This window comes from Buteo buteo, chromosome 3 (assembly GCF_964188355.1).
Source record: "Buteo buteo chromosome 3, bButBut1.hap1.1, whole genome shotgun sequence".
In the NCBI taxonomy this organism is placed as follows: domain Eukaryota; kingdom Metazoa; phylum Chordata; class Aves; order Accipitriformes; family Accipitridae; genus Buteo; species Buteo buteo.
The window spans coordinates 13631555-13775733 of NC_134173.1; the positions used below are offsets into that span (position 1 = coordinate 13631555).

Consider the following 144179-nt stretch of genomic DNA (forward strand, 5'->3'; position numbering starts at 1 on the left):
AACTTTGGTCATGTGCCTAAGTCCTTTCATGGTACAAAGCACAGTAAGTAACGGTAAAAAACCCTCTTGCTCCTTGTGAAGTTGTGGCAGTAGATCTACTCTTTTTCTTCATGGCACCCTGTGTCTTCCTGCTAAATATTTTTCAGATTCCTTTACTTGCCAGTCTTCTCTGTCAAGGAAAAAAATCTAAAAAAATAAACAAAGTGTTCATATCTGTATTGTGTAAGTCCCCCCATATTCAACTTACATGGAGCACAACCTTGTTCAAAGCACTGAAATATATATACACCATTGTGCATATGGGATATGCAGAACTAACTGAAGTTTCTCACTTCTTTTGCTTCTCTTGTAATTTAAGAGTGCCAAATAGGACTCAGATTTTTGGACATCAATTGTTCATACCCTTTTCTAGCCAGTATGGTATAAAATTGAATAATGTTCTTTCTCATTTTTCAGTTACCAAAAGGCTCAGTCACCCGTAGGAGGGGAAAGTAGTAACTTAGAGTGAATCCTTTAGACAGGAGTGTATCCTAAAGGGCCATAAAAATTGGAGACTTGATGTCTTGCTGTGAAAAGGTGACAAGGCTTTTTCTCTGAAAACTTTGTTCAGTACAAAGTCCAAATTCTTGCATTAAAAGAAAAAAAAGCTGTCCTTCCTTAAACCTTTTAAACACAGCTGTCTGTCATGAGATTCATTTGCTGCTAAAATTGGAATCACTTTGAGCCTGAACAGATACCCAGGATGCTCTTTCTTTCAAATGGTCTCTGTAGAGTCCTTAACTGTAGATCAATGTTTCTGAATTTTTATACAGGCTTTAAAGGGAGCATTGAAAGGAAATGTTCTGTTTCCTAGAGCTAGTCATGGGCTGTTACATTTGGAGAGATTTTACAAAGTAGTTTCCTTACTGTTTTGTCAGTGTTATTACCTGAAGGACCTCTTGGGCTTAAGTTGATTTACCTCATTCTTTCCCATCTGTCCACACTAATAGACAGGGATAATATCCCCAAATTCTTTGTAAACATGAAAAGAACTCCCAGTGCTAGAAAGACGGCTAGAGAGAGCAAGCAGAGCAGGTACGGGTCACCAAAAATGAAGGGATTCCTGATAATAAATGAGGAGTGTTATAGAATAGGAGGAAGTGCTCTTCATATTGGTTAAGGCCATGTTTGTAAGGGCTTTCTTGAATCAAGGTCAAATCTCATTTTGTATAGAAGTCTCAATTTTTATTTAAAGTGTCATCCTCATTTTGCTTCTGACCTGATAATTTCAGGCAAGCAACCTGAACAAAGAAAATTGGATAAAACACTTATTTTAGATTTTTCAAGAATTCCAAAAGTCCTTATGCTCCCTAATTCTAGTTCATTCATAATCTCATCAACCTGGTTACCAAGAGACTTATTTTCTCCTCCAGTCCCAAGAAATAAACCTCCATTGTTGTAATTTTCTTTGATGTTCCTTGAATGTTAGAATTCCAAAATGTTAGTCAAGTAGCACCTTACATCTTTTGTTATTGGTTCATACAATTGATTTCTGTATAATATTTATGTAGGAAGTCCATAGGGTATATACTGCCAGCTTCCGAAATAGCACATGTGCCTTCAGGTTTCAGTTAGCAACAGAAATCACTGAGGAAGGCATACAGAATTAAAAACAAAAGCCTATGTCAATGCAAATTTAAAATAAGATTCTGGTTCTTGAGTACACACAAGTTAATTCAAAGATTCGTGCTTACTGACAGCATTGTGTAAACCTTTACAACTGTACTCCCTGATTATATAGTAATGAACCTGAATGGAATCATTGCTACAACATCCTGTCTATAATTTATGGTGGTTGGGGATTTGTGTGGGTTTGGGGGGGGGGGAGTTGCATGGTTTTTGTTTAGGTTTGATTTTGGATGGGTTTTGTGGGTTTGGGGTTGGTTTTTTTTTTTATTTTGATGTTTGCTTTTTTTTTTTTTTCTTCATGGCCTAAAATCTAACTGAGTACAAATATAGGCAGCTTTATATGTACAATGTGCTGACCTAAAAGTTTATATTCAGACCTTTCTGAATTTCAATCTTTTGCATACTTACAGCTCTGGGTGTGAATGTAACTGTTTGGGCTGATTTCTATGGCATTGGAATTTGTCAACTAATAGAAGTATTTAACTTCTTTTTCTCTTGCACTTTCTTCCTCTTTTTTCATCCACCTCTCCCAGTGGAAATGGAAAGAAGAAAATGTAGAAAAATAAGACAATACACTTGTCAGTACCTGCTTTTTACGGGGTTTTGCACAGTTTAAACTTCTAGATGAAGAGTGATAAGGATCCAAACCAGAAATCTATGTGAAATGGGAACTGTAGTGAAATATTACATTACAAATAGGAAGAAATATGGTAAAATTATTTACAATTTTATGAGCTTCGTGATATGATACTCACTACCTATCTCCAGTGAGTTCCACAGGAGAAAAAGTATTTTATTTCCTCATAAGACTCAGTATTAACAGAGCAATACCCTAATAAAGGAACAATACTCAGTGCTTGCTGTTAAGCGAGCAAGAGAAAAGCTGATGTGTCCTACTGTATTGACACAACTGAAATCTTCTTAAAGAATTGAATTTGATCATTAAGAGAAATTACGTTTGAGATAAGATCAGAGAAGTACCAAGTATTTAACTTGTGCTTTGAAGGCAAGCAGGAATTTGTCAGTTGATGTCTGTTCATATGGGAAGTTTTGTGCTGACAGTTTTGTTCTGTATGACAAATACAACTGCAGATAAATGACCTTGATTTCCAGAGTTTAACTCGAGTGCTTTTCAGCAACCTAAACTGCAATTAAAGAAAAACAAAACAAAGAAGTGAGGATCACAGTTCTCTGTCGAGTGATTGATCTGAATAATCACCACCACTGTTTCAGTTTCACTGATTCAGTAAGATTTCTGGAAGGGCAACACACATGCATGCACACGCACAAGAAGGTGGCTTATCTACTTGTCAAATTGTTTAAGCCACTGGTTATCAAGGGACCCAATCAAACATAATGAAGAAAGAAATCTCATTAGTTACAACAGACAAACAGATACACACACACAGGGATGACTAAAATGGGAATGGTTTTCTCTGAGATATCAGGGACATCTTTAAAAAAATTTATTTATTTAATTATTCCACAAAGAAGGACATAGAGATTTACTGTGGTGTTCCCAGGCTCAGATTTCCATTCTACGCGAGCTGCACACAGAACTTCAAATCTGTTCTCCCAAATTCCAACAAGTGCTTTAACTTCCATGTTTTGGGGCTATTGTCCTTGAATATATGTAAATAATTAGTCCCAACAAATGGGCAAGAGTCACGTCTCCAGGTCAAATGTATTCAGTTTAATGACTCAGCAATACACCACTTCTGAGTCTTGCCTTGTCAGCTTCCCTTAATTCTGTCCTGGAAGTACATGAAAGAACAATTTATTCTCCTGTTAGCTATGTTGTTGACCTTCTGCTAAGTGAACTCACAAGATACTTAAAATCAACCATGGTAATAATTTTTTCAGCTTTGATTTACCCTCTAGGTAGATCAGTGAAACACTCACATTGCTGAACGTATTTTCTCTAGGCAGCTTCTGTTTATAATCAGCCTGGATAAACTTTGAACCAGGTTCTTGAAAAAGTTAATAAACAGTTGTTACTTTGTGAGCCATCCAGTCAGTTCACAAAGGGTATCCAAAGACGTTCCAAAGTTACTGTGGATTAGCCGTTCAAGTGGACTAATTACATTACATTAAACCTCTGTGTGGTGATGCTTAATCAAAATTACAGGATTTCAGTTCAGTTCAGTTTAATGTATTTTGAAGTGAATTGCACCAAATCAATTATTCCATTTAAATTTTGAATGAACATGTTCATATGAGTAGTAGATGGGGTTAAGTAATCTACTTCAAACTCACACCTTTGGTTAACTTAATTAACTTTTTGACCATGCCCATGTAGCCTCAGTCAATTTAAGCATTTATACAGGCACAAGGAAATCTAGCCCCTATTCTTTTACCTTTTTTCAGGCCAATATTTTAGAATTACTAGAGAGAAAGTAGTTATTTTTTTCTGAAAACACTTTCTCCCTCTGACTGCTTGATTAAATCAGATCAAAGAGTTATTGAACATATCTCACAAATTAAGAATTACAGTAATGATGTCTTAGGCACTTGATCTTAAAATAACTAAAGAAATATACTTCTTACTGAGATAAGTAGAACTCACCAAAGTTGATAGTCAAGGGAAAAATAAACCTTTCTCAAGAGTTTCTGTTCTCTTTGCAGAAAAATTAAGTGTAGAATCTCCTCTCTTAGTAATTCTCTCTTAGCCAAAACCAGTTTTCAGTCAGGGAAATTAAATCAATTTAATTTATTGCTAATTAGCAAACTTTTCATTGCCAATTCTTCTGTTGAAATATAAAAACAAAGAAATAAGCACTTAGGGAAAACATCTCAGCTTCCATCTGGACACATCTCCTCCGCCCCTTCCGCTCTCCAGTCACCTCCGAGTGCAGGTGGCGCTCGGTCCCTCCTGGGACGTGATGGGTGGCACAGGAGATGGGGGTTAGCACATTGTGGTTCCTCCTCAGCTGCTCCAGCGTGGGTTCCTCCACTGACCGCAGTGCCGTTGCGGTCACCCCTCTTCCTGGGTCTCCCCTCTGTCGCCACTCGGGTGTCTTCTTGGCTCCAGCCCTGCTCGGGGCAGTTAGCTTTGCTTTGACGTTTCTCCTGCTCTACCATCCCTCCTGCCCTGGCACGTTTCTTGCTCCTCTCGTGCCCCTGCCCTGCCGCTGTCTCTTGCATCTCCTCCGTTATCCAGCATCCCTCCTTTGGCGTTGTTCTCTTGGTGTTTACCGTCATTACTTAAATGCCTTCACAGAGGCACCATGAACTCATCACATTGATTCAGTTTTGGCACACGGTGCGTCTATGCGTTCTGTTAAGCAGCTGTGTCTGGCACAGGGCAGCAGCTGGCCCCCTCCTCCACAGGCTCCCCCTGCCCCCTGTTACTACCAAACCCCTGACAATTATGTCCAATACAGTAATGGGCTCCTAAATTTCTTGTTTGGCTAGACTCAGACAATAAACTTGTCAAGATTTTTCCTGTGAAAGACCTTTAGAGAGCCAAAAGGTGTACACTGTAAACAACAGATTTCCTGTTATTATTCTGCATCCTTGTATGCCTGAGGCTATTCTGCTTCTGTCAGTGACCAGTTTAATAAGCCATTGACCATTTTTTATAGTCTTCATTCAGACAAAACTTTCTTGGCTGCTAGCATGCTGATGTTTCCAAAATGAGACATAAATGTCTCTTTATAAACAAATAATAAAGGCAAACAAATAATAAAGGCCTCACCATGTTTGAGATATTTGCTTGCAAAAATGGTATCTGCTGGGAAAACCTGATCTGTTAAGAGTGAGATTTTCATCAATTTCCATACAGAACTCAACTGAGAATTTTTTTCAGTTTTGAGTTTCACTTAGACCTTGGCAGTCCTTCCCTAAACAAAACCAACAAACATTTCCTGAGAGGATGGGCATTGCCCAAATCAGATTTTCACCATGAGTTGATAGTTAACTGGTGAACTAAATCAAGAAAAAAAAAAAAAATAAAGCCAGATCAGTTCCTACATCTGGTTCTTTGTCACACAAAGGTAAAAATTAATTGCTAGGCTGAAGAAAAGGCAAGGCTTCTTCTTATGGAGACAGTGATACCTTATGCTGTCTAATATTTTAATGAAATTTTGGGCTAAAACTTCCTGTTGCTTCTCCCTGGCAAATTTTCCTTTTTTTTTTTGTTGTTGTTGTTGTTGTTGTATTCCCAACAATCACTTCAAACTCTGAAGGCTCTTCAAAGCGGTCCACTTACTACAGCAGGGCAGTATGTACCTCGACATTTTCAGTGGGAAATATATGCCTGCCCTGTCTACTCATCACCAAAGACCAAAATATTTTCTCATGGGTTAAGAAGTTGGAAACAATAGCTCTGCTAACAAAATCTGATCATGAATCTAGACCAAGTCATAGGCAAGAAACCTAAAAGGAGAGAAAAGATGCACTGGGAAGAAGGAAACTCAGAGGGTTTCAGCATAGTTCAAAACCTTAGAAGTGGAAATCAGATCCAGAATTAGCTTTTGCATTTCATCCTTAAGTTAAATCACCTGAAATTAGCATTTTCATATTAAAAGGTGGAGGATTATAAAATTAAATTTTGACCCACCAGACACAGAATATCTGAGTGGAATGCCAGGGCAACATGCCTCAATCTTTGCATGTCAGTTCTTGACAAACCTTCTAAAATATGACAGGTCAGTAACTTACTGTGGCTATTGGTTGATAAAAACCGTGCAGGACCTCCCACTACTTTTTTCAAGTAAAACAATTCTAGAATCTCCAAATATCCTTTCTACACTTACATAATCTATATATAAACACCTTTTTCATGTTTTCTGTAATAGTTCTCATAGCTGTGTAATCATGAACATTTTATTTCAAATTAAGTAATATGTATTCTTAATTTAAGTATGTTTTTTTAGTTTACTGCATGCAAATGCATCCAATATAATAAGAGCTAGACTAACTGCATTTAGGTTTTTCACAGCTTTTAAAGACCTGTACAAAACCAGTTTTAAAAAGTTTTCCTGCCCTTCTCAGTGAGTGACTCTATTGGTTTGTGGGGCAGCAGCCAAAGATGGTTTTGTAACAAAAGTTTCCAATGTGTGAAGGAAACTTTAAGTATCATTATGCAGACCATCATTTAGCAGCCACTCATATCTGAACAGATGGTGAAATCAATTCAAATGAATATGTAAACATATTTTCAAAGATCACAGCACCCTAAAGGAGAGTGCTAGAGTTTATTTATCTTGAACCATTTTTGATGTCTTAAAATAAGACAGAGATAAGACTACTGAGACAAAGATTTTTCACTGATAATTGCCATTTTAGATGTCTAAATGCAAAGTTTAGATCCTTAAAATATCTTCATAGCTGCAGAGGTTCCAGAATGTCTAAAGTGCTGAATTTTAATGCCAAAAAGACCCTTACAAGCCAACATTTCTGAAATGGGGCATATTTCTATGTGACTAAATTTGACCACTGTTTGATGTGTAGTTTACACTGAGGGTCCAGTGACATTCACAGCTTGGTGATTTAGATGTGTTTCCTGGTTCAAAAGGCGTGACAAGCACTACCTCTTTACTTCTCCAGCCAAAATTTGAGAGGATGCATGCTTTTCTTATAAACTGCAATCCACCTATAATCTGCCTGGAGAGCTCACCTGGAACATATGAGACCCAAGACTTTTCTTGTCCTCTCCTGCTCTTCCCTCCTCTTCCTTACCTTTCCTCCTTGTCACTATCTTCTGTGCCCTTCTGTTTTCTAAATTCTGATTTTAAAATCAGTTGTGGGCCACTTATGACCAACTGAAATCATAAAACTGCATTTTTCTTATGATGATAGACTTTAAGTGTTGCACTCCCATCATTTTGGAGCCAAGCAAGTCCTTGGCCCTCTTAAGAACACTTACGGTAGTTGTATGCAACTACCATAGAATCAGCTTGTCATAGGATTCACTAAAAATCACATTTATTATTGCCAAGTACGGTCAGATTGGAGTTTGATTTAAAGCAGTAGGTAATTCCATTAAACATTGAACTACCTCTCTGCGCGGTGTTAGCAGATGACACAAACCTAAGTCCTGTTTCAGGCTTGCACTTACCCTACCTCACTACTGTGAAACCACACCTATTATATCACATTAAGGGCTTTGAAGGTTCAAACTGATGATCATAGAGAGAGGTGAAAAGCTTATCACTTTGATGAAACCTACTATACATGTAATGAGAGGTTGCATTTAGAATATTGATTCTTACAGAATGAATGACAAAGTAAATAATTTTTCAAAATCTTCTTCCTATTTTCATTGAGTCTGACTCGCCATTAACTATTTTAAGGAATGGGATGCTTGCTCATATTTAATTAACTCTTTATATAATGAAAAAGACGTGAATCTTAGTATTTTCAGTGAGATCTCCTATTCTTAAATAGTAAAGCAAGGACATTTATTACAGACTGCTCTTGCTGAATTAAACTTTTTTTTTTTTTTTTTAATAGTATACCAAGATGTTTGAATTAGAAGTGATGCCATTTATGGTGTGAATACCAGCTCTGTGCTGGTTTTGGCTCAGATAGAGTTAATTTTCTTCCTAGTGGCTAGTATGGGGCTGTGGTTTGGATTTGTGCTGAGAACAGTGCTGATAACACAGGGCTGTGTTCGCTGTTGCTGAGCAGTGCTCACCCAGAGCCAAGGGCTGTTCTGCTTCTCAGCCCACCCCACCAGCGAGGAGGCTGGGGGGGCACAAGGAGCTGGGAGGGGACACAGCTGGGACAGCTGACCCCGACTGACCATATGTATGATATTCCATGCCATATGATGCAATGCTCAGCGTATAAAGCTGGGGGAAGAAGAAGGAAGGGGGGGAAGTTCAGAGTGGTGGCGTTTTTCTTCCCAAGTCCCTGTTAGGTGTGATGGAGCCCTGCTGTCCTGGAGATGGCTGAACACCTGCCTGCCCATGGGAAGTGGGGAAGGAATTCCTCGTTTTGCTTTGCTTGTGTGTGCAGCTTTTGCTTTCCCTATTAAACTGTCGTTATCTGAGCCCACAAGTTTTCTCATGTTTACTCTTCCAATTCTGTCCCCCATCCCACCATGGGGGGAGTGAGCAAGCGGCTGCGTGGGCTGAGCTGCCGGCTGGGGTTAAACCAGGACAAGCTCTTACATTCTTTAAAGCCTCAAGGCCGCTATATATTTTGCCAAACAAATAAGGATTCCATTCTCCTTTCCTCTCTTCACTGCCTAATCCCCAGGCCCTACCAGAGTGCCCCTGAGAAGAAAGCAAGTACCAGCTTTTATATGTATTTCGCAAAAGGCACGTTAAATCATGCACAATCCTTGCACTAACAGTCTGAACAGACAATTTAGCCATGGTGAAAATCTTTTGAAGTATAACTGACTAACATATCTTTTCATCTTCTCCATAATTCAGTCACATCTGAAACATGTCTAGTTAACAGGAACAAAGAGTATCCTTAAACCCATCATGTCATATTCTTTTCAACTCTCACTAAACCAAGAGTTCCCGTGTCAATTCAGAGCATCTTTTTTCTATTCCATGTGCTTTTCTTCCTTACTACCCTAGAGTTGCAAGTACAGCGATTCAGAAGAAGTTGGCCATAGAGTTTGCATATGGAGAGACAATGCTAGCCAAGGAAAATCACCTGCAGTTAAATAATTGTTCCTCTTGGCAGTGGTCCGTGTCTAAAAGCAGTTTTCCTGTGCAAAAGGAAACCAGACTTTCTGATGTCAATGATAAAGTGTGTATTTATGAACACACACACACACATTTATGTAAATGGACAGTAAGCAGGAATCTTAGATTGAAGGAATAATTACGAATTTATCACCAACTATAAAAGAACATGATTTGTATGTTAACATGTTAAACAATTTACCTTTAAAATATATTGTACGATAGTTGATTGGAAAGAAAGGTAAACAGTGAAATCATGTTTTTCCTACTGTTCCTGTATAATCAAGATTTTAACCAAGCCGTGCAGTTTTATCATTTCATTTGTCACGGTGTATGTCTTCTGCAGTCCTTACTGTAGACAGAAGAGCTTCCAGGGATCTGCTGTGTAATGTAACAGTAATTGTTTGAGGTTAAGAAATCTCTTGATCAAATGATCAAGATGATAAGAAAGATTGCAAAGGCTGAAGAGTTTTAGGATTCTAGAAAAGTAGTAAGTAGTAATAGCAACTTGAGGGAATAAATCAAGAAGAACCCATTAATTGTTCATATCTTAGCAATCTTAAAAAATAAAAAGGTTCTATTTTAAGGTATACTTTTCCACTCACTTTTTATATTTATTTTTTCTTTTTCTAAAGCTTTCAGGTTTCTTTTGTATCTGATTGAAAAAAAGGCAAATCTCATATCCCATATATGTGCTGTAGCTCTATCAAAGCACTATTGTAGCTCATCTAAGAGCAGAAAAATATGAAAGAGGAAAAAGTATGTATTAAAGAAGGAGCACTTTACTGCCTGATACTGTGGAGAACTTATACTGCATATCATGTGATTATACTACCAAAGAATCTTTCTTTGGCATGTGCAACAATCTGGCAAGATAATTGTCAAAATATTATTGGGAAAAAAATAAATATAAGCAAATAATTTTGGGAAATACAAACCACAGATATTTAAAGTTTAGTTTGATTTGCCTGTAATAAACAAGGCACAGAAATGCCACTGTAAGTTTACACTTGTTGCCAAAGGCCTGAAGAGAAATAAGGCCAACAACAGCTGAAACAGTGTCTGCCAGTATGTCTCTTTGTTAGATTTATATTTGATTGGTTTGATAAATCCCTTTTCCTGAAATCAGATCACGGCAAGGTGTGGTAAGATCTTTGCACCAAAATAAGCCTAATAATCTAAAACCCAAAAGATGTAGAATCCTTGAGACAGACTCCTCATTTACTCTCAGTATGAACTGAGCCACTATATTAGGGATGGAAAGAGGAAGACATTTAGATAACAAAACTACTATACAGTAGTTCATGAATAGCAGAAGTTAAAGGAGTTCCGGTGTATTTCACCTCACCTTGTACAATATAACAAAACGATTTTTACAATTACTGCAACACAGCTGGAAATAGGGTGCTGAATTTTTACTGACTGAAAATCTGCTGAAAACCAATGATCGAAAATGTCATGAAACTAAGCAACAAATGCAATGTATATTTGGGTAATTGAACTTTGAATGTGCATGACAGATGATTTCTCTAGATATTAGAAACCTGTGTTATATAGCACCAAGACAAGTTTTCTCATTCTTCTTTCCAGTCAAGAAGTTTCTGTCTGCCTACAATTTAAGGAACTGACTTATACGATTTTTCTATTTAAGCATGCTTTCTGGAAACCTTAACATATGGTTTATTCTTTCTATAATGTTTGATGGCTTGTGACTCATTTTTCAGGTGGCCAATCTACAGGCACTTGTTAATAGGAAGATTTGCAATTTTGAAGAAAAGTTTGGGATGCTTACAATACATAAGCTGTAAAAATTAGGATAATGAGGTGAAGAGAAGACTTTTTTATTAGTGGATTTTTTAATATTTTTTGTTCACGTAAGAGCTTCATTCATTCGGATCTTTTTACTTGTGCTGTTAAGACCTGTTGGTAAGTTCAGAAACCTGCTTTAATTGTCACTGAAAAATTACTGGGCATTGTCTTGGCCATAATCCCCATTCATCCTTCCTGACTGTCATTGGGCAGAGAAAGTAAGATGGCTCAATAATTTATATTAGTGCCTTAAAGCAAGTACCTGCACAACTTTGTACCCTTCTGAAACCAGCAAAAATGGCATAAAGTTTTAAACAATTTCTATGGATGTGTTTCTTTAATAGGATAAATATTTTCATTTGCCTTGATTTAATGTTGATTTTTCCCTTAAGACTGCAATTATCCAGCTGGCAAACACAAAATGGTCTCCTTAGTTATTCCTCAGCTTAAATTTATAGAGATTCATCCAAACTGAGTCTAGCAACTGAAACATGAAGCTGCTTTGGAAGATCAGGGAGAAGATAGCTCTTAATACTTCCACCTCTCTTTTCTCAGTGTGTTTCAAAATAGAATGGCATGCATGAGTAATAATTCCCATATGAGTGAAATGCAAGTTATGGTGCACGGAGTAATGCAAGCTGAGTGTGTTGGTGTTGCCTGGTAGCTTGAGCTCCTGAAGAGAATTTTGAGCTCAAATTTGCTGTGCCATCATCTGCACATGCAGGGTCCTTTCCTAGTCATAAGCACATATGTTCATAAATGTTTCAGAAAGTATTTTGAGAACATGAATAGAAGCAGATTATGTAGCTTTTTTCCTGGATCCTAACAAATCTCATTTATGTACTTTTACAATTCAGTGTCCTGACTGATTGAAGTTGAAATGAATGGAAGTATAACCCTTACTGACAGTAAATATGATCAAACTTGTTTCTCTCTAGACTATTAAACCATACGACAGAGAACTTTTGCTTTATTGCATTTGAAAGAAAAAAGTTCTCGCCAGGAAACATATATTGGCTGTAACTTTTAGCGGTCTTCTGAAAGTGTTTGGATAAAAATAGATCAGAGTGGAGACTCTGAGACAAAAATGTGCTCAGAAAGAAGTAACTGTGACCTCATGTTTTGTCAGAACATTTTTTGTTGTACTGCATTGCTTCCCTATGTTGGTGAAAATATTATCTCAGGCTGATTGCTTAAGGTCCCGACCTGCAGATATAAGATATTTTGAGTGAGATTTTGCAGTGTAGACCAAAAACTGTTTTGAATATTATCACCCAAGTGAATACCCTAACCTTTACACTTAAAAGGTACATGCTTAAAGCACTCAGAGGCTTCTATTTTATTTTGAATGAAAAAATGAAAATAAATCATAAGAAGAATGCTATTATTATCTTCTGCTGTGTTCTATTCACAGATCTTGCAGCTTAAGGCAACGATCTATATCAGCTTTACAGAGGATTACAGCAGTCACTTGGTAGTTCATAAGACACTGGAAATTCAAGTGGTCGCTTATTTTCAACTTGTAACACAAAAAGGCCCAAGGACCTGCTATTAATATCACTTTATCATTTATGTCACCATTATTAGGCTTCCCTTAACAATATTCTAAGTGGTATTTACCCACAAACTGGTACTTGAACAGTTCGTATAATATGTGCCTCCTTCAAAAATAAATCACTATCAAAACTTTCATATCCCCAGACATGTGACTATACCATTAGCAATGTCTGTTTTCCTGCATGACCTTTTTCAATATATTTAGAACCGCCTTATTATTCTTGACACCACCAGCATTTGACACCATGTGAAAGGCTTCAAAATGAGCGTCTGCAGGTGTAATTGCTAAATGAAATCTTGTCTGACTTTTCATTACCTCCTGGAAGAGCTACATTCTCTTTTTGCAATGGTTATCCTGTAGAAATAGTAGAATATACTGCTCAAGGGTATTCTGAAGACAGAAAGGCATTTTCTGCACAGAGTGTTTTTACATTATGGAATACCCTGATGATTTTGAAACTCTAACGTTATGTTAATATATCTGACAATGTAAGACACTCTTGTGACCACATGAACATTAGTCGCAAACCTAGATATGCCTTATTATCTCATTTTTCAAGCTACTAAAGAATGCAGAGATAAATCGCCACACACTGCTTGCCCCAAGGACAGTGAACTGTAGGTGTCAAAGCAGAGAAGACTAATTAGTCACCTTTCACTACCTCAAGGTCAGAGGAACAGTTTTTTGTAGCTTGCATAAAGTGATCATTTACGGTCCCTTATGGTCAGAATGTCCCTCTCTGTTCCCCCCCCCCCGTACTATCAGTATGGGCAGCCATGAAAAAAAGACTGCGGTACTGAAGTCCTGTTTTTACAAAGGGCTTTGGTCATCATCAAGTCTTTGTATAATAATTTATTTTTGTCATGGAGTCTATTGATCATGCAGTCATCTTGGCTGTATTTTGGTAAGTGGGTAGTCTGCTATTGAAGTCTGTTTATCTTCACATGCATTGTCATGTGTTTTGGAGCTTTTTGATGCATGTCAGGATTCTGCAACTTTGAGGGCTAAAGACATCTTGTACTTCTATATGTTTAATGTGCATGTGTGGTAAATGATTGTCCATCCTCATCTGAGCTTTCATCTTATGATGTCTTTGAAATTGCTTAATGCTACATTAATGCTGAAAATAAGTTCTTCATCATTTCTAATGCACTGTGATGTCTGTTCATTCACAGATGTTTAAAGTTTAACCCAGTGTAAGCTTTTTCCCAAAATTATCTTCTTTAAAGCATCCTGTAACAGTCACATTTTGCACTATTCAGCATTTATCTAGCCACAACTATTGCTCAAGTAAAAATCTCACAATTTAATAATTAAAAAAAATCTCACTGTACTCCTGTAATTGATGACACACAACTACAATGCAGAGGCACATATTCTTTTTTAAAAGGCTTTATTTTAGCTGTGAAAGTACAACTCTTCAAGCTTGGCCATGCAATTCAAATCAGATGGTCCGCAACCATATTATACTTTAAGAAGGGTAGATGGGATGCATATGGCAGATTTTCAAGAGAGAAGGGGCTTCCTCTTATGCTGTAGGAGAATGAAAGCAAAGTTGTGACAGACACTTCAGAAAGGGTTCTGCTTATTCTGGAATATGGCCAAACCTTATTAATGCAGTTCTCAAAAATGTCAGATTCACCATGGAGCAAACACTCCCTTTCATCTATGACATCTGTAAGGTGCATAACAAAATAAACCTACTAGCTGGTGTCTTCATCATGCTTTTATTTTTGTTTCTATTCTGTTCTCTCTTCATTTAGTCAGTCATACAAATAGAACACTTTCTCCCATCCAAACTGCAGTGTCCAAACCTAAAGTAGTTTAAAAAAGGTCTATAATTAAGCACAGGGGAAAATATGAATATCAGTTATGGGTCCATGTTAAATCAAGAAAAGAAAGGAAATTCAGGCTGTGATTGAGGATGACAGACTGGCTTTGAAACCAAGAAGAATTAAATACCTTTTTTTCTAATGTACAGTTAAAAGTATTGCATTGTATATTGTGGTTATAGCAGGATTTGGGGAATATCATTCATTGAGTGCATTCAAAACACATGTAAATGCAGAATACATCGTGGACTAAGTAACAGCAAAACTTCTGAATGAATTGCATTTCTTTTCTTTTGCACCTTGAATCATACAATGCAAGTGAATTTCATTAGTTCTCTTTCAAATATGGCCTTTTAATGCAGCTTTACGAAAAGAGACAAAAAATTAAACAAATTCTATTTTACTCAGGATTGTGAAACAGAGAAAGGAATTGACTCAAAAGGCAGCTTTTATTATAGCAAACTTCTAACTTTTCTGTAAAGTTCTGTAAAATGAGTGTTGATCTGTTGTTTTTAAGGGATTTTTGTTTGGTTGGATAAGGTTTCTCTGCACCCTTCACAGCAGTATATCAGAACTGAGTTGTAGAATTAACAGTTCAATCCCTATATTGATTAAATTTAAGCTGAGATTTTGCCTCTGGGAATGTAAATGAATCAGATCAAATAATTGAGTATATATTTCAAGCACTAAAGCTCTATAACCGGCTACAGGTTTTTACCCAAATTGCAGAATAAGCACGGGCTGTGAGACATTACTGGTATACTGATCATGAGTCTGGAAGCCAGGATTTCCAGACTCTGTAGCTGCTCAATGTTAAATCAGGGACTCCAGAAGTCCCAGGAAGGATGTTTGGCCAAGAGAGGACCTTCCTGCTCACCTTTGGAGTGGGAAGAACCTGAAAACTCCTGACTCTTAATCTCATTCAAGGACACTTAGGAGGACTAAGAGCCCTTGGGACTTCCAAGCACCTCAGGGAGCCTCCAATATTGCAAGAGCTCTGTGGTCACCAAGGCAGAGGAAGATTTCTTGGCAGGACTCCCTTGGAGCTTGAGAATCAGAATATCTTCAAGTCCTTGTGACCTCATCGAGAATACACAGGGAAAAAAAGAAGAATCTTTCAGGTCTTTTGCAGCAGTTGGTTTCACTAGGTGCCTGATGGGGAAACAGCTAGCTTTGAAAGAACCAGCATCACCCAATGGAAGTCTGTACCAGCACATATTAGTACTTGGCCAGCAATTTATGTGACATGATCTAGTCCAGGTAAAAATTTCCTTCTTTTTAGATTTATCTTGCAGATGGCTGTCGTGGTTTAACCCCAGCCAGCAACTAAGCACCACGCAGCCGCTCACTTACTCCCCCCCCACCCAGAGGGATGGGGGAGAAAATCGGGAAAAGAAGCAAAACCCACGGGTTGAGATAAGAACGGTTTAATAGAACAGAAAAGAAGAAACTAATAATGATAATGATAACACTAATAAAATGACAACAGCAATAATAAAAGGATTGAAATGTACAAATGATGAGCAGGGCAATTGCTCACCACCCGCCAACCAACACCCAGCTAGTCCCTGAGCGGTGATTCCCCGCCCCCACTTCCCAGTTCCTATACTGGATGGGTCGTCCCATGGTATGGAATAGCCTGTTGGCCAGTTTGGGTCAGGTGCCCTGGCTGTGTCCTGTGCCAACTTCTTGTGCCCCTCCAGCTTTCTCATTGGCTGGGCATGAGAAGCTGAAAAATCCTTGACTTTAGACTAAACACTACTGAGCAACAACTGAAAACATCAGTGTTATCAACATTCTTCACATACTGAACTCAAAACACAGCACTGTACCAGCTACTAGGAAGACAGTTAACTCTATCCCAGCTGAAACCAGGACAATGGCATATAATACTTTGACATTGCATTTTTTTGAAACAGAGCCTGAAAAGCATGCTAATATTTAAAAAAAAGCGTGCTAATATTTTAAAAAATATGCATTGCATTAAACCAAAATCTTGTTCAATGTCCTGTCCCTCACAATCAACAACAGCAGATTCTTAAAGGAAAAAAAAGAAATAAAGTATTTATCCTCCAGCTTTCCTAATTCACCCACTTCATGTCACTAATAATTCTGTGGGCCTCTCATCATATCTGTTGACAGTAGTCTCTCTGCAAACCTAAAGCAGCTACTCCATTTCTCTCAGCACACTTCCTATGTTTTTATCCATATTTTTTTCATTTTAAAATAAGTTTTTTGAGGTGGGATGAACAGGACTGTAGGCAGCATGTAAGAATGTGTTTTCTAACCAAGTGGCTTATTCTGTTCTTTTTTCCATTCCTGATCATAGCTAACACTCATTTTACCTTTTTGCCTCCTGAAAATTCTATCTGATATTTTCAAAGAGCTACCTGCAAAAACTTCAAGAGCTCTTTCATTCATCATGATAGAGTCTGTTATTGTGAGTATGTCACTGGGTGATTTTTTTTAAAATTAATTACCTTGTATCATCTCGTTTGAGTTAATCTGCCACTTTATCTTCCAGTTTCTTGAGGCTTCATCCAAATATTAAAAGGCCCTTGTGTAATGTGGTTTAACCCCAGGTGGCAGCTAAACACCATGCAGCCGCTCGCTCACTCCCCCCACCCAGTGGGATGGGGGAGAGAATCGGGGAAAAAAAAGTAAAACTCATGGGTTGAGATAAAGAGAGTTTGATAGGACAGAAACGAAGGGAAAATAATAATAATAATTAATAACAACAACAACAATAATAGAATATACAAAGCAAGTGATGCACAACACAACAACAACAATAATAATAAAAGAATATGCAAAACAAGTGATGCACAATACAATTGCTCACAACCCACTGACCGGTGCCCAGCCAATCCCCGAACCGCAGTGTCCCTCGGCCAACTTCCCCAGTTTATGTACTGGGCATGATGTCATACGGTATGGAACATCCCTTTGGCATGTTTGGGTCAGTCGTCCTAGCTGTGTCCCTCCTAGTTTCTTGTGCACCCCCAGCCTCCACTGGCAGGGCAGTATGAGAAGCTGAAAAATCCTTGACTTAGTCTAAACACTGCTTAGCAACAACTGAAAACATCAGTGTGTTATCGACATTATTCCTATCCGAAATCCAAAACTCAGCACTATACCAGCTACTAGTGTCATGTCCCAATTTCCCAGGGCGATGACTCAGATTTGCTGATTCCCAGGTCAGGATTAAGGTGGAACGACACCAGAGGTCCTTTAACTCACAAAACTCAACTTTTATTTGCTCACAACAAGAACTGGCATGCTCACCACCAAAACTGGTATGCTCACAACAAGAACTGGCATGAAACTATGTCAGTAAACGGTATAAGACATGCTAACCATGCATCACCAAACTTATACTACAGGCCTGGCTCATCGGGGAATCAGTTGAGGGCAGACAAGAAGGCGAGCCCTCCCGTTGAGTCCCGAGGTTGAGAGCAGACCCTGTTGCTTTCTAGACTCCTTCTCAGAGAGGAGCCTGGGGCAGCTGGACCCGCTCCCTGTCCCAGACTTGGTCAGCGGTTTATGTCTAAAGGGATGAGGTGTAGGGACTATGGAAAAGGAAAAAGAAAGAGAGAAACAAGACAGAGAGAGAAAAGGGAAGACAGAAAGATTTCACCAGTCCTGGGTCCACCGTTTGTTCAGTCGGACGAGGGATCCAGTTCTGGTGGGCTTGCGCCCATGGGGCTTCACTTTGTGTCCTTTTATCATCCTTGCCCCTCCTTTGGGCCGGCATTAGACTAATTAGGTGTCTTGAGCAGTTTGTGAGCCTCCGGGCTTGGGGTCCTTTGGGGAGCCACTTCTCCTTCCCGGCAGGGTTGAGCTGTCCCCCTCAGCGCATCGGAACAGCGGTACGGGAGCTGGGAGCTGTGCACCCTCCGGCACGGCCTCCCCTTGCTGCTGCTGATTGATGGGTGCTTTTCACCTGGGGTTCCTTGCTGGGCAGGGTTCCTCGTTATGTGGAGTCAGTCATTAAGCAGAACTTGCCTCACCACAATGTTTGAGACATTAACTCCTTCAGTCCTTCACAACTAGGAAAAAAATTAACTTTATTCCAGCTGAAACCAGGACAACTTCACATTCAGCTTTGACTCTTCTGCATGATTTTATATTCTCAGCAAGCTATATCAAGCCATTGCTTATAAAATTTTCAGATTTATTTCTGAACATATTTAACAACAGATACCCAAAAACATTCCCCTGAGAAGTGCCTATAATTGTGAAAACTGACCATTTAGTGTTTTGCTTCTTAACATGAAAAAATCTTATCTGGTATCTCTGACATCTTAGTTTATTTAGGAACTGTTGTGTAGAATATACTGAAAAGCCAAGAATAGTCTATTAACCAAATGGCCTTTTGTTTTCTCACAAGTTTATTGCTGTCTTGGAGAACTCTGGTGGATGCATCAGACATGGCTTTCTTGTACAAAAGCTGTGTTGATTCTTTGTAGCATGCAGTATTTATCCTCAGGTCACCTTTTCCTCTTGTTTCTACCATTTTGCCCACTGTGGAGCTCAGGCTGATCTATAGTTATCCAGATCATTATCTAGCTTTCTTTCACAAGCTGGCATTGCCAATGTCACCTTTTACTCCTCTAGCACCAATTCCAGTTTAAGGAGTACTTTAAACTCACCCATAAAGAATAGTTCCAGAGAGGGAACTTCCTCACCTCCTCTGTGATGAAAACCAATATGTAGAATTTATCTACTTCTTTTTCTGATAAAAATTTAGTTTTCTTGCATATTCTCTATATGTTATCTGTATCTGCCTTATAGATATATATATATATGCCTTATATATCTGCCCTGTCAGGTTTTCATTAAACTATGAAGCAATGTGCTGGTTTTGGCTGGGGTAGAGTTAATTTTCTTCCTAGTAGCTTGTACGGGGCTGTGTTTCGGATTTGTGCTGAGAACAGTGCTGATAACACAGGGATGTGTTCGCTGTTGCTGAGCAGTGCTCACCCAGAGCCAAGGGCTGTTCTGCTTCTCAGCCCACCCCACCAGCGAGGAGGCTGGGGGGGCACAAGGAGTTGGGAGGGGACACAGCCGGGACAGCTGACCCCAACGATATCCCAGGCTGTATGATGTCATGCTCAGTGTATAGAGCTGGGGGAAGAAGAAGCTGCCAGCTGGGGTTAAACCACGATACAATGGTAAGTAAATGGACACAATGGAAACTAAATGAAAACACTCCCTTTTCCACTACATCATGTATTTCTGATTCTGAAAGTAGTATGAAATCCAATGCTAATCCTATTAAACTTTTCATCTTATAACTCAGAATGTGAATGTGGCTTGTGGTGGACTTTTTTGGCAAATACAGCATTTCATTAAATGAAACCAGTGATATGTTTATTTGGTTCAGATCTACTATGGAAATTAAAGCTGATCAATAATAGGATTTTTTAAATTGAAATCATTTAATCTGAAAGGGTGAAGACAACTTAGTGATGAATTTGGGTCCATTTTTTGAAGTGCATTTCAAAGAAAAGTTAAGGACATTATAAATTTTATAACACAGGATCAACAGACTATAACTCTCAGACCATTCTTGAATTAATTTTTGAATGATCTCAGAAATGTTATCACCTGTAATTACTCCCTTTCTGTATGGCAGGTGAGTTTCTGAATGTTTTGAAAGTGAACTGGTATGATTTATGAGGATTATTGCTTTATTATTTTCACAAATGCCATCATCTGACTGTTCATGAGATTTATTAGAAAATTTAGGGATTATCTGGGAATTAGTTAGATTCCAGAGAGCATGTTCTGATCACAGGCCCTTGTGCTAGACTGTAGCTTAATATTATATACTGTGGATAAAGCATAAAGACCTTTGTGCTTACCTCATAATTTATCTTTTTTCTTGCTTATTACAGCTTTATGCAGAAGTGGGCTGTAAGAACCAAACTCCAATTAGAAGCAGCAGCCAAAATGGGCAAGGTGAGCAATAGGGAAGGGCACCATCTCATGTGCTGCTTTAGGCAGCCAGGAGAGACGTGAAGAAGGAATACTTGGCACTCCAAATGCCTCAGGTATGAGGTGTCATATTGTATCATACACCACAAGCAGCATAAATGGTGTAACTGAACTAAAAATGCAACGCTTTCCATAAACCACTGAGAAATCACTTAAAGTATCCCACATATAACTTGCCGGGGCAGTAGTTTGGCAAAGAGTTCCTCTGCAGGTAGTTTAGAGGGAGGAACTATGGTTGCTAAGCCCATGGTTTATGTTTTGGGATATCTCTTTTTTGCACTCTTCTTTTGTGATCTCTGAGGGAAAGACTAGTGCAAAATTGATTTCCCTTAATGGAGGAATAAGCTTCAACTGAGCAGCACCACTGCACCCAGAGCAGCGTAAGCCCAGACTCTCGTGGTGCTTAAACACACTCAGCTGGCCCGTGGCATTTTGTCAGTATATGGGTGGATTTGCATCCAGAAGGATTCAGGTTGCATATTAGCATAACTGTAATAACAGGGTTACTGAAGCATGGAAAGAAATTGCCCATCAAGCCTTTGTTACCCCCTTCACTAGAGAATTTAAGGACTGGCTACGCAAACATGTATGAGGAATGACAAAGATATAGTTCATCTTGCCTTGTGCCAGAGAACTCAGTGACCTCTTAAAGTCCCTCTCAGCTTTATTTTCCTATGATTCTATGAAGATTTGAAAGTAAATACAATAAAAGCTTCGAGATGCTCACAGACTGCAGTGAAGGAGCCATATAATGTTTTGAGTAGATGACACCAATGCTGTCTTCCTGGGACTTTTGCCAGGTAAGTGATTTTGAACTACAGCTTTTCTGAGCACTTATACTACTGAATCCCTCAATTTATTTCCAGTGAAGCCTTTATTCTTAAATCCATGTAAGTCAATTAGGCAACTGAACAGAAGGGAACACATTCTGATTGTCAGGAATTGATTAGTATGCTATAAATGCTAATACATGCAAATACCTCTATAAAGAAGATTCCTCTGATTTAGTCGATTTCCTTTTTGACCTTTGGAGACCTCTTTCAGTTCTGATAGCTGAGCAGGTCATCTGATTAGTAATGTGTACATGCAGATCTCAGAGGGCTGCATGAGTCTTTTCTGGCTTTCAAGCCTTTAAATATTGTCAATGGAAAAAGACAAGTTTTCTGTGGTCACAGGCTCATTATTGTATAAATTTTAAAGATGAAATCCAATCAATAGTGTTAATTACTGCAATGTAATTCAGTTGTAACAATATGTATAAAATTGAAAATTACCATAAAAACTACTGGAAACATATATGTAATATACATTCAGAAGTTAGGTATGCTATATGTGAGATTATTTGATATCCTAATAAAATCCCTTGTTTGTATAACAATAGTATAGACCCTAATTAATTTATCACAATCTATTTTTTTCCAAAAAGATTTTTTTTTCCACAAGAGCGAAGCAATAGCACCATCTAGAAGTATACTTTCAGTTACGTGTTAGTCCTTTTCATATCTATCTTTTTCCTCTTTCCTTCCTACTGGATGGAAGATAGCCCTAACGTGCTTCTCAGTCTCCTAATTTGGTCAAATTTGGGTAGACTTTTATTATTTGACTTAAATTAATATCCTTCTATTTAAAATAAGGTCTTTATAAAAATTTTCAGTGAAATAATTGTCATAAAGATAAAGAATTAACTAGCAGAATTTTCTTCCTTTACATCAGACTGAGAAATGGCTGAACCATTCTTGACATTTTTCCAAAGTATGAAGATAGAATCAGATACTTGGCAGAAAAAGCCTACACAAATGGATAAAGCTTAGAAAAGTATAAGAAACTGAGAATGGACCTTAAAATTGAAAATGCTGAAAAACTTGAGATAAGCCTTGATACACCATCCAGGATTTGTGTTCATATCAGTAACACTGGGCCAATATTCACGTCACATGACAATAGTGTAGCTTGCAAAAAATTCTGTCTCATGTAATACCATGATAATCCTGATAAAATTTTCTCCCATAAAAAAGATGATGACAAAATTTTATCTGTAGGCAAAGAGCAGTTACTCAAGCGTGCAGTACACCAAAAGCAAGTTTCAGTGATCCTGGATCAGTGAATGGCCAACTCATTGAATGGTTAAACTCATTCTCTGAGCAGAGTATGAATGACTGAACATCCCTCTCTGGGTATCTCTGCTGGTAATGTAAATTCAGGAGCCAAATTCAATAATGCTCTTGGTATGGATATTTATGCTTTACATTTGGAGTTTCTGCAGTTGATCTTACCTGACACCTGAGATGGAGAAGCCTCATGGACTGTCCAACATCATTTTTGTGTTGCACCAATTAGTGTGACTAACATCATTGGAGTATTTGATATCTCATTGTCTTGGGTACGCAGTGGAATGCTTTGCATTGTTTTTTCTAGCTTGCAAACATATTACCTTATATTTTGGAAGGGCTATGACTTTTTCCGTGCAGCAGTTTGATGGAACAGGGTTGTTTGGTTTTTTTTAATTAAAACATAATGACTTGTTGAAGTGAAACTTATTCTGGCAATGAGCTAGTTTCAAGAAAACATCTTTTGGGAAAAGTTTCTTATGTCCAGCATTGGATTTTACAGGAGACGTAAATAAGTAAAACAAAAGGCCATGGTCAACATCTTGATAGTTACCTAGGATGCTGCACCCCTAGATTAAATCTGTAGTCTCAATTAGGAAAAAAAAAACACTTGAACTAATATTTCTCAGATTCCAGGTGCAGGTTTCCTGTCCAATTCTTTAAAAGTGTATTAGAGAAGACAAGGTCAAAGAGATTAACCTTGTAGCTGGGAAGAAAGGGGAGTATTTTTCTGTCCTTTGCTTCATCGTGATGATAAAGCCTTGCATCAGTTTCTTAAACTTTATCTGATGCTCTTACAGGCTAGACCTATAATCTACAACAAACTTTGACATTTTTTTTACTGGAAGAGTAAGCCTGTTGTCTGTGTCTTCCTCCCCAAAATTTGAATTGATCTTTTAGTTTCCATGGGCCCTGGCCATAAAGTAGCAATTGAATTAGAAATTATAGGGAAAGTCAAGTATCATTGGAGAGACAAGGACAAACCTAGTCTGTTGTTCTTGACAAAAATATGTGCCTTTTAAATCCTCTTGCACAAGCTGGAATTTTCTCCACATGGGAAGTTTTGTGGTGATGCTTATTGCACTACTGCAGTTCAACTATGAGGCGAGCTAAGCATGACAGGCATAAATAATAAGGCAGATCTATGTTGTGCAAAGCAGCTTCACGCATAGATACCTGAGCTAGCCCCAAGCGGTGCTGATGCAATCACATGGCACATACAGCATTCTGTTCTAGAAAATAAACCATGTTTCCTTTGGGTGCCTTGTAGCTCAAGCTTCTTCAGGCCATTCTGATTATCCTGTCGAAGACTCCTGTTTGGCAGCAAGTGGGATCGGTGCTAGATTGGGAGCAGCCATGCTATGCCCCATGGCACACCGCAGACATGACACCGCTACTCCACAGCTTCAGATAAGAAGTGTTTTGGACCTTACTTCTGAGGACCTATAGGTAGCAATTGTCATAACTGCACAACTGAGGTGTGGCATCTTATGCAATACTAATATGGTGAAAAGACCTGTTATGTACCAGTTGATTTTCCTACTCAGCACAAGTTGGAAGAGAATAAGTAAGAAAAATGGCACAGCATAACCAAGAAATATGGTATATGATGTCTCTAACTTTCGATTTTTTTTTCTTTTGAGTCAGTTTATAAATAGCAGGAACAGGACATAGGCCTTTAATGTATTTCAACTTACATTTAAAATGTGTTAAATGTAACCGATTTAGACTTTTTTTATTTCTTGTTCTAAGTACAAAGAAGCAGGACATTAGTATTTAGTGTTCTTTTAATTAAAATAGCAGTTTACTCTAAGCCCTGGAATTAATTACTTTTTGAACTGCTTCTCTGCTTTACTAATAATGTTTGGCAGTTTTAAAATAGAATAGCTAAACTTGAGGCTATTCATTTTAGAAAGCTGATACAGAATACACTGAGCAAGCCGAACTGTAATTTAAAAAACTGTCATGTGTAAGTGCATACTATTCATTTAAACATGAAGACCTCTGTGAAAATTTGCATATGCACACTGTGAATGAAAGGCCATTCAAAAGATGGAAATCAAAGCTAATTTTAACATTATTGACCTAATGATACTAAATTTTGTCCTAGCTATGACTTTAACGACAGCTGATTATTTTTCCACAAGTCCAGCCCTTGAAAAGAAATAGTTTGCATCTTACAGGAAATGTGCACTAAAAATGCTGGGGTTTAACATATTTTTCTTAACTATGAAGAAGTGTTATAGGACTTAAATGACAGGACATGCATTTTAAACCAGAAATTGAGAAAAGTTTTCACCTCATAACAACTTACTGATGTAAATAATAGTCAATGAAGGACTGCATTTATAGTTATCTTCTTGGAGAAATTACAACTTTAATACTTACTAACCCTTTGTGCCAAACCGTAATACAATCATTTTGCCTCATTTAGAATATTGTGATGCCATCTTCCTAAAAGTAAAACCCCCATGTATGCAGAACAAGAAAAACACCCCAGATAACTTCAGGCATTAATAAAGTAGGCTCCTACATAAGGCAACTGACTTCTGGAAGCAGTAAGAAGACCCAAGTAAGGACAGACGTGGCATCAGTGTGTCCTATGCCATTAGAAATGGGGACTGGCTGTGTGAACCACATGCAATACTGTGGTGGTTTAACCCCAGCCGGCAGCTCAGCCCCACGCAGCCGCTCGCTCACTCCCCCCATGGTGGGATGGGGGAGAGAATCGGAAGAGTAAACATGAGAAAACTTGTGGGCTCAGATAATGACAGTTTAACAGGTAAAGCAAAAGCTGCGTGCACAAGCAAAGCAAAACAAGGATTCCATTCCCCACCTCCCATGTTCAGCCATCTCCAGGACAGCAGGGCTCCATCACACCTAACTGGGACCTGGGAAGATAAACGCCATCACTCTGAACGTCCTCCCTTCCTTCTTCTTCCCCCAGATTTATATGCTGAGCATGACGCCATACAGTCTGGGATATCCCTTGGGTCAGTCGGGGTCAGCTGTCCCGGCTGTGTCCCCTCCCAGCTCCTTGTGCCCCCCCAGCCTCCTCGCTGGTGGGGTGGGCTGAGAAGCAGAACAGCCCTTGGCTCTGGGTGAGCACTGCTCAGCAACAGCGAACACAGCCCTGTGTTATCAGCACTGTTCTCAGCACAAATCCAAACCACAGCCCCATACCAGCTACTAGGAAGAAAATTAACTCTACCCCAGCCAAAACCAGCACAAATACACACGCAACAGCCTCTTCCAGACATTTTGGGTGCTAACAAACACTCCCTGCAGCAGCAGTTGCCAGCCCCTCTTGTGTAGGTGCTGCTGGGATAGTGACTCTCTGGAGTGCTTTTCGTATTCTGTCCAGGCCAACTGTCCCCACTCTGGGGACACTACCAGTTGAATTTGCTTGCATTGCTGAGCACCTCAGCACGATTCTCTTGTCACTCATGGTTACTGTGTTTAAAACCCAAAACCCACCTCCTGGAGGGTGTAAGCTGGCTTGTGTGATCCTGAATGAATCCTACCCTGGTGGAAGTTGTCTCTGAGTACTTCTGTCACATGAATTCATGTCCTCAGAAATATTTAGATTTCTATGCCAGATGCTGAGCTGATATTTAATAGTGGAGCTTCCTAGATTTTTAAGTATTTGTAATGAAGCAGTTTTACCTGAGAAGAGTTAAGTCTGCAATGTTATCCATTAATATCCAAGTATCTCCGTTAGGAGTATGTCACACTTGCCTTCATATATGTACTCTTTCCATCTCCTGCCAACCTTCTCTTTTCTCCCCACCTCAAGATTAAGAACAGAACAATACAATGAAAGTCTAAACTATGTGTTAATCTAGAAGCTAGTAATTAAAATAGGACTTCATTTGGACTGATTTTGGACTGATAAATGTGTATCCAACATCTTCTGTGAAATTTTGTTGATTTACACCTGCTGACCAAGCTAGGCTTCTGCTTCTAATTTAGTGTTCCTGTATAACTCTTCCTCTTTTACTGTCATCTCAATCTAGTTTTCAGTACATCATTTATTTATTTGTAGTTTTGCTGTATATGCTACATATATAACTTGTGTGCTGGATATAGCAGAGATGCTGACTTGGCAGTTAGCAAATTGCATGTAGCATTCAAATTCCTTTTCTTTAAGAGATTATAAATAGAGTGCCCTTTTTGATCCAGGTCTACAGTAATGAATATTTTTATAGTATCTAACAATAATTAATTTGAGTCCAAATTGTGTGACCCGCCACTGTCTCTCTTACTGTGTCACAAGGATGAAAAGTTTGGTAAGACAGCACGATTCATGCTCTTCTTTCCATGCCATGATATAACAAACATTCCATTTAAACAATAAAGATGATCTACTCTGTGTCCCTAGTGTAAAAAAGAGTATTTGTCTTAAAATGTAAATTGACTCCTATTAACAATCCCCTGGAAAAATGCATTTAATCACAGTGTTCCACTGGAACACTAATGAAATAAAAATTAGTTGAACTTTCCAATTAATCCTTTTAAGATTCCATACTATTAGGTAGGAGAAACAGTGCTGGTTTGTCTTAATGAGGAGGTCATTTCTTTTGTCAATGCCAAAAAGAATATTTAATGAGCTTCAGGAAAACATGCAAGTAGCTTTATAATTAAATTAAACTTTGCCTTAAGATGCAATGAAGAACAAAAACATACAATCCCTACATATGTCACATCATTTTTAAATACAGTTTTCAGGTGGGACCCCCATTTGGCATTTGGATCTATTTACCCTAAATACAGTTATAGGAAAGAGTGGAGGGAAAGCTGCAATGGCATGGCTCAGAGGTAATTGCAGATGAATCAGCTAATAGTTAATGTCACCAGAACACAGCTATACAGTCTACTTTATCTGCATATTGTGGTGACATCCCAATGGAATCAATCATTAGGCTATAATTTATTTCCACAATAGATATCTGCCTTATTTCCAGACCTTTTCTATTCACACATGGCAGACCAATAGGTAAATGAATGCTCACATTTGCATATAACTAGTTAAAGATGATACAGGAGGAATTTTCTATTCCCCCATGACTCAAAAGGGAAAGTTCTCCTTCAGAAGAGCAACAGGAGTGAGGCCCAGAACTGTCTTACTCGTGTGAGCAGAACGCTCCTGCAGTTCATCAGCAGCTTCTGTTGGCTGTCCATTGGCACGAGTCCTCCTATTGAGTATGCAGTCACTTGATTTTATTGAGAAATCCGTCCTACAATTCACATTTCACTCCTCCACTTTGGAGCCTTGCAGTTTTATCAGATGCTTTCGTTTTGGATTAACATTTTCTACAGCTGGCATCATATGGGGAGGATTCTTTTCTTCCCCCTTTTTTTAGGATTGAGCAAAATCTCTGCAAGGAATCCTTTTAATTCCAGTAAATATGGAAATGAATGCTCTGACTTGTATGAGTATTCATACTTGAATTGGCATAGTTCAAAAAAGATGAAGTTAGAAACCTCAAAGTTGGCTGATTTCTAGTCTTCATTACACAAGGCAAAGTACTGCTATTATGAATACCTAATTCCAAATTTCTGCATGTTTATGCATATATGTAGCATTTGATTTTAGGAAGATTTAAAAATGTGGAATATAGTTTAACATATAAAAGTGAAAGATAGCCTAGAGATTTTACATGTCTGAAAAATTCACAAACTTCTGTTTGTGTAAACATGAATCATAGAGGAGCATATTCTCTCATGCAAGGGATTACTTTCAGGATTTAAAAAGAGGTAGGTATTTCAGCATTTTGAACCATTCTTAGCAATTGTTTGAATCCTTTACTATCATACTGTTCTTGAACGTTCTTAGTCTTAAATAGCAGGTTTAATAATAATTATAGAAGAACAGTTAAAATATTTACCATTAATACATAATGATATTTCTGTAATTTATTACTTCATAATAAATATCAGATCGTTTCAATTCTTTAATGCATCTGCCCAACATAACAGTCTGCTGAAAACAGTGTTGTATTTGATTTTGCAACAGAACTTAATTTATTATACCAATTATTGATTTTATGTGGTTATCAGGTTTAAAGGGTCACCCTTAATTGTGACAGAAAGATCTGAGTCTTCCATCTCAAAGGTGGGCCAGTCAGTGTTATGTGGTACCCAAATTTAGTACCACTTTGTTACTGTAATATTAGTGATTTGCATTAGACCGATCTATTTAAAAGAGATTTTGACTTTCACAAAACATGCCCATTGTGTGGAAACTAGCTGGAAGTTATTCTTTACAAAAATGTAAGTAGCAAATTTTAAATAAGTTTTCATTATGTGGTAAATTATAGAAGTTTTGTAAGGAGTAAGTTATCTATTTTAAAATTAGTTTTAGCTTCTGCCATTTCAGTTTTCAATTTTCAATTAAGCATATTACCATGGTTTATCTTCCACAATTGTCTTCAAATTCTTAGCCTGTGATTGATGATTCAGAATATAATCTTTGGAAAGGTTTACCATAAGATTCATGTACTCTTACAGTTGTTTCTTTGAAAACTGATTATTTATAAGTTTTCTTGTTCATTCTTTTTTTTTTTTTTTTAGCATTAGTTATTTTGGGCAGAGAGTAATAATCCCAAAATTCCTACTGGATGAGTTGGAAAGAAAATGTTTTCAAATATTCCTGTTTAACAGGTTTCTTCCAGATTTTGCCAATAATAAGCATGGAATTTCTTGAGCTCTTTCAGAGCACTGTATGTCTATGTTTAATTCATAAACCAACTCACCAACATGTGAATACAAAAAAATTCCCATATTCTGTACTAAGAAATTCCATTAGGAATGACCCTTATTCTTGAAATGGTAAAACCAAAGGTTCCTGAAAGCCTTAATTTAAGTGCCCAATACATCTCAGCCTAAAAATTGGAATCCTGGCTAGCACTTCTGCAAGTACCATTTGCTCCAGAGAGGATGGTTGACAGTGGTTTTCTAGGTCAGTGGTTGTCGTGGTTTAACCCCAGCCAGCAACTAAGCACCACGCAGCCACTCACTCACTCCCCCCTTCCCAGTTCCTAAACTAGATGGGACGTCACATGGTATGGAATACACCGTTGGCCAGTTTGGGTCAGGTGCCCTGGCTGGGCATGAGAAGCTGAAAAATCCCCGACCATAGTCTAAACACTACTGAGCAACAACTGAAAACATCAGTGTTATCAACATTCTTCACGTACTGAACTCAAAACATAGCACTGTACCAGCTACTAGGAAGACAGTTAACTCCATCCCGGCTGAAACCAGGACAGTGGTCTCTGCATTTTTTTGATCACAAACCCCTATCAGTAAAAGTTTTTTAAGCATGCACCCCCAATATATGTATATTTATTTATTTATAAATTATTTACATGTACTACTGTACTAATGTATTTTGTAAATTATAAAACATATACAAAAATAGAAATTAAAAAGGATAAAGATGAAATAAACACCAATTTAAAAAAAATACTTTTATTTTTCTTATTAATGGTGCAAAAAATACTTTCTTCCTGCACCCCAAAAAGTTGCATTGTACATCCTGTAAGAGCATGATCTCCCCCTATTTTGGAGACCACTGTTCTAGATAGAGCAAAGCAAACTGACTACAGTAGGCAATCTTGCCAATTCCTGTATCACACAACAAATACTTTTTAATTCATCCCATTTCAGAGTGAGACTAAGCAAACAGGAAGGGAGGGGGGGAGAAGAAGAAAAGTAAGCATCCTATAGAAGAGAAGTCTATTACCTCATTGAAATCATGGGGTATTGTGTAAATCCAAATTGCACTTAGTAAATCCTAGGCTAATTATGAGTTACTCTGCAGGTAAAAAGTATTGGATTTTTCTTCTTGTTTAAACTGCTTTCTTCTCATATTTAAGTGTTACCACCTAGACTGGCTTGTAAAAGGGAAACACACTTCAATTTCCAAGAACACTTTGTGATAAGTGGTGTTCTAACTCTGTTGTGTTCAGGAAAGCCTTTGTTGGAAGGGTCCCCCTGCACTTACAGGAGACAGGTCTGCGAATGACCACAAAAAGGATAAGGAGAGAAAGTTTTTATTTTAAAGGACCAAACGGTGCCATTACCCTGATATCAAACAGGTTTATATATATATTATGCCTCTCAGTAGGTGTTTAATCACAAAAAAGAATGAAGCATATTTCAGTTTTTCTTGTTTCAGTTTCTATCCCAGTTGAAAGAAATATTCGATAAGTCCACATTAATAAAACTCAGTGCAGAAAGAGCTTATCTGAAAGGTGAAACGGTTGGTACTGAGGTCTCCACACCTTCTCTGTACCTGTTTTAAGGGGTATTTATTTAGCATTAGTTTTACTCTGTTCCTATGTACCACATGCCCTTTAGAAGCTGGAAAACAGACTCTGCTCCTGGAACACATCTCTCAGCTTAATTTCATCCATAAGTAAACCAGCTCACACACTCAAAGACTGCTCAAATTTGCAATCCAAAAGGCGGTAAGTGGGGGCAATTGGGAGATTCACTTCAAAACCACACTCCTAATCTGAACTAAAACACGAACATAGATGTGCTCAGTGATTCATTTTAGCGTTTCCAAATGTCACACTGTGTATAGATTTATTACTCTGAGCCTGTAGTTTGGATTTGCTACATTCTAGCAACAAAAACCATTCACAAAGAGATTGTGACAAAAAGTGCATCTGCGATTACATACATCAGCACAGAATCCATGCTGTTTTTAAAGGAAGTGTAGAGAAGTGAAATATCACTCTCTTATTTCTTCTTTCCCACCCTCAGATGGGTAGATTGCTCTCCATAAATCAGGAAGCCAATGTCTCCTCCGTTTCATAACTTCACTGTTTCTTGCAGTTCAAGGAGTCTTTCGGTAGGAATGTAGGAGTAATTCGTGGCTACTTTGAATCCTTTGAGTCTTTTACCTACACAAAGAGGAATTAATTCACTTAACTGTTAAGGGGTGTAGTTAGAACAGCAGTCAACGGCAGAGCAGGGATAGGACAAGGCTACCCGAAATGGCCAAGAAAATCTGCTGGACAGATTCTGTTTTCACAAGAAAGATTTTAATGGACAAAAGTACAGTGGCAATTTACCTAGGATGCCTCCATGTTAGGGAATTTTTAACTGAGACTAATTTTCTGTTTTAACGGAGACTGAATAATCTCTGGTTAAAGGAGAAAATAATCCAGATATATTGTCTAATTCTATTATATGTTACAAATGAAAGCAAGCTGACTCAATGCTGAATCTTAAGGAGTTTCTTTATCTCACTAACCGTAACAACGAAACTATTCCCCTCCTTTATGCTCCCTTGTCCTCCATTGCTTACAGAATCACAGAAACATGGAGCAGCTGAGGTTGGAAGGGATCTCTGGAGGTCGCCTGGCCCAACACCCCTGCTCAGGCAGGGTCACCTGCAGCCAGTTGCTCAGGACTTACTTCTGCTATTTGTCATTTACACACATAGATCAACCACAGAAAGGGGAAAGCAAGGCAGATTTTTTTTTTAATTTTCTTGTGATTGAAACACCAGCATAACACAGTTCAGAGGCAAAAGCTTTTCTTCTGTCCGTTAAATAAAGTGTCCACTCCTTCATTTAGCTCTCAACAGGAGACTGTACACTACTGTTTCTGACAAAAGTGTTAGAAATATTTTCATACTTGTCTTTTTTTTCCATTTTGTAATCTCAGTTTGAAATGTTCCTCAGTGCTCAAATTGGTCTCCAAATGGTTGATCTCCTTTCTGCCATGCTAACCATCCTCAGGCTGATCAGTGTCTTAGATTAGCCTAAAGATGTTAGACCACAGGAAGGAAGTGCTTCATATCTTGCTGGATAAAATATTCTGGGTTCAAACAAACTCCTGTAAAAATCAATAGAAAAACTCAGCTGTGAAAGTGAAAGAGAGAGGCTGACAGAATGCGCTATATGAAGAGATTACCATGTAATGGATGGTTTAAAACTGCAAAGAATAACATTGTATGTACTGAATCAAAGAACATCATTGTGTTTGGTCGTCTTGCTTATTTTTAAGAATAAGATTTCAGCTGACATCCAATAAAGAACTAATAAAAGTACATTTCTAATCTAAAAGTGTAGCTGTCATTCCATGTAATAAAATAAAGCAATGTTCTTACTCTAAGGAAAATGCAAAACTTAAAAAAAAAAATAAATCAAAATCAATAGGACTCTTACCAAATAAAATCCAAAGGGTTCCCAACAATACTAAGATGTCATTTAAGACAATTGTTTATGGCCACTACTCTTTTCCATTTATTTTTTTTTAACATTTCATGTTTTATTAAATGTAAATCCCTTTCTCCCTTTTTTAGTTTGCTGCCTAATAGAAATGTAAGTGTATGGTTATTGGCTAATTAAGACACACAAAAAAATACACACTAAGTATATAAATATTTACCCATACAAAACCAGGGTAGTGAAAGGTGCATGCTGGCTGGTGAGCTACTACCTTTTTAGAAAGAGTATTTACCAAAACTCACATAAACAGATTTTGCAACAAAATGAGCCGTAAAGCAAAAAAAGGTGGTGGTGAAGACTTTACAGTTGTATGAAGTTCAAAATTTCAAACTCTCTACAGGAGGGAGATCTATTGAGGTAGAAAGTGATTTTGACCAGTCTCGAACTTACAAACCCTGTGTGCTTGCTTATAAACACATTTGAACAAGCTTTTAGCATCCAGCTATGTAGATCCTGAGATATCCCCTTAAGGTCTCATTAGCAGAACATGCAATGGCCACTGTGGCCGTTCCTCAGGTGTTTTGTGGATGTCTCAGTCCATAATGATGGTGACTGATTACATTTTGGCATATTTACAACGTACCTGGTATGTACCACATGGTATTAGTCAATACTATTGCAATGGTGTCCTTAAAATTAAGAGTGCCAATCAAAAGAGATCTAAGATTTTTAAAGATGAAAACACCCTATTTCAGAAAAGGAAAAATGTTGAAGCTCGCTGTTATATGATGTGACACAGCACATTTTCCCAGAACAGCAAAATCAGCTGTTTTGTGCCTACTTGTTCTATAACCTTTTTTTTTTTTTTTAAGTAACTATAACTTGAAACTTAGCCATATGGATGTCTGCATCATCCTGCAGAAGAAACATCTGACTGTCTATAAACACTCCTATGACTGTTTTCAACACTATCCTTCTTCAGTTACTCTACTGTTGCTTGCTGAGGCAGGCTGCACATCTGTATTGTAGAAGTTTATCCTATGGATAAATCAGGTGACTTTCAATTACTGCACAAATAAAGTTCTTTAACTTGAGGCTGGAGAGAATAGGGAAGGTCAGAGAAAGTGCTGAGAGGGTTAGAAAGCAGAGTAGGACAGTTTATTAAGATTAACAGCTGCAGACTTGATGTTGCTAATGGCAAGACAGATTACACACAACATAGGTGAATCCTTTCATGAAGTCTGATATCTTCTATATTCCTTATTATAAGGAGCTTACTGCAGAGCCCTGTAGCTGAATCCTGTGCCCTTCTCACCCAGCAGGATTTTTAAATGCTCAAAGTCAGGCTGGCTGGGTGGTGGCTGGCTGGCTGGTCGAATGGATGAATTCTGCTAGCCAAGATCACCTCAGACTTACCCTAATGTGCACGCCGCTATGGCTGGCTGTCTGCATTCATAAGCATCGATGGCAGATATATTCTCGATTTCAGAGTACAGAGCAGACAATCCACAGGCTGAAAAAAAAAAAAGCCCTGAGGTTCTTTGTTAAAACACGTTGATTTACTGGAAAAAAAAAAAAAAAAAAAAAAAAAACCAACAACAACAAAACAAATCGAGGCTTCCTCATCACTCACCTCCTGGAATAGCAGTTGTGCTGCTCAGGGCTGTCCCAGAGGGAGCGAGGGCACCCGCCTCATTAAAAACCTGCCCTCAAGACAACGGGTGGCCCGGCTCCGTTCTCGCTGCCCCCCAGGTAGCCGGCAGACCCCGGCCCGGGGGACGCCACTCCGCGGGTGGGCGCCGTCTGACCCGCGCTCGCCTCCCCTTGGCCTCTCCTCATCCGCGCCGGCATTTTATATTTAATTGATTTACAGCCCCCACCCCCCCCGCCCCGGCTGCGCGCTTCCAGACACACTTTTCTTGTCGCGAACGGCGTGAGCATCAGGTGCGGGCAAGGGGGAGAGGGGCCGGCCCTGCCTCTGAGGGGCTGCCTGCGGCGGGGGGAGCCGGGGGAAGGGGCTGCCTGGGTCCCCGGCTGTGCCCCCCCTCTCCCGCGCCGGCCCTTCCGGAGGGGAAGGGGGAGCCCATCCTGCTCCCCTCGCACTTGTGTGGCACGAATCTTCCCTTCTCCTCGGCCCTCCCCGCCGCCCCAGCGCTGCGCTTCGCCCCCTTTCTATGTGCTCCCCCCTCACACTCTCTTTGCCCGGGCCGGGGGGTGCCGGCTGCCGCGGCCCTGCAGGGCCAAGAGGGGACAGTGCCCTTCCTCTCCATGCACTCCCTCCTCCTCCCTCGTTTTTCGCTGAGATCATTTCAGCTTCTCGCAGTACTCTTATTATTAATATGTGGGGGGTTTTCCCTACTTTAGTCTCCCCTCTCCCTTCCCGCGAGCCCTCCGCAACCTCGTCGAAGGGATGGGTGTTCGGGGTGGGCTGTAGCTTGGGGAGAAAGATAAGCCCGAGAAAGGGGGGGGGGGGAGAGATTTTGCTGTCGTCTCTGGGCTGATTGGAAGAGGCAATCATTGTATCTGCGGCCGGAGGATTAGCAGCGAAACTTTTATTGCTCCCTTTTGTGCGTGTGCGTGTCCGTGTGGTGTGCGTGCGCGTGTGGGGTGTGTAAATGGAGAAGTCGCCTCTCGGGGAAAAACCTCTTCGATTTCCCTTTGGCAGGTGCAGTTCGAGGAGGAACTAAGTCATGAGCGTTTTGGCTGATCCCTGACCTGGGGAGGGGAAGCTACCCCTCTCCTCTGACTCTTCCTTTCCCAGTTTTGAAATCCTTCTTCCCCCACCACCGCCACCCTCCCGCCCTTCCCCTCCCCTTCCCCTTCCCCTTCCCCTGCACTGAGTGAACGGAAGAGTCTCCAGGGTTTTCTTCTGCTTCTCGCCCTGGACCGGAGAAGTGAGGGGACATCTCTGTAGCCTCATCCGTCTCTTATCTCGCTCCATCCATTCCCGAGAGGATTTCAGACGGCGCAATGTGTTTTCAGCCTCTCGCCGCTGCTACCACTTGATACCATGCTACGCGCAGGGAGAGGGTTTGGCAAAAATGGATTTGTTCGATTTTAAAGGATTTCTTCTCTAATAAGGATCGCCTCGCACACAAATATGACTAAATCCCCTATTTGGTAAATCTTTCTTCCCCCCACCCCTCCTCTTTGGGTTCCCTCCCGCCCGCCCCCACCCCTTCAGAGGAGCAAGCACAGGGAGCTGATGACGGACCCATTAATCCCTTCTTCAATGCATCAAAAGAAGCCGAAAGGCTGGAAGTCGCTGGGCTCGGAGTCCTGCAGGAAATGCTTCGACCTGCTTTTGGTTTTGTATGAAACTGGTGACTAGGGGCTCGGCTCACCCCGCCGACCGCCGCCGCCGCCGCCGCCCGCCCGCCCGCCGGCACCTGGATGCGCGGGCTGCCGCTGCCGCCGCCGCCGCCGCCGCCGCCGCCTTGCCCGCCGCCGCGATGCAACGCTTACGGTGGGGCTGCTGCTGATGGCTCGGGTGTGAGGGGAGTGAGCCGGCGGTGATCATTGGAAGGCGGTGAGGGAGAGCGAGGGAGAGGAAGGGCTGCTCCGCTCTGCTGTGTGTGGGCTTCGGGATTTTTTTTTCTTTTTTTTTTTTTTTTTTTTTCTTTTTTCCTACTTCCATCCTCTCCCCGTCACTGGAAGTCCTCCCGTATCTAAATGGAATTAGTGGAGACCGAAGCCCCTTGTGTAAGGAACAGACATGACCCATGGGCGCAGCTTCTTTCACAGTGAGTATCTCCCCCTTCCCGCCCCCCCCCCCCCTCCCCGGGGCTGAGCTCCGCCGCCGCGCACGGGCTCCTGCCCTCCGCTGCCTCCACAACTAGCGTAACGGGACGCCCAGACCTCCGCGGCGTGGGGGTAAACTCCCCCCACGCACACACAACGACCCCCTTCCCCGCCTCTCTGCGGTGCAGCGGAGGGGAGCCGGGGTCTGTCAGGGCTGTGGGGCCGGGGGGGGGGGCACGCTCCTGCGGGCTGGAGGCTTTCACCTGATGGCTTTCGGCGTGACGGGGCGGGGGGGGGGGGGGGGGGAGGAACGGCCCCCGAGCCGCAGCCGGGGCTCGAACCGGCGGCCGAGGGGGCGAGGGGGCGCGGGGCAGCGCCGCGGCGGGGGCGGCCGGAGCCGGCGCGGATCCCGGAGGGCTGCGGGGCGGGGGCGGCCCCCTCGGGCGAAATCCTCCGGGAGAGCAGCGGGGAGGCAGGGAAACGTAGCAATTGTTAGTCGGAGACCCCCCGGGGGGCGTCAGGCCCCCCCCCCCCTCCCGCCTCAGTTTTGCAGAGGGTCCACTCTCCTGAAGGGGTTTGACCGGCCACAGTTCCTCCCAGCACCTCTCTCTACGCCCGCACCTGTAAAATAGGAGCGCTACGGCCAGGTATTGCTTGTCCGACAACTCTTCGCTCGGGCTAAGCCGTGTCTATGCCAAATCGCAGCCTCCAAAAAGCTGCCTGGCCGAGGGATAGATCTCTTAATGTACAGCTTGCAATGGAAAAATGCACAGATCCCAAAAGATGCAAAGATGCGTAATCAGAGTGGCACTAGAAAGCATGATTATAATTACACCCGTGATTAGGAGGGAAAGGGGGAGGAGGAAAGCAGAGAGAATGCAACAAGAAATTGGGTGGAAACTTCTTTAAAATAATTCCCAAACCCAGATAATCACACTACTGTTGCCGTACTGTCAAAGCTTCCCAAGCGACAGTTTCAATGAGTGAAGATTGCATGAGTGGTCTCTTTGGGGTCTTTTTTTTGGTTCTTTTTTCCTCTGTGAGAAGCACTGTTCTTTTCCTGTGGCTTGAGAAAGAAAAAGGCAAGGGGTCATAGAATAAAATGGACCGCCTTGACTGCTTTAAGTAAAAATATTGTATTATCTTTTTGCATAAAGCCCACAATTTTAATTACTTTCTAGCTATATACAGATTTTGGTGATGCTGGTGTTAATGCCACCGAATCAAGAAGCTTTCTCTTTTTTTGAAATACGGGAGGAGTATTTCACTTCATCTATCCAAATGTTAGATGTGATACATCCAGAAAAAACTTAGCCTTTTAGTCTCTTCTTGTCTATTATGTTTTATGATCAAGATTATTTTTACTCCTTATTAATAATCAATACTGACATGATGATATGTAAGTATAGCTCCCTGCTTTGGAATAACATAGCTCTGCGACTTGGAAGCATCCTTTCTAGCGGTTACAGCTGGAATTGAAAAGATCTGTGTTTTTTCTGTCATCTTGGTAATAATATCTCTGTGACTTGAACCAACTCTCTTTACTTCTCTGAACTTCAGTTTTTTCCTACATAGAAAAGGAGGGGAGAGCTAATAGGTAAAGGTGCTTGAAATGAACCTGTAAGAATCAGGCATGAATTGTTATTAATTGCCTAAGATGAAACATTTCTCACATGGGGTTTCTTTGGCTGTTGTGCGTCCTATTCTAGCTTCCATAAATCTGTGGGCAGAAAGAACACCGGCAGCTGGCTCCATATTCTAACACCAATCCACCTTACACTATTGAGAAATTAGGTTTTGACTGGTGAGGATTACAGGCATAGATGCAGTATGTTCACTGCATGAAACCCAGCTAAAGTAAATGAGCAACTTAGTAAATGAGCGAATCCTGCATTGCCTTTAGATTCTGACACCACCGGCGGGCAGAGTCCCAGCTAGCATGTATTTCCAGAATCCATCCCCGAGGAGAGTAAGGGCATGAATGGTTGGGTGGTATTCAGATCCAGGCAGAAGATGTAATGTTCTCACTGAATGCCCATGACACAGAAGAGTTTTAAACTACCGGCTCTGCCAACATCCATCTCTGTTAGCTGAGGGATTCAAAAAGACACAGGGGCTGTGAGCCTGACCAAGAAATAACGAATATGCTGCCAAGCCTTCATTCTCCCAGAACTTCAGCCTTTCCCTGCTTAATAAGGTAGCCATCATCCATGCCTCAAACCCTCTGTCACACAGGAAGGGTCAAAGGCATAGAAATAGAGATCTCAGTGCCATCAGAATACTGGAAATATGGAGATTGGCTTCCTTCAGGGTAAAAATTGCACACAATTTGCAGTACAAAAGCTGAAAATGATGAGAGCACCATCTTTGAAAGGATCATTTACGTAGCTAGTTACTAGCCCGTGATGACTTCTGGTGTCTCTTGGGGATAAGAAGAGGAAAGTATGCCATTCAATTACGTTTGTTAAAGACCACAGGTCCATCAATTCCTCATCATAGTCAACAATACGAATGGCAGCTGATCAATCCAAAATGCTCAGAATAAACACACAACACATCCCCACTTCAGTGCAGTCTGGGCATTATTTCCGTGTTTAACACCAAACTAGCTGGGGTCAAAACCCTGAGCACTCCAAGAACTGACAGATCTGTTCTCTTATGCTCTTTCTATCCCACTTTCTCCAATAGCCAAAGAAGATATGGGTGATGACAAGAAAATGCTATCATCAGTGCATGATTTCTTCATCAGGTAGCTAGCTAGTCACTTTGATCTTCCAAATGACTCTCATTATAACTGGCCTAAGTGTTTGCCCCTTAGCCTTTTCTAGTTAAAATCTTATATTCGGAAACTCCCAGGAACTCAGGAGTTATCTCCAGGTTGAAGTCCATCTCAGAAAGGTCACATTTGTTCCCCAGAGGCATAGCTGTCCTATCATGGTGGGAATAGGAGAGTTCTATTTGTAAAATGGGCTGCAGATTCACTGCAGCACAAAGCAACACCCTCTCGACAAGTCAAACAAACTAGATTAATGAGACTGTTAAGCACACACAATAATTTACTTCACTGGGGATTTGCAAATGCTTTGATAGATGGGAAGAACCTAACCCCTCACTTCTTTCATACTCCCAGTCCTCATTTTCAAATTTTGTTATGCCATAGCGAGAGACATTAGTGAGTCCAGTGGCACTGAAACTTAGCAGGCCTTTGTCTCCCTCTGTTAAAAGCAGCCACCTTTCTATCACTGGCCCAAGCTACGATTATATAAATAAATATTGGTAACACGTTTTTCTCTAGTATTAAAAAAAGAAAAGAAATAGGAGGGAAACATCAGTGCCTGGGGATTTTGTTTTAAACCCAAGAGATCTCCTCTTTATTTGGATACATTTACGAAGATAAATACCTACAAGGACAGATCACAAAGAAACTTGTTTATACAAAATGTGAAATTTAAAGATGCAAGTAAACATGAAACATTTTTCTCACAGTAATTCTATTTAATTTATATTCTTCTAAGATAGATGTTTACAATTGATTTGATCGCGGGCACTATCACACTGTGATATCTAATGCATATTTCTCTTTCAGTTGTAGCAAGTCTAATCATCCTACATTTGTCTGGGGCAACCAAAAAAGGAACAGGTATGTAAATGTCAGACATTTTTTTCAGACATTATATTAGAGTCCCAAGTATGGATTTGAGTTGTTAGTTTAGTTCTTGAAATTTTTAGTAGTTTGCCTACTTTCGGTGTCTGTCCTTTGTTCATTTGTTCTGGGTATTAGTGTGCCTGTACACACACAGAAATGCAGTGGTGGTTTTTTTAGCAAGTTAGTGACCTGATCCGCAGCTAGATGTAACTGAAGACTCAGCCTGACTCTAACCGAAGACTGGGAAGAGTCCCCACTTTCAAATTGGGAAGTCCAGTTTGGGCACTGAGCTATCAACACTTAAGATCTTTTTGCTTGTTAAATTAGAAGTTGCTTGTTGAAGTAGAATTCGAAATCTGAAACTGGGTATCATGGGTGCATTTGTGCAGGGTGGGGATAGAAGGAGGGTCTTAAATGCCCTGGGTGCTAGGTGTGGTGAGAGGTGAGCAGGGCGAGCTGCTGAGCACAGTGTGTGTCTGAACTCCGTCGGGTCTGAATGCTCAGTCTCTGCGGGCCTGAATTCACTTCAGGAAGTTAGGATCCGTGTCCTACTCAGACCAGGAAGAAAGAGAAACCCTTGCAGAGCATAAGGCGGATCTCAGGTGGTTAAAATCATCCTTGGAAGGTGCCCGTCTCCCTCCATGGATCGTAAGAGGGAGCCTCAAACAACTCGGCTGTACACATCAGAGGCTTAAGTTAGATGGGACACCCCTTGGATATAGATACCTCATTCAGAGCAAAACTCAGGAGTCCTCTTTGGACACCTGGGTGAGGTCTAGAACCTACTGTCCATCATTTTAATACCAGCCTACGTATTTTTCCCTACGAAGAACCCATCTTATTTTAGCCTACTTGTTAAAGCACGATGCCCAGGAAGTGATCCTTCACCTTCTTCAGCCTGAACAGACTCAAACCTCTGTCTCCAGGCTCTCTGCCAACGTGCAGAAAGGAGTGCAAGAGTTTCAGGCTAGGAAGAAAACCAAGAAGAAGGTCTGACTCTGCTCTCCGATGATTCACCTAGGAGGAGGAGAGCTCTGGGCTGTGATTCCTGGTCCCAGAGCTATTTATTAATTTTACAGCAAACAGCAAGATAAAAATAATCTACAAACCAGAATCCAGGAATTCCCCCGTTTATCTCTGTCCGGTGAATATAGAGTCAAGCTGCTGTGAATTTAAAACCATGTGTATATTCTGTCATAATTCTGTGGGGTTTTTCCTTGGTTTTGCAGCTCTGATATCTTTCTGTATTACAGCACATAGCTTGCTGATACAGCGCATGCTTGAGCCTTTTGAGGTACACAAGTGGGAAACTCATGTCGCCCATTTCTTGAGCACGTGCTTTTCCTACAAGGTTATTATTTAAAAAGCTATATAAATATTTCTTCCCCTAGACATCCAAGCCTCTTCTCTGCTTTGAAAATATGATTTGAGTAAGAATTACATGTTTGTACCCTTAAAGAACAGCCTTGTTTTCCCCCAGGTCCATGATCATACTCTTAGTCTCAGCAGAAAAAAGCTGAGGCCACTGACAGAAGGGACTGTTTTATTCTGTAAGAGTTCTAAGTGTCATAGGGACATAATAATTTGTGAGCTAATTATATAATGCTTAATGTGATCATTTCACAGAAAAGCAAACTACTTCCGAAGGACAGAAACCAGTGCAGTGTGGAACTTGGACAAAATATGCAGAAGGAGGCATCTTCACTTCTCCCAATTACCCCAACAAGTATCCTCCTGACAGAGAATGCGTCTACATTATAGAAGGTGACCAGTAGAAGAATCTTTATATTCTATCATCAACTGTATAAAAAAAAAAGGTGTTTTATTTTATTATATGTGAAGAGTAGGTAAAGCCTATATGATCGTGATAAATCTTTTCAAGACACAAGATTTAGCAAAGATCTTTTTCTTTTTTTTCATAAAAATTTTAAAAATTTCGTAGAGCATACCAAGAAATACCAGAAAATACTTGATTTATATCCTGACATCACTCATAAATTAGTTCAGGTGGTAAGTATGCATGAGTCACTTAGTAATAAACACAGTATAATTTATTTCAGGATATTCAGAAAACAAATAGAACCTAAAATGCTGTAACATGACAGAAGAAAGAATATTTTGAAATTAATAAAAAAAAATGAACACAGGAAATGAAAATGCTTTTGACTTTCCTATAGATATTTTAAACTTATCATAACTGAATCAGGGATGACAAGTATAGCTGGGCAAAGTACAGTAAAGAGAGGCATACAGAAAATATCCATATGGTGAGTGTAAAAATTATTTTCCATCCAATTGTTCATAAGAAATGAAAATAAATGAAAAACAAAGCAAAACAAAATAAAACAATAGCAGAAAAGAATAAATATTAACACCAAACAGCTGTAAGACACCGTTTTTAAAGAGTAGACGGTTGCAGGCATGGAGGTGATGTGAAAAAGGCTAGAGGTGTATTACAAGCAAGTTATGCTGTTTCTTTTCATCAGTCTTAGCACAACAGATGTTGAAAGGATTGTTGTAAAAATGAATCTGTGGAACGTAATAGAGATTAGATACTGTCAGAGCTTAGTCGCAGAAAAGATGAATAAGGTACAGAATGGTAAGTCATTGGAACTAAGAAAATTCATTCATGAGTTGTGAATACATGCAGAATACAACACTCACGCTTGTTCTATGCATGCTTGGTTGGATAGAATTATTAACTACAAATGATGGAGCCAGGAATTATAAAAATATTTATTTTCCTAAAGATGCAGGTAGTATCAAGAGAGATTTCTAAAGGTGTATAGCTGATTCAAGTTAAATTAGCCGCTTTAGAACTCCCCACAAGGCCCTTTTAGAAAACAGTCTGTCTCTCCAAATCTAGTGCTGAGTTACTAAAAGAAATATATTTCATAAAAACCTTCCAGGGAAATGATGGATAGTAAATGTTGTGTTTATTGTTTAGGAAAAAAAATCACAGCAAAATGACTGAGATCTCTGAATTCCACTTTAGTGCTAGGTAACCTGACAGAAGTCAGAAGTAAAGAGGTGATTATAAACCATGGAGTCAAACAGGCCCTTTAAAGAAAATTTATGCTTGTCCAGTCTTCCCACTTGAGTCCAAAATTTAAGCAGATGTATGGTAAACATTTAAGTTCTTTCATAGTTTGGTAATTGATTTAAAATGAAAATTTAAAAAAGGTAAATATATACCTTTGATATGTACTACTTAGCCTTATATTTTTTGTTACACTTATGTTGCTAGATCCAGGTCTTTTTGCATATATTGATCAAATTATTTTTCTAACATTCCTGTGAGGCTGGGAAGAAGCAAGCCTGTTTTACTTTCAGGGATCTGAAACACAGAGACGCGTTTTATCATTAAAGAGAAAGAGTGTGGGGGGAAAAAAAAAAAAGACCATTTTTGTAAACCCTAGTCCAGTATCTCAGGCCATAAGGTGTTCCTCCTCTTAGTAAGAAGGTGCCTGAAAGCCTTTGACTGTAAAGACCTTTATCTTTATTATAGTAATTAGGTACTTATAAAAATATAGTTAAGAAGCTGAAAGGTGGCAAAATATGCTGTTGAAATGACCTGATTTAGAGTAGCTCAAATTGGAAATGCCTAAGAACAATTTAGGAGGGAAAGGTTTAATCAACCAGCTTCTGTGAAGAAGATGAAATTCCATGTTGACAAGTTTGGAGCAATGTATAGTAAAAAGAGTAATCTGAACTCAACAGACATCTTGTTATATTTTATGGGAAACGTCAATCTGGCAAAAACCAGTTGCACATGATTTCTTACAACACTGATATTTTCTGCTTCCTGTCCAGCCATAATCAACAGTTTGGATTGCAATTGGTATTTTAAAACCTGTGTTAATAGCAGCTCTCTCAGTATATCATTTGATGAGAACCATGCATATTGCACAACGTTTTCAGCTCTGATCTCCCCATGTCTATCTTCTAAAAAGATCAGGAATAGTCATTTCTGAAAGATGTCACAAAAATAAACAGAGGTGTAGTAAGATGTGTGAGCAATGATATTTTTAAAAGTGGCAGTTTTCAGAAGAGGCAAAAGGAGCAACACTGAAGGACAACAAAATTATTTTGTAATTACAGTCAATTATTTGTCCATATTCTTTTTACAACGTATAAAAATGGCAGGAGATTATAAAGAAGGCTAGCAAGTGAAAACTTTTCCCCATATCTTTTATATTCCGTGGAACTCATTGGCATAAAATATTGAAGTTAAAGGATAGCAAAACAAAAGGATTAATTATTTTACTAATAGCAATATCTTTGAGGTCAGATAACAATTTATGGAGTGGCCAATCCTTGCTAATCCAGGATATAAACATCCATTCATTTTTAGAGTAAGACAGAAACATCTCCATATGCATCTTATTCCTATATTTAGTATTGAGATTCCAATATGCTTCAAATAGCTTCTGGTTGCTGTTGAATACCAAGTGCCAAACTAGGTGGACTGTCGATATGATCACTATAGCATTCCCACATTGCTGTCTCCCCTTTGTAAGTCTTAGAAAGTTCAGCATACCGGGACTGTATATACTGTACTGACAGCTGTATGACATGAGTTTAAATACACATATGAATCACCAGGTTCCTTCCTGCCTGCTTGCTTTCATTCCTTCATTTTTGCTATCGAACACAATCTAGGGCAAATTCCGATGGCTTCCCCCAAACACATTTCCTACTGACTTTAGTGGTCTTGAATGAGGACTCGAGCATGTAGTGTGTTGTAATAAAATTGAATTTCATCTCGATACAATTTTTTCCCCCACATTGTAGCTCATCTTAAATGTATGCAAGCCTTTTATCATTTCAAAATTACTTTGGTGAAGTAAAGGAGCTGGCAAAAATTGCCATGATCATAGACTGTGAGTTTCTAAAAGAGAAGAGGATTTCTCACTGCAGAGGCTTCTATCCTAGCAGTCAAAGGCGTAAGCAGATCAAACAGCTAGAAGTTTCCTTTTCTCTTCCTTTTTTTTTTTTCTTTTCTTCTATTTTAGTAGTAATGATAATTAACTATTGGAACAACTAGAAATTTTAAAGTTCAGATTGGATGTCTTTCTAAAAGAAATCCTTTAGGTCATCCAGAAGTCATGGACTCGGTACAAAAATTATTATGCTGTAGAGGAGCTTCCTGGTGAATCCCATCTGCCTTTCAAAATGCATTGAGAATTTGTTCTTTTTTTTTTTCTTTCAGTCTTATTGGGCATATAAAAAACATAGGAAATAGCTGAGTGTACACATTAAATTCCCTGTTGGGCTCAATTTCACCCTTGTTTCGCATATTCATGACTCTAACCTGGCAAAATTCAAAGCTGCCTGGAAAAAACGCAGCAGTGGCAGCATTAGCCTTTGCCAGACTGCAGAAAATTTGGCATATGTGCTCCGAAGGGAAATTTGCACAGGAGATTTTGTAGGAGCAAAGGCTTTTGTTTGTGTTAAAAATATTTGGGGAGTGGGATAGTCATACTTTACATAATATATCTTAAGAAATCATTTAGAAATCCTGGAAGTGAAATATATGTAAGATTTTATCCATTCTTCAGTTTTTAATAACTAAATGCTTATTTATAAATGTAAGTATGGACTAGAATTGCTTTACGGAGATATGAAATAAATCTTCCACTTTATATGTTTGTGGACATTTAGAGTTAGCTTTCTTGAAGGTCCTCCATGATTTCACTAAAGACCATTAAACTCTTTAAGCCTAGATATTTCACAGGTGTTAGAAAATGGTCACGTATCACTGTACAAAAAACCTTTGCTCAAAGGCCTTTTGTATTTCGCAGTGATTTTTGTGTTCAAAATGTTTTCATCAAAACAAGGAAAGAATCTTCTTTTAAAAGGAGGATATAGGTAGCTTTCTTATTGATAATAGCTGGACAACCAGAAAGACCAAGGATTATTGAAAACTATTAGTACAGTAGCAGCTCAGATAGATGGGGGTAGGTGTTGAGTTCAATGTCTCATTTCCATGCAGTCTGGTAAATTGAAACAGATTTTTCGCTTAACTTCAGCTGTCAGCTACACAGACTTAGAGGCTGATCAGAATTAAAACCTTAACTGTGTGGTTTTGCTGCAACTGTTCTACTGCAAGTTGGAACCCAATGCCTTTTTTTTCATTGAATCTAAAATCTCAAGACAGCACTGGTGTAAGATAATTAGATGAAAAATATGAGAAGACATGCAAGCATTAAGTAGTCTTTCCATGGTATTAAACATTTTTGAAGAAAAAAAATTGGAAGCTAAATACGGAAGATTTCTGAGATTTGAAGTAAAATCATTTTATGAGACAGCTTTGATATATTTAATTTGGACTTGACAACAACTTTTCCTGACATCATAGCCGCAGAAGTTGTTCTGAAGATGTGAATGGGCTTTACCTGTGAATAAGAGAAATGACCACTCTATCCTTTCTTTTCTGATTAGACGGCCAGATTCCAATCCAGTCTGGAAGAATTGCATATTCTGGGCTTTTTGTTTGGTTGGTTTGGTTTGGTTTTCTGTAGCTATACATACCTTATTATTAGTCATTATTCTGGACTTGTTCTTACTGTGTTTCTGTAGGTTTTACTGTGACCACATTTGCACATGCTTTGTTGCAAAAGCTGTGGCACAAGATGCGTAATTATACAAAACCTGCTTGTTTTAGCTTGCATTTGGCAAAGAAACCCTTTGCTAAAGCCAGAATGTAAGTCTGAAATGATACCTTTTTCACTGAAAGGAAGTCAAAGTTGGGAATTTGAACTGTGTGTTTTCATCCCTTACGGTCATTTCCAGGAAGATTCGAATAATTCTGTTTCTTAGGTAGATTATTGCAAACAAAGCATTTAACATTTAACTCTAAATATTGTACAAGATGAAGCACAGAGGTGCGTTTAAAAGCACATGATGAAAAGATGCATGGATGTGTGTATAGCAGCCCTTCCTCCCTTTGCCCAACCTTTTGTGATCACCACAGTTCTCACAGTCACAGAAACACCAAGTGTTGCATTCCTTGGGAGAGTTAGGAGAAGGGACCTCATCCTGTTTGGACTAGCTTGCAGAGCAGGCTAGGACAAGGGCAGTACCTATACTAATACCTAAAACAGGTCAGGAAACGTTCACTGGCCTTAAGGCACTATCACACACGTGCAGATTAACTCCTTTCACCTTCCCAGTCAAGAGAATGGATACAAACTGCTTGCAGTGAGTGGTCCTTGACTGATGCGAACCACCACATTGTGCCTAAAAACTGGTTTTGTCAGTTCTGCCTGGCATGGCCAACATGATGCCAGGAGGTGATTTTAACATTTCAGGAGTGTAAATGGTCAGTGGTTCAGCCCCCAGACTCATTCCCCGGCCTTGTTTTATTTAGCAGTGGAGAAAGGCTGCTAATGAATAGTCAATGCTCCCTTCTTAAGTGGAGCAGCCTCTACACATGGGAGCTTCGGGGCAAATTGGAAACTCTTTCTTGAGCACTCCATGAGCTGATGTGATTCTCTCCAATCCTCTAGCAAGAACTGAGCTTCACTAGGAAAAGCCTCGTCTTGACTTTGTTGAAAAATAAATAAAAGCAGAGAAAAGTATAGCAATATTCTGATTGTAAAACTAGTTTGCAACATGAGATTCAGAGAGCCACATGGAAGGTGTGGAAATTGTGCAGTTTTTTTCTCAGGGCATGCTTTCACCGAGTCAATAGATCTCATGCGTAACTCTGTAGGCCTGATTCTCTTTTACTGACAAAGACTCCTTTTATAGTACGGTGAAGCTATAATTGACTTTAGGGCTCCTTTTTAACACCAAAAAAACCATATTGAATAACTGAGCTACAACTCAAAGGGGGCCTCATGCCCATTTTTATCATCCGCTACATGAGTCTTGGATTCAGAGAAGACCTGTTAAGGGTTAACTATAGGCCAGCACTTATAAGCCTCCTTTTGGTATGAAATAGAGTAGTGAAGGCCTAACACAGGAAGTTTATAAGGACAAATATATTACATTAACGGCGTAAGCCATTTTTGAAGCAGGTATCTCTGTTGATGTGGAAAGCAGAGCAGCCGTACACTGTGGTATGATGCTGTCTGACACTAACGATCCTAGCAGAATTCATCTTCATATCTGGTTTGCAACATTAAAACATTACAATAAAGCTTTGGGTAGGTTAATAGCATAATAATTGAATAGTGAGTATGTAAGATTTTCAAGCCTTGATGAGCATCCTTAGGATTACCTAAAGCATTGTCAGGATGGAATTTCTGACACCTGACTCTGCAGTCCCTAGGTGAATGAAGAGTAGTTCTCAACAAATCTCCTTAAATGGAATAACAGCATACAAAATATGATCCCAGATTGAAAGGTGCTGATTATTCTCTTCTGCACTAGTAATGTTTAGTTATGTTTATGTCAATATTTGTTATAAATATGTGAAGTCAAGTGTAGAAACATCTGAATAAAATTAATCAATGATGTCTTCCAGTTATTCAGTCTTTTACTATAATCTAAAAGATCTACTTTGGTCTTCAAACCTCACCAAAGGTAGTGTTAATAAGATCTTCTTCACAAGCTTTATTATCTGATTTTAATTTTGTAAGTTTTTTTTCATACTTTCAAAGTAATTTCATTTCCATAATCTGTGAATTTGGTGCAATTATATGTAAAGTTTTAGGTTTTGATTTTGCTATTGAATTTGTATGGGGACAAAGATCACAAATTTCCTGTGAGTTGGTATAAATAACAACAAGCCAATAGTAAATACTTCCCTAAATGTGAATTTCTTCAAACTGCGAACAGTAGATAAGGTTTCTTTCTTATGTTAAATTGAATATTTCAGTAAATACCAATCACCCAATTACATTAACTTTGAAAGTAAAGCTATTAAAATAATCTTTCTTCTCAAATAACGTGTTTTATTAACTTCTTCAATGCATCTTATAAAATGAGGCTGTATTTATTTACAGGAAATAGTTGTAAATGAGTTCTGACTGTATGCTTTTATGTAATAATTATAAGATTTACCTACTGTCGTCTTATTTAGTTCATTTTAAATAGTCTCCCTTGTTATGTGAGTAATGAGCTCGTCCAAAAAGCTTCAATTTAGAACATTTTGAAATACAAGATCTAGATTCTGGTCACACTGGTAGTTTTCCTATTATTCCTGAGGAAAGAAATGGAAGGATACTGACTGCTGGAGTGGCAGCAGTTTCCATGTCAAGCTTATACGCTTAGCTTGGAGTTTGATCTTGCATGTCTTCATGTGAAAAGAATGGTAACTCTGGCAAAGCTCAGAGCAATTTCAACCTCTTCTGATATGTGTGAAGTGTAGGACATGATCCCATGAGAGGCACAGCAGGCAGTGACACAACAAACCCTTGTCTTAGCAGAAGGCTTTGTCAGCAAAAGGCTATATCGCACCATGATCTAGACGCTGAAGGCATACATTTTTTGCAATGGACAGGATTAAGCATAGGAACAGCACACCCCAGGGATGCTGCATCTGTTAAAATTTGTAGACAAAACCATGATGTTTTTTTCTCCTTTTAAGAAAATACTGTGGTTCAACCAGTAACTATTTTGCTTTATTCAGGAGATGCCAGGGAACATTTCTTTTAGAGATCATTCTGACTGCCACTAGCCTTGGTATTTATGAATAAAGATGGGTTTTATGTCTAATTAAGTGACCACTATAAAGTTTCTTGAAGGTTTTCAGTAGAATATTGTTTGCTCTTTAGTTAGATGTTAGTTTTGCTTCATTGTTATCTAGTTTCTTAAGTGAGAATTCACTACACTTGTCCTTATGTTTCAAATGAGAATAAGTAATCCTGAGTATAAGCAATTACACTCAAGCTTGTCATTGACTGCAATACATATAGGAACAGAATTTGTCCTTCTTACTATAGCACAGTTCTGATCAGTTTTTCCTTCATCTTTGTAAGCATTTTAGGTAAAAAGGTCTTCTGATTAACATTTCCCTCCCCAAATATAAGAAAACACTGGTTTTCCAGTGCATAAGTTTCTTAGAAAGATTTTGTGTTTGAACCAATTGTTCCTAAACTGTATTTTCTTTTACATCACAGATATCTCTCTCAGTTCTGTTAAGAACTGCTGTCATGAGCACTTTTTTAGAGGTAAAGAATAGACAAGTAAGCTGATGGTATAAAATCTATAAAAACATAGATGTACTAATTTTCAAACAAGTTTTTAAGCAAAATGCTAAGATGCATATAAAATTGATATAATTGATTTTCTTTAATTTTGTTTTAGGTTTGAAAGGTCTTGATTTAGAAAATAATAAGATAATTTTCTTTTCATCTCTAGCTGCCCCTAGACAATGCATTGAACTACACTTTGATGAAAAATATTCCATAGAGCCTTCTTGGGAGTGTAAATTTGACCATATTGAAGTACGAGATGGACCTTTTGGCTTTTCCCCAATCATTGGACGTTTCTGTGGACAGCAAAATCCACCTATGATAAAATCCAGTGGCAGATTCCTATGGATTAAATTTTTTGCTGATGGTGAGCTGGAATCTATTGGGTTTTCTGCTCGGTATAATTTTACACCTGGTGAGTACAAACCATCCCACTTTTTGATAGAAAAAGCTTAGCATAGTAACTTTTCTAATGATGTATAATTGTGCTGTTGAATAATGTCTTTAATTGGGACTATTTTTATTATCAAGGAAAGTATTAACAGATCGGAAAATGATAGAAGGTATATATATCTTTTGCATAACAAGTAAGGCTTATTCAAGGAAGAAATTTTCAATATAGTTTTGTCCAAGATGCATATATTCAACTTCTGCAGTTTTTAAAAGAATTGTTTTCAACTGAATTCTATTATAGAAAATAATTCGAAATGTTTCTTGGGAAGTTATGTGTTTTATGCTTGATTGTTACACTGTGCAGCTTTTCTTTCAAAATGATCATTGATTAAGTATTCTAACAAAAAAATGTAATTATCTCAGAAAATTCCATCATTGCTTTTCCACTTCACCAATCATTTCCCCAGCTGAGGAGTGGAATAGTTCTCCCTTTTCAATAAAGCAAACTATTACAAGTATTGCCAGAGGAAGTGTGAGGTTCAAATAGTAAAATGTATTAAACATTTTTCTGAAAAAGATGTAAATCTTAATTGTAATTGGACAATTATTCCTTGTCACTTTTTAAATTTAATTCATTAAAGTAAAACAAAATTCATAGTCATACTTTCCATTAATTCCCCTCCTCCCCCCACTTATTAACAAAAGATTGCTGATTTTAAATTTCATTTTTGGCTGCAGCTACACTATACTGCACTGCACTGCTGGATTTGACGTAGTTCTGTACCTTCTTATGTATTGAGTGATGAGTCATACCTTAATATAGCTCACTCTAAAGCACTGTAATTATTATGTAATTTTGTCAATTATGTTACTATTGTTTCAGCTAAATTGTTGTATTAGGTGGAACAATATGCTTTAGAATATCTGCTAAAATTAACAGGCCCCAAATTCTGCTTGCTGAATTATTCCAGTAGCATCATAGAAGATAGCAGGACTACTTGAATGTTCGTCTATGCGGTTTTCTTTCCCTAATGCAAGGAAAATAGTTACAAAATTACCCAGCATAGTTCAATTTTCTTTTAAGTCAAAGATACTGTCTTCCAGAGGGTAAACATATTTAGAAGGTTCAAACAGCAACAGAACACAGTATTTCTGTAGCAAATAACCTGATAGCCAGGTATAAGTATCTATTGTAAATGCAAAGACAATGGATGAAATTTTACTATATCCACACGTACTTGTCTCTGAAAAGCGAGTTAAATTTGTATCTCTCATTTACTCTGTGGGCTTTTGCCATTTTCCTCCCCACCTCCACCAAAGGTTCTTTGCTTTAGATTTCATGTCCTTTTTGTTTCAAAGGGTTATGTATTATGGTTGAAAAGATGCTCATAGCACAATCTGCAGCTTATTCTGTCTAAAAAACTCTCAAGTGAAAAACAATTTCATGGACCATGTTTTATCCTCATTCTTTTTCTACTGATGTAAGGTGGATTTCTACACAGAGATCAATGCTGGTAAATTGCTATAGCAGCATAAATTATTCCAGACTTCAGATGGAATAGCTATATCTTTTCTTTTTCTTTTTTTTTTCGTTTTTTTCCCCCTTGCCTCCATAGATTTCAATTGGAAGCTCTGCAAATGATAGAGGTTTTCTAGGAATATGGGCCAAAATAAGAATATGATTAATCTGACAAGTGCAAACCAGCACTGCTGCCTCCTTGATCCCCAGTAACAGGAAGCAGTTCTCATTCCGCGTGATTACTTGACCAGTCCTTCATTATGTAGGCATGGATAAGGCTTGACATTTTGAGATCCGTTGTCCAAATGCGTGCAGTGGGGGGGTCACTGTCAACTCAGCAAAAAGAGTGATGGCTTTCAAAAGTGTATAAAAGAGCAGCATAGAGAGGAATTGCCTCCAGAAATTATTGCCTAAACCATCTAGATCCATCTTGGGTAGTGACAACTTATCAAATTAAATTATGAACAACAGAGAGAGCAGAAGAAAATTTTCAGCTAACCTCTCTTAAAGAGCATCAAGAAAATGATCCAAAGCAAAGACTCATTTGGAAACTATTGGTGTCTAGAGCAGCTGAACACTCAGGGGAGATGCAGTTCATCACATCCATCTCACTGGGCACAAGCCGCACACTCTGCCTCACTGCAGCTTGCATAAGAGGCTTCCTCCATCCCAGTGACAAGCACAACAGAGCCGTTTCTTTAGTACCAGCAATCTTTGATATTCCCCACCTGTGTGGTCCCCACCCACCCCTGAAATGTTCTTCAGCTGCCACTTTTGCATTCAGTATCTTAATGGAGGCTCTGGGTTTTTTTGATAAAGACAAGAAATGTGATGTTGAACGTGTGGCAAGGTTTTTAAAAATTTAGTAAGTAAATTTGACTGAATGGAAGCTGCAACCATTTGTTGTTATTTAAATGGTACCTAGAGAAGCAGGGCAAGAAATTATTTACTCTGTCTCCAGGGTGTACAAAACCAGCTAACTGGATGAAGTTGAAAAAAGGATCAATTAGGGAATCAGGAAAAATGTTCCAGTGAAGATCTATTAGTCTGTGCAAATGGAAAGAGCCCTGTCACCTGAGGCATTTTAAAACTAGCTTGGACTAAGTCCTAAAAAAAAAGAAATTATATAGAACAATCCCAAGGAATAGACTAATATTTTGCAATTACTAGAACATTTCTGTTTAGTAATTTCTTTGACTCCTTGGTATTGAAATGGTTGGAACTCCATCCACCAATGCAAAAGTCCAGTGGAGTTTCAACAGTCTCTCAGCAGGCTGGGGTTTCAGGCATCTTGAAACAAACATAATTCTCTTGCCATAAATTCTGTTCCATTTAAATAGATTATTTTTCAGAGCACCTTTCAGCACTCTAAAAGGTGAGATCTAGCAGAAGAAACAACTTTAATGACAAATCCAGAACTACACACAAAACCAACACAAACACACTCAGGAAGTGGTAAAACTACTGAAAATTATGCAAAACTGTTCCTTATTAAGAGGATAATTTAGGCTTTCATTTTTGTGATATTATAAATTATAGCGTTAAGCAAGATGTGGTTGAATGAAGCTGTATGTATGGTATAAACATCGACTATTTTAAATGTCAAAACTCTGGGTTAAGGGAAGAAGTCGTCTTTTTTGTTTATATTATTACAGCTAAATACCAGTAATAACCAAATACAATTTGGATGTAAAGTAAATTTGCAATCATTTTGTATACATGAGAGTTCATAAGCAAAACAAAACATACTTACTTTTTATGTACTATTTTATTTTTTATTGATAAATACTGACTAACTGTGATCATTTCTAAATGGAACTATCTGAACCTATGAAACCTTCATAAATGTATACAAACATTTTGTTGTGTTTTTGCAAATCTCATGTATAGAACAAAAAACATATCAGACTACAAGATTTTCAAGTTGCTGTGGTTCATTTTGAATGCAAATATGATTGGCTAGGGAAAGACACGTGAGACAAGTCACATGATAATTCTTTCTGGCTCTTGCTTTGTCATTCTTTAGGCCATTGAAAGGCTTACACCTGAAATTGCATTTTGCATCTCTGGGTGCTTGGACTCAATCCGTTACCCTCATTTTTCCTAAAAAGTTATGTCTCAAGAAGATTTTCCAAAATGGTGTTGAATCACTGTTTTGTGTAGAAAAACTCAAATATTACTTCAAGGAGACTTATTCTTGACAACCATTCTTTAAAATGAGTCAATTTTTTAGTGTAGACAAGGATTCAGACAGAGAGGATATGTTTATTTGAGCTTTCTTACTCAGCTAGAATAATCAGATTTCTGTTCATCCTGGTCCCTGATTTTGCAGGACAGTGGCTTAAGATAGCACATCATTACTTTCAGTTCCTTCACTTAGTAAAAGCCATCTGTGTTTTTATTTAGCCTCATTAATATAAAGGTCAGTCAGTAATGTTTTCTGTTCAACTGCCTGATAATGGAAAAAGAAAAAAAGCTTTACAGTCTTTCATGTCCCAAAAAATGGAGTGTAAAACACTGTCTAATCAGAATAACAGTACTTTTACATCCCCATTGCAGTGGTATAAGTAGCTGTAGAATGTCAGAGTAGTAGAATAATGACATCATCTATCTTGAGGAAAAAACCACACAACCCAAATTATTTCTAATTGGGGAATTTCTGTATTTTAGGACTGATGAAAAAATTAATGTGATTTATTAAATTCAATCACAATTCTAAACAACTTAGCTAAGGTACTGTCTAATCATTTTGCCATCTAATGTCCATGTCCTGCCTTGTGTGTATTTAAGGAAGGGGTATTTCCCAGGCATCTGGGACAGCTGAATACTTGTGGGAGCTTGCTCTCTTGCTTTTATTTATGTCTTTATTTATTTTTGTGTTCTCTTCTGAACTTTGTCTGATTGCTTCTAAGTTAACATCAGCAGTGACAACAACTTTTAACCAACTTGTAATCCAGTTAAGTTTTTTGAGAAACAATAAACAATCTCAGAGACATGCAACTTTGAGTCAATCTTTTTCCTTTGGGATCAGAGTTGGTTTGAAATTATGAGAAATTACTCATTATCACTCTTTGCTTAAAGTTTTGAGCCAGAACCTTCTGATTTTTTTTTTAAAGTGTGAATTTGTTTTATTTATTGAGATTTCTAGCCCTCAGCACTTCAAATTGTCATAACTTCCCTGAGTTATGAACTTTTAGTGTGTTCATACAAGTGCACAACAGTCAGGCATTTCATTGCTGTTTACAATCCATAGGGCATCTGGTCTTGTGAATGGGAAGGAATTTCACTGTAACATCTAGGATAATGCACTTGCATGTGACATTGAAAATTATGGTCAACTGCATAAATATTGTCTTTTCAATGGAATTTGGTTTGTGTTGTGCTGTTCTATAGGTTCCATTAACTTACAGGAACTGTAGGATTATGCCCAGAGTATTTCAGTACCATAAATGTGGGAATGTAATGGGATAATATGTTTATTTTAAATTTCAAGTAAAAAATAATTTCTTATGTGGAGCAAATGAGTATCTAAAAGATGTCACAGGATTCTCAGGTCCCATATTACCTCTTGTTATCACATACTTATATTTTTTCTTTCTACAATACAGAAAAGGCAACTGCAGAACTTCCTAGTTTAGAAATCCCTGCATGCTGGGAGTATCATATTACCAACAGAAAGAAGTTGAACACTTAAGTTCCTACCATGTTGAGCTTTGCTGTAAAAATAAGAGCAATAGAAATACAATATATAGTTTTAAGTATTCTAACATTGGAAGGAAGAAAGAAAAAAAAAAACAAACCCAAGAGCTGCATTAACTAGGGACATTAGAGTTGCATTTGTATTGACTGTGTATGAATATTGGAGTGAAGGGGCTCTCCAAGTCATGTAGTGTTGTCTCTCACACTGGGACTGCAAGCATCAAGTTTCCAACTCATCATAAATATTTAAATTCATATCCTTCTGTTGATTGATCTTAAAAGACTTTCAGGGTTGATTTTATTTGGTATTTTCTGCTTCAGCCATTGTTACGGAAGACCTGTTCCAGGATCCAAATTATTAGGAATGGTCTTCTGATTTCTTACCTAAAGTTATTCATAGCCAGCTTATGTCTTTGCCTTCTTATACCAATGTTACTTGTTAGCCTTGAAATGTCTTTTCTCACCAGGACTATACACCACTGCATCATGAGCTTTGAGATGGCAGTCAACTCTTTTTTAAGATGTCAGTTTGCTTGTCGACGCAAGTCAAATTCTTATACTGTCTTTTTACGCCATAGGCTCTTTGTTCCCCCTGCTATCAGTACCACCCCTCCTCTCTGCAAGAATCTCTTCTCTGTAACCATTCCACAACAAGTTAAACACAGACTTCTAGAGGAGGTTTACTAGGATATTGTACTGCAGTACAGGTATAAATAATTCTTTTCTACCTCCACCAGAAATAGCTTTCTTGTTATGTAGGTGATCTCAACAATAAAGGTGATTATGCTGTTGCATTGCTAAATATTATTTACAGAGGAACCACATTTCTCTGACAAAAAGTCTATCTTTGGAAGCACCTGGGAGGAACCTTTAGCAAGCTTAGGTGTGCATTCAAAAATAATACTAGAAAATCAATATTTTTAGATTAAGCTGTGTTTTTACACCACCATTGTCATAATTCTCAAAATAGTTTATATTACTACTTGTTAGAGAACAATTAAACAAAATCTTAGAGGCAGGAGAGGATTTTCCTTAAATATGGTCTTTTCTTCTGCTCTTTTCCCTAAGGATATACTTCTGGTTTTGTGCAAATACTACACTGAGTTAGCTTAACCTTAGGTCTGATATAGAGTGATTACCCTTTGCTTTAAACACTTGCAAAATGGGCAAATAACTAGTGAGCTCTGGACATTATCTTTCCCTATTAATTCTTGATTAAAACACTTGGAAATGGCAGAGCAGGGAAGATAATATGGAATTTGTACCAAACAGAACACCTGGGTAGTTGTCTTCCACATGTGTTTGGAAAAAACTTGTTTACAAAGAGAATTTTCACTACTAATATGCATATTCAGAATAGCACCTCCATAGTATCTTACTTGGTAGTTCTCATTCAAACATTTAACACCTATTTCTCCAGGGAGAAAATGAGGAACTTTGTGCCTCATATGTAATGAGTAAGGAGTTTCTGAATACTCTTCAAAGTTGTTCCAGATCATCTGACTTCCTTCTCTGGCAGGTTTTCTAATAGCTCTTACTGGGATGCACTTCTGGCTGATTGTGTTGTGGCCTCATCCTGGCAACACTGTTGTCTGTAATAGTTTCTCTTAGTGACCTTGGCGATGTGGATGTCTGCAGAGATTCTGCTGACATTGAAGCAATTCTTTTTCTTTACTTATCCATTCCTTAAGCCGTTGAATTTTCATCTTTATGTATTGTATCTACAGGTTTCTGAGGTGTTACGGGTATAGCCAATAAATCTTGACAATCACCTCAGTGCTTTTGTCTAATCAGCATGACTGTGGCCCTTCTATTAGACAGAGAAACTATTTTTTATTCTAGCCACAGAGTTGCAAGTGGTCTGATTCCTTAGCTGCCCATATAGAAAATGATGCTTTTATGTTAGATACAAAAGCACGTTTATATCACTTGTTTTCAGTCACCCATATTTGTTAATTTGATATTTGCATAAGTTCAAGTAACCGTGATTGTTGATTTTTTTTGTTATTGTCTGTTTAATGAAGTATTTCTTAATTCTAACGGCAATAAGTAAGGATCTTTGTTGACATATTTAGCTTCCCTTAACAGATTTTTTACTCTTTGAATAGTGCTTCTAGCTAATTCTCCTTAAACAAATGCACACAAACCCTTGTTAGAAAGCTCCCAGTCCTCTGTAACTAATAAAAAGAGCTCTTGCCCTATAATTAGTAGCTCTGATTCTGCACACTGTAGTCCTTGGAAAAGTCAGTCATGTTTCTGTTTCTAGAATTGAATATTTTTGTTGTATGCAATGGTTATCAAATTAGTAAATGTATCAAATTCAAAATACATCCTCTCTCAGCCTTTATTGTGTATACTTACCAACTGTTTATCATTGGTTGATTTTCTGAGGGTACTATTCATATTTTTTGTAAAGAGGTCAATCCAGAGAGTCATTTGCTTAGCAGTACTGAGGTGAATGTTCTTGAATATTGTTTTCTATATTTGTAGCTCTAGTAGGTGTACGGTGTCCCCTTAATATATCTTCTGTGATATTGATGGCTATGACCAATGTTGATTTGTTTACTGTCTGTTGAGACATGCAGACTATGTTACTCTTTCAGATATCACATTTGAGCTTCTTTGGTGCTCAGGTCCAAAAGTAAGATCATGCTTTGATACAAATTTTGTCCTAACTATTTTGTAAATAATTTTTTAGCTGGCCCATTGAAGTATCTATCCCTTTGATCTGTCTTCTCTTTCTCTCTTATTATGTGATATCAAAGAGCCTGCAATCTTTAATATCATACTGCTCTCATGGGCTAGAGAAATACTATTGTGCGTAGTCTTTTCCATGTGGGGATAGAGAAATACTATCAGGCATAGTCTTTTCTGTGTGGGGATAGAGAAATACTATCATGCATAGTCCTCTCCATGTGAGAAGCAGAAATACAAGAATTTCTGAGAGGTAGATGTCATCTGTATGGGTAATTCTAACCAATGTGTGTATTGGTAGACACAAACCTCGTGGAAAATCAAGAGCTTGAATCAAGCCTCTGAACACCTGGACTTACTCCTATCTGTTTTTTTCCCTTTCTCTCTTTCACTCTCTCTCTGTACAATTGCAACCTACCTCAAGCTACCAACAAGCTCTTTTACCATATATATCTTTGCCTTATACATACACTAAGGAGTTATGAACAAACCTCATCTCAGTAACGTTAACTGATTTTATGTATACAATAAATGCAGGTATGTTATCCTAAAAAATATTATGACAAATTGAGGAAGTGAGAAGTTCAATTTTTTAAGTTCAAGTCCAATCTTAAAAGAATCCAATCTTTAAAACATGAAAATCTGTAATGAAGAGGTATATAATGGTAATAATGGGTTCATGCAAGAGTCACCTGCTTATTGTCAGTATTGTTTAATGTTTGTGAATGCTGAGAAGATTAAAGCGTTTTTTCCTTATAATATTAATTCACATTATGTAGCGATATTCCTTTAAAATCTCATAAGTAACATATTCTTCTGGTCAGCAGGGTAAGGTTAACAAAAAGTTCAGTCAGCAAATAAAGGATGTCACAAGTGTCTGACATCCCTATTTAAAGTTTCAGAATTTGCTAGCCTCCTGTGGTCTGTTTCTATAATGTCAAATAATGTAATTTACACTGTATCTTAGGTATTTTATTAGTTAGCTGTGAAATAATAATTAAAAAAAAAATTGTCACATAATTTTCATTCCTGCAAATCTTTGAAATCATCTTTACATGCAGAATGCCACTAGCACAGCTACAGTTTTTCTTTTGTTTGGGAAAGCCAGTAAGTCATTTTTGTTCAATCTATGTTCAATGTGTAGATATTTTCAATTTGCACATGTTTTTTATTGTGGCAAGTCCAAATGCTAGGTGTCTTTATTTTTTTCTCTGCAAAACCTGTTCATTTCACTAAGGCCCTTGAGCCAAATAAGAATAACAGCTACTATAACACTGTAATCCATCAAAAATCTCTGAAATTACTTTCTGATATGCCCAAGGATAATTCCAAAGAACAGTTGCTTAAGCCTACTATACTCAAATACTGCACTGACAAGCCACTAGATCTAGTCCCAGTTTAGCAAAGAACTTCAGGAAGCCTACATTTAAGCATGTGCCTAAATCTGGGCAGTCTCTAGGCTTGGGTACTTACTTAAAGGTAAGTACATTTAAATAATGTCCTCTACCTTTTCATCTATTGAACTAAGTAAAAATGAAATATTTGTTTATTTTGGAGAACTGAACTATTATTTCTTCAACTCCTTTCATGAATTAAAAACTATTTTACTACCTTTACACAAATTATGTGGTAGATATATATCAATTCAGTGTTTGTCTGTTTGAACAACATCACACTAATATAGCCTTAAGTAGGTTCAACTTATTCACTAACTACCAATTTTCACGTGTTTTCATATTCTGTTACAGTAAGTTGACTTTTTATTGGAGTTAGAACATCATGGTTAGTGATTTGTCTGTCTTCCTGTGCTATTTTTTCCTCTAGATATTCTTGACCCTAAAAAATCACCTTGGAATTGCCTGAAATGAAATTATTTTCTGTATGTAAAAACGTATAATTTTCTTCAATCATACTTAGAACAGAATTCATTCAGATAAGTTTTTGGTCCGACTCAGTTTGTCAATCAGGTTTACAAGTTGTAAAATGAAGTTATACTAGTTCTGCAACCATTTGCAATGAGTACTGGTTCCACTCTTTGGATTTTAAATTTTAAATGTAAAATAAAGTTTCCAGTAGGTTTTTACTACATTCCCACTACTTAAACTTGTGGTAGTCCATCCATTGCCAGATGGGCTTTTTAAAATAAAAATGGATCAGTACTTAAGGATATTTTTTTTAAAAGGACAATTATTTATTGATAAGAAAAAAGGCATGTGATTTTTTTTGTGTTATGATGTGTTCTTTTCTCTAAAATTGGAAGTTAAGCTCCCAGACAAAATCTCCACAAACAAAAGGTACCTAGGGAAAGCCAAGACGCTCTTTAGTATCTTGCTCTTTCTGCAAAATCTCATCTCCTCTCTCTAGCTGATTTTGGAACTCGGTAGAAGTCAGGACCGAGGAGTAGTAGCCTTTATCGCACACCTTTCTAATAATGAAGAAACTCAGATCTCTCGAGCTTGAGCTAGCTCAGCTGCAGATCTTCCAAAGAATGGTGTCTGTCTTCCACGCTGTATGTTGGCAGCAGCTATGACTATTTATCACTAGTTTATTTACTCCTACTACTCATTCATTTATTCAGCAATCTGCAGACATTTAAAAGAGCCTACATTCTCTGTTCATTTATTTTCTCAATTCATTTAGGACCAAGCCTAAAGACATTTAGGTGGTGAGACATCTGTTGAAATAAACAACCATTTAAGCAAAAGAACTGGATTTAGGAAGACTCAAATTTAATAAGTTTATTTTCTTTGTGGACCTGCACTTCATTATCTTTCAATTACATTTTTCATATTTGTATTGTCTGCCTTTCCTTTCCCATTTAGGTAAAAAAAACCCCAAACAACAAATAAACCCCAAACTTGATTGATTGTTAGAAATTACATTCTATTAATAAAAATGTGATCTTTTTAGTTTATTGCTCTAAGGAAATATTTAAAACCACTTTCAAAACTTGCATTTATAATTACTGAACAAAGACTACAGGATTCCTTAAGCCCTCTTGTCTTCCTAAAGTTTTAATGTTTTTTCCCAAAGGGGTTTTGCTGTAGCCCAGTGTTTATTTAACTAATATAATCTGATGCATAAAAGCATTACCTACAACTTCATACAATACAAGAAAGATTTCAGCTAAACAGACCAAATTCTTCTCTGGTTTAAGAATGAGACTTCTATTCATACCAATGAAGTTGGATGCACGGTCAGGCAGGTTGGGTTTAGTCTTGTACTCTGGTCTGCCATGATATATCCAATCTGATTCAAGAGTGCTTTGCAATAGTATGGACATACAGTCTAATTGAGAACCTTTCATTAAAAAGATGCTAGTCATTCTTAATCAAACCAGGTAACATTACTGTTAGCAAAATTGCTTCTGCCCTTAGAGAGCAATTCTCAAGACAGACATTTTTTGTTTCTTATTAAAAATGCATGATATAATAAATACCACAAATATTCAAGTACACAAATATCTTTTGAAATTGAGAGATCCAGTGCCCTCAAATTAATCTTGCTCTGAAGGCTCTTCTTGATTATGTCAAATGCACATTGTTTACATGATCACAGCATAGTGTGCAATTCACTAGGTAAATGAGTGCCTGACATTCGTGTTTCCTCAAATAGATTTGTAGAGGAAATTTAACTTCAGTGAGACAAAATGTTTTGGTCTATGCTACACAGTCTAAAATGGACTTTCAGTTAATTTTTTTTTTTTTTAATGTTTAAAGTGGTGAGATCTACCAAACAATTGAGAATGCCATCGAAAGGAATAAATTAATTGCAAAATTGTGAAAATAAGTAAGCAAATGCTTTTGATCAATGTTTTTAAAATATTGCTTCAGAGATCGTTACACATCAGAGATGTAGAAAGTTTATTTGAATACCTTGATGTCAAAAGGTATGTAATATCCAGTAATTTGTGTTAAGAAAGATTGCTTGAGTCCTGAGTAAGATGCTGAGAACAGAATTGCCAAATATTTTCTGAGATTTCAGATTCAAATAAACTGATGTCTGTGGCACATCCATTATTAAAAATTTGTACTAGAGTGACAGAGGCAGGCAGCGTGAAATGTGTTATTCTAGTCACACATCAGTCCCCTAGATGACACCGAGAAGCCGGAAGATGTTGTGTAACAGGACTTACAAACATCATTTGCCAGATGTTATCTGATAGTTGAAGCTCAAGAGACAATGTTATCAAATCTGCCGGTTGCAGTATGTGGGTTAATAAAAGATTGTATGATACCACTTCTTGTTTTCCCTTGATTTTTTTTCTTTTTTTCTTTCCTGTAGCTCATTTCTCAACTCTAGGTGAAAATCAATATTAAAAGAGAATGCAGAAAATTATTATTAAAAATATTTTGTTCTATAATGCTGATTTCATTATGTGGATTAGACAGTTGGTTATTAACTGCTACCAGCTACAAAGTCCATATTGAAATTATATAAAATAAGTTTACAGGTTGTTTTTTTTTTAATAAAAGGCATACTGGTTTAGTAGTTTAAAAATCAGATTTGGGTAATTTCAATCTCTGTAATTGTATGTGCTCTCCCCACAAGAATAATTTGTAGCATTAATATAGTTGTTTGTATTGCAGAATATTGCATATCAGTGATAGTCCAATATACATATAAATCAATGATTTACCAAGTACTTTTAAATGAAAGGTTTTATTTATATTTGATTTTTATTATTTTTTTTTATCACTAGAGCTTTAAATGACTCTTTCAAATCAAGCTAGGAAAAATCCTGCTCTTTGGCAGTCAAAAACTTGATCTGGTCAAATTAAATTTAATTATTGCCTGCTGCTTGGATAAGCGGCTGACCCATACTTAAAAATCCCGAGTGCTGTGACTGACCATCATGTTTGACCTGCTGGGGCTGAAAGTGAAAACTGTCCTGATACCTCATTTCTTCTAAATATTGCCACATCAGTAGAAGAACTGGGCAATCTCTAATCAACACCCACTTTGCTGTTCTTTTCCCAGTCTCTTCAGCCAGTTAATGGCAACATTGGCTATTGTATAAAGTAGGCATAAGGACTTATGAACACTGCCTTTCCAAAGTGTGATTCACTGAATCACAATGTCTTTTTCATGGTGAATGTGATGCAAAAAAACCAGTTTTCATTCCCTGTATGAGGCTGAGCCAGTCAATCAATGTCATGCTCAATAAATCAATTGCTAAATTCAACTCAGATTGTGGGCCTAAACCTGCTTCTGTTAGAATCAATATTAAAACTGTGAGTAAATCCAGTGGAAATCAGATAGTTGCTTCAGACTGGTAGCTTTTGAATAGAGGAGAAAAACTGCAAATCTGTCAAATTCCATGGAAATTATAATTTTTAATCTAAATTCCCATGTTATGGTAATAGAATTAAAAATTTACTAATCTATACTGAATATAATCCCTTTGAGGGATAGCTGGATCTGGAGTTTCTGGGGTGAGGAAAAGTCAGTGGTAACTGAGTTTTTATAGACATGCATCTAACTGTATTCAAACTCTAGGTTACAGACCTCCAGTTATCCACAGAGCCATTTGTTTGCTGATGTTCATGACAAACCAGTTTGAAAATTGGTTAGTGAACACAGAGCACATGGCATAAATGATATGCAAAGAGGACTGAGGATCCATTAGAAGGATCTTGTTTAAAGAAAAAGTTAAAAAGGTTGAAAACAACACCCTTTGATTTAGAATTTATCATCCTGGTGATTTTTTTCATGTGAGCATGCAGCAAAACATGTCTTACTGTTACTGATGAGCAACAATCTTTATTCATTAATTCAAGGGGAAACCATTTGGAGCTAGGGTTGGTATGAATTATGTTTATTTTATTCAAATACATAGTAAAGCATACAGTAGGATTTTCCTCATCAAAATAATAGAAGTCCCAGCTGACCTAGTGCCTTTTTTCTAACAGACTAAATCTACTCTAGGTCAGTATTGGCAATTAATCATGGTTTGAACTGTTCTCTGGCACTTTTAATTGCATGAAATTGGAGAAAAACAATCTATTTGAACAAAAGGGAATGTCACCCTCATGAAGCTGTAACCAACAGGAAGCAGATGAACACTAAGGCCAAAAACCTAGCTGTAAAGCTTTACTTAACCAAAAATTTATAAAAATTATTTCCTCCCATAATCTCAGGAGAAGTTGAATTTCATAATACTGGAAAGAGTGGAAGGGTTATTGCTCCCTTCCCATATATTATTTATATCCTTTAAATATCTGAATGTTATCTTGCATAATAAAATGTAAAATTCATAAGTTTGTGGGTAATTTAAGTAGCAATTCACAGTTTAACACAGAGTTATCTTCTTTCTGACAACTGGACTATACTGAAACTCTTCCTCAGAGAAAACTGCTACCCTATGCTGTTAAAAAAGATGAAGAAACAAAAGAAAGTGCAACAACATCTCCAAGGAAGCACCACAGTATACTCTGTAGCTAAAGCTGATGAAAACCTCTCTTCTCATTCTGTAGAGAGGGCTTTGTACATTTGGGAAAACTGCTGAGGCCAACAGCTCAGTACTCCCTGAAAGGACAATTTCTAGGCAGGAAACCTAGAAGTAGCAGAATGAGAAGGAAAGCTCTGGTGTCACTGAAAGCTATACTGCCATGGATGCTAAAAGGACAGGACAGAAGACTTATTTTTCCCACAGTTGTTTCTGGGACTTGGTGTTGATATGCCTTCCTCAGCAATTCATCGAGCTATGTGGCTTTTAGAATTCCTTTTCTTGCTCACTGAAAGTGTCTGTGGTGGGAACATATAATTACCACTAGAGTTGACAATTTGGTTTAACAAATGAATTTCACTCTTCCTTTGATATGTTGTAGGGTTTTTTAGTTTTTCCTTTAAAAGAAAGCATTCAGGTTCCAGTGGGGATGAAAACCTAGAATTCTCCCTTTGATCCTAAACACCAACAGATTTCTACTCTGGATATAGAATAAATTTGAAAACATCCTGTGACATTGGCTTTTGGAATCTTACAAAGACTTTGTAATAGGAAAGCACTACAACATAATTCATCCAATAACTTTCAAATATCTAGCAGTTGCACAGTAAACTAATGAATGACTTTTTGTCTACAGCTATTTCACTTGTTTCCACTCTAAGGATCATATTTTCTGGAGTATTGTGTCAGGTTCATCTTTTTCTGGTATCTTACAAGGCCAGATGATTAAGCAATCAGTTGTTTTTATAAACAAAACTCAGTTCCCTTCCAGTGCTCTCTGACATGGTTATTCACTTTAGCGAACGATCACCTGGTCCTTTGCTAGGTTGTAAGAGAAAAATATTTGGAGGCGGTGCAAGAAATCTTTTGTTAAAGTGGACGGCAATATGGAAACATGGACGCATGCATGTGGAAACTAGAGGAGATATTTGACCTTCTCATGTGAGATGCAGTTATCTTCAAAAAGATGCCAATAGCATACATGCCGTAGCTGGCATGGGCAGCTGCAGCAGGGGAATGTTAGGAGGTGTAAAAACTATGTTGATATTTCTGTTTGTATTGGAAATGTGTCTTAATGTGCAGTCAACTACAGGTTATTCAGTACTATATGAAATAGCACAAATAATATATTCTGTTGACTATAATAGCTGAAAAAAGATGCAGCTCTTCAAAAGAATTGGGAACACTGCAGTGAATGTATTCATTCTGTTGAATGTTCTGAGGTAAAACTAGGAGAAAGCATTTCTCCTATGATAAAATAACAAAGGTTACTTTATATCACCAAGTTATTCCTATAAGTTCCCTCTCTCCTGGGAAGTCCACTCTATGGACTGATACAGCATGAATGGCCTCTCTGAAAAGGATATGCAGATTTAACACTCAATGGTAGCAAGCAATAACCATGTATATATTGATTCAATCTGAAGAAGTAACGCCTAGCAACCAGTTGTGGCCAAACCCTCTGGATAGTTTCCCCTACGCTTCTGCCATGAACTTAAAGTGTCATTTCCTTGGGCTGAGCTAGGAGTCATCTCTAGCAAACCAGTGAGACAAATCCTGAGCCTTAGTAGTATGGCGCTGAAATTGCATGACTAGGCTGTACTTAGTATTCAACATAATTCAGGAAAAGCTCCATAGCACTTTATGTTGCACATCTTTCTTCCTAGTCAAGTTCAGAGACTGTTAGTCAATCACAGGAAGCCACTGGGATAATTTCCTGGGGGGGACGCACACAAGGTGCTGCCCTTGATAGTCAGTCCTGGTGGTCCGGTCAGCTGCACTGTCGCAGCAAGGCTGTATTGCTCAGATAAAGTGGCTCCTGAGCTTGTTCCGTCTTGTTTCACCCATTTCCAGGCAACTGGCCAATAAAGGTATATGCAGCCCCAGAAATATTTGTCATAGGATCATTTTTTTCTTTGTTTCCACACACCGTGTGGTGCATAAGGGGAATATGATGCCTAACTGGAGCACTCAGCTGCTAGTGTAAATATTTAACATAATAAAAATGATGTCACATAATCCCACACATATCATCAAGGCTCCCAGACTTCCTCTTTCCACTCAGCAGCCTGAGTATGACACTGTTGCCCATTCTTGCTCTCCTTTCTCACTAGGTCGGTTCCAAGAAGCACTTCTTACTTCTGGGATTTAGGTGCACATATCAAATAGTCCAAACACCGTTTGAGGATGAGACCCAGGCTCTCGTGAGTCCTCTTACCTTCTAACATGGTTCCAACCCATACAGAATTTACACTAGAGCAAGAACCTACTCTAAACAGTTTACAGAGTAGACTCGGGAGGCAAGCAGGCTAAGATCTCAAAGCCTGCCATTTTGTGCATGAAAGGACAAATCTAGCTGCAACCTCTGTAATCGTGTGGTCTGTTCCAGTCATTCAGGCACTTCTTGTCTGCCCAGTTTGACCAGTATTAGCAAGAAGTTGTGCAAAGACATGGAATTTCTTTTTCTGATGATATTGCTTTTTCATCTCCAAATGGATGTTAAAGAAACAAGTATTAACTTTTGGTATACAAATATCTGGCTATTGCTTAAACTTGCAGTATATCTCATCTTAATGAGGTCATAGCTGTGCAGGTTTTAAATCAGTATGATATATTCATTACACTATAAAGACACCTCGATTGTGAGTATGAGCTGAGATTAGTAAAAGTGACAAAGAAAAAAAAAATCATTTTAGAAATCACACTTCTGCACTTCTGGGCAGCAGTTTGTGTTATTTCAACAATATATGGAATCTGGTTAAAGTAACTAGAGCAAGTTGACTGTATTTTTCTAAATAGGATTTTGCTTCACCTACTGCTTGCAGCATTCATTTATAAAATTTCTTCCTAAGACAAATAGTAGCTTTAGTGTACTTTACTGTGAGTTAGATCACCAAAAGCAAGACAAAGTAGTGTCTCCTTATGGACCTACATTCTCAAAAACAGTTTCTCAAACTACTTCTCCAGAGTACAAATCTTTTTGCTTTATTTGTGTTTATATGGCTTCTTGTTGATCTAATAACAGGTAGAACTGCAAGGTGAAACAGCAAGAGTCATATTCACTTCTACATTTGCACTTATCACCTTTGAATTCTTTCATGACTGTGCTAAGGAGTGAAAAATTTGAGAAGCATTGGTTTAGTTTATAAATATGTAGCCTCCAAAATAGCTGCCCTTGCTCACAATATTGTCTTAAAAGAAAGAACATAGAAAACAAAGAGCAAATACAGTACATACTATTGCCAGCTATAACTATTATAGAACTGTTTTTCAGGGTGTCTAGCAAACTATGGTCTTTCTTTGAAGATCCTTTGGTATCTTTAATACAGATACAGATGTATCAACAAGACTACAGACCTGAAAAATTCATCAGAACAAATTTCATTTTTGGCTAACAAGACAATAATTTGTGTGGTTTTGCACATCTATTTCACTTAGGATTTTTTTACTTAGTACTTTTCCTTTACTCTCTCCAGCAGAATAGCTAAGTCCCCTTTGTCTGTACACCTCACAAAAATGTTTATTTATAGAAATATTTTTCTATTTTAGAATTGCTTTAGTGATTCTTCGAGCAGATTTTTATGCTTTTAAAATCTTGTGGTCATCATCTTCCAGCATTTTTACTTTATCATCAAATACTAGGAGGCAACCACATAAAATACCTTAGAATAACCCTGCTGTTCTGTACTGAGTTCTGCAAGCTTTGCTTTTACAGAGAATTATATTTCACCCCTCAAGAGGGCAAGACTGGTTTAGGCTTCCAGAAATCATTGTAAAAGAACCTGACTTCATAAACTTGAAAATAAATAACTGGAGGCTTGCTGAATAGTGCAATTGTCTTTACTTTTCCATGAGCATTTACAGGTAAAATCAGGTCTCTAATAAGTTCTATGACAGAGAACTACGTGCATGTGTTAAATTTCTTAAATATTGATAGATAGAAGTTGAAAACCTATTTCTAGTCATTCAAAGACAGGAAAATGAAAAGATGTATCTACAGCTATCTGTTCAATGAATAAAAATGGACAGTTTCCCTATTTATCATTGGGAAATATGGTTTCTACATATTGTGACTACTTTGTGTATATATCCATTTAAAAAGGAGGGTTTTGTATTCACAAACAGCAAAAACTCCTTTATGTTTCAAACATCAACCCTTTGTAGTGTATACTTTGATCAAAAAATTTCTTCATTTCTCATCTATAGAAGAAAAGAAAGCAAAATACCTCAAAATTTAATCACAACCAGGTCTCATATCTGCACCAGGATTTTGCAGTACACATTTCCTTCATCTTGACTTATGACCATACAGCAATTGCTCATATTCTTCACTGTATATACTGTATTTCAGATATAAAAAATTCTCTGTAATTAAGTATATTCTAGTCCACGTATGCTAAGGAACATACCAGCTTGATCTTCCATTTTTTGAAAGAGATATTGAAACTTTTGTTGACTTAAATCATTTGACTTCCAAGAGTGAGATATCTATTATTTCTATCAGTACAAGCAACAGGTTTGACATTGACAGTGTAAGAAAGTGTCCAAACGAACCTTATGTGAAAAGCTAAAGAAACTGATGAATAAAATGTGAGAGGTTTTCTCACAAATTTGTGCATTGGAAAGAAAATACCGTAATTTTTCTGTATGACTTAAAATTACTTTTAAAAGCGTTGCGGAATCTATCTTTGAAGACAATTTCAATAATTTGATAGCTGTAGATTTTTTATTCCAAATTTGATCTTTTAAAATAGATTTGTAATAATAAGTACCAGTGGAATATCTTGTTGCTAGTAATTAGTTTGAACTTTATGCATTTTCCCTGTTTCTATTGGATACTATCTACCTGTCTCTTACAGAAATCACTTAAGTAATAGAATTTTAAACAATTTCACCTTCTGTGCAAGTGACTTAAATTGAGAGAGTGCATGCAAACCTGTATGCATAGGTGGGTAAATAAGTTTCTGAGTGGATATGCCACAGCTGGGCAACCATATAAGATGCTGCAGTTTACTTGTAAACAAGGTCATTTATGTAAATAAATACATTCTTCTTCTTTTTGAAGAGTTAATCCAGTTAACCTAAAATCCCCTTTTACTTTACAATTTTCTTTATTTCAAAAGATTTTTGAGCAATCAGGTGCCCTAACTCATTATAATTGTCCTCCTGGTTTTGCAATAAACTCCCTGCTTGCCAGCTGCTTAGAAAAGCCAGACTTGTGGTATGTTAACAGTGAAAATAAAAATAAAGAAATGTAGCATGGTTTCCATGGGCCAGGTATAGAATAGATCCCATAGTCAGCATTCAAAACTTTAGAGGCTCCCATGAAGACCTAGTGGATCCATTTGAAACCAGTCCTAAATATTACACGTTTCTCCAGGTTGGATATATATGTTCACAGGACTCAAAGGAAATCCCACCAAAACAAGTCTGTATTGTGATAGATTTGTCTAACCTCTGCTACTACCTTAAATTTGTCTTTCGACTAGTTATTTCAATATTAGCCAATTCTGGTGTTTAGTTATTACAGAATCACAAGATGTCTGGGGTTAGAAGGGACTTCTGGAGGTCATCATGTCCAACCTCCTTTTCAAGCAGGGTCACCTAAAGACTCTTGCCCAGGACCATGTCCAGATGGCTTTTGAGTATCTCCAAGGATGGAGAATCCACAACCACACTGGGCAACCTGTTCTGGTGCTCAGTCACCCTCACAGTGGAAAACTGTTTCCTGGTGTTCAGACGGAACCTCCTATGTTTCAGTTTGTGCCCATTGCCTCTTGTCCCATCACTGGATACCACTGAAAAGAGTCTGGCTCCATCCTCTTTGCACCCTCCATTCAGGTTTATATAGACATTGGTAGGATCATCTCTGGCCCTTCTCTTCTCCAGGCTGAATAGTCCCAGCTCACTCAGCCTTTCCTCATATGAGAGACCTTCAGTCCCTTAATCAGCTTCATGACCCTTTGCTGGACTGTCTCTAGTAGCTCCATATTGCTTTTGTACTGGGCAGCCCAGAACTGGAGCCAGCACTCCAGATGTGGCCTTACTAGTGCCAAGTAGAGGGGAAGGATCACCTCCCTCAACCTGTTGGCAGCACTCTTCCTAATGCAGCCCAGGATACTGGTGGTCTTATTTGCCGCAAGGCTACATTGTCGGCTCATGTTCAACTCAGTGTCCACCAGGACCCCCAGGTCCTTTTCTGCAAAGCTGCTTTCCAGCTGGGTGGCCCCCAGCATATACTGGTGCCAGGGGTTGTTTCTCCCCAAGTGAAGGTATTTGCACTTTCCCTCATTGAACTTCATGAGGCTGCTGTCAGCCCATTTCTCCAGCCTGTCGAGGTCCCTCTGGATGGCAGCACAACCCTCTGGTATATCAGCCACCCCTCCCAGTTTTGTGTCGTGCTTGATGATGGTACACTCTGTTCCATCATCCAGATCATTAATGAAGACATTAAACAGGATTGGACCCCCTATTGACCCTTTGGGTACACCACTCATTACTGGCCTCCAGCTGGACCTGGTTGTTCAGCCAGTTTCCAGTCCACCTCACTGTCTGCTCATCCACTGCATTTTTTTAATGGTTAAGGAAATTACAGATTATTGCCATTTTCTCCTTAGGCCACTCTAAAATTTCTCATTCTGCTCATTTGCCTGTAACTCTAAATAACCTGGCACAGATTTTTGCATCTCATAAGAAGTTTCAGATGTAATTCTGTGTTTCACAGAGACTTTACAGAAAAGCCAAAAGTAACTGAACATTGCAGGAATCTGTTATTTGTGGAATAGGTTGTAATATATCACCAAAGGGAATTTCTGGATATTATTTTATTGGTTTTGGTTGGTTTTAAAAGAGATGTTCAATGCTTCAGGAAAGAGCCACAGAACTTCTTTTGGATGCAAGGTCTTCCATTTATATAACCTTTACACATTTTCTCATTTCTTATGAAAATTCCTGGGTTTCTTTACACATATTTCATTTCCCCATTAAGGAGATTCCCATAAAAATATGTACATGTCTCGCATTCCCCTCAAGGCCAATTGCCTCCTATTTTTCTCTCTCATTATAGGTGATCAACCTTATTTTTCACAGCAAAATCTTCCTGTCTTGGGAGGTTTTCCTAATGGGAACATGATTTTCATCAGGACTATCTGTCTATCGGAAAATCTAGCCAGTCAGTGTTTAGATATCATGAAAAGGGTTCTGACTCAGCCAGACTGATAATAACAATTTGATTGAATTACATACAGAAGAGCTGCTAAAGTATAATCTGTTTAATGGTAGACTATTTAAAAACCAAACATTTGCTGGGTAAATAGGCTTAAAGATGGCAGAATTTTCAGCATCTCGGATAAGACGTTATTTACAGATTGTTGTTTTTATTATAATAATATTGGTATACTATTCATGTTTAATGAAGGGTGTCAGGTGACATAGATTTTATTTCACTATCCCTCTTGAGAAGTTGAAAGATCGCAAAAAAGATTATTTTTCAAAACTGAGCAAGATCTACCATATGTCTAGAATTTTAACAGATTGTACACATCTATGTGCATTGTTACCAATGTTACTGTATTGTTAACAAATGAGAACATACTTTCAGAATTGTTTTGTGGGTCAAATTGCATGGTCTAGATTATCCTTCAGTCTGGATTCTTGCTACCAGTGGTCCTTTATATAAGAACTCCTTTGTCGTGGTTTAACTTGAGCCAGCAACTAAGCACCACACAGCTGCTCACTCACTCCCCCCCACCCACCCAGTGTGATGGGGGAGAAAAGTGGGAAAAGAAGTAAAACTCATGGGCTGAGATAAGAATGGTTTAATAGAACAGAAAAGAAGAAACTAATAATGATAGTGATAACACTAATAAAATGACAACAGTAATAATGAAAGGATTGGAATGTACAAATGATGCACAGGGCAATTGCTCACCACCCACCAATCGACACCCAGCTAGTCCCCAAGCAGGGATCCCCCGCCCCCACTCCCCCCAGTTCCTAAACTAGATGGGACGTCCCATGGTATGGAATACTCTGTTGGCCAGTTTGGGTCAGGTGCCCTGGCTGTGTCCCGTGCCAACTTCTTGTGTCCCTCCAGCTTTCTCTCTGGCTGGGCTTGAGAAGCTGAAAAATCCTTGACTTTAGTCTAAACATTACTTAGCAACAACTGAAACATCAGTGTTATCAACATTCTTCACATACTGAACTCAAAACACAGCACTGTACCAGCTACTAGGAAGACAATTAACTCTATCCCAGCTGAAACCAGGACATCCTTCTATGGGAGAAATCCTGTCAGGAGCTTTTTCTCCTTCTTTCCACCTCTGTACTTTGTTAACGTGGGGGAGTGTTTTCAGTAAATCAGACTGATCCTTGCAAACTCAGCAAAAGGAAGATAGGTAATGGTTACACTAGACACAGTTTGGATGTTAATTTGGACCAGTAGTCAAAGTAGGTTTCCTTTAAGTATCTTGCTGTCAGCACTAGATATCAACATCTGAGTACATTAACTGCAATATTTAATTATACTTAGTGTTGCTGGTTATCATATCTATCTACTGATCTACAAAACTGCTTAGCAATTAATGCTAATTATATTTGCAGTCCCTTAAGTTCATGAGTATTTACTCACGATTTATATTCTGCAACTGTAAAAGATAACCGGGAAGAACAACAGCAGCCTGGTTATAGAGGGACAGTTTAAAAAAGTGATTTTGCAACTCCAATTTTTTAAGTCAACACATTCTGCCTCTTCAGGTTAAAATGGCTGATCTTGCTTATAGAGCACTAGACTTTTCCAGGATATTATTTGGTTATGATTCTTATTATCCTGACTCAACTAAGGCTAGAGGGGAACAGCAGTTTTTGTGGTGGGTTGGGTTTGGGTTTTTTTTTTTCATTTGATGCATTTCCTACTTCCAAACTTTCTCTTAATTGTTTTGTTTATAGCTTTTTCTGCACTGACCTAATCCTGAAACAATAAGATCAGTTCCATGAGTAGACTACATGCCTCACACTCTACCTTGGTTTTCATCTTGTCCAATCCTTTTGAGGCCTGGGCACTATGTTTGTGGCTCAGGAGAAGCTTAATGCAGAGTGTTTGTATATAGGTGTTTATCGTTGATTTCAGAAGACCAGATCCTATCAACTTTCCAGAAAAAAAGTAAAGGCCAGCAGATTTCTCTTGAGTTTTGGTTTTTTTGTTTGTTTGTTTTTTCTCTCCTGAAAATGAGAAAAACAGTGCAGAACATTCATTTTAGGCAGAAAAGCAATGCAAGTGATAAAAACCATCCAGACAAGACCAGTCTGTTCTGAAGAAATCATCTTCTCTTGAAATACTTTAGCCTCTTTCACATTTCTGGTTTTGGGCAGTACCTTCAAACTGGGCCAAATTTTGTGAAATGATGGTTTGTCTGTGGATAGTTGTCTACTGAAGCATATGTCTAAGACGAAACTGATTTCACCTATGTGTTATATCTGGCTGTAAAAGCATGATACAAAGCATCTCAGGCAGTAAATATAATCATGCTTATCTGATTGAAAATAGCACATGTATTACACTTATTACCTGGTTAGCACAATGGTAAAACCTTATGGCATTTATTCCAGGAAGGCCAAATGGATGCTTCTGTCAAAGAAAGTGTCTCCTCTTTGTCAATAGGGATGGCAGAATATTCATAAACACAGAATGAAATTTAGATTTCTGTAGTTAAGTTGCATGTTATACTGCAAAATGCAAAATAGGCAAAAGGATTCTGAATGGATCTGTAAATATATCCTCTTTCATTAGACTGATGTATTAAAATATCATGTGGTTAGCTGTGTGATGTTCTTGCTTGCTAGTGTATGCAGAACTATTTTTGAACTCACTCTTCTGAAAGAGAGAGATAGAGAAAAGTAGGATTTTGTAACAGAAAAAAAAGAACTTGGTATGATAGTATCAATAATTTCTGCATTAATAGTGTGTTGCCATAGTTTTGAAACATTTCTCATTTCCAAGAAATGTATGTATAATTATATCACTGAAGTGCATTGTCAAATTTTAGCACATTGACATTATAGCCAAGATATTGAACAAAACTAATTTTCTCTTTCTCAATTTTTAAGATCCAGATTTTAAGGACCTTGGCATTTTGAAACCATTGCCAGGTTGGTATGTTGTTTTGGTTTTTTTTTAACTTGGAGGCCTTTGCACTCTGCTGTAGAAAATATTTTTGTTTGCTGTTCAGGTTTCATTTTTTCTGGTATTTTGTTATTCAGTTTGTGAGTTTGAGATGGGAGGACCTGAAGGAATTGTGGAATCTGTACAAATTGTCAAAGAAGGAAAAGCTTCTGAAACTGAAGCAGTAGACTGTAAATGGTACATCCGAGCACCACCCCGATCCAAGGTCAGTCCTTCATCCACTTGCTGATTTGCCATTTAATTTAAGAAATTGACTTTTCTAATATGTTGTGCATTTCTTAGTACAGTCAGATCTTGTTTAATAACTTTACAGCTTGAACTTGTAAACTATTTTCTTCCTTCTGCTGTGGAAGGGTAATTTGTCACCTCAGCCAAAATAACCTTCTTTCTCTATAAATAATGATGTGGGCAGCGTTAATGTGCTTTTTGTGCCATAAGTAATTTTCTTAAATTCATCTTTAATTTTGCTCATATTTTTAAAGAATCAATGTGTTTTCTTAAGTGGGAGGTAATCTTATCACTTTAGTTTTCAATATATTTCAAATACCTCATATAGAGACTACTAAGGGAACACTGCTGGCTTCCTAAGGTCTTCATTGTTTCTCATCTGGGAACTGTGAAAATGGAGCCAAGGTAAATTCACATTCCTGTGTATGAGACCTTTAGTTCCTTTGGTTTAGAGCCACAGACAAAAAGAGATAGTGTTCTCATTTCTCTCCCACCACAGTCAGCAAGCCATGCCTTTGTAACAAACAGGAGAGGGTTGCAATGAATTTAACAATTCTTTTCTTGGATTATCTTTGAGTTCCTCTCTTATCCGTGGCTTATCAGTTATTATATGGATTAATTGTTGCTGGCTACATTACTGTTTCTCCTCTCTTTGCAATTGGAACAGCTTTGTGTCTTCCACCTACTTTCATTCACTGAGTTAAAGACAACTCCATATTATATTTATTTCTAGATGTCTTTTATTGGACAGGAAAGGTTTTACAAGGTAGGATTTATATATCCAATAATCTCTGCCATCTTTAAAGAGATAAGGGGGTTTTTGTGTAATCTCAGAGCAGACTGTACTGAATATATCTAACTGTTTCAGCATTTGGTATTGAATAAGGAGGAGGAAGGGTTTCCAGAAGAGAAAAAGTCATTAGTATCAGCATTTTTCTATTGTGAACGTTTAGGAGTGTAGTTGAATAGTTGGCTCATAAAGACTACAGATAAATTATTTCCAGAATATACTTTAATCTCTTTTTTTTTTTAAACTTTTGGATAAATTCGATATTCATAGAGGTTTTCAATTAAGTAGATGAGTTTCCCACTTTGCTGCAGTAAGTAGCTATAGACATGAAATGACTGAACTGATGAATTATTATTGCATATGTTATTTACTTAGGTATTAATAGAAAGAAAACAGGTAAACACAAAACTAGAATTGTGCTTATTAGAATCAGTACAACTAAATAAGCCAATAAAATTGTCCTATAGTCTTAATTTCAGTTTATGCTTGGTTAGTCAGATAATGTCATTGTGATATTCTTACTTGACTAAAGTTCTGTACGATTCAAAGTCCTGCTAGAAATATTTATTTACCTGTAGGATTTATCCACATTTCAGTCCTGATGTAAAAATACAAATTGTGTAGCTGCATGACCGTAAACACAGTGTGTAACAGAAGAATGCCACACTACCACTGTTAATAGAGGATTAAAGACTGTTTCGTTCTTCATGAACTTCTGTACCTGCATTTAGTTGTGTATACCAAGAAGTGTGTACCAGCTGAAGAGCATCTGGAAGGGAGAGTGATGAGAGAGTTCTAGAAAACCTGTGGAAACACTGGAAGTTATTTAATGTCATCTAGAAGATTTTGTGAAGGAGCATGATACCAGATAATAAAAGGCTTGTACAATGAGGAAGGAATACTGTGTTGTCCATGTCTATGGGATAAGCCATGGTCCTGCACTCCAAAAGAAAGATTCAGGTTAGATACTAGGGAAGAAAATTTCAAACAGCAGGGAGAGGATTAGGAATGATTGGTTAAGGAAGTTTGTTCAGCCAGCATTGCTACCCATCTTAAAGTGCAGGTTAGGTAATGAAACATTACTAATCCTACCTGCCTTTAGGCAGAGGGGTGGGGTGGGTCATCTCTTGATAAATCTTGCTGCTCCCATCTTACAGAATTCACTGGGTAGAGAGATAGGGCAATATAAAAGCATATAAATCAGTGTTTCCTAACATGTGGAGTTGAAAGCTTTTTCAGCAAGCCAGGAAAAAAAAAACAGTTTTCAAGCCTAGATTCATCTTAGAGGGCTAAGTCCAATTTAGCACTTGAACTGGATTCTATTGTCCATATTTTACAGTCAGCTTCCTTTGTGCTTATCTAACCTTGAACTAGCGACATATTCAGTACAATCATTCAGTGACATCATTCTAATTTATGGCAGCTTGCACCTATGAAAGCAGGCTCTCCTGCTAAGAACAGTAAGAACTCAGCAGATGTCTTTAAATCCACATGTTCCTGTACTCTGGGCTGCACAGTTTGTTGCTGGGAACTATGCCTAAAAGGCCAGAGTTTCTCAGACAGGGTTTGGGTTGGATCTTTATATCTTTAGTTTCTTAATTAAACTGTGCCAGAATGTGGGCTGCTTGCAATTTCATTTGGCTTAAGCTCATCCAATCTAAACTGTCTGCAGAAGCAAGATGCAAGTCCTTTCCTTGGTTTGCAGTTCCAGATTCAAGCCAAGTCTGAGCTCAACATATGAGCAATGAGATCAGTCAGAGAGTATGAACTTGAGATGTCTATGTCTGAGCTTCAAACTGACAGTCTGGGTGTAAGGTTGCTGCTATCCTCAGCAAGCTGGAATGGGACAGAGAACAGCACGTTTCTTGCACACACTTAAATAGAGCCATAACTGATTACCTTAAAGCACAAAAAATAAAATGCTGACAATGCATGCAGAACTGAAACTTTTGGGAAGTGCAGGAGACAGCAGAAGGCAGTTTAAACACGACTTCAATCTATACACAGACCTGGAGCCTTATATTTGACAGTGGCTGGTTGCAAAGTGTGTGTTTCTTGTAATCCTTCGAAGTCAGTTCCTGCTGAGTAAGATAGCTGTGAATCTGGAGTTCAGAAATACTGTGGGTTCTGCACTTCGGGTAGAAGCTGACTTCAGTTGGTAATCAGAGCAAGAATGGGAAATCAAGAGAGCTGCTGATCGAATGTGCCAACCCATTCAGAACAGTAAAGAGCTGGAGGAACTTCCCCGTCCCAAAATTCTTCACTGTAGAACAAAACCCAAAGGAAAAAGTGGATAAGCTTATTGCGCTGGGATTTGAAAAACTTCAGAGATGTCATTGGCTACAGCAGTGGATCGGCAAGGAATCTTTATTTATGAATAGAAAACAAGAAAATGAATGATAGTGTTTTCTCACTTTCTGTTAAGGGTGAGATGTTGGAGGATAACATCGACGACAAGCATTTTTCTATATTGGATGTGTTAGCAGAGTTTGACAAGACCCCCCAGGAAAACAGAACACGTTTGTGCTCAGGTAGTGCTCCCTTTGGTGGGTAACTTTCCCAGCAAGGTACCATTGTATCGTGCTTGTTCCCCAAGAGGTTTTGTAGAAAAAAACAAGACAGCAGAATTTGACAGTAAAAGTAACAAAATGTGTACAAAGATGGTGTTCTGATGCTTGGAAAAAACAGCAAGCAGTGCTTATAATCAGAAGCTCTGGGCAGCTTAGGAAAGAGCATCCAAAGTACAGATAGACAAACATTCATTTGAATGCAGTCCAGTGGAAGTCATCTATTCAGGAGGAACGAGCAAGAGGTACATTTAGACTGAGCAAATAGTGAGGCTACCCTCCACATGTACAGTACACGAAATAAAATGAAGTTGTAAGCTAGTTAGACAAAGTGATGCTTAATTCTCATGCCGCACCTGAGCATGCTGCTGAGTGAAGAAGATATCTTTACAGGTTATAGGATGCAGGACTTAACAAAAAGCTTAAGAAACTGAAAGGCTTAATTAGTGAGTATCTAGTTTTGACATATTATTGCAGAGGAGAGCTGGGCTGTGGTGGTGGCTGGGCTCACCCGTGGCCATGGGGCCAGCCCCAGCTTTGGCCAGGCAGCAGCTTGGCGATGTGTGAGGCTGGAGCGGAGAGGCGCGAGGCCAGGCGTGAGCCAAAAGCTCAGGTGGGACCAAGACACTTGCGTATTTACAAAGGATAGGTATTGCTACCTGGTAGAGGCTCTAAATCACTTGTCACTGTTTTCATGGTGGACCTTGTATACCTGTACCTGACCAAATAGAGAGATGAAGCTTTTAGTTCCAGGTGCCTGACTTCGGACCGGCTGTAGCCTGGAGAGACTGGGTTGTTGGGCATGCATTGCCTAGACGGTTGGGAGGAAACACGTGGTGAAGCAAATTGCAGAGCTACAAGTCTTTATAAACCAATCTGACTAAACCAAAACATTTTCTGTTCTCACATGTGAAGTAGAAACTTGTGCTCGTGGATGAAGACCTGCAATAAAAACAGTTTAAGCTGTCAGCACTGGCAAACTAGCATGTCCCTAATTCTTGGAGGCTTCTTAATCAGGTGTAGAAGAGAAGCTTTAAGCAGTACACTAAAATTCAATAGAAGCCATTTGAGTGGTAATTCCTGAAATTTTACAGAAAAGTGAAATTTAGAGACTGAAAAACCAATAGCCAGAGACACTTTCACAGACTTCAGATGAGCTCTGTCTCTGAAGCTCTGAAGCTTCCTAATGTACAGATACTGCAAATAATATTATGAATGAAAAAAAAACCAACATATTTATATGGCATCCCTGGAAGAAGGTGAACAAATTATGTTTAAACAAGTAGAAAATAGTGTTTACATATGTTAAACTATTAAAATCACTTATTAGAAACAGTTTTGTTAGATGCAGACATAAGACAAGCATGTGTGTAGAATCTTGTATGTAGAAACTCTTCTAGCAGGTGTGGTAATGCACATGCCAGAGTAGCACTGAGAAAAAAAACAATTTTAAGTTAGCATGGAACTATTCCATTCAGGTATAGAAATATAACCAGCCTCAGCATCCTCAAACAAAGAATTTTAGGAAATGTGGTAAAAAGAAACTACTGGTAAAAGTAATAAAACATCTGCCAAAGAGAACAGCAGAATCAGGATGTGATCTACAGTTTTCAGTGTTAAAAAGCAGAACAGCACCAAGGAACTGTAAAGGTTGTCACTTGTGAGCATTTTGCCACTGTACGAGATTAAAATGAGGATGTCTTGACAGTTAGAATAAATGTCAGTTACTGGGGACTCACAGAAATCTGAAGAAACAAATAGGACAAGGCAAAGGAATCCAAAGAGCTTCACTTGTCCAGGAAGAAGGTATTTGATGTCTGAGCCTGGCTGTGAATCACAGGCTGTTAGAAGAAGTACCGTATAAGGTTGTCACCTTTGACAGACAGTATTCTCCAAGCCTTAGGAGAGAGGAGAATACAAGGTGTGGAGTTCTCTTTGCACAACATGGTCCCAGATTAGGAACAGGAGGCCCAAAAATGTCAAAAAAACCCCAAACAAACAAAACTCCACACAGTTAACACTTTTGGGCTGAAATAATGTTGATTAAAAAAAAGTTCAGGATCCAAGCAACAGGACAGGCTACTTGAGAAGACAAATTCAAGTATCGTTAGTAATATGCCTTCTAGGCTGGTATAGTTGTTGTCTTTTTGCCTTGAAGAAGATTAATTAGCGTTGCACAATCTGCTTTAAAAAATGGGACTTCCCAGGCCTAAATATTGGAGGTATCATCTTGAAAGTCCTTTGTTAATCACATAGAGCTGAACAAGATGCAGAATAAAGCAGGCACTGTAACTGATCACTGAGCAATGGGGAAAGACATAGGACCATTTAACCCAGTCCTGTGCTTACAAGAGAATTGAGTGAACCTAGGAGCTGAATGTGTGAAATCTGGACGTTAGGCCCTGAGGAAAAGGAGGTTTCTGTCTTACGTCTAAATTACTTTTGGCAGTTGAATGATGGCATTTTGTTTGTTTGGTTTGGTTTTAAGGGACTGAATGTCTGTGTACATATATTAAGTCTGATATGCTGGGATATGGTTTGAAGCTTTTCCTGACTGGCCTGATCAATCATGTTGTCAGCCCTAACCTTCAGTGATTGATTAAAAAGCAGAACTCATCAAAAGTGATTCACTATGAAGAGATTATGATCTGATCATTTTACTGAGGTGATATATTATTCATAGTTTCCAATCATCCTTCTTTTTTTCTTCTAATATATGCGGTCAGAGATTTCTGTTGTTTTCAAATTTAAATAAAAAAATAGTAAAACTTACCCAGCATTTCCTTTTTCATTATTATGATGACAATACAAACCTTAAAGGTGACAAGACAATTATTTAAAATGTAATGTGACTGAGCGTAAATTATATATGCCACAGTTGCAGTGAGGCTTTATCAGTTTTGTTGCTAATGGTGTTGGCATTTGCAGTGACATCTTGAAACTCAGTAAAAGCTAATACTTGTGCACTAGCAACCTGTTCTTCTAAGTAATGTGGAACCAATGATTTGAGGAAAGTGTCTTATTAAACCTTTACAACAAAAATGTGAAAGAAGAAGATATGTTAGTTATGCTGCTTCTTTCAAATAAGATGTTATCTTCAACAAGAATGTCCTGATTATGCTAATATAATGTGTCAGTATCTATGGAAATGTTATCATCCCAAAAGCTCCCATTGGCATCAATGAAAAATGCTTAACGAAGGCAGATGGTGGCATTTGAGTTTGTGACCTCTTTTTTGTTCATTTGTTTTTTTTGAGGGGAGCAAAGTTTCTTATCCACTGCTGGTAGAAGTAAAGACTAAGGTCTCAGTAAATGAAATAAATGGAAATATTGATATTTTTTCTCTCACTTTGTGCCTGATTTCTTTTAGTGAGATACACATTCCAGTGAAAGTAATGAGAATATTGCCACTGATTTCAGAAAACTATGTATCAGGAACATTTTGCATTAGATAAGAGTTTGTCATATTATCAGTATTATGCTTTCCCTGGGGAACTCAATTTATTAGTCATTTTCTTCTGCTGGTGTGGGTCTTACAGCCAGTGACAGGAACAATGGCAAATATATAGTAATAAAACCATAAAAATTGGCAGAGGTGTGCAGATGCAATTAAATTATTCCAGCTCTTTAAAATAAAATCTGATCCAATATCAGGTTGTCATTTTGTGTAATCAGTTTCCAGTTTTTAAAAATGCACTGCAGTCTTAATCCATAGGTCTGATCCAAATGAGTAAATGGAAAGATACCCACTGATTTCAGTGAGCTTTGACTCAAGTCCTCATTAGTTTATATAGAGTTCTGGGAATAGTCATCTCCAAAGAAGCCTATGAGAATGAAACTCCAGCTCACCCCAGAATATCAGGAATTTATTTTCTCTAATTTATGAAACTTCATGCCATTGGAGAAGGTGCCATCTTTCTTCTGAAGGATGGACATAGATTTTTAAGTCAAATATTTCTTTCCAGTGGTTCCAGTACCTATCAAGTCTATATATATTATGTTCTTAGCTGGATTTACCACACACAGAAATGAACTGGTATGACCAACACAGAATTCAGGCTTGGGAAGAACTGAAAGTGTTGGCTTCTTCACTGAAAGACTCAAATTGAAATGCTAAATTATTGTTCTCCTGGTTCCTTCTCAGCATTTGTAACTGCTGCTCTAAGAAATATTTTATTATTTTATAAGGCTAGCGTGCCACCAGAAACTAGAGAATGTCAAATGATAAGCCCATAGAAATAAGACTTTGGCTGTACTGTTATACGAACAATCTGTTTGAACAGATCAGGAATAATTGATGAATGCTGGAAATTGCTGTGAGAGCTGGTATTTTATAACCACAGTGAGGATTAGCACACATTTCTTGTAAGAATGAAAAGGGATATAAATTACATCTCAATACTGAAATGGGATACTCTATACAAGATATATGTGTGCTTATATATACATATACACACACACATATGTACATATTAATGTAGATATATGTATCTAAGAGAGCAGGGCACAAATAGAGAACAAGTGAGGAAGCGTAAGAGGTCTTTCCCCATTAGGTAAAGTATAGTTTTACTATTGTTCTGCAGTCAGAATAAGATAATTTTTTTTTCTGGAGTAGGTAAGAGCTTTCCTGAAGAGTGGAATAAGATAAAAATATGACATATGTACATTGCATTACATCTGTGTGGTCTATCATATCTATATATGGTATATTGTAACATACAGATGGTATACATACGATACGCATATAAAAGTAATGATCCATGACAATAACATGTCAGAAGCCTTCTGTGCTTTCCTGTGAGACATTTATCTGACATGCTTTACTTTCTGGAAAACAGTCATGTGTATATAATATTGCATATAATCAGCTGCAGAAGGTTTTTATTGCATTACCTGTGACAAAGTTGGCAAGCACTGAAGCGCCCATCTGAAGCAGGCTGCTTCTGTTACCGGAGGAAAAAAAAGCAAGGTGCACCTTTAACTCCCTGTTGTAAGTGAAACGTTATGCAGGGATGGACTATGGACTATCCAGCTTCACATGAGAGGCTGGGTGCCAGGGTTTCACAGTGATGAGATTTACCTGACAGGCTAAGGTAGTCAGGTATCAGCAAGACAGAAATGCTCTAAATAGCTGGAAAGCACCAAGAACAAGGATTTGGAGCACGAGAAGGAATAAAAGGTCAGGTGCCTGAGCACCTGGGAAAGGGAGGAAGAGAGTAGAGAATGAAAGAGGGACTTGTAAAGGGATGTAGCCAGTGCAGAGGAACTTCAGAAATGCATTTTCTGCACTCGACAAATCTTCAGAATTCAAAACAAGCCTTTAAGTATGACTTCGCCAAGGAAGTAAGCAAAGGTTTAGCAGGAATGGAAACTGCATGTCCCCCAGTAGGAGAGGAAGCGCCAAGACATTTCAAGACAACACATTTATAAAAGTGGTGGATACTGTGAGACAATTTCAGCAATGCTGGGTGACTGAAGTCTAGCAATTTTTCATTCCACTGCAGGGGTGGAGTGACCAGTAAATGAAACAAAAAACACTATAAAAAGTATTCCCTGATATAAGATATTGCCATCTGAATATTACTTTGTGTATTGTTGTTAACTGTTCCATTTTGTAGAGATCAATACAAGCAGCTTCCTTAATTTATAGTATTTAAAGGCCAGGACGTATGGTGAGAATAGAATTCACTTAGCTGCAACTGAATTGAGATATATTCCTCAGAGTTCTTCTGGAGAATGGGAATGTTGGAACATAAGTAAAGATTACTGTAAGAAATAAAATACTAGAAAAAGGTGAGGCAAGCAAAATGAAACTTAGTATACCAAATTTCATATAATAGTAAAAATTCTTTTACAAATATTCTTTTCAGAGAGACCAGTTGCAAAGCGTAACAAGGAATGGAAAGGTACCAGAATATACTACCTGAAAAGGCTCATTTAAAAATCCGTGCTATTATTAAACAGTAGCAGATTGCTTAATAGCACATAATTCTCAAACCATAAGAGCTTTAATATATTAATGAGGTGAAGTGGTGAGTCCTATTGCTACTAGGATATGCTGTGTTTGTGTACTTTATGCAAATCCAGAGAAGCTTTTTCAGCAATTGTTCCAGGCATGTAAAAAACTACCTGAAGTTAATAAGATTGTTCGTAAAGAAGTATATCTGATGTCTAATACAGTGGAGTTTCTTTTTGGTTATTTTTTTCAAGTGAACATGCATATAGCTGGGTGCTGGATATATTTACTGGCTTTTTATGTTATTTCTGCCCTACTTCACCTTTCTGTATCATTCTCCTGAAGTCTCCTGGGTACGCTTGGCAGTTTGATTATGTATCATGTGTCTATTGAAAATATTACTTGCCTTCTCTGTTACTGGAATATTTGATGTTGCTTGTATTATCAGTTGCTTTTAAAATGAGTGGGTTTTTCCTATTAAGGTCCATATAGAGTTGAATATAAAATAATAGCATTTTTTCCTCACCCCTGCATCTTTTTGGGTAGATTTAAAGAGTTCTTTGCAAATGGCAATACATCTATTACTTTTATGAGAGAACTTAGCTTGTATGCAAGAGACATTTCCTAAAACGCTTTCTAGGTTTCTAGCGGTTTCCACAAAATACACTTGATTTCACCCCTGTTAAATTATGAAGATATATACCATAAGGCTTTGTTTAGAAAAGCTGAAATGGTGACCACATTGCTTGAGGAAACATAAAAAGATTAATGATTGAGTTCTGTCTGGCTCCCAGATTCTCACTTCCTGAATCAGTGTGGCTGAGACATCTCACAGAGATGACACATATTGACTCTGGGGAGGGAGCAGCAATTATTTGCCTTATTATTTTCCATGTCAGGCAAGTAATAGAGCAATATTGTGCCAGCCAGTGAAAGAAGAAATTTCTAGCTTGTCTGTCCTTCAGCTTGAAGGACTGTTGTATATACTTCTCAAAGATGGCTATATATTTGGAAATTAGGACCTTACTGAAAAGAAGAATAAAAATATCTAGATCTTCCACTAGATTCTACTTTGAAGCAAGATAAAATACCTGGAAGTATAAACAGTGCCCAGTTTCTGTATTAATGCCCTTCCAGGGAAGTGGCCTATGGATCATGAGATCCAGAAAAATTATTTTGATGGTGGTGGTGTGTAGTCTTTCTCCCACAAGGTAGAGCAAAGATATTTAATGTTTGTTTAGTCATTCTCGAATATCTGTACATGTTGCGTTTGTTGTTTGCTTGTTTCATAGATCTATTTGCGATTCTTGGACTATGAGATGCAGAATTCCAATGAATGCAAAAGGAATTTTGTAGCTGTCTATGACGGAAGCAGCGCTGTGGAGGATTTGAAAGCAAAGTTTTGCAGCACCGTTGCTAATGATGTAATGCTGCGGACGGGTCTGGGTGTAATCCGCATGTGGGCAGATGAAGGCAGTCGAAACAGCCGATTCCAGATGCTCTTCACATCTTTCCAAGAACGTAAGACCCTAATCAATACATTCACCTTTCAATTTGTTAAATGATACAAGTCCCCAAAACTGTTAATGTTTTCTTTGTGCAGAGTAGTCACTGAAGAATGTTCCCAAACAAGCTATGTAAATATTCAGAACAGTTTTTAATCCAAGCATTTATAGTGTGCAATAATTTGTAATGCAGTAGATAGAGCGCAGGATTCAGAGACAGGAAGACAGGTACAAGTAGTCACGACCTGTCTAGTTGTATGACTGTGACTTTTATCTGACACCCAAGCTACTGGGCTGCTATGTCTCAGTTTTCCCATACATGACATGGAAAATAATAGAGCTCTGAAGGTTTTTATCAAGCCTGATCCTTTTCTATGAATTTGATTTTTAGATCTCATTATGATGGGTGTTTGAAAAGCACCTTATGATTATTTTATCACAGGTGATGGGTGTGTTTGTGCATATTCCAGAATGCATATATCAATAAAAGTATATGCAGATATTGTTAAGCAAGGAATTTAGGGTTTTTTTGTAGTAAGAGAAGTTTTGTAGAAGCCTTACATGATATTTTGGTCAATATTCTGTCTACGGACCTTGCCTACATTCATATGTTTGTATGATTTCTAGACTCAGATAATAAGCAAAACAGCCTTTGAAAGAAACAAAAGGTAGTTCTAGCCAGTTTAAAAAAATAAACAAACCACAAAAAACCCTCAACAAAACCCAATAACCCCATTCACTTAAAATGGGTAATCACAGGTAATCACCTGTGAAAGATATCGATTTGTTTTCTTTGATGAAAATAATGCATATTTGGTCTCTTAAGGAAGGAGTATACACATTTATTTTCACATGCTGATTCATGTTGATTTTTAATGTGTTTTTTGGTTTGCACATCACATGTCTGACAGGCAGATTTCTGTGTGGCTGTCAGCGGTTGGAATGAAGGCACAATCCTACCAAACACATTCTTCATCTGTATTCTGTGTGTGTGTACCCTGCAACGAGGCAGTGAGACTCTGTTGAGAACAGCCTCTGTAATTCCTTAATTATGGCTCTGATTAAAAATTTCTGCCAGTCTACATGCCTGAAACTGCATACGCCACTGTACTCTCACACTGCAGCCTTAGGGTGGATTATATTTTTCTTGTCTGTAAATCAGGCCAGGGCCTAAAAGATATTGAGAACCCTCAGTTGAGATGATACTGCCCTTTTCTCATTTCTGCAACTGGAGATGTCTTGAATATTCAAGATCTGATTCATTTTTTTCACAAGGCATCCTGGTCTGTTACCTTAGAAACAACTGCACTGGAGGTTCACAGCATATAAAGAACTGGAGAGTGAAGCACTAGGATGACTAACTTGAAATGAAGGTTTGAATAAGTGTGTGTTTGCAAGGCTTTCATATTTTAAAGGAAAATAAGGAAAAGTGTGGTTTTTTCTCATATAGTATTCCTAATATATTTACCTGGCATGCTACATCTTACCAGCTACTCCGTTCCTGTAAACAGACGATAGTTTATACTGCAGGGTATTCTGACTGGGAAGTTGAAAACATTAACATGATGTGTTTTCTGTAAATTTATTCTGAACAGTCATTGCACGCTAAAAGCCGAAAATTTATTAAGGGCTAAATTGTGCTTTGAGATACGTATACGCAGCCTGCTCATAAATAGCAGAAGCAACTGCATCTGTGGTTTTAATGCTGGGAATTGACTTTAAAGATTTAAAGGTGATGTTGACTGTACTTTCTGTGCCATGTCGGTTGTCCGTAAGTGCTGCCCTATGCCGCAGACGGGTGCTGGCTGTCAGGAGTCAGCTGGAGCAGATGTCCAGTGTGCGCACTGCGAGACACAGCTCAGAGCATGGAGCTGCAACGTCTTTCAGCAGTCTGGGGGAATAATTAGATGATCTGCATGGAAGAGAAGGAATGTCAGACCTCATTCAGGGAGATGTGCATCAGGGAACAGACACCTGTGTCTCTACTTGGGGACAAAGAAAGAAGAAAAAAGCTATTTTGTTCACCTAGAGCTGAGAAAGAAACAAAATTGATGTTGTGGTTATATGCATGGGAAAGAGTGACAGAGTAAAATTCCTGTCTTTACTGTTGCTGTGGGGATGACCGGGAGGTGTTGCGATATGTAGCTCCCCAAGTTCCTCTCCTTAGTGTGAAGTTGTCGAGATGGTGAGTCTTCCCTTACACAAAGCTCTGTGAACTGGAAGTGCTTTTTTGTGGACACAGGCTACTTAGCCTGAGGAACGTTTTCTTTCTGTGCAAGTCTGTTCAGTGTTAATTCTTGTTATAGAGCCGTTTCCTGGGGACTTGACATTTGTGTAGAACAGAGAAATTTTGAAGAGATTTCTTATATGATTATTTTCATATGGTTTGATCAGTGTGCTCCACTTACATTTGAAATACATGTCTTTTTTCGTTGGCGTCTAAAAAGTGGTCTTACAAGTTTCCAAACCTCTAGCAATGATGCTCTGCAGAGCAGCAGTGCTATAAATATGTGTGAAGGAAAGGCATACAATGCAAGAAGTTGTTAAATTTCCTATGCCAGAAAATCAGTAATGATTCTCACAACATCAAAATAATAGTAGAGCTCTAAGTAACACTTAATAACCAATTAATTCGTAATAGCTGGTAATTTAGAGTGATGATCTGATATTTCATGATCAGTATTATTAGCTGTTCTAACTATCATTATGGGTTTTGTCTGCTTATGTCCTTAATCTTTAATATATCTTCTAAGCATATATATATCTAATCATATTTTTGTGTATGGTAGTCACTGCCTACAATAGACTTTAAATATCCAATAAATTAATTTAAGAATCAGAAAAAGGAAAACAAGAAAGCTGCTATCATCAAAAGGTGTCTGTTCTTCTGGTAAGACGACTTGAAAAATGACTCTTTGTTTTTTCACCCGCTGACTGTTCATTTCATTTTCCATGACTCTGAGAGTGATCTCCAGCCTGATTAATGACAGACATGCTACACCTACAGCTTCTTCAAAGAGCTGCTCCTGAGCAGACACACCTACGCTTTAACCTAAAAGCAGATTCGTAGGAGCAGGGTGTATGGGATAAGAGAAAATCCCTCTGTATGCACACCAGGCAGGACATTCGTTCTCTCACCTCTGACTGCTATTTGGTAGCACTGCTTCCTTCTCCATCCCTAGCCCTGCATCACAAACTCCAGACCAGAAAAATACCATTCCTTCTCTTATTTTGTTGCCCCTTTGAGCTCTAATCCTGTTTTCAAAGCCCTGTCACATGTGGCTTTTCTAAAGAAGCACAAGTTCTATCATTTTCTTTTTATTAACAAAACCTGTATTTGGATAGAAATCTAGGGCCATGTTTAGAAGAGTAGTGCATAGCTTTATTGAGTAACAGCACTCAAGTCCTTCTTTACAGCCAGAATCCCTGAAAATCCTCACCCCAACATGGGCAATTCTCTAATGGGGAAAAGGCACTGCAGGTATGCAGTATTAAGGACTGTGTTTGTTGTGGTAATGCAAAGGGAACTCCTGAGAAAGGGAACAACAAAGCAATAAGTGAAACTCATGCGAAGAGATGGTTTCACTTTGCAAGGACTTAGAAGTGTAAATAGAGGGCTGGTTTTGCTCCTTGCTTCCACACTAATATAGGAAAAAGAAAACTTTGGGATTGCCTCCTTACTGGTGAGCACTCATCTGTGATTTTCTTCCCCTCTGTGCTATTTGCAGCTATCTCTAGTGAAAAACGCTCACTGGCTAAGCATCCCAATGACCCTCTGACCCTGAACAAAATAACTGTTTGTGGTGCCTAGAGTGTATAAACTGAACACAGACTGGAGCTCTGGGCACATGCTCCTGAGCTGCCGAACTCGGGTGCGTTCGTATATCAAAAAACCCCCATGAAACCACACATAAGAGTATTTTAAAGACCAGATTATCGATGTGCATCTGGTATTAAATATCTGTAAAAGTTACATTTATCTTGAACAGAGCTGTCTGAAGGTGGCTGAGAAGGAAAATTCGGTATTAAGCACATTTCATTTTCAAGTTTCTAAGAGCTGTATTTTAATAAGACTTTTTTTTTCATTAGTGGCAAATGAAAAGATAAGTAATTTTACTTTAGGTAATATACTTGTAGTGTACGGTACTAAAACCATCTTAATAATTTTATAATTTTCGTAAAGTAAGTGAAACAGTCTCTCAGTATGACTGATGAACTGTTCCTTGGAGAGGCTGAGAGAAAACTTCTTCCTCTGTTTCAAGGATGATTCAAGGAACACCTAAAGAATTTCGTTTTTCTTTCTCTTGTGAAGGAAAGCAAACTCTATTTTTCAGTAAGAAACAGTGGGAAAATCCAAATGATCTACACTTAAAGAATTCATATGCAGAGCGTGATGCAATGAGCTATCTTGAGTGCGTGAGGACTAGGTGTGAAATGTCTAACAAGTTCTCTGTAAAATATTTCTCACATCTAACCATTGTTAAGATTTCAGAATTTTCCCATTCACCCTCAGGAGAAGGCAAGACCTTTCAAAAATGCTATGACAAGAAGGGAAGGGGGGAAAAGAGAGAAGCCTAAAAATAGCAAGTAGGGCAGGGCATTCATCTAAGATTAGGGAGTCACGGACTGAAATCCTTGTCTTGAAACAGGCTCAAAGGGTAAATCCACATGGTTCAATGAAGTACGACGTAGACACCCAAGCCAGCTTGCTCAGAGCTAGTTCACACCCTAGAAGCAAAGGAGTTGCACTAACTCTGCATGGTGCTGAGAGCAGTGTAAGTGCACTGGGGAAAGCACTGCACTGAAGTGGAACAGCTAGACTTCACACCAGGTCCATAACAAGTCAGCTTTTGGCTTCATTTTGTAAACATGTTTTGACCTGGCTGTGTTTGCATTTTATACCCAAAGTATCCTGTAAAGCCCAATAAAATGGTGCTCAACACACACAGATAATGTATTTTATTGCTAATGTCATAACATCACAATAGTACAATAATTATTCATAACACACAGAATATTTAATTGCTGTAGTGTTTTACAAATATTGTTATTTTATAGTATAAATGTCCATGTATTACTCATGATTATTTATTTATTGTCTCAGTGAAAGCAATATTTTTTTAAATCTAAAATATGACTGCTTATTTCATGTTTGTAAACATGGCATATGGAAGCACTATTAACGCTCTTTTTGTTTCTCTGCCTTAGGGCTATTCAGGATTAAAAGAATTTATGATCCTTTTGCCTTAATAAATGAAAAAGTATAGATTATTGGCTCCATGTGTATTCCCAAAACCTTCCAGTAGTAAGAAAACATAGACAAATACATTGGCTCAATTTTTATAAATTTTGAGAGCAGTAACCTTCAAATACTAACCTCAGGGTTTTTTTAATATTGTGATGGTAACCTTCTGGAAATATGATCATTATAACAATCCCCTAACTTGTACTACAAACAAAATATATTTACATGCCAGAAGTCGGGTTATTACTATAGGATTTTTTAAAGTACAGGTTTCTTAAACCTGAAAAAAACTCTGCAATATCATGTCTATTCCTGTTAACTCACTTGCTTATATATCTTCTAGGGTAAGTGCACCATCTTGTGTTCAGTATAAATACTTGTTGCAAAGCAGATGTTACATTATAATTAATTCAATAACTATAAAATCTGTTTGTATATTAAGATACAAGGCATCCCTACACATACGACACAAATTTTTAAAAGGAAAATATTATTGTTAAAAATACTGTAGAATGAAAGTGTTTAAAGTTTTTCATTTTGTATATATTACTTTATATAAACTATAATTTTATGTAAAAATAATTATTGGTTCAAATCCAAACTGGAAAAAGAACCTTTAATAATAATTTTTTTCTTTAATTAGTGTTTTAAATTAAATTATAGTGTTTTCATGCTGTTAAAATCCAACAATTTATCAAAGACTTGAAGTTATTAAAATACATCAGGTTGAATTATATGTATAGTTCTAATTTGCTTGCTTGTGGTAAAATCAATATGAATTGTTCGTTGTGCTGAATATGCTATCTCACTTATTTCTAGGCCAGTACCTTGGCAGAGCTTGACTCAAGGCAGCTTTGGGACACAGGAGAAATAACATAACTGTGTGTTCCCAGCTGTTACTTTAATTATGATGCCATCTCTTCAGAGAGTCACAGAAGGGTTGAGGATGGAAGGCACTCCGGGATATGGTCTAGTCCAATCCTGCTCAAAGCAGGGTCACCTGCAGCAGGTTGCTCAGGGCTGTGTCCAGTTGGGTTTTGAATATCTTCAATGATGGAGACTCCACAACCCCTCTGGGAAGCCAAGCTCCTGCACAGTGTTTGACCAGCCTCAAAGTAAAAGTTTGTTCTTGCATTTAAGGGGAATTCGCTGTATTTCATTTAGTGCTCATTGCTTCTTGTCATGCCACTGGGCACCGCTGAGAAGAGCCTGGTGCTGTCTTCTTTACTCCCTCCCATCAGCTATTTGTACACACTGATGAGAGACCCCACAAGCCTTCTCTTCTCCAGGCTGAACAGTCTCAGCTCTCTCAGCCTCTCCTCATGTCAGATGGTCCGACCCTTTAATGGTCTTTGTGGCCCTTTGTTGGACTCACTCCACTACGTCCATGTCTCCCCTGTGCTGAGGAGCCCAGAACTGGACATAGAACTGCAGTTGTGGCCTCGCTGGGGCTGAGTAGAGGGGAAGGATCACATCTCTCAACCTGCTGACAATTGTCTTTCTAAAGCAGCCCAGGATACTGGTGGCCTTCTTTGCCACAAGGGCACATTGCTGGCTTATCATCAGCTTACTGCACATCAGCACCTTTTGTCAATCCCCAGCACATACTGGTGCATGAAGTTATTCCTCCCCAGGCACACGACTTTGCATTTCCTTTTGTTGATCTGCTTGAAGTTCCTGTTTCTCCAACCTATTGAGGCCCATCTGTACAACCATCCAACCCAACCACTTGGTCCATCAACCAGGCCTCCCAGTTTTGCACTGCCTGCGAACTTGTTGAGGATACATTCTGTCCCATCATCCAGGATGTTAACGAAGAGGTTAAAGCGTATTGGCCTCAGTATGACCCCTGGTGTACATCACTAGTGACTGGCCTCCAGCTGAACTTCGTGGTACTGATCACAACTTTTTGAGCTTGGCAGTTCAGCCAGTTTCAGTCCAACTCACAGTCTATTTATCTAGCCCATATTCATCACTTTGTCTATCAGGATATTATGGGAAACAGTGTTGAAATCTTTTCTTAAGTAGAGAAACAATATCCACTGCTCTCCCCTCACTCACCAAGCCAGTCATCCAGTTGTAGAAGGCTGTCACATTGGTCAAGCATCATTTCCCTTTCATAAGTCCATGCAGACACACTCTTCTTCTCCTTCATGTGTTTGGAAATGGTTTTCAGGATTATTTGCTCTGTCACCTTCCCAGGGATCGAGATGAGGCTGACTGACCTGTAGCTTTCAGGATTCTCCTTCTCACTTTTCTCAAAGACGGGGGGACATCTGCTTTCTTCCAGTCCTCGGAAACCTCCCCCAATCACCATGACCTTTCAGAGATAATCAAGAGTGGCCTCGTAATGACATTAGCCAGCTACTGGGGGCATCACATCAGAGCCTATGGGCTCTTGTCTGTCTAGTTTGTTTAAATATTCCCTAACCTGGTCCACTTCCATGGAGGGTAAGTCTTCCTTGCTTCAGGCTTTCTCCCTCATCTCACGTGCTTGGAACTCCAAAAAGCAAATCCCACCAAAGAAAGATGGAGGATAAGGCAGCATTCAGTACCTCAGCCTTTTCCATGTCCCTTGTCACCAAGTCCCCTGCCCCATTCAGCATCACACTCACGTTTTCCCCCATCTTGTCTTGGCAGCTGACATACCTGTAGAAGTCCTTTTTGTTGCCCTTTACAACCCTCACCAGATTCAACCCCAGGTGGGCTTCAGCTTTCCTAACTGTGTCACTGCATGTTTGGTCAGTGCCCCTATATTTCTGCTGGGGTCATCCGACCCTGCTGCCACCTGTTGCGTGTGTCCTTTTTTATGTTTGAGTTTAGTCAGGAGCTCATTGTTCATCTATGCAAGCTAACTGCTACCTTCACTTGATTTTCTGCTTGTCTAGATAGACAACGATTGAGGGTAGAGGAGGTGATCTTACAGAATCAACCAGCTCTCCTGGAACCCTGGAGACCTCCCATGGCATTTTTCCAAGCAGACCCCTCAGACCCCTCAATGGTGAAATTTTGCTCTCCTGAGGCCCAGAGCTGTGATCCTGCTTTTTGCCTTATTCCCTCTTTGCAGCATCCTGAACTCCACCATCTCATGATCACTGTAGCCAGGGCTGCACCCAATATTCACATCCCCGACTGGTTCTTCCTTGTTTATATAAGTACAAGGCCCAGCAGAACTCCCCTTATCAGCTCCTTGATTACCTGTATCACAAAGTTATCATCAATGCACTCTGGAAACTTCCTGTATTGCTCGTGCCCTCCTGTGTTGCCCTCCACAGATAGCAGGTGGTTAAGATCCCTCATAAGGACCAGGGCCTGAGAACATGAGGCTTCTTCCAGCTGTCTGAAGAAGGTTTCATCTACTTCTTGTCCCTGATCAGGTAGCTCGTAGCAGACAGACACCAGCTACAATATTGGTAGCTGTGGGCCGACACTGGACTTCCCACTAATCCTGACCCAAAAACTCTCACTTGGCTCCTCTCCCAACCCAAGGCAGAGCTCTGTGCATTTTCACTGCTCTCTCATATAAAGGCCGTTTATATAGTCATGAGGAAGATTGTAGACTGGTAGAGTAGAGCTTCTGCTGGGTGGAGAGGTTTGTGGTGCTTTATCTAGTTGGAGCTAATGATAGCATATGCTTCCTTTTGTGAAAACATCCACAACCTTTCCACAGGTTTAAACTTTTACATGTTGAGGCATTGCCAGAGATGATGTTCAAGACTTAGGTTAAGCTATCAAGTGTTGCTTCCACATACCTTGCCTGCTTGATTCCACTCCCATCCTGGGTTCTTTAACAGCTTCAGGAAAGCATCAGGACCAGATCCATCTTGCTGTAAAAGAATCCTGTTTACTACCAGTTCATTTATCTTTTTGCTATTACTAGAATGTTCTTGATGTGCCATCCCAAGATCCCTTTGCTGTGCCTCTTCAAGGGCAAAAACCCTAATTCCTCCAATGTACAATGGGACTGACAGGTTTTCAGCTTCCCTTGATGCTTTCATTCATTCCAACAAAAAGCCTTCATTAGAGTGGGGAAAATATATTGATTTCTTGTCCAGCTTGATACACTCCAGCTTCAAGGAACCACAGAGAAGATTTGACTATACTAATTTTATAAACATGAACAAGAGGGGGCTGTTTGTCATTAGGTTTAGGTATCTTACATTTGGGTTTCTCTCATGCTAAGTTTGCTGTACCTTGAAATTGCTCTGCCTCTCTATTCATCTAGTTTTGACATTTAGTCACATAACATCTCTTTCCTCCATAGTTCAACAGCACAATGTAGAGAAACTGAAATTTTCTTTCTTTTTTCTTCCTTTCTCTTGCCTTTCATTTCCAGATCTCCCTGCCATCACTTTGCGTAATTATCCCTTGTTCTTAAATCTGCAAAAAATTTCTTTTGTACTGCTCTTATTTTTTCTCTTATTCCTGAAACATTTCCTAATGTTTTTAATTTGATGTAAAATCTCTTGTCATTCCTTTCAGTGCAGAATGCCTTAAGTGTCATCTATTTCTGCTGTGCAGTTCTTTCTTCCTTCCTCTTCCTTTCATTTCCTTTACTACTTTCCTCTAGTTCTATTTTTCTACTTACCACCACTATACTTCTAAATTCCTTTATTTCTGCCTTACACAACTGTCCTTCCTTCTTTTAAATTGTTCTCTATTCTTTTAGAGATTGTTTTCCCACTATTAATCCTTTCTTTGCTATTGCATTCAGACTGATTTTAAAGTGGCAAGAGCAAGCCATAGACATCTAGGAGGTTCTGCCTGTTCAGACACAGCACTCTGTCCTCACCACTTCACTTCTAAGGCCTTTCATGCCACTCTGCATGTTTTTTGGTGTTTTGGTGGGTCTTTTTATCTTCTTTATGGCTTTATTAGCATAAACGTTCCTAATCTTGCACTTTTTTTTTTCCTTGTTCCCCTGTCACTCCTTGTGCTTTCTCCATTTGTCATTTGGGTCTTCTTTTCTTGTGCACTTCCTACTTGCTACCATGTATTTTGAATGGATGGCTACTTAGGTCTTCTTAGGTTTCCCTTTCATAAATTCTCTCCCTTTCTGTTTCACTTTTTTGCTTAGAGCAGGCAGTGAGGCTCTTCCTGTGTGTTGGAAAGAACCAATCCCAAAAGATCCTTGCCTTGCCAAGAAACAGGGATTGCAGCTAGACTCTGAAAGGATGACAGTGTCTCTGGTGGGTTCCCTATATGATGTGTCACGTCATGATGTGACACCATACCCTCCAGGCTCAGCCCTCACTGTCCCCAAATGACAGCAACAGATAGATAAGGATGGTCCCAATGCACCCTCTCTGGCTAATATGCACATGTGTTGTTCTGCTCATTCTGTCTAGTTTAAAGTGAAATCCTTCCTGTGACAAACTTAACACCCGATCAGGGTCACTGCAGCTTAGGAGATGGTATACCAGATTTTTCCAAAAATTGAACAGTGGGCAGAACCAGTCTGGCTGATCAGTCTTCTGCATTGGCTAAGAGATACAGTATACATATACTGTTATATCTGAGTGTATGGTTGCATATTCGGGGGTGTGTACAAGTTTTGATGGCATTTACTGTTTGTTTAATGGACTAGAACTGCTCTGAAGAAGCCATTATAGTCAGTTATGGATATCTGAACTTAAGCACTTATTGAAAAGTGGATTTCTTGACATGATGTATAGAATCATTAACTTCTACAATATAAATCCTTTGTACTGTCCTTAGCAAACCACTGAATCAGTCATCTGCTCTGAGCCAGTCTCTGGGCTATGGATATATGTTGTCATAGGAACTGCTTTTAAAGTTGCAGAGGAGAAAAACTGCCATGAAGCATCAAATTCTAACTATCAATAATATGAGCATCATAACTCCTTTCCAGTTAGTTAAGGGTCTTAGGTTATTTTTTTAACTTTCCCTTAAAAATATTTATAATAAAGCTTTTGAGTTGTTTGAGCTAATAAAATACATGAACAGTTAATTTTTACTGATTTAGCACTGATAAAGTTTGTAGCTCTTTTTCTAAATGGAGGGAGATCTTCTGGTTTGGTTTTTTATTTCTGGTTTATCTTTACTATGTTATACAATTTTGGAGTAGTATCTGTACAACCCCCAACACCTAAGGATCTCCCAACACTTCAGTAAGTAGCACAGTTTAGCAGCGTGTAAAATTCCTTCTGATGGCTTCCAAGCTGCTTCTTCACAGTAATAGTACATAGCCTTCAGTAAAGCCTTCACCCTGCAGCTTTAATCTGCATGATTCTCCTAGACCATGGGCTTCAGGGACACTGAAGACTGTTGCTTTTTTTAATCTTCACACTTGCGATCAAAGGGGTACTTTTTACTGTAGCCTTTCTTATGACCAAAAGGGTTTTAAAATAATTTTCTCCGTGTATAAATGTTCAGGGACCATTGATATGGGCACTAAAGTACATATCTTCTTTAAGGCACACGAGTTTTCTCATAAAACTGGAGTTTCAGGAACAAACTTAAAACCAAATTATTTCCTATACACCAGATCTGTCTGGGATACAGTTAACTTTTTTTCATAGCAGCCGATAGGTGCTGTGTTTTGGATCTGTGGCTAAAACTGTTGATAACACATCAGTGACCCCCCCACCAATGTATGGGGAGCCAACCCAGTACAGTCATGAGACTCAGACTATGGGAAAATCCATCCATCTTAGACAGAACTGAAAATCTCTTGCCACAGAATAATAAACAGTGTGTGACTTGAGTGCTCTCAATGCTGCATGTCAAATATTATATATCAGGAACCTGTGTTGTATAGCTTTTTCCTATTACAGATTACAAGATCACTCCTAGATGTGTTTGCTGTGGAGACCTGAATGATTTACTACTTAATATCAGCTTTTTCTCTCTTGTTTTTAGCCCCTTGTGAAGCCAACACATTCTTTTGCCACAGTAATATGTGTATTAATAATACATTGGTCTGCAATGGACTCCAGAATTGTGTGTATCCTTGGGATGAAAACCACTGCAAAGGTAATGTGTAGAATTGGAAATGTCAATTCATTTAGACTGCATTGGATACAGCATATTATCCTTAGTTTCTTTTTAAGAATGTGCCATATGGGTCAAAGCTCAGAAAGAGTAATACAGGGAGAACATACACCAAGCGATAGAGAAAATGAAGAGAGGTAAAATACCAATGGATACTTCCAGTGTTTGCATTTGTTTTGCTTGGTGTTGATTTGTGTTGGTTATGTCTTTCTGGCAGGCTTTCCGATCACTTGGTTTCTGTTTCCCGTACAATCTAAAATGTAATTAAAAGTCATATTTTGGTTCCTTTGCCATAGTTACCTCTGTAGTGGAGTAACATATGGGTAGCAGGTGTTTTTAGCTGCATGCCATGCCCATAATGGCCCAGATGGGCTAGAAAGCCAAGGTGAAATGGAAGTAACACTGTAAGAAAGCAACCAAATATACCTATAATCGAATGAAATTGAAGAGCAAGGAACAAGCACAGGAAATCAGGCATAATGTCTATTTCATAGGTAGGGACTGATGTTCCTAACCAGGTGCTGACAATGGTTTCTAAATACTGCTCTGTGTTTCTGGAAAAAAAAAAAAAAAATCAGCATCTGCGTCGTCTTCAGGGAAAAGAGCGTAACTAACTTACATTGCCGGCTAGGGAGACAGTTCACTTCCCTCCCGCCCCCCCTCACTACCAGAGATTTGTTCCTGGAAACATGGGATGTGCCAAATTTAGGAACCAATCAAGAAAAAATTCAGAACGAGGTGGATTAGCAGTCAGTTCATAAATCTGCTGAAGCCTGTAAAATCCTGACAAGCAGTGCAATAGGGTAAAACACAAATGAAAACATACTTCAAAAGAACACAGAAAAACTGTGGCATGGCATAATATTCTTCAAAGAAACTAAACATACAATTGGGAAATAATTATCTGTTCTCTACTTCTTCAGCACAGAGGAAAAGTGAAAACCTTCCCCACGCTTTAATTTCCAAAATGATTTTCATCTTTTATTTGCCAAGTATCTTTTTATTGGGTCTTGTGCATTTATCCTCTCTTGTTTTTCTGACTAGTAAAAGGAAGTTTGCTGATTCCAGCAAAAAGGTTGCTTGCTGCTGTGTTGCTTTTTCTAACTCTGCTGCTTCCCCGGAGTCTGTGTCAGTCAGTTAGAGAAACCCCAGGTGAATCTACAAGAGTAGGCAATTGGGAGTACTGAAAAGTTCATTTTTGGTATCTAGGAGATTATGAAGAGATGGATGTTATTGTTTTGGTGCCAATAACTTTCATTTCAAAGGCTTTTCATTAAGTCTTTTGATATGTTTTACATTGCCAGGAAAAATTACACTAAACTGGGTGTTGAAACTTAATCACAGTTGTCAAGTCTTGCCATGCCTCTGAGAGACTGATGCGAATGCTTTCAGCTTGGATTTCTACAAGGCTCAGTCACCGTCTCATGTGTCTGCAGCCATTTCAAAGCAAATCACAGAGAAATATACACAACAGTAGGGTGAAACTGCTTTTCTTTTTGTTATTTTATTGCATGTTTTCTGTTTTTCTTCACATTCACAATGCTGCATTTGCTGGCTAACTTCCTAGAAGCCCCTGAGTAAAGGATAGTAGGTAGGATCAGCTTTTGGATTTTTATGGGTGTTTAGAAAGGTTGTGGTAATTAATAGGTCAGGAACAAAAGAAATAACTAGCACAGATATTTTTTTTTCCTTTGGGAAACCTCAGTTTGAATAACTTTTCTATTTTCTCCCGATTTAGCTTTTTCATTGAATACTGTCAACAGCCCCTGTCAGCTCACAAATATTAGGACTTCATCAAAGTTCCCAACGTAAAGAAGAATTTATTTTAAATTCCTGTGAAGTCTTGCTCTTTCATTGGTCCTAATGTCCTAGTTGCATATATTTACTGGAAGAGACAGAAAATAATGAAGAGAACATCTGTAACAGTCTTGGGGGCTTTAGCAGGCAAATGGAGTTCAGAGGTGACACTAAAGCCATCTGCTTGTTATAGTGGTTGCTTTTTATAAAAAATGTAAATAATTCTCTCATTTCATTAAGCTTGTAATATACCCTGAATAAATCACTTTCCAAGTGAATAGGCACACAGAGGACTTGTGTGGTGTTTATTTGGCTTTCACAAATACCTGTTTTCTTCCTTTTCTCTTTTTGTCAGTGAGATTGATTAAGTGAACTCAGACACAGACTAGGCTCAGTTTTGCAGTAATCTGTGAACCCATCATGGTTGGTTTTATTCTTGAACTGCAATTAATGTTGTGCTTTTTTTTTTTCTCCTGTCACACAGAAAAAAGAAAAGCTAACCTATTGGACCAACTTACCAATACCAGTGGGACTATAATTGGGGTGACTTCTTGCATTGTGGTCATCCTCATTGTTATCTCTGTTATAGTACAGATCAAGCAGCCTCGTAAAAAATTTGTCCAAAGGAAAACAGACTTTGATCAAACAGTGTTCCAGGAGGTGTTTGAGCCTCCTCATTATGAGTTATGCACCCTCAGAGGGACAGGGCCTACAGCTGACCTTGCTGATGTTGCAGATGACTTTGAAAATTATCATAAACTGCGGAGATCATCTTCAAAATGCATTCATGACCATCACTGTGGATCACAAGTGTCTAGCATTAAGGGCAGCCGTAGTAACCTCAGCACAAGAGATGCTTCTGTCTTGACAGAAATACAACCCCAGCCTGTAAAACCACTCATTCAGCCCATGAACAGGAGAAATATCCTTGTCATGAAGCATAGCTACTCACAAGATGCTGCAGATGCGTGCGAGATAGACGAAATTGAAGAGGTACCAACCACGAGTCACAGGCTGTCCAGACATGATAAAGCTGTTCAGCGGTCAGTATCAATAGATTTTTGATGAAGACTATTGTGTAAGGACTTGATTGCCCAAACATTTTCACTCTTTATTCAGTAAAGACATATTTTCTTTCTTCTTTACTTATTGCTTAGATTTCTGTTTCCTGATAGCACGTACCATTATATTCTCTCTGTCTCTTCCTGTTTCCCTTTCTCTCATCTCTGCTCCTGTTTCCTGAAGGATCCTGTATCTCCGTTTTACTTTTCTACTTTATATCTTTCTTTTTCTTTTACTATTTTACACATAGCAACATGCATACACACACAAGTCAACAGAGAACAGGTACAATTTTTAAAAACCAAAGAAGATTTTGTGTGACTCTAGTTTTTGAAAGAACCACATACATGTGGTTTCCATGTAACTGAGGTGGCCTTGAGTATCATCCACTGTTGGTCTAACATCTCTAAATCAACACATCAATAAATAAAAAATACATGTATCCATTTTGATGCATGTCACAATAATGAGAAAGACAATCCTGGGGTAAGGAAACCCCTTTTCTCATGAAACATTATCTTTTATATAATGAATGACAATATTTGCAAAACTTTACTGTATCTGTTCCATTATTAATCACAGTATCTTGGCTTGTCATATTAACATATATATATATTGATTAGAACATGAGACAGCATAGTGGATAGAGAATACTCGTATATTTACATATAAGAATGTAGTTAAAAGGAATCTTTCTAATCAATAAAAAAGAAAAGTCAAGCATGGTATTTTTAAGAAAAGAGCTATTTCTACTGTATATTGCACTTTGAATGACTGTAAATAGGAATGATTAAAAGTTTACAAGTAAAAGAAAAAGAAAAGCAGAAACATTTATGACCAATTTATTTGAAAAAGAACACAGAAACTTTTAATATATATTTGTGTTTTCTCTTGCATGCATTATTTATGCACTCTTGTGACTGTTTACATGCCCTCCATATTTTCTTTGCACATTAAGGCATTTCTGTCTCTTAAAAAGAATAAGTTATTTGATTATTTTAATCTAATTGCATGCCAATGTAAATTACTTCATGAATATTGATCAGATATTCACGGTGTACTGTTTATTAAGTATCTATATGCATATATTTCTTTTTTTCTATGCAAACATTATTATTTTGAATGAAATAGCCATAACATTCCAGGTTCTGCCTCATTGGGTCTCTAAGCAAACATGAGTCTGAGTACAACACAACTAGGGTCTAAGGGACAAACTTGAGGTAAGTAAACATACCTATACAACAATTGAACCATCTGTTGCTTTCCATTTTATTTGTTATACTGCTAAAATGCATGTTAGTTCTCAAGTTATATGTCACCTTGTACGGAGAGAGCCAGGTATGAATACTGAGAAAACTGAAAGACAGATGACCACGTTAGCATTGTAAACTAAGCAAAAGCTATTAATTCCTGATTCTCAACAGCACTATAATCATCCCCTAGCTAAATATAATCTTCATTCCAAACACATTATAAAGACAGATGCTTTGCATGGCTCTGGTGTTTCATTTATTTTTTTATTTACGAAAATAAAATTTAGAGTCCCAGCATGTGAAATAGTATGTAAAACTTGGCGATCTAACCAAAGCCAGGAAAATGTGGAACTATCTGTTTTCAGTTCATTTTATTCATTCAACTTTGTGAAGTGTCGGGGGAAGGGTATGTGGTAGTACTGATAAATTTAGAGATTCTGTAGCACTAATGTTAATGTTTGCAACTTAAACTTCCTTTTTTGAGTCTTTTCCTAGGCTTTTCATTTTGTATAATTTGTTATCAACACTTAATCTCAATAAACATAATCTCAGATGTTTATAATGTAGTTATAGATAGTTGCTAGTCTGTCATTTTATATATGTATATGTGTCTATATATATATATAAACATAGATGTGTATATACATGTTTATATGTGTATATATGTATACAGCAATTTTACTGGGAAAGAATCCATCAACACTTTTATTGCTCCTAGATAGTTTAGGTCAATATTTTTCTGTATTTTCCTCATAGAAAGAGCATATTTTAACTCTGGTTTGCTTTCAGACAACTATTCATGCAATCATGCAAACTCTGAATGGAAAAATCTATAGTGAATTATTTCAGCTGTCTGAAAGAGAGAGTGGACATGTTTCCAATTTCATTTCATTGCCTTTATCCAAACCTAAGAAGTACAGACATATCTTACTTCCTTAGCAAGACATTCCCATTGCACAATAATGTTTCTTTTGTAATTTGGTTGCCGGCCACCAAGTGCTCCTTAGTTTTTAAATACATTTGGAGATTTGCTGCAAACTTGAAGAAGAAATTAGCTCCTAACTGAGATCATCCTTTTTTTGTTTTGTTTTGTTTTGTTTTTTTAAAATCTTAGTTTTATTTCAGTTGATATGTTTTATGTCTGTTATTTACTTGTATGTTGTGTGATATGTGGAAGAAGATTTACATTGAACTTCTGTTATATGTACGTTGTTTTCATTATATAGACTGCTTGAGAATAGTGCGCTCCTGGGTGATTTTGAACATGCTACAATGAAATGTGAAACTATCGTCCTTGGAAACACCAGCTAGAGGTTTTATGGACTCTCTGACCAGCTATTCTCATATCATGACAAAATTCAGCAAACAGTGTTGAGTAAAATTACTAGAAGGCAATAAGACTTTGGTTATTATGCTTATCGGTCATTTCTCTTTTTCTTTTTCTCTCTTCTTTTTGTTGCAAGTTAAATTCCCAATTTCAGGAACAATTTATTGAAATCAGGTATTTAGCCATTCATAATCACTTCAGTAGAAATGTTTGTTGGATAAGCATCTAGCAATATGACTGAATTTGACATTGAGAAAATAATCTGCATGTGTGTTACTGAATATTTGAGTTGGCAAAAATCCCTTTCTTAGATACATTGTAAAAAGCATGCTTTCACAATTATTGCTGTTACTGTTCCATTTCTGTGTCATATGCTTGCTACTTGTAACTTTTTATATAAAGATACATAAAACAATGTATAATAATTTCTTACCTTGAGTTTAATGGCAATGTTTTCTTTTACTAAATTTATAAATCTTGTGTAATTCAGAAGATCAAGCTCAAAATGTAGCTTCTAGGAACTTGAAACCCAGATACATCAGAGAATCAGCTCTCTCTCATCCCTCACTTACTGAAAAGCAAAATACATTTTTTTTTTAAATTTAAATGAATTCGTAATACATAAAAAGTTGATCACGTAATTTCAGTTTAAAAGGTTTATGATAACCTTTGTGTTCAATTCTCTACTCTTAACTAATTTATTTCCATGGCAATTTTTAGGAAGTTTGCTTCAGTGTAGCAGAGTAGCAGATTTTTATCAGTTATACAAATGTTATGGCTGGGCTCCAATTTTAGAGATACAGATATAAACTGCTTCCTTATGCAATATAAAACCATATTGATAATGCAAGTTATAAACACTAGTAACCAACACCTAGATCAAACTTGAGAGGTTAAGTTATTAAGGAATTATTGTAGGTTGAAAAGCCACAATTATGTAAAGTTGAAACCTCCCTCATATAAGAACTCAATAACCATGCAGAAAATCACAGTTTCATTACCTATTTAAAGTCTTATCTTCCAAATTCTGTTTCAAAACAAATCCCAGTTCCTTCTTAAACATAGTGTCATTCATGATTGTTAGGTTTTTCTGTATAAAAATTCTGCTAATTTTATTGAAAAAGTGGGAAGAGTTCCATGGATCTTCCCAAAGTATAAATAAATGGGAAAAGAGAAAACCTGAAAGACAGACATAAAAAATAAGGTGATCTATATCAGCTATTTAAATATATAGTACATAATTTACATAATTAAAAAAACAGGAAATCTGATTTCTACAAAACAATTTCTACAAATGTGATTTAGGAATGACATGAGGAGAAGAAGGGTTTCAGGTATTTGCCTCCTTTTTTGTACACTATATTTGCAATGTATTTTACATAATTTGATTTTAGCTTAATTTGTTTGTTATCACATATTAGCTGCAAGAACCAGTCCTCCATCCTCTGCAGTCATTGAGCGTCATTGAGTTGTCTTTCAGTTACATGGATTTTTAGCATGCACTAATAGTTCATTTCCAGATCAGTATCTCTTTCCCAAGTTCATATACTTTATCACTGTTTTTCTTCCTTAATCTTTGCAAGTCCTATCTTATGATCCTTTCTTAAGTCTATTATGTTATTTACCACATCCATGCTTAAAATGGATGCATCCATGCATCCATTATAAAATCAAGGAAGAATGAAAGACTTGCTGAAAGAAATGCATATACATGCACACACATTTATGTATATTTATAAATATTTACTAATGGAGGTAGTATATTAATAAATATATAAAGAGAAATCTGAATATGTGAATTTAGCTTTGAATGAATTATATTGGTCACCTAGAAAAATGCTGAAGCCTTGGATTTTAAAGTTGCTATGTAAGTGCCTAAATCCCACTGAAACATAGAGTTGGTCTAGTCCCTCCTAGACAAGGACACAATGAAATCTATTTTATGTTTTTTCCAGTGAAGCGTTGACTGAGAGAACTTAACTGGAGAAGACATGGGTATTAGTAATTATGTTGCATGCACATCCTTGCTTTCTTAAAAAACCCTAATTGCATCAGGTAACATGAGTGAGAAACATAAAAACCTGTGTAAATAAAGCAGGTCAAACAAAGTGAAAATGGTAATGCTTACTTGGTCTTGGAAACTCCTTTAGAAACATGTTGTCTAACAGCTAGGTATACCCTTAAACAAAAACACCATTGTAAGTGACAAAATATGTGTATACTGGGGGAACAGGGTCGAATTATAAAATTAAAAAATAAACAACAATAAATTCAAACCCAATTAAAATATTATAATTGAAATATTTAAGTAATTATATTCTGTATATAGTCAATGTAAATAATAGCCTAGTCCACTATACTGCAAACAGTAAAGATTAACTTTTGTTTGGTATCACAAAAGAGTAGGATATCATAATGTGATCTATAAAATTCAAAATATTAAAATAAAAGGGGTTGTTGCTGAAAATAAACAGTTTGCCTTTCCTATGAGTATTTTTTATTATTATGAAGCCACTTTTTTAGAAACAGAAAGCAATTCAAGCAAGCTAGTTCAAACAGACAGTCTAGTTTAAGCAACTTCAAGTTCACACAAGTTTAATTAGCTATAAAGAGAATACTCAAAACTGGTATTTGACCACATATTATAAGTGAAATTTAACCTATTCTATTACACTTTTTCCATTTTATGGAAAAAAAGGTTTGGCTTGTTAAATTAACACAGCTACATGTATTCTGTGTAACAACTTAGTAAATTACTGCGGATTAGCTCAGCTGGTAGTGTTACCTTCATGCATTTTACCTCATGTTTGCCTTAAGCTAAAACTAAGAATGGTAGTTATTAGACCATTTTTTGGTTTGACTGTTGCAATGTGTGTGATGTATAGCCATGTTGGCAGTATGCTTATTTCTTACATGTTTTTTAAAGATGAGTTTTTGTTATCACAGTGCATTGCCATATTGTTCATAGTTTTGCTTTTTGTTTTTTTTTCTTTTTCCCATTGCTGTAGTGTTATGTATATACTTTTCTTTTTAGATGATAGTGTGAACAACCACTCCCAATAATTTTTCTCTGCTCCAGGAAATACAGACTTTTGTTTGTGAAGTCTTCTCTGCAGCATCATTTAAAAATCTCAGGAAGTCCATTTTGTAAACCATCCCAGTGTAAACCTTTATATCTTCCCAATTCTAAAGGGGGGGGGGGGAAGGCACTGAGAAATGTTAGTACCTTACCCTTCTATTTTTTCTATTTTTATGCTGGAGATACTCTCTTGAACCTAGCAGTGATGTAGCTAATGGGAGGGAATAAGATAAAGTAGAAAGGTTTCCTGCTCAAAAGAAATAGCTAGCACCAAAAAAAAAAAAAAAAAGCAGACAAAGAAAAGAAACAGAGAAAGGTATGCTAATTAAGAGAGGAGTATGAAGGACTGTTGCTCATACCCATTCACAAATTTACAGACACGTTTAGGACAGACAAATTCCTTAGACAGCAAATAAAAAGGTACTGTCCATGTCAAACTCCAAAACATAGCTGTAATAACTATGTTTTAAAGAACACTGTCCTGCAAAGAAGTTGGCCTTTTGAGTTTTCTTGTCTTCCACTTTATGTGCAATCTCCATGCTACCACAAAGATATTCCAGCTGAGGGAGCACAGCTGAAGAGCTAAACGATACAAAGGATGAAAACCACAGCATTCAAACCACTTTTTAACACAGAAGTCCGAATCTGATCTGGAAGTCTTTTATCTCCTCACTCCTGACTCAACATTTGATGTGAAGTTGTGGACTCATGGCTCCACTGCTTTTCCTCATCATCACCTTAGCATCACCTCTCTTTACTCTTTGATGATCATTTTACATCGCTGCTGCCTTTCATTTCTGTCCACAGTGAGCTTAGTTCTGTTCCCTTCTCTCCTCCAAAATCACCAAAAATGCTGAAATGCTGCCTATCAGCTCACTGACCTTGTGTTACCCTTGCACCCACCTGGCTCTTTCCCATCTATCACTTCAGAGCCATCTTAACCTTACCTTGCCTATAAACAGCAAAATGAAAACATGTGATTGCGGCATATGTTAATTATCTTTAATTTATGCAGCACAACAAAAGCTATGAAGATGCATTGGAATGGACTGCAGTATGGGCTTATTAGGGATACAGGATTTGTATTGTAATGACTGTGCATCAGTGTTGTCTGGGCCATCTACCTCTGGGTTGGCATGCCTGCTCCTGCTATATTCATACCTCAATGTGGCACAGAGAAACTCGTCTCCACCCCTTTTCTTCTCCCAGTGATACCTGCACCACTGTCAGACCAAGTTTTGTTCCAAGAGCTTCTATGTTTTCTCCTGTGCTGTATTTATATCAGTACGTCCCTCCACACAACATAAATGCCTGTCCTAGCCTCCTTCACGTGCCTATTAAAACACATTTGAGCTGCATAGCCTGGCAAAAACCTGCCAGTGGTGTGTCAGAGCTATCATCAGCAAGGTAAGAACAACAACTACCATCAGGAGAAGCAGGAGCTGCTGCTTCCTTCCATTTTCTTTCCCAGGAAAAGGAGTCGTGCTGATCCACAATCTCCTAACAAGGTCACTATGGGGGAAAAAGGGAAGCTGCCATCCCCTTCAAGCAACAAACCGTAACTAGGAGTAGAGAGACAATCTAAGCAGCCCATGATAAAAAATGGAGAGAAGGAGATGCTCAGATTTCATTACCAAAGTAACAGGCCTGACCAACACTGTGCAGCAGCATTGCACCTCTTCATTCTCAGATAAGGGAAGACTGAAGTGCAAACCTTCTTTTTCCCAGGGAGAAGGATACCACAACTGTGAGTACCGATTCTGTTCAGGGCTCTGGAAGGACTTAACAGCTGCTTGTGTGAATGTGGGCAGACAAGGACTTACTGGGCCTATAGGGGCAATCTTGTGCTGCCACATGCAGCAGACAGCTCTGCAATATCTAGTTACTTAGGCCTTTTAAGTTTGCCATTCTTCGGTCTGTCCTCCTCAGCTCCATTGAGAGACATAGTAAACGCACTCAACTACTTCTAAAATGGTGGCTTCATTGGAAAGACATTACTTGACATTTAATTGAATTGGATGTGAAAGGCATCCATGGCACTTGCTGCAGTTATTGTAAAATAAAATAAAATAAAAAATTGGGGTTTTTTGCACAGACCCTAGATACATGTATCTGGTTAAATGAACCATTCAGCTGCATCAACTGCATCAGTAAATGAAGACACCTCCCGCCTGAGGTTTTGCTAATAAAACTGCAGGGCCTGATTCATGCTCTGTTCACATCATCCCTCTAGATCCTGCTTTTTTCTGAGTATAGGGAAAATTTTAATTAGGAAAAATCAGTTTGTTGAAAGCGAATGGCTTTCACCATCTTTAGTGAAGCACAGAATACAGTTTACATTGGGCAAAGAGAGCATTTCTCATTTCTTGCTTAGTGCTAGATGGGTTTTTAACATCAGTGAAAATATGTGTGAGCTGCTCTTTCCCTTCGTTTGACAAATCAGTGATTCAAAGCAAACTTAATGCTCTATACTTAACTGACCCATGTAAGTTAGAAAAGGAAGTAAAACAATGAAAGAGAACACCAGAAATCTGATGTAAGCATATTTTACAAATGATCAATGCAGCAATAATATTTTTAAGTGTTAGAAGACTAACAGATGAACACTTGGTTACTCTACAAACCCAATCCTAACCCCCATTTTTGTAACAAATTTCATACTGTCATAAAATGGAGTTCAGCTGAGGAATGCAAATGATTTTATATTTGTATACCAGTTTAAAATTATAAATCTAACATTTAAAAATCTGTAACAAGGAGCTGATATCCTTTATTTTTGGGACAGACACTTTAAATACAACTGATTTTGCTGGCCAGAAAGAATTATTGTCTCCTCTTTTTCAGAGCCAAGTCTCTGCATTTTGACTTTTCCTTGCCAAACGGACAAAATTTTTAATTCCTTTCCAACTTTTTCACTCCCACATTCTACTGACTGTTTTGGTGTAGAAAACACCCATGGGGTGGTTTTGTTTCATATTCTGAGCATATCTGGCACCTCTTTAGTAATGAAACAGTACATTACAGCTCTGCCTGCAGGAGGAATTTCTTCAACTCTTATCTAAGTTGCATGGCAAAGATCCAGGCCCAGAGACTTTTGCTGTCATATGAGAGTAACTTTAGTGACGTAAAGGATCTTGTTAACTTCTGGTGTGTTGGTGGAAAGTCTACACCACTCTAGGCAAATATTGAGCATTAGTTAGCTAGTAATAACTTAAATTATTAGAAAAAATATGAGTATGGCATCTCCATTTGTTAATATTGCCATCACATTGGTGATTGAAAAAGAGAGTGATATTAACATGGCAAGCCTTCAGTTCATAGCAGAAGGGAGCAAAGATAATGTGACATTATTATTATATATGCTAGGGTTTTCAGATCTGTGATGATTCTCCTTAAATTCAGCTAGAATTCTTAGTTTTACTCCTCCTCCCCTTTTTGTAATGCAAACTTTGTACTCTGTATACGTCTATCAGATGAACATCTTTTTTGCAATTCAGTAGCTTATCTTGGTGGGGACTCAAAAGTAAAAAAATATTTGCTATGATAACATAGAATATACAGCTTTTTTAAAAAAGGCTACCAGATGTCATTAGAGTTTAGCTGAATCACTTAATATGCTGCTGGAAAATGATTAGATCCAAGATGCATAAAAATAAAAATAGGAAAGTGCTCTGGAAGCTCTGCATGATTTTAGTTCTCTAAGATTTTATTATTCAACTGGCTTTGATCAAAAGACAGAAATCTCAACAGGCATAAACTTTTATGGAAATCTCAACAGGGACATAAACTTTAGATAGCATAAAGTTTTAAACACACATCTGTTTGGAGTATATAGAGAAAAGAAAGGGAACATTTAGGAACTTTTTAATGGTTTGAGAAAATGAGTGGTTCTTCCATATCAGAATTAGTCAAACAGACTTTGCACAGGCTCCTTTCTGTAGAATCTGTGCATCATGATGAACAAAACATTTAAATAGGAGGTATAAAATGCAGTCTTTAAGAAGCAACAGAAGTAGATCATGGTAGCAAAAGTGTGTAGAAGTATGGTGTGTGATTCTGAACCTAGTAAATACTACCCTGAAATACTGCAAAACTTAACATCCTTTGTTTTCCTTACTATAAGGCATATGGTTTCAAGCTGCTACATACCAAGGGCATAATACCCAGTGAAGTCACTAGGAAACTTCTTTTCATACCGAGGCTTTTATCTAGTTCCTGAATCAGGATCTTGTCATCCAGTCTGTGAGGACGGGCTCACCACCCTCTGTTGCTGATGATGCTAAATGGGCTGATTATTCAGAGGTGATGCTTTTTGTGACAGACCTGTTGTCATTCTTGTTAGCACTGAAATCCCACCTTCAGCTATGACGGTAATAACAGAAGTTAGTGGGTGATGGAGAACTTGGTCTAGTTAAGCCTTAACTATATACCTATACCGTCTGTATCTGTCTCCATATTTTAGCAGTCAAAGTAGAAATAAAGAGGTAGCTAATTTAATTTAAAATACATCCTATCACTCTGGATTTTCTGTAGCATTCTTGAGACATGTTCATTGATAAACACCTATCTGAAGAATTTTTTTGTTGAACACCATGGCTCAGACAACATTTAGCTTGAGCATGAAGGTCTGAAGATCTAAATTTTTGTATCCTCCCTTCCCCCTCCCTCCCCAACATTTATTAACATTTTAAAGTTCTCCAAGTCTCTCAGGAACTGTTATCCAGTTTGGAGCTGACTTTTGTCAGTGATGAGTACCAGACGGATCAGAAGAAAGAAGATCTTTGCATCTGAAGATTGCTAATATATTTTCTCAATGTAAAGAACAACCTGAGTACTATAGCCACATGGATCCTTCTACTGTTAGGGGAGAAACAAAACTTAAAGTTCCAGCTAGCTAGATTTATGCCATAGCTATATTTTTGCCATGTGAAAACAGTCCTTATTATCCTCAGTTTCAAAGTACATACAAGAGAAAGTGGAAAGTGAAGGAGGCTGCTAAGAAAAAACATCCAAAACCCCAACAGTGGTAAGTAAATAATCATTGTACACTTGTGCATAAAATTAATGTACAGCATACCATGGAGTGGAGCCATTTCTGTTCCTTTTGGACAATTTGAAAATCCTCTAATGAGTTGATGGGGTTTGTTTTTAGACATGGATCAGGCACTGTCTGCTAACATTTTAGTTATGTTTGTTTCATCTAGTTCTAAGAATTACGAACTCTCTAGATTCTGAAATACTTTTGAAAGCTGTTAGCCAGACAGTTTCAACACCTTCCTCTGCTCTATGTATTTTACAGATCATTTAGAAACAGGTACTATGCTACGGAACTCCTGTTGAGTGTGGCAAAACATTGCATAGCTATGCCATCTAGCCAGTACTGTAATCATAGTGCATTGTCTGAAAAATGGGGGAAAATGCAATGATGTAATACAAGGTCACATTCAAAGACCCAATCCACAGAACCCTGGAAAAGGACCTCTTAGTAAAAAGGCAGTGCAGAGTTACTTCTGAGGAGCTTGAATTTGTCTTTTTTTGTACACTGATGTCTAAAATGATAACAAGCATTGTGAAGGAGAAAGGGAGAACAAAAGCACAATCCAGATTTTTTTCTTTCATGATAACAGTAATGCTTATCTCTACATCTACTGCTTGGGCGATGTATTGTTTGGAGAGAACTCTGTGCTGATACAGGCTTTCAATCATAACATGTAATGCTGATGCTTATGCAAGCCTTCCCCTAGCTTGTTATTGAAGTTTTATAAAATTCATAAATCCAATAAACATGATATGAGAATAATACAGCATTTTGCCTTTGCTGTTTTCAACAGGAAATACATTCTAGATTAAAACTTTGCAAGAAGCTCAAGTTTGAACAAAAGTCATGAATCTCTCCTTTCCTCCCAGTCATGCATATAGTGGAGTTTAACACAGACTAATTTGTAAAAATGTGGTGCATATGCTGACATATGCAATCAATTTTCTAATATGGCATGCTTTTCATCACTTAGTATGCATATCTCCCAGGTACGCGGATACTCCATTATGGACACAAGAGCTTATATGTCCCCAGACAGCAATAAGCAGTCATCAGATTGCTGAAAACTGCAAATGTGCCCAAGCTAATGCTGCAAGTATTTGGACTGATATTGCACAAAGAAGTTGGACAGAGAAATACAAAGGAAGGCTTTCATCCATTTCCAGAATATTTCATGCTTGGCATTACAAAATGTATTTCAATTGCTATGATTATGAACATAAATTAAAAAGATTTATCAGTTTGCTTTCTGAAGATGCTGGTAGTATTTTATTCTGGGGGAAAAAAAGATGCAGCTAAAATGTCATGATGCTTAGAAAACATCTGTTCTACCAGATCATGACTAAAGAAACTCCACGCCTACTTTATTTGTGTTTTGTTATTGGGGTTTATGTCTTTCAATCACTCTTAATGAATGTTAAAAGCTGTTTAGTCAAAGGTACATAATGTCTCAAAGCTGAATCTTGCTTCAAGATCTTGGATGGGTTGGACCCTTACTAGGATAAATACAGCAGAAGCCAAAGGGAACAATGGGTACTTGGCATTTCCCCAAGCCTGTGCCACTGCAGGGAGAGTAGGGAAGGAAGCAGCCTTCTCTAAAAAATGTTTAAAGGTTCGTTGGACTCCTTAACCTTATTGTACATCAGAAACCAAAGCACTGTAAATAAAGCCCATCTTCTGTAAAAGAAGTACTTCTTTTGCTGCCGTCAAAAAGAATATGAGAGGCAGATTCAAGCTGTCTGACATTCTTCTAATTTATTACTAGGTGATTGTTCATCTGCATCGGTTTTCATGAAATAGAATTGGTTTCCTTCTGAAACTGATCTGGGAGGTTTCAAGCTTAGTCTCCCACATGAAAGAAAATGGCCTCCAACCACTGGGCCAAGGAGTTGGGCTCTTCCTTACTCCTCTCCTTTCAGTTTCCCTCTTGTTTTAATGAATGGTGGTCTTTTAACAGAAAAGGAATAGTTCTCACAAGAGTGATTTAACAGAGAACTATGCAAGAACAGGTAGAGTGTTGCACTTGCAGGTGGTTAGTTTTGGAATTATTTTCATTAAGTTACTTGAATTCTTAGCTTTAGGTAACACTATCCAAAACCTTCCAGTTGAAGGGAGGCTCTGATATTGCATCTGTCTTTCCATATTTCAGTTCTGCTATTCCAGGAGAATTTGGAAGCTCCTGCTTCTGAGGGCTGGAAGAGAATCCCTACAGAAGAAGGGCTGCTCCCCAATAGATGCCTTAGATAGCTGAGTCTCCCTTCATCTCAACTCAGTGACCAAGGTCAAAGAGGTGTCAGGAACCAGTAGCAGCTGGAGGAATGAGACTCTGAGATGGTGTTGTTGGCAAAGGGAAACGGAGGTCTTTTTCTGGTCTATTATTACTGCTCTTTCACCAGTAAGAACTGATAAGTCATCTTGCAACCAGTAAAAGGGAGTGAAAGTTTCTTTGGGCAGTTCTTCCTCACGCGATCTTACACCTTATGAGAACTTACAGCAAGTGCTGAGTGGCAGAGGAGACTATAAGCACAAGGGGATGTGCCTTTTCCCCTCAGTTAATTCTACTTTTTTTTTTTTTTTCAGAGAAAGGTTCAATATTTATTGTGTTTAAATAGAGCTACCTTATTAGCAAGGTGTTTAGACACCAGAGGTTTTAGTGCAGGACAGATTTTAGACACTTCAATAGGGCAGTCAGTTTCTATTGGAAAGCTCAGTGTCCAGCATTGTTATTTCAATGAATACATAGTCAAAGATACTTTCCTCATGAGTACTTATTTCTTTTGATCCAGGTCAAAACAAACTCAATTATCTGCCTCTGTGACAGATTTCAATAAATCTTTCTTATTTCTTTCTGCTAAAATGGGAAGAAGAAGGGTAGAAAGTAACGTATTTTATCTGAAGTCAGTTCCTAATTCAATTAGAGCTTCATCTTGGCCCCATTGAACTCACCGGGCTTTTTGCCACTGACTTTAATAAGGTTAGAATCAGACTCATAACACACACTTTCTTATTTCTTCCAGATAACCAATTAAAATATTAAATATCTCAGGGTGAGTACTTCCTTCTCATCTACCTGTCCCTTCATATTGTATTATTGCTTTTTCTTCCGTCCTTCATTAAGTTTTAATTAAGAGTTCCTTTGTGCCTAGGTAAAGGGGGGCTGTTTTATTTTAAAACTTTTCAGGGTATGCTTCAGTTTTGATGGTTTCTAAAGAGAGAAAAAATATTAACATGATTTTTTTCTAGTGGAGGCCTAATCTACCAAATATGCTTGCCTGAGGATGAATTGTGAAATGAGCTGACGAATAAGGGATATGAGAGCAAGCATGCATTCTCTCTCCTCTTTTAATTAAAAAAAATAATGCATTTGGTTAATAAGAGTCCTGGTTCTCATCAAGGCTTTCCAGAGAAAATAAACCTCCTTTCTATTTCACAGAACGTCCATTGTAAAAACAAGATTAATATTACTGATAGGTGGTTTCATTTCTGAAGCCTCATAACATTCATATCCATTCATTCTTCTTTTTAAACCTGTCAGATCAGTGCTTATTATTTTACATCAGTGACAACTAAAAGTAATGCCTTTTGATCCAGTTTGTAGCATTGGTTGCTATGCCTGACAATACAGGTGAAAAGAATGTGATACCAGGGACTAGAGATTCAGATAAGAGCATGAAGAGATGTGACCAAAGCAACACCTCTAAAAACATACTTGAATGCTGCTATGTTCTTCTATAAAGAAGGAAAATATTTACCTGAGTGCTGGAGAGAAGAAGGGAAAGAGAAAGGGAATGATTTGTCTTGATTTTCATTCAGATTTTTTCTAGTGACCATGTACTTGTTGGGTTGCAGTGTATGTACCAGTAGTACTGCCTGGCTAATACTGGAATGAATGTATATCGCCCTCCTTTCAGGTATATATTTGAAAATCATAACTTTGCTCTAAGCAAAGATTTTGCACTATAGTTACTCACTTAGGCCTTATGTGCAAAGCCAAAAAGATGCTAGTTATCTCTCTTCTGTGCAGTTACATACAGCATATTGGTACATGCAAGATGATCATTTAAGACCTTTGTAGGACATCTGAAATTAAAAATTAAATTTTTGCTTGGATTTAATAACTGTAGGGGGATAGAAGGGGAGAAAGTAAAATCCCACCCAATCTACTAACTTGCCAAGTCAGTAAGAAGTTATTTCTAAGGGCGTGCAATGTAACTTAGTCTACTAACTTTTTTTATTCTAAAAACTTAGATAACACAGTCTAGTGTGTTAGACGCCTGATAGTGATTCACACTCCTTATAAGAATTAAACTGTTGGCTGCTTACAAGTGAATTCATTATGGCCTTTTTTATCAATTTCTCTAGGTCTCTAGGGAACATTACAGACTGATCTGAAATTTCTGTCTCAGATGTATATTGAAAGACTTAGAACTGCTGAAAACAATCAATTTAATTTACAAATACCTTTGTCTAATTGTTAACTTTAAAACTAGCTTAAACAATGTATTGGATTTCATCATGGCATTAACTTTTCCCTCTGACGAGGGTGTTTGAGTGTCCTCCCTCACGCTTTAAGTTCCTTGCTGTAGATGGAGTAAGGGCAAGAAAGAATTTTTCTCAATACAGCATTGTGCTGTGAAGCTTCTCCAGCAAAGCATTTTATCTTGACTAACACTTTTTCCTTCTGTCTGAAAAACAGTGGGGAACGTTTTCTATGCACTGTACACCCTGGACAACTTCCAGGGTTTGAAATTTGGCCAGTGTCACTATGAGACTCTAGGGGCAGGAATTTAACATTTGTTTAGTTGCATGAAATAGGAGCCATAGATCAAGATGTTATTTATAACCCAATGACCCAGGCTAATTTTAGTAGCCAAGCTATATACGTCTCGAGCAAGCAGTTGCTAAACCTTGCTTAAAGAGCTTTGATATCTATTGATCTTGCTGATCGTAGCTATACCTTTCATCTGAAAAGTGATAAATGGACATCCTTGGATAGATTGAAAACCATATCAAAACAAATTCATGCCTTTTATTCAAATGAAGAGATATGAAACTTTGTCTATATTGGCTCCAGCCAACAGCATATAAACTGCATGAATTTTCTTTTTTCAGCTGATCCAGGTTGTGGGAGGCTTTCATTTTCTCCATCAAGTTTAAGATACTACGGTCTGAATGAAACAGTACTGACTAGATATCAATTTAAACAAGAATGAAGGGATGGAAAAAGATACTGAGTCAAACTGAAAACAGGCTTTGTACTTCATTTGTTCAACAGGCTTGCAATTGGTTTAGCTTTTGTGTTACTAAATACTAGATTCTAAGCTAAAGCAGTGTATCTGGCCAGAACTTGTTAGATGAAGAAGAAAAAGAAATAAATGTCACAGACATTTATCTCAAATCAGGTGTTCCTTGATGTCACTCATGACTATGTGAGTTTTAGATGTGATTGAAGTTATGTTGTAGAGCAAGGCAAATTTTCCTTTGCCAGAAACTGGCAAGATTTGTAAAAAGACCTAAGTTTATTTTACAGAAAAAAAATCACATGATCTTTTTTTTTTTTTAAATTCAGCAAGGAAAAAAACCCCACACCATTTTATGATAATATTCAGGTGGTTTGGAGAGAAATACATGAGTCTGAGGTGATTCATACCATGGAACCAAACCTGAGGTTTTTCCATATTTTGGGAGAGTCCTTGGATAAGCAAGTTTGTAATAATACATATGCAAAATAAATCTATTCCTCTGGAAAACTGGCATATTTTGATGTAGACATTTAAGATCTGCTTCCTTTATCTCTAAAATTAATTAGTATAAATGTTATCAGCATGTTTTTGAGTTGCTTATAGCTAAATCTGAGTGGTCGAACAGTATTGCAGAAATGGCTCTGGTAAAATAACTGAAGTAAAAGTGAAGGCAAAAACAGTTCTTCAGCTCAAAACTTAGCTTAAATTGATATATTTCACTGGCTTAGTGGGAGGATCGTGGCATGTCTGCAAGCATTTATAGATCAGTGAATGTGCTGGTCTCTTAATGGTAAATCCTATTGAAATTCTGGTAAACTTACATTGATAATTTTTTTTAAGCACTAGAATATGACTTTAGAAAGATCTTTATTATAAAAAGTGCATGGCACCTGAATGATATTTTTTAATGCAACAAACAGTAATCGATTACAAAAAGAAAAAGCTTCAACTTTTGAGCCACTCTTGTCAGTATGAATAACCAAGGTAAAATAATAAGTGCTGCTAATGGCAATTTAATGAAATGTGAGCAATGGGTGATGCTAGAGATCCTTTGGAAGAGCTAATCTGTCTAGTGGTTTATCAGTAATACAAATTTTAAACAGTAAAAGCACAAACTATGTTTGTTTCAGATTTTTATTTTATATAAAACTGATCATAATACAGATATATTTTTATATCTGATTTAATAACACTATAGTAATTCTATCCATTTACTGTCTGTCTGTCAAAGTTTGCACTAATAAAACATTCACAATTCAGATCTGCAAGTTCTGAGAACTTAAGGGTATTATTACTATTTGTAATGTTAATACCTTTCTGCCATTTTTCATTATTTATGAACCGTTTGTGCTTTGTTCTGCAAACTGAAAGAACACTTTGAGAAACCTTGTATCTTACCTTGTCTGTTAGTTGCAAAAGAAATACAACCAAAAACATTATACAGTTAATTGTGCTATAATCTTTAATTTGTCCTGTGTAGTCAGGCTCTACGCTGATCTCTCCAAAAGCATCAACATGCATCTGTTCGTTGATCAAATCAGAGCCTACACTGTGTTTCTGAAGCACTGAACAACATATATTTCTTTGGCTTCACTTGTTCTTGCTGTTTTCTTATTAGGATGCCTAAGGATTTTCACTGAACTGGTAGGATTGAATATAACTAGGAACTGAAAATGACCCCAGTTAATGATTTTTTGTCACTGAAAAAGACTCCGGCTTCACCTTTCAAATTCCAGTGGACGGCAATCTAAAGTGAAATTGTTCAGCTGAAATTGCCAGGACCTTAGGTACTCCAGGCTACTGGAAAGACATCTTATTATTAAGCCTGCATTAATGAAGAGATTGGACTTAGGGCATGATCCAGAGCCCATTGTAGTCAATGGGAGTCTTTTTCCATTGACTTCAGCGGGGTTTGGATCAGGCCTTTACTTCCTAAAATGAATAGACTCCCAGCGAAAGTCTGCTATAAGCAAGTGGCATCCTTTCCTGAGATCTTGGAAGATACCGAAGACAATAGTATACTTCACTCATGGGTACAGCTATATGTATGGCTCACTGCTCATGGGAAGCACCCAGTGTATCTTAAAAGTAAAAAAAAAACCTTTAAAGTCTAAGCGTTGCTCGTCACATTCAGAATACTTGATCTAGAAAGCAGGGATTTCTGTTCATATAATAAAATGGTAAATTATAAGAAACAATGCAGATAAATTTCTGAGTATTTCTTAGTTCCCAAGGGGAAGGGGAGAATTTAAGTTTAAAACTCCCAGAACCCTAGTATGTGAGTCCTTGACATTCAGAAATAAAAAGCAATGATATCACTAAAGGCTTCACTTTTTGTCACAATGACTGTAATGAAAACTAATAGTACCAACACAAAATCATCGATTTTTCTACGAGGAGTGACCATTTTCAAAATTTCTATTTCTATTAAAGGGATCTAAAGATGCTACAAAATTGAAGGAAACTAAAGTATTTTTTTCAAAGAACAAACAGTGGGGGATTACAAAGTTCCTGTTTTGTTGTTGTTTTTCCTGAATAAGTTTATACAATCTTCCTAAATTGAAGAGCAAGTAGAAAAAATTTAAATCCTCCCCTGCCTCTTGAACCCATGTACTTTCCAAGGAAAAAGTTCTGTTTCAAGTCATGTAAATGTCTGAAATCCTAAATGCCTGAGAGCACAAACTGAGCAATGGCTTCAAGGCTTTTGGCTTCATAGTCTTGGTTAGTTACGCGATGTCTGTCTTGGACATCTGCAGGACTGTCCCTATGTCTGAACTAGTTGCTCAAGATTTCCTTTACAGATAGCACTTTTGTAGCAGAAATCTTATCATGCTCATGCAGTTGCTTAAAGTTGATTTGATGAACTATGCCCCAAAACTACCTCACTCTCTCCACTCATTATGAAAGGAATAAATATGACAAAAAATACATGCATACATTTGAGCACATGATTTGCTTGTGCCTCCCTCCTCAGTTGATACAAACTGAGAACCTTAAAACCAACAAAAAGCTTGTAATCACGGCTAGAGGTTCAAGAGTGAAGTGGCTGAGAAAGCCTTTGGACTTCCAGCAATCCTTATTGTAACAGTGAGAGGACTTGGACACTGCCAATTGCAATTTCCACAGCTCTAAATCAGGTGATTTTCAAAGGGAAGAAGAGGGAGCCTGAAAGATTTCTGCCATGTGTTCAGAGACATCTCTAGTCCAGACACTCCTGATACCTTCTTCTCCTTTTCCTTCTTCCATGTGAGGGTGCTCTTATCTTGCATTTCTGGCCAACAGCCTGAAGCAATTATGTTCTGGTACTTTGTAGAAAATTCAGTCAAAAATTGTCATTTTTTGAGAGTTCTGTCCTCCTTTCCTAGGTGTAATGAGATGTATAGAGAGAAATAAAATACCTCTGAAAATTTTGTTCTATCTTACACCTCTGAAGAGAGTTATCTGTAGTGTTTAATTAGCATTATCTTTGACAAAACTAATCATTTATAGTGAACAAATGTTACGGGGCACATTGTTGGTGCTTCTGAGGCAATTCCATCCTCTACAATAATTCCATAAAGGTTGAGTCCCCTGCCTGACCGCAACGGGACTTAAATGGAGATGAAGCTGCTTGGAAAAATCTGTTTTGGAAATAGAATGATATTGTGGAACTCCTCAAGGATTCTTGCTTTTATATCTAATCCAAATTTCTTTTCCCATTACAAATTGAATGCATTTATCTTGTGAGTTAACACAAATTTTACAGGAAACTTTATAGTCAAAGTATGTATCATAATTGGGATTGTTATTTCACCTGATAATTTGTTTTCTTATAAAAAGTTACGTATCTTATTAGGTGACTCTAGTCATAGTTCATATCTTCCTTGATTGATGTGACCCTATTTGATCCCATTTGTGCAGTTTACAATAGGTCAAAAATTCTCTTTGAACACTGGAAAGGTGCACTATTAAGTTTTGCAAAGTTATATTCTGTGAGGCAGATTGGCATGACTGTAGTTTATAATGCAATCAAACTGTAAATCTGTAAATTGTAAATATATTCTTGAGGTTCATTTTGGGCTACTGTTTTTTGAAGGTTGCTCTTATATTGTATAGTTTCCTAATAAATGTTACACTCACTTGTTCTTTTATTTGATATAGTCTCTTCACTTCAGTTTATAATTTTCTTATTGCTAGTTCTTAGACTTCATGCAAGAACACTAATTAAAACTTAATATATGGCCCGCTGGAATGAATCTCTTTTCCTAACTTGCAAGAGAATGTTGGTAGTATGCCTCTTTATATTCTTGAGAAAATACTGTGATAACACTGTGAAAAGTTTTGGAACTGTTTTCCTTTATAATGTGTAAATTATTTCTGTCATCTATGTCATTAGATTTTAATTCAGTAAAGCTGAGCTAACAAACTGTGAAGGGCACAGACTATAAACCTTTCAACAGCTTTGGCAAGAAGTGTCATGCAAGGAAAATACGTGTGCAAGTATGAATGGGGATTTGGAGGATCAGCTGTGTGAGTGAGTGATGTTATAAAAGAAGGACTGCATTTAGTATTATGGATGATGATTTACATCTTCAGCTTGAAAAAGAATCTGCATATGTTTTACGGAGTGTAATAATTCAAAGTGACCAAATTACAGGGATGTCAATAAACTTCCTTTCCTGTTGTTCAGCTAAAACAAATCACTTTTTTTTCTTCTCTTCTTTTTTGAAATAACACAGAAATATGAAATGCAAGAATTCATTCAAGTATGCCACTGTGCTGTGGTAAATTGCATATTGTCCCAGCTCAGACAGAGTGTTCTGCAGAAACTTTACATGTTATATCTACAGACCACCTAACAGCTGCCGAAGTCTTATTTCTAAGAATCTTTTAAGTGATGTTAACTATGTAGCTAGCTATGAAACTATCACTGTTTCAAATACATCAGGAATATCTTATTGTTAGTTTCTCGTATCAAATTAATGTGCATGCATTAGTTGTGAACAGAGGTGAAATGGCTGAACATTAGAAAACCATTCTGATGGGCAAGTTGGCAAAGAAAATTAACCAAAAATTACAGGGAATTGATTGTCTATATAGGTTTGTTTTCTCATTGACTAAGGTTTATTTAGGACAATAGCTCAAAAGCGTACAGAAAAATAATTCATCCTCTCATATACAAAAAGAGAACAAATGGGTGCTTATATGAAAATTAATTACTTAAATAGCTATTACACACAGGGATATTGAATGAAGCATTGTTGTTAGCAAACAGGATTGATTTCTTTATACTTCATGTAAGGATTAAAATAAGCCTATAAAACAATCCATTAATGTGGACAGACATCTTTTCTGAGTACTAGAGAGGGATAATGTTGATTTTGTATGGAAGTGATGCATGTTAGAAGACAAACCATAACAAGGCCTCTTAACCTGAGAGTTTATACCCAGAAAGCAGAATAACCATTCTGATTCACAGCTGATAGTCTCAAATAGATTTGTGTCATTGGAAATTAGTTGGGTCAATTAGACACAAAGACCTAGATGTTTCAACAGTTTCACTCTGCATAAAAACTGCATCCATTGCCTGACTATAGTGGGCCTCTCCTATTACTCCTCTAACTATTGAAACTCTCACAATTAAATATCTTAATATTACTTTCTTCCATGTCCTTTATAGTTATCACTAATAAATTCTGGAGCTGAAGTTCTGTATTGTTGTCAACTGTTACAAACTGCCAAATGAAGTTGAAAATGGTAAATGTCATGCGAATATGATGTTGAAGACAACAATTACTGCAACTATTAATTTAAATTTCAAATTATCTGTTGTCAGTATTCAACTATTACTTAATCTCCCAGACTAGCACTGAAGGTGTCATGTTTTGTTTTGTTTTGGTTTTTTTAATAGAGAATAACCTGCTGGTATATTCTCTAGGGTATATTAGCTTGGAAACAAAGATGATGAAGGGTGGTTTATGTTTAGACTGACAGACTAGAATATTTTCATTTCAGTCTCTGCAGCGTTAAAATCCTAAACCCTAAGATTCTCAGGGCCAGAGAAGAGAGAGGTTTTAGATAAATTACTTTATTTTGAATCCACTTCTATATACCACACATGGAAAATACAGAACATAATTTTGTAAGAAGATCTGACAGGTGAGCTATCAAACTTATCTTTTGCTTTATGTCTTTCATAATCTTACCAGGTAAAAAAGAGGTAAAGGTTTCAACAAGGCTCCTTCATTTTCTCAGGTACTCATCTGTTTGTGCGTGTTCTTCTTAAATATCCTTTTTGTAGTTTATGGCACTCTCTCTTCCAGGCTTCTCATTTATTTATTTTTTAGGGGTGAGCCAGATGAAAAATAGCAAGATGGATCTGATTTTGCATATTAATTTTCAGAGCTCTAACACATAAGCATAGGTGTTTCTATTACTGTAGGAGATAAAATGCAACCTCTTGGCTTGTGGAAATACTGAAAGCATTGTGTGCTTTCATGATGCCAGATGGTTTCTAATTACTAAGGCCGTTGCCTTGAATACTGTTTTTAGTCACTGACAAACTCACATCCTATTTGCATTTAAATGGCTCTCAAATGTACCTAACAGCTTCACTATACGCTGTGAGTAGGGACACAATTGTACACTCCAATTCCACACAGTAACTTCACTGAAGTAGCTACTAGCCTGCTGCCTGTTTAGAAAATGAATTTTTCAGATTGGGGTAAATATCTGTGGCTCTCGTGTGATGACTAGTTACCTTTTACTTTATTCTTCAGAACAAGGCTCCCCTCTTCCCTCCCCTGATAAACAAACCTCTATCTTTAACATGACAAACTCTTACATCTCTTTCATTATAATTTTCCCAGGGCTAATACAGTCTTCCCTAATGAAGTAAATTACTTCCAAGTATTACAGGTACTGTGCCTAAAAATCTTCATTCTACTCAGAACAAAGAAAGAAATTTCCATTTGTTTACATAAAGCTTTCATCATAGCACTGCCAATGCAGACTCATTATTGCATTGCATCTAAAGTTGACTGAACTTTGGTTCAAAACCAAATTCTATTCAGTGTGGATTAACTTCATAGAATAGATTGTACAAAACTGTACTTTGCTTCAAAGGCAACAACTTTGCTGTGTTGCTTGTGAATCCTGTGTTGGCAAAAAATTGTTTGGGGAATGTATGTAACATAAAAATACAGATATTTAAAGGTTTAGGCAGCAACTGTGTTATCCCCAAACTTGTACACTGCTGATCACTGACATCCAGAAACTTTTCTTTGAATATTGTTTCAAAGATTATGCTTCTGAATGTGACTATTCTAAGATCAAATTGTCAGAAAGAATTGTTTTCTGATTTCTATAATTTAATAAAGGTGATAGGGTGTGTATTAAGCGATTAAGTGACTCTATCTCCATGATATTCATTCAAAGGCAATCCTTAGAATTTTTCCATATACAGCAGTTTCATTTGTTTACAAATGTACTGTAAGATTTTTTTAAAGTATTTAATTTTATCATTTGAATTCATAAAGATGAGAAAAACATTAACTCCTTATAGTTCCATTATCTCAGCTAATGGTGTAAACTATTAATTTCTGCAAGCTCTTCCTTTTTAATTTGTGTTTCAGTGATAGACCAATGTATCTATCTACATTGCTATAGTAGATTTACATATTGTTGCTGTTGAACAACTGCAAAGTCCACAAACTGCAGTGTCATACTATCATCATCTCAAACCTAATGGAAAGACATGTATTATGGACAGGTTTTGTGAACTGTCAGATGAGGTGAGCATGTACTGATGTTAAAGGAATTGTAAGATGGGCAGTTAATTGTTTGCACATGATGCATTGTTACTGTACATACCTTTTAGTTTAGGGTTTTAGCCCAGAAAAAGAGGAGCTTTTCTGGGACAAAACCTCAGTCCCACTGAAGTCAATGTTAAAAGGCTCACTGAGCTCAACAGGCCAGATTTCATCTCTGGTTTTTACATTCACTGTACACCAAGGTAGAAGTTAGTGCCAGCTCTTCTGTATTGCTCTGTTTGTTTGGTTTTGGGGTGAGGGGTGTGAAATTAGTCAGATATGACTGCAGACAGTTGGGATGGGATTGTTTTTATGAGTGAATGAGAAGGAATCATATTCTGGATCAGGAAAAACAGCTGCTAGAATTTCTACCACCCATCCTTTAAAAAAACCCACGTATTTTGCTGAGGCACATTATTATTGTATAACTGGTGGCAGTAGTCCTACAGCTGGCAGTTCACATGACAAAGGATGGAGGCCTGACAACAGTGCTGGGAATTTTTTCTCTGATTTCAGTATGATTCTGGAATGAAATGCTGGCCCTATCTATAGTTCATCTACATCTTGTTTTGCTCGGTACCCCTTGCAGTCAGAGGGAAGGCATAGGCCTCTCTAGAGAGTGATTCATTCCATCCAAAGGCAAGTGTGAAGAAGTACGTGGAGGGTGATTCACCTAAATTATTTCCTTCCTTCCACTTGGAGGGAAATGAAAAACATGACTAATATAGGCAAGTCAAATATCCAGATCTCTAATGACTCTTCTAAATGGATCTTCAAAATATCATGTTGAAAATCTTGACATGACTAAATATAACACACAAAAATAAGCTTAAATTTAGTTTCAAGACCCACAGTCAAATTGTGCTCAAGCTTTCTAGCTGAGCAGGAGAGAAGGATGAAAACAGTTTTCCCTGTTAAGTCTTGTCTCCTATATAAGGTTCTTCCTACAGTGCAGGCTGTTTTCTCTTCCAGTAGCATTTTTAAAGCCATCTGTATAAACGGGAACTGTCAAGGGCAAAACTCCATTGGTGTCTGCCAGCCAAACTGGGCAGGCATATGCTCTATATTGTTGGAGGGATATAAAAGCAGGCATGATCCCTCCCTGCTGTCTGGGAAGCACACAGACCTTAGAATCTACATAAAAACATTGTTTACCCAACATAGCATGACTTGCTTAGTTCTAATAAAAAACTAATTTTCAAATCAGTATTGTGATGGCTGCCTTTAGGGAGATATACTGCTGTAGCAATGCTTTGGTAGAAAGTAGTAGAAATTGATCCTGACTTGAATAAATAATGTCAGAATCTGCAACTGCTGTTGCAAAGTCCTCTTCCCAGGGAAAGGAGAAGACATTCTGGTAGGTACTAAATATGTTCTGGTGAGCAAATAGAGAAAAGCAAGGGAACTGTAGACCCCAGATCCAGGTCCCACATCAGGAAAGTATCTCTGTCCAGCAACACAAGCTTAGTGTATGCCTTTCATCTGCATGCACCTTTGGCAGGGCTGGGTGTTTAGGAGGCATTCGGAAGAACGGAGCAGCTCATCTCTTGAGAACTTGCAGCAAAGAAGAGCACTCACAGGGGTGGTTCTGCTGAAAAAGAAACAGAATGAAACAATCCTTTCCACACATTAGACTTGCTTCCTGCTGAGGGCAACGGAGATATTGCCTGAAAAATTGTAGAGGAACATCTGCCTCTATACTTTTCAGCCATATAACACCTATTAGTTTCTTGTAGATTATTATTGATGACCACATCAGACCAAATAGAAGTAATATGAATTCAACAGAGTCCTAAGACAACACCCCAATTAGGCGTGCATGCTTCAAATTTTGAAAGCTGTAAAACATATATGGAAAAAAACCAAAAATTCTCCTGAAATATCTTTACCAAAGCTAAGTCTTGAACTACTTAAGCCTGAGTTGCATAGTCAAGCTAAGTCTTGAACTACTTAAGCCTGAGTTGCATAGTCAAGAACACAAAATTACCGTTTTGGGGGGTTTTGGTTGGTTGATTGGTTTTGTTTGGGGCTTTTGTGGTTTTTTTTTGTTTGTTTGTTTCCCAGATGATTAGTTCATTCCACACTACCTGAGCCATTAGTGTAATATTTACAAATTCTGGAGAGTTTCGAGAGTTAACTGGTCAGGAACAGCAACACATTAAATGTTAACGGAACCTCCATTGAATTACTAGCTTAATAATAATTAGCTTACTCCAAGGAGTATAAGAAGCAATTTTGTCTTTAAAAGTTAAAAGAAATCACAAATTAATGGAAGAGAATGGTTGTTAGCTCAGCTTTAATTGCAATCTTTATTAATGACAGACAAAATGAAAGCTAAGGCTTATATCTTCCTCATTAGTCTACAAAAGCCTACTTTTGATACCTTTTTATAGATTTATCTCTCATACATAAAAATTATTACAGAATATTAGTATAGACTGTGATGAAAAGAACAAATACATACCAAACATTTTTGAGATATCAAATGTTTTTGAAACAATGCTACTGTAACAGGCACAGATTTATAGATACCTAAGGCAGGTTTTGGTAATACTTTTGCTCTGAACCACAGCAGATAATGTAAGGATCTGAAAATCCTGATAAACTAACTGGGTAGAGAGCTGTTTGACTTGCAGTTTAAAAACAGTAAAAAAGGCATCCTTGGCATTACTTGGCATTGATATTAAATTAAATCAGTACTCCTGAATGTGACTATGGAAGAAGTGGCACAATCACTGTGAAAATTCTCAAACTGGACTAAATTTAAGGTGTTTGAAGAAGTTTTTGGCTAGGCTTATGTTTTAGTCAGTGTACACAGAAGGGACCTTGAAAACAAAGAGTCAAGAATTTCTCTGCCAGCAGGACAAGAGTAATGTACTTGAATGAAATGTAACAAATTTTTTGGTTCTCTGGGCAAAGTGGGATAATGTGGTGGGTTGACCCTGGCTGGACGCCAGGTCCCCACCAAAGCCATTCTATCACTCCCCCTTCTCAGCCGGACAGGGGAGAGAAAAATAAAACAAAGAGCTTGTGGGTCAAGATAAGGACAGGAGAAATCACTCACCAATTACCATCATGGGCAAAACAGACTCAGCTTGGGGAAAATTAACTCAATTTATTACAAATCAACCAGAGAAGGGTAATGAGAAATAACACCAAATCTCAGAACACCTTCCCTCCACCCCTCCCTTCTTCCCGGGCACAGCTTCACTCCTGGATTCTCTACCACCACCCCCAGGGGCACAGGGCGATGGGGATGGGGATGGGGTTTACAGTCAGTTCATCACACGTTATTTTCTGCCACATCCTCCTCCTCAGGGGCAGGACTCATCACACTCTTCCCCTGCTCCAGCATGGGGTCCCTCTCACGGGAGACAGTCCTCCCTGAACTTCTCCAGCGTGGGTCCTTTCCACAGCGTGCAGTCCTTCAGGAGCACACTGATCCAGCGTGGGTCCCCCACGGGGTCACAAGTCCTGCCAGAAAACCTGCTCACCGTGGGCTCCTCTCTCCATGGGGCCACAGGTCCTGCCAGGAGCCTGCTCCAGCGTGGGCTTCCCACGGGGTCACAGCCTCCTTCAGGAACCCACCTGCTCTGGTGTGGGGTCCTCCCCGGGCTGCAGGTGGAGATCTGCTCCCCCGTGGACCTCCCTGGGCTGCAGGGGGACAGCCTGCCTCACTGTGGGCTTCCCCACGGGCTGCAGGGGATTCTCTGCTCCGGCGCCTGGAGCATCTCCTCCCCCTCCTTCTGCACTGAACTGGGGGTCTGCAGGGCTGTTTCTCTTACATGTTCTCACTCCTCTCTCCGGCTGCCATTTCCATCTGACCCAACTTTTTTTTCCTTCTTAAAAATGTTACCACAGACGCATTACCACTATTGCTGATGGCCTCAGCCTTGGCCGGCAGCGGGTCCGTCTCAGAGCCGGCTGGTATGGGCTCTGTCGAACACAGGGGAAGCTTCCAGCAGCTTCTTACAGAAGCCATCCCTGTAACCCACCCTCCACCCCCCCACCCCCCCGCTACCAAAATCTTGCCACACAAAGCCAATACAGATAAAGAGAGAAAACTATTTTCCAGATAGGGAAGACCTATGAATGACATGAATTACAATCAAGGAGGGAAAAAAGGTGTCCATGGTACAAGACTGTAGCCATGAGTGAAGAAACTGATTACTGAGGCTGTGACCCCGCCGGCTGGGTCACGGCACTGTACAGCAAAGCAACTACTTTGTTGAAGAAAAGAGAAATACCAGGACTTGGGCAGTTACTGCCGGGGTTGAGACCAGCAGCAGTAGCTCCAGGCTCTTGTCCTATACCGTTCTGAACAACACGCTTGTATGTACAGGACCTTTACTACTCTTTCATTCAGCCCCTTTCTTGCTCAGCCTCTCACTTGTAGGGCAGGAAAATTCAGTTCTAGTTTTATAAACTTCATTGCCACCTTCTTTCCTAGAAACAGGCAGGGGTAAATTGTGAGACCAACCAAGGAACTTTGGGCTATCTAGATCCACAAAGCACCTGCAAAAATTTACGAAACGGCAAGTTTTCTGCCATGTCTGCTCTCTATAAATCAGATTTTTTTTAAATGTATTTGCCTGGTATGCCATTCTTCTACATTTCTTTGCTAATAAAATGGCTGTCATTCTTTAATCCTTTAATCTTAAGCAGTCTGGCATTTAAAAAAAACCAAAAATGTATCTACTAGAAGTATTTTGCTATTTTAAATCAAGCTAGTAGAGCACTGTTATCAGCTGAATCTATTAATTTCATTTTTATTTTAGCCTATCCAAACCAGGTTTTTTCATTATCAGTTTTTCCTATTCATCAGTCAATCCCTTCTCGATTTTGGCAATTTCTGCTAACCTGTGGAACAATATCATATTTTTTTCTCTAATGAAGAAAGAACTGTGTCTCTATATGAGCATAAAAGGCTATGGCTGGTGTGTAAATTAACCAACAAGCAGACCACAGGCTAATCCATTTATTTATTCAAGTACCATTTACTTCTGGACTTGTTTTGCATCAAAAGCAATTGCTACTGTCTTATATAATTAAAGGAATAAATCCTTTTGCTTTATAGCATTGTTCACTAAATCTAAAGCCTCTTTCAAAGCTGAAGGATGATTTCACTTGCTTTAAGGAGTCACTTCCCAGCAGAATTTAATATGTATGTGCGTGCATACATACTTAAGCTAGCCTAGTTACAGAATTTCTCTGTTGCCTTTATCATAGTTTCTGCTTTAGTGAGATACATGTCTGGGTACAGCACTATGGACTGGAGAGAAGACCAAGAAAACCTTGTGCATATCTGGTAACTGTGAATTTGTGGGAAGTTCTTTCAGTATGATTTTTAAAAGCTTGTTGAACACAATGAACACACCAAAATTACTATTTCTAATTCACTTGCACTCAATAAGTTGCATCTGTGTAAAACTGGAATTCAAAAACCATCCACAGTTAACAGCTAAAGAAATGGCTTTAGATCTGAAACATCATGAGCAAACTTTTTAACATCTAAAGCAGCAACTCCTAAAAGGAATCCACATACCTGAACTTAAACAAACATGGAATCCAGGTAATATTAATAGATTTCTGGACAGGTTAGTTTCCTTTAAGGTTAGTTGTTTGTTTTCCTTTTGATATGGTGTGGTCATGCTACAGTAATCAAAAACTGCAAGGAGTTAATAGAGTATGGTCACTGTCATTACTGATGGCAGGATTTATGATAAGGCATTTGTGCAGCACTATACCTCCCTACTGTTAATCGTTTGAAGCTATTGTCTCCATGACTGCCTGTCTATGGATACAGAACTGTAACATGCAATACTGCACTATGTTATTAAAAACCGTTTTATTATTTGTCTTGTTATGCCTCCCACTGAGGATTTTAAGTTAGCCCTTGCCATCTGAAAAAAACTAATTTTATTATTGGCAGAACTGTCAAGGATATTACAGGGCTCCCTGGAATTCTTTCAAGGAAATGTCAATTTGATCAATACTGAGGGAGTTCAGAGCTCTATGAAAATAAGGCAAAGCAGGACAAAGCACACTTACCACATGAAATAGACAAAACTGAAGTTTCAAGAACAGTTCCCTTGATATAGATCTTCATATGTGTGAATTTACAGTTTAGATTCAGCAGGCCAAATGCAGAGGATGTATAAGGTAGATGAAATGAGATAAATTTATGTGCACTTAGACTCTCATAAACCTCCTAACACCTATTCCCAGATGACAAAATTCAAGTGCCACACATAAATCTACTACTACCACCACTGACCTAATTTATTAATTTACATGGCACTTTCAAACAAGTTTAAAAAACAAACAACAGACAAACCTGTATGCAAATATTATAAAGACAATCAAAGGGACGAGGTTAGACTATGCACATTCTGGATGACTAAAATTCTCTGAGATGATGTCACCATTTTTTTCTGACCATTTTGATAGTAATTTTGATCTAAATTGACTTGAACAGGTAGTTTACACCTATTATTGACCTATGTTCAGTGGAGGTGTTGAGAAGTAACCGGGCCAGAAGTTAGTATAGCTCTAGTTAACTAGAATATAATTCATCATGAGTTAGAAACACAACAGGACACTGAATTAAAGCCTGTAATGATTCATAACCTGCATGTTTTCAATGAAAACTGCAGAATCTTTAAAAAATACCTGGCCTTAATAAGTTTTCTTTTCTATGTTTTATTATTTCAAATTGGCGAAAAGTGTCTAGCTTGTGTTCTAAATGGATCAACAAAACTAGGAAATGTTCCTCACCCAAAAAGCCAAAAATTAATAGGCAATATTAAAAAGATTTCAGCAACTTGTCCTCTGTCAAGAAACACTTTTGTCTGTTTTCTTAAACGACTCAGGATGAGAAAGAACATTTCACAGAAAATAAAAGCAATGAAATACCATCTAGCAGAAGGGAAACAAGACAATTATTAATGAAAATAGGCTGCATAAACTTCTTAAATCATAGCCTTAATCACCCAAAGATTTGAAAATGCATATTATACAGAGGGTGTATAATGTTCAATTTTAAAATGAGGGAGAAGTAATACAGATCCACTCTTTTGTAACTCAATATTGAGCTTGTCAAAGGGAGCTGTAATATAGATTAGCTGGGCTGTTATTCATGTGCCGTGTCCCAGTACATGAGCATTTACAGGACCAAGACCTATGTTATAACTAATCTCATTGCAGCACCATATGTCAAGAAAAAATGAAGGAGTGCTGTTTGGATTTTTCTGGACACCTCTGTGAAAAAATCTTTAATTTGTCACAAGAGTCTCTGCTAAAGATGTATATATATACTCATGATGACATTTTCATACCACCTGTCAGGTTGTGAGAAGTGTGACAATTCTGTACAAGACATAATTATTTCCCCTAAGATTGTAGGGTTTTAATGGAATGAATCTGTCACCCTATGTGTACTTTAGATAGGAAATGCCTCTCCCATCATCTTGTGGGCCAGTGAAGTGAGCTTGCATTTGCCTGGCACAGGGTTTGTTAAAACTCTAGTGTTGCCTTATCTTCTGAGAACAGCTGGCTGGTAAATGTTGCATATTGAATTGCTTGAGCTCATTCATATTTCAAAACATGTTTATATCTGTCAGTGAACAGTTTTATAACATCCCTCTTATATTTTACATCAACAGTATTAACTACAACTCATGTTGTTCATTTGCTATTAAAAGTAACAGATGGTACACTAAGCTGTTTTTTCTTCAACATAAAGCATGCGCTCAGTTGACATTAAAATGTGTTTCTGCTCTGAAAAGTGTTTTTCATAAAATATACTTTACAGATTCCGTATTTATTATTTCTCAATGATTCTTGGATGAAATAATCTCTTCTTTATAAGTTATAAATTGGGGTTTCCAACTGCTTGCAAATTTGATGATTTGTGAAAATAAAGCTGGTTTTAATGGTACCAGAATCCACAAAGGAAAAAGGCTTTGGAATGAGGATTTAGGTACCAATTTTGTTCATGCCATGCAGTCAGGCACAGATTCTAGCTCTGCCCCCAGATCTGTACTAGCCTTACCAAAAAAGGAGGACCAAAATAAAAATACATAAAACAGAATATGACTAACCCTTCTCTTAGACCAGCCGGCTAAACTCTTGAAGTATTTGTCAGCTTAATGGAGTCCATGCCAGCCCACAGCTGGAATTGCTGTCATACTGTCTCTCACCCCTCAGAAAGTAGTGGGCTGCTGGTGTTTTCTTAGGAAGTATCTAATATTTAGGCAGATCATGTGTCCTTGGCTAATCTGGCAAACGAAGTTTCCTTGCTGCCCAGGTAATACAGATTATTATGAAAAACTCTGGTGTCTCATTGCTACCTGTGTCAGGGCTACTTTCTAAGGTTTCTATTTCAGTTGTGCAGCTTTGATTAATCTCTTCATGTAAAGTAACAGGAGTTGCTGAGAGGTGTTATCTTATGGCTCGCTCTGTTTTTCACTTATTTTCCTAACTCTTTTTGTCTGATAGCATGGTGGTATGGAGGCACCTGGCATAAAGTTAGCTGAATGGTTTGCATTCTAGATAAACTTCGAAATTTTGGAAAGCTGTAATGCAGGGAAAATTAAAAGTTGGTGCATTTTGATTAGGAGACCAGTCAATAATTAAATGACAGCATAGAAGCAGTGAGGGCATAGAGATTCAAGAGACAATGGATACCTTATCATTGTAAGACCTTATCTCCCTGTTTTGCTCCACTTGAGAAGGAGATATGCTGAGGGAAGACAGGTAGAAAATTGCTGGAAAAAATACTTTTTCATATGCTTTTTTATTGATACTTTTAATTTTATTTGTACTCTGAGAAACCAATATTAAGAAATTTCTTTCTCTGTGTTGGGATGCAACACTGCAAAATTTTTCCTCGTTAGTTTTCCTGTGTAACCTTTAAAGACGTAGGGAGAGATGCATTCTACCATCTTTAAAACAACTAATATACATGTTGTCCCTTCCAAATAAAACCATAAGAGAAAGGGATAAAAGGACTCTAAGCACAATTCAGGAAGCACTGAAAAAGTCATGCAGCATTTGGTTTTACAAAGGATAACAGAGACACCTAATGGCAAAGAAAGGCAACTTGTTTAACGTTAATCCTGAACAAAACATTCCTTTCAGTGAAATTCGAGGTAACACGAGATGGGCTCCAAAGGAAATTTTCCTTTTGATATTCTAGTCTGGTTGTAATATAGATGGATGCAGAAAGGATACAAATTTATGCACTGGACAATGGTTAGTGATAGTTGTTACCTGATCATTTCTTTGGTTCAAATAATTAATTCTAATTTTAAAATTATTTTCTTGTCTTCAGTACAAATATCACTGCAAAAATGCTTGGTTAGTGGTGAGAGAAATATATTTTTTATTTATTTCAAAAGACTGTTCAATCAAAATATAGTGCTTTATCAAAACTTTAACTTCATTGAATAGGATTTTTGATACAAGCCCAAAGAGCTAGGGAGATATGAAGGAACTTGTTCTGAGGATTTTCTTAAAAAGAAAAGCAAACATTTGAAAAGGAACCATGCCTTTCCTCTGTCTTCTTCCTAAAACTGTGGTGGAAGTAGAAATCAAGTGACAACTGAAAATCAGGTTCCACCTATTCATTAGCAGGCAAAGATCAAATTCAAACAAGCATATCAGGTTCACATATAAACCAGATACAGACAATACCTGAAACTCAGTGCATTTGGAATAGCTGCCTTGCTAAACAAGTGCTACTCTGCTGGCATCAACAGAGAGCTCACCAAAATCGCAGTGATACCTGGAGGTGAAATGTTGAAATAATGTGGTTCCTTGGTACAGTAGAGAGAATGGTAATAGGCAAAGAATAGCAGTCTACAACCTTTATAAAAATCCCATGGAGTTACAAACTGGCATAAAACATGCTAAACTCTCACATTGTAAGAGAAAGAAGTGCATGGACAGTGTTCGATGTGTTTAAGATACTAGGTTGCACGAGAGAAGAAAAACACACGGTTGGCTGCTGCTCCTTCTCTTATTAATCAACAAAGGAACAAAGGTGAGTGTGAGATCTCCTTCTCCATGCTCAAGCATCAACAAGAGCAAAGGGTCAGAAATTAGCAAACAGATTACTGCAAAGTACTCATGCCAGCAGCAAAAGAAAAGTGGGACTCTTGATCTGGTCACCTCTTTGCCCCTGGGAATGTCTGGCTGTCCTTTATTAGGCTGGACTGTACGGTTATGATAACAGCCTGAAGTGAAAGTGTCAGTTGCAAAATATTCAAAAACATCCATAAAACAGCATAGTTATGCTATAATTCTTTTCTGTTTTCTTTGGTTTTAGATTAATTGCTGTAGCACACTTCTGACTTCATGCCTACTAGACTGGTTTGAAAAATGAAGTTTTTGTGACTCATTTAAGGAAGCGTTTAAAAGATTGTTCATTACAAAAGGCTTCAGAATCTTTTTTTTTTTAATCATAATTTCTATAGTCAATCTTCTACTTAAAAAATATTCAGTGTTATCTGGCTGTGTTTTCCTACTCTATCCTAGTCACATAAAAAGAGAGAGTAGGAAGTCTGAGGAAAAATAAAGGAACCCATCTCCTTTTTCCACTTTCTCAGTAGTGGAAGTCAAAAAGGTCTCAGTTCCACAATACATGAAAAACATGTGTGGAAATTAAAAATTGGGTTTCTTCCTCATTTAACAACTCCTGTTCAAAAATGGTATTTCTAACCTTTTCATGGGTTTTCTCATCCATACTAATCCTTGTATTACATTTTCATATAAACACTCTGTAAGTGTCACGTAAGTGCCTTTTAACCTCCTTTTTAATTTCAGTATCAGCAAATACAAACCTCAGGAAATAGTTTTGTCTAACATAGAGAAAAGTGAGCTCTTCACCCAGCATGTATTTATAAATACAGAGGAGCTTAACATAGAGCATATGTTTCCATTTCTAAATGTCACAGTCCTTTAAAGATCATTTTCTTTATCATGAAATTTACTAGTGAAAAATATATTCATACAGAGGCAAAAGATACACTCATGGGTTGTTGTGCTTTTTGCACCTCTCTCCTTAGAAAATATGTATTAATAGAGAAATCTATCCCACTCTAAAGCTCTGTGCTTGGTCTGACCAGTAGCTTTCCCCACCCTTACAATGCCTCTTCCTTACAATGAGCTTCGAGTCTCCAGTTTGCCAAGACAAATGTTAAATTTGATTTGTACAAACAAGCATCAAGTCTTATGGTGTCATCATGTGGAAACACTAGTGCCAAGAGGCAACAAATGTTTCAAATAAAAATTTCAACAGGGAACCTTGCCTGCAAAAATCCTAAAAATTACTTGGTTTCAGACTCAGTAATCTGTATGCAGTAAACCCACTTGAGCCCAGAGGTGTCTATTGACTTAATCCTAACCTCATACCTAGCTTTAATCACAGACATGCAGCCCCTCCCAGACCAACACAAAGCTGGCTGGCCCTGCAGGTGCTTGCATTAAATTTATACTAGTGCCCACTCTATGAACAGCTACAGCTCTAAAGTATCAGATCTCTAGAACAGTCTTTGTGTACCCAGTGCCAATTCCAGAAAACCAAACCAAACCAAACCAAACCAAGCCAGGTTTTCCTAATAGCTTCTTTTATTTCTCCTGGAGGCAGCAGCCAAAGCTGTGGCTCACCAGGCTCTGACAGTATGGGCAACCAAGCCATCTTTGGCAGAATCAGAACAAATTGAGCAAGGCAACAACTATGGCAGTCTATTCAAAGCCAGCCACCCTTAGTAGCCCCAGACATCACCATTGGACCAGGCTTTCCAACCCTTACTGCTTGCAGCACTGATTCTGAACTAGCCAGTCTCTCTAGACACAGCCCTTAACTTAGTTTACAGTTCTTTGCTAGCCTGAACAATGGTCCCAACCCTAATCTTAGCTTTAATTACACCCAGGAGCCATATAGCAGTTCCAGAGCAACACAAAGCAAGCAGATCTCTGCTGATATATACATTAGTACTACAATGGTGACCTTTAAAGCCTGCAAACATGCCTTTATGTAATCTGAACCAGAATCTGCTCTGGTAATCCCTGCTAAACACTGGTAAATACCAGTCTCACAATAAACAAAGTCAAACAGCCCTTTCTGGCCTAGCCATAACCTAGTTTATTGGCTTATTTTCATTTGAACTGGACATTTATCCCTAGCCACAGGTTTAACAAAGGTCTAAGATCTAGCCTTGACAATCTCTAAAACCTCTTCTCCACATGTAACATGCAGGGAAAAATTGATCCAGACTGGGATTATTGTGTCTTGCCATGGAACTAAAACAAGAGGTTTTGATAGGTTTTGAGGGGAAGATAAAATAAGTGGACTGACCATGAATCCTGGAGGATCTTCCAGGAAATGGTTTTTGCATCTCTATTCCTTAGAAACACATGCATACAAAACCTCAAACGTGGCAAATGGTTCCCACATCCAGAGGCTCACAGGAAAGAGACTGAACAAGTGTTATGCATGACATACATGCCCTATGTTTGAATATTTGCATTAGCATAATTTTGTTCTAGATCTGTCAGCTGTATGAAAGGTTACTTTATTCATAGGTCTGCAAAAAAGAATTACATATTTCATCTAAAGAAGATTTCGTGTTTTCTCTTGTATGTCTTATATGTGTGGATTGTTGTATTTTTGATCCTTAAGTTTTGTATGCTCAAAATGAAATTCAGTAGGTAATAGCTGACATGACGGACCAGAGTTTCATTTCTAAATGACTATGGTAGCTACAGCTGAGATCTGCATTCAGCGTAAACAGCATATCTATTCATGAAGAAAATGTGAAATAGAAAGTAAAAGTAAACATGATGAACAGTATATTAAATATTCCTTACCAGCTGAAGCAAAATAACCATGAATATTCATTAGGGGGAAAAAAAAAAGACTTGAGGACAAATGACAGACATTAGCAAACAATATTACCTACATTGAAAGTCTTAGTTGATGTTTCCAGAATTCTCCACCTCAACTTAATTGACTCTAAAGACCACATACTGCATGAAGAGACCTGAAGACTAATTTTCTGAGACAATTTCAGACTACTGCTATGGTAAGCAGCAGCACAGAACATGTGAAAGCTTCCCAGACTAAAGAACATTGGTGTAAATATAAAATGAATATTGCAACAGTATTTTATGCTGCCAGAGATGAAATTACATCATAGATATTTAAATGAAGACCTATTAGTTTTTTAGAATTAGTTTCAATTAGTTTTTTTTAGAATTGTGGTGGAAGTATGACCTTCCTTAAACCGTTGCAATCAATAGCTGAATTATTACCTTGCTAAATAAATAGGCTGTTTTCCAGTTCCTCCTTGTCCTGAGGTGGAAGGAAACAAGATTAAACCTATCTCAGCCTTAAATTCTGTACTTCTAACCACAGGGGGGCTGACATAATCTTTGTAAATAAAATTTGGAGAGCTTAGCTGATGACAGAGAGGGTTTAGTGAAAATGAGGATATTCACATCTTACCATCAAGTAAAGAAGAAAATATTCTTTCTTCCCCGCCATTAAAAATTCTTCATGAAGTATTTAATAAATCTATCTGATCCATATGGAAGTAGTGCTGGCATCTCGTCAGACTTCACCGGGACTTGTGGTTCTATGCAACCTTGTAGCTGCCCCTCTGTAGGAACTTCCAATTTCAGCCCATTTTGTGTCTGACTGGGTGTCACTTCTTGAAGAGAGGAAGAGGAGGAAACTGAGGAATTCCCCTGGGCCCCAAAAGTGATAAACGATGCTTAAATATAGCTTATTTTCAGATATGAGTCTCACAAAATACCGTCTGTTTTGGGTTTGTGTGGCGGGGTTTTGGTAGCAGGCGAGGGGCCGCAGGGCCGGCTCCTGTGAGAAGCTGCTGGAAGCTTCCGCGGCTCCAAGTCGGACCCGCCGCTGGCCCAGGCCGAGCCCGTCAGCGACGGCGGTAGCGCCTCTGGGAGAACGGATTTCGGAAGGGGAACCTGCAGGGAGTGGGGGGAGTGGGATGTGAGAGGAACCCCTCTGCAGACACCGAGGTCAGTGAGGAGGAAGGAGGGGAGGAGGGTTTGCCCCCGCAGCCCGCGGTGAGGCGGCAGGCTGTCCCCCCCCAGCCCATGGAGGGGAGCGGGGCAGCAGATGCCCACCTGCAGCCCGGGGAAGGACTCGCCTCGGAGAAGTTGGTGGAGGACTGTCTGCCGTGGGAGGGACCCCCGGTGGAGAAGGGGACGAGTGCGGAGTCCTCCTCCCCTGAGGAGGAAGGAGCGGCAGAGACCAGGTGTGGGGAGCTGACCCCAACCCCCATTCCCCGTCCCCCTGCACTGCCGGGGGGAGGAGGGAGAGAGAACCGGGAGTGAAGTTAAGCTTGGGAAGGAGAGGGGTGGGGGGAAGGGGTTTTAAGATTTGGGTTTACTTCTCATTATCCTCATTTTGATTTGATAGGTAACAAATTAAATTGATTTTGCTTCTTCCCCAAGCTGAGCCTGTCTTTTGCCCATGACCATAAAGCAGTGAGTGATCCCTCCCTGTCCTTGTCTCGACCCACGAGCATTGCCTTTATATTTTCTCCTCACCCCACCGTGGCCAGGGAGCGGGGTGGGGAGAGTGAGCTTTGCTACTGGGTGGGCTGAAGCCACGACACTGTCCAAAGGGAAGAGTTTTAATGATGAAGAAGGAGAATATTTTTCTATGTTTCATTGCATTTCTTTTACAAATATGTTGCAATATATTACCAAATTGGATGAATCTGGATCAATCAGAGGCCCCAAACACCTTTGAAGTTAGATCTGCTTTGAATAGGAAATTGGACTATGTGACTTTCAAAGACACTTTCTGACCTGTATTTTTTTTGTGATATGGGGTTTAAGAAAACCAAGTGGAAAATACTACTTTCAGTGTTTCTCTTTAAGTCCTTTTGTTACCAGAATGGATTCTAGAACTTAGTGGAAGATGTTTGTGTTAGTAGGACAATAAATTAGCAGTAGGACCTTGATGCAAACAGCCTATGTGACATTGCAAAAGTCACTTTGTAAATCTTTATTCCAGTTTTGCTCTCTGTGAGGTGGAGATAGCAGTCATATCCTTCATAATAGTGATCATCCAGTGTGGTAATGGGAGTACTCAAGACTGCATTAAATACCAGCTTACTTGTGAAATAAGCAAACTGCGTCCAAAATATGGTGGATCTCCCTGCCGGTGGATCTCTACAATTACTCCCTTTCTTAAGAGGAAAGGCAAAGCATGATCTAATGATCTAATGCATTTCCAAGAAAACATTACCAACACTGGGTTGATACTAGGGGAAATACTTTTTTCATGAGGAAAAGGTAATTAAGACAATTCTTTCAATTGAACACGACCTTTAAGCTATCTAGTATACAGGGAAATGATTTCTTTTTCTTTTGGCAAACTGCTGAATACATCACCACAATTATTACCAGGCAGCGGAGATGGCTGTTGGGGCAGTGTTGAATAAACTGCAGCTCCCACCTGTACTTTACAAATGTGAAGTGTTGTCTGCAAATGACATGATTTTGCAAAATCAGTCATCTCTACCCCACTAGTTCATGTGCTGTCAGAGTAATGGCCGTGACATTCTCAATATTGTCAGCAATAACGCTCCATTGACAAAAAGAAAAGAATGAGGGCACACACAGCCCCAGGTCTGATAATATTTGCCTTTTTGCCCTTCATAACATGACATGTGATGTGTATGGTTCTGTGTGTTGCCCTTTCTATGAACAAGTGCTTTGGGGGAGCTTATATAATCTTCTGCATGACTGGGTAGGCACCAGTAAAGCCAGCTTCCTTGTTCCTACATGTCAATCAAGCCGATCTGAAATTTGAATTAGATTAGCTCTGTCATTGAAATTATACTTTGCTATTGTAAAACTTAAAAAAAAAAGAAGTAAAAACCAGATCTTAATTCTACTATAACATTTCCTGTAGGAAGAGACACATAGGTAAGAAAGCAACTGCAAATTTCATAGTTCTGTTTTCTTCCTGCTTGACTTCATTTTAATTGCCTATGGTGTTTTTGTAAACTTTCAGCATCTTAACTCAAAGAAAAGGTAAAAATTTAGGCTGTTTTTTTGTTTTTTGTTTTTGTCTAGGTACTGAGAAGAGGAATAGCTTTTTCTTAATTGTTTTTGACTCTGGAGAGCACGGTGGGTTGAAATCTAAGTGGGTTGAAATCTAAGCAGTTTAATGTTGTAGAGCCTGCTTTCAGATTTGAGCAGCTCTGGCATTTTTCCCAGGGCTTGTAAGTGATTTTGTCATCATGTCAGAAACTGGTACCATACTTTTGGCACTGCGTATGACATCTGGGGAGACAGCTCTCAAGCAGTAGGAGCCACACACCACCAGAGGGTGCCAATTACTTTCATAAGCAGGATCGCTGAAATAATCTTGTCATTAGCATCTTAGCATTTATCAGTGCTACATTATTTACTGCGTGGACATGTTCAGAAGGCTGTGCTGGGCATTATACTGACCACCAAAAGCCTCTGGATGACACTTCTCCTGAGCATAAAGCCACGTGAGCCAAAGAATGCAGCACACTGCCCTGCAGTCAAGGGCAGTGTAGCAAATGCATCTGGGCCCAATTGCAGAGACAGGGTCAGGTGTATGATTTGAATGACTACCTGCAAGAGCTATTTTAAAGCTTATAATGTTCCACAGCTGAGAAATCTGCAGGCAAACAGGTGAGTAACAAGGTGTGAAGACAAAGGGATGTGTTAGGAGTGGTCTCCTTGTAGAGCAAGCAGCGGACTCCCAGTGTAGCATTGTAACTGTGATAAGTACAGAGAGTTTGGTCATCTTTGTATGTGCTGCTCTCTGCCTGGGTGAAGTTTAAGAGCGTGATGGCATGGGAGGTTTCCTTGTTACAGAGCAATGCACTTGATAAGGATCTTCCCTTGCCCTTTCCTCTCTGCTGCTGCAGCTGTTCTTTCTGCAAATGCTCCTATTTTAAACAGACTTAGTACTTCTCTAAGCCTCCAGAGAAGGAGGAAACTTAGAGAAAGGAAGACAGGTTTGGGGGTAATTGTATTGAAGGAACATCTTATGAATTAAGAGCATTTTAAAGTGATAGTAATTTCTTGGAGTTCTACAGTATTAAAATAGCCTGTGCTCCGACAATTTGTATTTTTGTTTGTTTACATAAGATATACTCTGGCTGAAAGAATCTGTAATACTCAAGCAGAGTGAAAAATACAGTGGTGGCCCTATCTCTGTTGTTTTCTATTTTTTTGAGGGGTGGGGGTACTGATGTGGTGGGTTGACCTTGGCTGGCTGGCCGATGCCCACCTGGCTGCTCTCTTGCTCCACCTACTGAACAAGATGGGTGGAAAATAGGATGGAAAAGCTCATGGTTTGACATAAAGACAGGGATACTGCTTACCAATTACTGTCACAGGTAAAACAGACTCACCTTGGGGAAGATTAATTTAATTTATTGCCAGTTAAGAATAGAATAGGACAATGAGAAATGAAGACAAAAACTAAACCACCTTCCTCCCACCCTCAACTTCACTCCTGATTCCTGACCCTTTTCCTCCACAGCAGTGCAGGGCTGTGGGGGATGTGGGTCATGGTCAGTCGATAACAGGTCTCTTCTGCTGCTCCTTCCTCCTCATGCTGTTCCCCTGCTCCAGCATGGGTCCTTCCCACAGGCTGCATCTTCTTTCAGGGCATGTCCACCTGCTGCAGTGTGGGTATCAGCTTCACCATCATCCTCTCTAGGGGCTGCAGGGGAGTCTCTGCTCCGGTGCCTGGAGCACCCTCTCTCCCTCCTTCTTCTCTCACCTTGGTGTTTGCAGGACTGTTTCTCACACATTTTTCTCACTCCTCTCTCTCAAATGCTGTGCAGTGTAATTTACCCTTTCTTAAATACATGTTCTCAGAGGCACCCCACCCATGGCAGAGGGGCTCAGCTGTGCCCTGGCTTGGAGCTGGCTGGAACCAGCTGTGTCTTGCAGGGGCAGCCCTGGCCTCTCCTCACAGGGGCCACCCTGCAGCTCCCACCCACCTGTGCCTGGGCACCTGCACCCAATACAAGGGATTACGGAGAAACTACAGCATTTAAATACCAAGATGAAGGGACAAATGGAGAAAAGACTGAAGGAGGAAGGGGCATCTGTTGAGTTAACCAAGAGGCTGAGGTTTCCTGGTTGAAAGAGGGAGCTGCAGGCTGTACAGCAGGGCACCTGGGTCCTGCAGGACACCAGACAGGTCACGCTGTAGCCAGAACTCTGGAGGAGTTTTCTAATGGAGAGAGGGATGGCTAACAAAAGAAAATGCTTTATAGGCACAATAATGAATAATAACCTTATTTCATTTTCTCTGAGGGACTATTTTCCCCAAAGAAGTAACAGAATCAGTTTAAGAGGAAGAAGGAGCAAGAAGAAAGTGGAGGTGAATTAAACTCAAGACTTCTCCATGCCCTGTGACATTCCTTCCTTGTGGAAATTTACTAGTTAGCTTTACTGTTTCATTGTGAGATACTCTTGTGTTTTACCTGGATGTGCATGAATTAATTTATGTGTCCATTCACATCCCATGCCAAGCCACTGTCTGACCCAAGGTAATGTTATTGACATCTCCACTTTCCAGCAATTATGTTTCTTCCCGGACAACAAAGATGAAGCAATTAATTGCCTGGTGATTTAGTTTTAGAAAGGTTAAGAGCTGCAGATAACCAAAAGTGTCTGTGGTAAGTAGGAAATCTCATTCTTGGCTACTGGGATTGTTGGTGAGTAGTTTTGACCATAACCAAAATACAGCAGGGAAGGATGCTCACAGTTGCCTGCTGCAGTAAAGCCTCTAAGATATCACTATTTTAACTGTGAAACTTGTCCTATTTTGAATGTGGTAGGACTTCTTACAGGCTGAAAGTTAAGCTATAGTCCTCTGCTGAATCTAGGTCAAAATGATGATAGGAAGGAGCTTGCATAACTAATGTGTTTGTACCACATTCCCCTCTGCCTCCAGCTT

At 38.1% G+C, this 144179-nt stretch overlaps 1 protein-coding gene across 1 annotated transcript; it reads left to right on the forward strand.

Annotated features, from left to right (window-relative positions):
* The first annotated feature begins 36313 nt into the window (after positions 1 to 36313).
* On the forward strand, positions 36314 to 104320 carry NETO1 (neuropilin and tolloid like 1). The gene is made up of 11 exons (XM_075024290.1): positions 36314 to 36557; positions 40142 to 40195; positions 41828 to 41965; positions 50513 to 50761; positions 75204 to 75245; positions 75357 to 75484; positions 86113 to 86341; positions 98453 to 98566; positions 100866 to 101424; positions 102589 to 102663; positions 103923 to 104320. The coding sequence occupies exons 1-10, from the start codon at positions 36530 to 36532 to the stop codon at positions 102647 to 102649; spliced, it is 1602 nt and encodes a 533-aa protein (XP_074880391.1). The 5' UTR covers positions 36314 to 36529; the 3' UTR covers positions 102650 to 102663; positions 103923 to 104320.
* Positions 104321 to 144179: the final 39859 nt, after the last annotated feature.

What these genes read in the sequence shown, in the direction of transcription:
- NETO1 (XM_075024290.1), top strand. Translation starts at nt 36,530, where the DNA reads ATGACCCATGGGCGCAGCTTCTTTCACA. An exon ending in TGGGCGCAGCTTCTTTCACA is followed by an intron (nt 36,558 to 40,141) that starts GTGAGTATCTCC and finishes TTTCTCTTTCAG; the next exon opens with TTGTAGCAAGTCTAATCATC. An exon ending in CATTTTGAAACCATTGCCAG is followed by an intron (nt 75,246 to 75,356) that starts GTTGGTATGTTG and finishes TTTGTTATTCAG; the next exon opens with TTTGTGAGTTTGAGATGGGA.